Source organism: Arvicanthis niloticus, chromosome 21 (assembly GCF_011762505.2).
Source record: "Arvicanthis niloticus isolate mArvNil1 chromosome 21, mArvNil1.pat.X, whole genome shotgun sequence".
Taxonomy (NCBI): Eukaryota; Metazoa; Chordata; class Mammalia; order Rodentia; family Muridae; genus Arvicanthis; species Arvicanthis niloticus.
The window spans coordinates 50888210-51032388 of record NC_047678.1 but is presented as its reverse complement, the minus strand read 5'-3'; the positions used below and the strand labels follow the sequence as shown (position 1 = coordinate 51032388).

The 144179-nt window shown below is 44.6% G+C and overlaps 1 long non-coding RNA gene across 2 annotated transcripts; it reads left to right on the top strand.

The window, feature by feature from the left end:
• Positions 1–97288: 97288 nt before the first annotated feature.
• Positions 97289–133665, top strand: LOC117693516 (uncharacterized). 2 transcript variants are annotated; one of them, XR_004604448.2, is made up of 6 exons: positions 97289–98135; positions 99158–99517; positions 109554–109664; positions 119154–119341; positions 127968–127999; positions 131394–133665. It is a non-coding gene; the product is annotated as an uncharacterized LOC117693516 (long non-coding RNA). The 2 variants fall into 2 exon arrangements; XR_013105526.1 differs by lacking the exon at positions 109554–109664.
• Positions 133666–144179: the final 10514 nt, after the last annotated feature.

The window sequence follows — 144179 nt, the reverse complement described above, 5'->3', positions numbered from 1 at the left end:
TTTTTGTTTGTTTGTTTGTTTGTTTGTTTTGTTTTGTTTGTTTGTTTTTCGAGACAGGGTTTCTCTGTATAGCCCGGGCTGTCCTGGAACTCACTCTGTAGACCAGGCTGGCCTCGAACTCAGAAATCCGCCTGCCTCTGCCTCCCAAGTGCTGGGATTAAAGGCATGCGCCACCACTGCCCAGCATCTGGTGTAATTCTTATAGGTCTGCCTTTATATGTTACTTGACCTTTTTCCCTTACTGCTTTTAGTATATTTTCTTTGTTTTGTGCATTTGATGTTTTGATTATTATGTGACAGAAGGAATTTCTTTTCTGGTCTAGTCTATTTGGAGTTCTGTAGGCTTCTTGTATGATCGTTGGCATCTCTTTCTTTAGGTTAGGAAAGTTTTCCTCTATAATTTTGTTGATGATATTTACTGCCCCTTTAAGTTGAGAATCTTCACTCTTTTTTATAGTGCTTTTATTTATATTTTGGGTTTTATGAATTTTTTTCTTTTTTCTTTTATATTTTATTTACATTTCAGATGCCATCCCCTTTCCCCATTTCCCCTCCCTAGAAAACCCCTATCCCATGCCCTCTTTTCCTTTTTGTTTTTATACAATTTTTAAAAATGTTAATCAAAGGCTTTATAAGTTTGGTAATGCTCAATCAGAAGTGTAACCAAATACCCAACCTAGATATATCAACTATCTTTGACTGGTGGAGACACGTGAACATCTACCTCCATGCCCCCCCTCTCTTTCTCTCTCTTTCTCTCTCTCATCACCTAGCTTCTCCTCTACTTCATCTTCTCCTCTCCTTACTCCATCTCTTCCTCTTGGTACTCCTTCCCCCTTGGCTCCTCCTACATATCACCCTTCCTGTTAAAATAAAACTTTTCTCTCAAAATACAATTAGAGCATAATTATTCCTAATTGTACCAGTGAGGTACAAGATAGTCCTAATACCCAGTCCATCATTTTGTTGAGTAACCAGAACCTCTGTCATCTCTCCTAACTAAAACACTTAGTTTTGAACCTGGCTTTTTTCTTGGCTTTAGAATGAATGTCAGCTGAAAGCCATCCACTCAGATCTTTTCTCTCAAAGTAAAGAGCCAGGATTGGCTGTAAGACTATAGGTCTTCAACCCCGTCAGAAATCCAGAATGACTGAGTTAACTGAAGTTATGGGAAGCACAAAGCATAGCTTCGAAAACTTAGACAATTTATAGAGACCACTGAACACCTGGAAAGCCCCTATACTACCGAACGTTGGAGCATCAAATCTTCAGCCTTCTCACCCAGAATCATCTGACAGATCTTAGTGAAGCAGAATTATTAAGGGCTGATTACTCTGTCTAGGCAGATATAATCAGTCGACTATTCTGCAAGTATGTCCTTTTCTGGACAGTAATTTGTCTGTAGATGGAAAGAGGCAATTCTTGCCTAGTGGCTGTCTCACCACAACTGGAGTAACTCCAAGGATGCTCAATTTCTTCTTAGAATCCATGACAGGAAGCTGTCAGGAGCAGACAGGTCTCTAATCAAAATGAACATTAATATAGAAATATTTGTAACATCAATTCTATGGACTTCTGACGTTTTGAAAACCAACTATCCATGTCAGGTAACCTGGACTGTTGTCTGTTAACTCCTCTCAGCTGTTTCTAAATAAAATATGGAAGACACCCTAACAATAAACTCAAAGCCATGAATTTGCTATAGGCCCTTAACTCATAGGCTAGCCATCCCAAATCAGTTTAAAAAGTTAAAGAAGGACTGGGTCTAAGCCTTGTATTCCTAAATGTGTTATACAGGCACAATACCCATGAGAGTATCAATATTCATCTCACTTTTATATCAATAAGAAGCTCGTACCAATGAAAACTTTAAATTTGAAATCAAAGTAAATTTTGTACCATTTAAGAAATTATAACTTCATTTTGATATTAATTATACAGATTTCTACCAATAGGTTATGGTTATGCAATAAGTCCTAGCTAATCCTCCCTGTTCCAACAAAACCACTACTTTTCCCTAGAAAGACAGACCAATATTAACCACCTTAATCCCCAAGCCCAGGGAGTAGGGGCGCTGACTCTTCTTTAACTTCTTCAAGCTGATTACGGGCATTGAAATATTAGAAGAGGGGTAGGGGGAAGTGTAAATTGATAAGCCTCTGACGTTGTGTCTTCGCTGCATCCAGATAGAATTCCAGAACATCGGAGGTTTGGGCAGGTCTGTTCAGTATGCTTGATGAGTAGATACACCAAGGCTGTGTATTCTGCAATATACAGTTCTCAGAACAAGTTTTAGTATCAAGAAAAAAATTTTTTTTTCCTAGAGGGCTGACATTTTTTTTTAATGTTAGTTCTAACAACTTTTCTTTTTTTCCCCCTTTTTAAAATTGGTTGTAATATTTACATTTCAAATTTTATCCCCTTATTCCATTCCCCCTGCCACCCAGGAACCCCTTATCCCATCCCCCCTCCTTGTGCTTCTAGGAGGGTGTGATTTTTCCAGTTTCTATGATGCTGTTTCCATTAACATAAACTGCCTCCTAATTTCTAAGTCCTTCCCTTTGTGTTATTAAATCTCCTATTTTTTCTTTCTTTTTTCTTTTTTTCTCTTTTTTCCCTTTCTTTTTCATCTCTTTTTTTTAATTGGGTATTATATTTACCTTTCAGATTTTATCCCCTTACCCCACTTCCTCCCACCACCCAAAAACCTCCTATCCCATCCCCACTCCTCATGCTTCTATGAGGCAGTGCCTGCACCTACCCCCCCCCCCGACTACTCCCTTCCCACCCTCACATTCCCCCTCCACACTCTGTGTTCGTTTTTTATGGGACCAAGAAACTCCTCTCCCACCTATGCCCGACAAGGCCATCCTCCCCTACATATACTGCTGGAGTCATGGGTCCCTCCCTATGTGCTCCCAGGCTGGTGGTTTAGACCCTGGGGGGCTCTAGTTGTTTGGTATTGTTGCTCTCCTCATGGGGTCACAAACCCTTTCTGCTCCTTCAGTCTACTCTCTAAGTTCTTCATTGGGAAACCCTTGATCATATCAGTGGTTAACTGTGAGCATCGTCCTCTGAATGGGTTAGTCTTTGGCAGACCTCTAAGGAGACAGCTATATCATGTTCTTGACAGCATGCACTTCCAGCCACCCACATCAGTGTCTAGCTTAGGTGACTGTACATGGGATGAATACCTAGGTGGAATGGTCTCCTGATGGCCTCTCCTTCAGTTTCTGTCCCATGTTTTGTTTCCATATTTACTCCCTTGAGTATTTTTGTTACTCCTTCTAAGAAGAACTGAGGCATCCCCTCTTGGTCTTCCTTCTTCATGAGCTTCATGTTGTCTTCGTGTTGAGTCTTCACTATTCCAAGCTTTTGGGCTAACATCAGCTTAACAGTGAGTAAATACCATGTGTGTTCTTTTGTGATTGGGTTAACTCACTCAGGATGATAATTTCTAGTTCCATCCATTTACCTAAGAATTTCTCAAATTCATTATTTTTAATAGCTGAGATCTATTCCGTTGATCTTCCTGCCTGTCTCTGTACCAATACCATGCAGTTTTTATTACTATTGCCCTGTAGTATAGTTTGAGGTCAGGGACGGTGATTCCCCCAGAAGTTCTTTTGTTGTTGACAATAGTTCTCGCTATCCTGGGTTTTTTGTTCTTCCAAATAAATTTGCAAATTGCTCTTTCTATCTCTATGAAGAATTGATTTGGAATTTTGATGGGGATTGCATTGAATCTATAGATTGCTTTTGGCAAGATGGCCATTTTTACTAGATTAATCCTGCCAATCCATGAGCGTGGGAGATCTTTCCATCTTCTGAGATCTTCTTCGATTTCTTTCTTCAGAGACTTGAAGTTCTTGCCATACAGATCTTTCACTTGCTTGGTTAGATTCACTCTAAGATATTTTATATTCTTTGCAACTATTGTGAAGGGTGTCATTTCCCTAATTTCTTTCTCAGCCTGTTTATCTTTTGAGTATAGGAAGGCTACTGATTTGTTTGAGTTGATTTTATATCTAGCCACTTTACTGAAGTTGTTTATCAGGTTTAGGAGTTCTCTGGTGGAAGTTTTAGGGTCACTTAAGTATACTATTATATCATCTGCAAATAGTGAAATTTTGACTTCTTCCTTTCCTATTTGTATCCCTTTGACTTCCTTTTGTTGTCTAATCGCTCTAGCTAGGACTTCCAGTACTATATTGAATAGGTAGGGTGAGAGTGAGCAGCCTTGTCTAGTCCCTGATCTTAGTGGGATTGCTTCAAGTTTCTCTCCATTTAGTTTGATGTTGGCTACTGGCTTGCTGTATATTGCTTTTACTATGTTTAGGTATGGGCCTTGAATTCCTAATATTTCCAAGACTTTTACCATGAAGGGATGTTGAATCTTGTCAAATGCTTTCTCAGCATCTAGTGAGATGATCATGTGGTTTTTTTTTCTTTGAGTTTATTTATGTAGTGGATTACATTGATGGATTTCCGAATATTGAACCATCCCTGCATTCCTGGGATAAAGCCTACTTGATCATGATTGTTGACTGTTTTGATGTGTTCTTGGATTCAGTTTGCAAGAATTTTATTGAGTATTTTTGCATCAATATTCATAAGAGAGATTGGTCTGTAGTTCTCTTTCTTTGTTGGGTTTTTGTGAGGCTTAGGTATGAGTGTAATTGTAGCTTCATAGAACGAATTGGGTATTGTTCCTTCTGTTCCTATTCTGTGGAATAGTTTGAAGAGAATTGGTATTAGGTTTTCCTGGAAGGTCTGATAGAATTCTGCACTAAAACCATCTGGCCCCGGACTTTTTTTGGTAGGGAGATTTTTAATGACTGCTTCTATTTCTTTAGGGGCTATACGACTGTTTAGATGGTTTATCTGCTCCTCGTTTAACTTTGGCACCTGGTATCTATCTAGAAAATTGTCCATTTCATCCAGATTTTCCAATTTTGTTGAGTATAGGCCTTTGTAGTAGGATCTGACTATTTTTTTAAATTTTCTCTGTTTCTGTTGTTATATCTCCCTTTTCAGTTCTGATTTTATTAATTTGAATACTGTCTCTGTGCCCTTTGGTTAGTCTGGCTAAGGGTTTGTCTATCTTGTTGATTTTCTCAAAGAACCAGCTCCTGGTTTTGTTGATATTTTGTATAGTTCTTTCTGTTTCAACTTGTTTGGTTTCAGCCCTGAGTTTAATTATTTCCTGCCATCTACTCCTCTTGGGTCTATTAGCTTCTTTTTGTTCTAACAGGAATCTTCACTCTTATCTATACCTATAATCCTTAGATTTGGTTTTCTCATTGTGTCCTGGATTTTCTGTATGTTTTGGGTTAGGTGCTTTTTGCATTTTGCGTTTTCTTTGACAGTTGTGTCAATGTTTTCTATGACATCTTCTGCACATGAGATTCTCTTTTCTATCTCTTATATTCTTTTGGTGATGCTTGTGCCTATGACTCCTGATTTCTTTCCTAGGTTTCTATCTCCAGGGAAGTCTCCCTTTGAGATTTCTTTATTGTTTCTACTTCCATTTTTAGACCCTGGATGGTTTTTGTTTAATTCCTTCATCTGTTTGGTTGTGTTTTCTTGCACTTCTTAAAGGGATTTTTGTTTTTCTTCTTTAAGGGCTTCTATCTGTTTACCTGTGTTCTCCTGTACTTCTTTAAGGGAGTTACTTATGTCCTTCTTAAAGTCCTCTATCATCAACATGAGAAGTGATTTTAAATCTGAATCCTGCTTTTCCAATGTGATGGGGTGTAGAGGACTTGTTATGGTAGGAGAGGGTTCTTAACCTGCTGCTCTAGGAAGGTTCAGGATATGGTGTCTTCACGGGAGCAGCTTGACGATTCTTAATGGCCACTGTCTGTCTCGAGTACAATCTTTAGACATTCAGGTAAAGAGAAATGGGCCATAACTTCTGCCATCCCTGCACCTGCTCCACTGTTTTTCCCTTTTGGGGTTTTTGGCTCTTTTCCTGGTTGTAATCTACATAGAGAGGTCTCATTAAGTAGGAGTTTCTCAGGAGGGATGAGCCTGTGATTGCCCATGTTAAGCGGGGTTCCTTCCCCCTCTTATCTAATGCCTTTCCCTCATCCAGCTTCTCCTCTGCAGATAATGGTGCTGTGCTGAAGAAGCTGGTGCATGTGAGGCCAGGAAGAATATAAGTCTCTGACTATGAGGGCAGTGGTTCATTATTGCAGAGGATCACATGTCAATATAACAACACTGAAATGGAAACACAAAGTATAATTTTTTACCTGATCAATGTCTGCAGAAAAGATGTGAGGCTATTGTACAGATGGAATCTGATGTGATGGTATGGTGCCTGGCAGAGGGACAATGGCCAAGGTTCTAATGGGCTCCCTCAGTCTCCTTGCAGGTGCTGAGCTCCATAGTTGCTGTATCAGTGTGGAACATCACCATCTGTAGAGGAGGGAGAGACTGGATTCCCACCCTTCTGGTCTGCCATCTCAGCCAATAAGACAGCAACCAATCCACTAAGGCAGTGTATGGACAATGATACAGGATTCTCCACAGAGACTCCAGTCACAAGAACAGGGGCACTTTGATAGCTGCCAAAGAATCTGATAAACAGGCAAGAAGACCTGAGAAGATAACCTCCAATGCCCGTACCCCAAGACCAATTAAGTGGCCTATTCTCATGGGACACTTAAGCGGTCTTTTCTTTTTTTCCTCTTGCCCCCATTCGTTCTATCTTCTATCATGATGATGACATTTCCTTTCCATGGCCAGATTTGAATCTTTTTCCAGATGTCAGGTAACACAATTGAAAAGAGGATTTGGACACATCTGTCCTCAAATGCCTGTATGGATATTCAGGACTGGACAGGCTCTAGAAGATCTTTTGCCAGCTGGAGGACTGGCTGAGTAGCTGTGCTGTCCACATCTACTTCTGAAAAACTTGTACCAAGTGTCCTCTGACAAGGCCTTTTTGCCCTTGACCTGATGTAATGATTCCCCTGTCTCCATATGAATATACCCCACCTGTCCCAACAGAGTGCTATTGTCACTATAGAGACACTAAGGACAGGAGGACTATGACAGTAGGATGCTGGATAAAAAAATGATTGGGGCACCTTGTAATGCTGACAAAAGAAGCTCAGGCCTCAAAGGAGGAAGACTTCAAGTGTGAGAGTTGAGTGTGACTCCTGGATCTGAGTCAACACCAGCACCCAGGGACCCAGGAGCTTGGAATGGTAGATGCTTCTGTCCATAGTAGGAGAATGGTAAGTCCCTGAGGTTCATTTAAGGAGAACTCAATTTGTGTAGGTTCACAGGGAACAAAAAGAGTCATGCCTCCCAGAACATCAGGGCCCAAAGAAGAAAAAGAGTGAGCATGTACTTCTTCATTTGGGAAGGGGGGGAGCCCCAGATGATGCATATATGCTGATCACTTATAGGTCTCACGGATTCTGCAGGAACCTCTAAGGCTTGAATCACTGTGAAACATGCTGTCTGCCAGTACCAGAATCCTTCCTGAGAGTAGAATATACTACCAACCCAACAGAGTCCCCAAAGTAATGATAAGTAAGGTGACAGGTGTTCTGGTGTCCTGTAACACCGCCAGGAGCCCTAAGGCTCACCTTCTCCTATACTCAAATGTAACCCACATCAGTGCAAGTCACTCCAGGGCAACTGTCACTCTTCCAGAATGCCTACAGACAGGAAAGCTAAGGAGGCCTTCTCTTCCCTGCTGCCTTTGTTTTCTCAGAAAGTTTGAGCACTTAAGATCCTGCAGATTTCTTAACTTGCCCTGAACTCATTGCTAGTGTAATGTTCCATAACTCCCCATCAGTGATGAAAGAGAAGACCATAGACATTTGCAACTCTGATCCTATCTAACTGAGCTTTCAGTGCTCAAAGGCAAAGAGTGGACAGAGGTGTCTCAGTCATACCCAAGAAAATTGTCCAGAATGAAGGTCTGGGGGAAGTAAGAGTGGGAGAAGGGATGGTACTGTGGACAGAGTCTAGGGTATAGGAAATGAAGTTTGTCCTCATTAGAGCCAGAAGACAGACAAGGAGTGCCAGAGCAGACACAGAAATTATGGTGTCCTGATGTGAAGCCGAAGGCCAAGGAGGAGCTACTGAGACTCCTGAGCCCTGTGAGAGTGACCCGGGACATGAGCAGTGTGGGTAGACATGGTCCCCTTCACTTCAGGCTGCAGTGTTGTCACCATCTCCTTTAGAAGCACATGTCTCAATAGACTATCCTCCGACAAGGCTACTCTGTGCTTCAAGTTCATGTGATAATTGCTCTGTTTCCATGCAGGAGATCTAGCCTTACAAAGTGCTATTGTCACTGAGATGACAGTAAAGACAGGAGGACTGTGACAGTGGGAAGCTGCATGTAAAAATGACGGGAGGCCCAGCTGTACCTAGGAGCTTCATGGTGTAACCCCTGATCCCCTCTTCAGAACTTCATTCTATGATGGTGTCCTCCTGGTGAAGGAACTATCACCAAAAGAGAGATGCTTTTCTGACTCTCCCCCAGCTTTCCTTCTCAGTCCTGAGACTTGACAAGCCTAGAGGAGGGCCTCTACAGATCAGTCAGTGGGTGCCCCAGGACCACTGACACTGAATTACCTTGCAATTGTGTTCTGTGTATGGGCTGTCTGACAGAGCTGGACTCCCAGTTGTTGCCATGCAGTCTATTTTTCACTTCCTCATCTGTACCTGCTCCAATCCATCTGTAGCTTCTTGGAATCTATTATTCACTTCAGAGGCCTGATTTCATTCTTACCCACAAGGAGTTAGGGTGAAGATTGGCTCTGAAATGTGACCCCAGCTTCTAGACTGTCTCTGTGAAGTAGTGTGATCTGTCCTTAGGTCAGTTTCCATTCAATAAGCAGAGTGATGTGCAAGGCCCTTGTGAAGTGCTGGATGCCAGGATCATTGGTAGAATGGTTAAGCTGTGCACAAGGAGCTGACATGCTGGCAGAGTCCAGGACATTCAGGAAGACAAAGGTTGGGAGGTAAGTCCACATCAAAACAGGTAAAAATGGTAATGAAACTGGGAGCTTCCATCCTAGTACAGGAGGTTGGGAAACACTGTCCCTGTGAAAAGAGCTCTACTGGACTGAGCCTGGGCAGAATGAAGGCATGAGACAAAGGGGCATGGGAGCAGCCATGGGACAGGCACTCATAAATGACTGAACCTGAGGAGGGCCTGTGATAGTGTGATTTTTATGGACATCCTAAAGGAAGTTTATTGTAATTCACCTCTTGGTGAAATAGTGTTCTCCTCTAAGATCTCAGACCCTGGGAGTGTCGGGTGTTACAGCATATGAAAGGCCAAAAGAGAACACTCTTATGTTAGGGTTGGGAATGTCAGATGAGGATATTGCGGGAGGCCATCCTGATAGGGGAACAATGTTGGAATTCCAGAAACAAGAGGCCATGTACCTGCATGGGGCTCTACCATTTTTAACATAAGCAGGTAATGAGTGCAGATAAAAACTGTTGCCATGAGTATTCCTGAACCTTTGTTGTCCCTCAGCAATTTAGCATGCTTTCTCTCCTGTGCAACCACTTAGTCTTCTTGGGTACACCCTGTCACTGTCCAGGATTTTTTTAACTATGAAAATGAGACACTGAGTGGTAGACATAGGAGGAGCTACCTGAATCCTCTGTGCTCTGACCTTACGTCTCTGTTGTCTCTTCAGATGTCTGCAGATAAGAGTTTTAATTTCAGTAAGCAGTAAAGAATCCTGAGGCTTTACTGAAAGGAGCAACACAGGCTGCAGGCAAATCCAGAAGTTGTGCACCGAGTCCTTCCCTGTTTGTTTCTGAAAAGAAAGTCAGAACCTGATATTTCACTAAAGGCACAACCTCTTGAATTCTCTCATTTTGAACTGTAGTTGTAGCTAATGCTGCTGCTGATCCAAAAATCTAGTTCAATATGTGAAAATATAAGCTTCCAACATCCAACATGGAGCATTCTGTCTCAGAGACGACAGGGTGTACACTTGAAAGGAAAGGCCACGTGAGAAAAATGGAGAGATGCCATGTGACTTTCTCACCTTGTGCTTGATCTGAACCCACTTCCCAATGTTCCTTCAGTCACAGCCCCAAATTAGTAGTAGCTCTAAGATGGATAGAGCCCTTAAGTGCTGATAGGGACTGAGGGATCCCTTGGTGGCATGTGCCATGCAGAGACTCTTCAGGATCTTCTTCCAGGGCTTATCCCTCTTCATTCTTTGAACATCAGGTGGTATGAATGATTACCCTGAACAGGCTGACACTCACTGCTCAGTTAGCAGACCTCCCTGCCACTTCAGGAAAGTTCTCCCACACTGTTTGACCTCTGGGTTCCACCTACTTTTCAATAAATATTCACTGTGGTCAAAGAGGAACCCGACTAACACAGTGCATTGAGTAGCTAGATTTCTGTAATGCCCAGAGAAAGCCCAAGATGGGGCCCCTGGGAACAGTCGGCTCTGTTTTTCTCAGCATCCTAGACTTTGTGATCAGTCATCAGCTTGGAAAGACAGTTTATTGTACTTCCATCTTCAGTTGCTAAGTCTTTTCTGAATGGCATTTCTATAGTGTTGGCATGCTTCTCTAGAAACATGGGAATATCCTGTAATTTTCTATCATCTGTGCACTCTGTCTGCTGTCCTCTTCTTCTGTGCACTTAACCCCTGTGACTCTCTTTGTGAGGAGCTCATCCTCTGGTCTGTTCATACATTTTCTTCTCTAGATTTTCAGTTCAGTGTCAGGACATCAGGAAGCTATGGGCTGGATCATGACCAAGGTTCTGGGGACTCCGTCCTCATGCATGGTATTCCATTCTCACTTCTCTCTTGCAGGTCTTAGTGCTTTCCCATAACAGGCTGCTGAATATGGTCAGCTGGCAGGCCAAGGGCCTCTTGTCTGCCAGATAGGATGACACCAACAATAAGTCATTCGACCTCATCAGCATCATCACAAGCAAATGCAGTATGGAGGACTGGTAAAAACAGCATAGACATCTCCAGTGTCTGTTTGTCACCATCAAGGGTGATGTAAGTCATTCTTTTCAATGTCTAGACCTAGAATTCCTCTGCAGTTTGTGGCATGGGAAGGGGCCACGTACAGAGGTGCTGGCAGTTCCTGTCACTGGTTATTCCTTACATGTGAGGAATCTGTGTATTCAGTTGTTACAGAGTGCCCTCTTCCCTCGCTCTTCACCCATGCTTCAGCAAGGATGCTGTTCACTGATTTTCTCTCAGTGGAATGGTGGCACCAGGGAAGCAAGGACAGTATCACAGGCTTCCTCTTAATATGATTGGTACTTCCTGGAAGATCCTTAGTGGAGGGATGTGCAGGGTCTCTGAAACTCCTCTTTACTGTCATCTGACACATGGCATGCACTGAGACAGGTCTCTCTGACCCTGGACAGAACTCTCTGAAGGCAGTTATTACATTATGACTGGAGATCAGACATTCAGAGGAAGTGAGGCACGGTGCCCCTGGTCCCACTGAGCATGTGTTAGGAGCCATAGTTTGACAATTTTGATTGACTAAGGAAATCACCAGATATCTTCCTCTGTTACCCCTGGATTGTGTAGTCAGTGTGATTATCTGAAACAAGCCCTTTTTAGTTTCATTTCCATCACAGTGACTTGACACTTCCAGGATATACTGCATCCCCACAGTGAAGCCAAGGCACACAGGCAAAGCAGCTACCCATGTCATATCCACAGTCAAGAACAGAGGGAAATAAATGCTTGCATGTAAGCTTTCTTTTTTGTGCTCCTCTAGAGCTCTCTGCTCTTATGCAGTCTGGGACACAGCCGAGGGAATGTCACTACCCAAACTGTTGTGGCTTCCCATGTCAATTAAGGTAATCAAATCAGTCCTTTACAGACATAGGGAAACTTTATCTAGAGAATTCCTCTGTGAAGACCCTCCTCCAGGTCACTGCTCCTGCACAGGTTGAAGGTTCAAATGAAAGAACATGAATTGCTCCCAGTGGCCACCACATCTCTCAACACTGAAAATTCTCAGACTCATGACTAGAGGCTTCAGCTTCTCATTTTACCTAGCCTCAAAGCTGATATCTTGTGGTGTGTCCTGCCTGACCTCTCAGATTCTCCTCACATTGTACCTGACACTATTTTCACTTAGCCATCAGCTCATCCCTGGGATGTCTCTACTGTGTCCTCAACTGATGCTTTCCAGACATAGATTACTATTTCACAGCAGACTTCTTTGCCTTCAGGTTGATCCTTTTTTCTCTTTCCTGCCAGGTCTTTTTTCCCCTCCAAGAAAGATTAGCCTTTTATGCCATTTTCCTCTGCTAACCTGTGCTTCCTTGAGTAGGTCCTATTTGGTGCTACTAGGTATGTATGAGGCTTACAGACCATACCCTAATTTTCAGTTGGTATGTTTCTGAGAGCATGTAACCTTGCAAAACATTTTCAATTATTTACACATTTACTCACTTATGTACCTGTTTGCTATCTCCTCTATACTATCTGTGTTTTCTGTTTCTCTGTTTGTATTTATCTCTATTACTCCTGCATTGCTCTGTCTCTGCATCTGTAACTGACTCTCTTCTGTTCTCTTTCTCTCTGCCTTCATGCCTCTTATTCTCTCTCTGTCTCTCTATGTCTATGTCTCTGTCTCTGCCTCTGTCTCTGCCTCTCTCTCTCTCCCTCTCTCTCTTTTTCTCTCTCTCTGTCTATCTCTCATTGTGTATGTGGTGGGAGGTAGCATGCATATTTTCTAGGTAGCCTGTGGTGGTCAGAAGATAACTCTATTGAGGCATTTCTCAAACTTCGTGAAATTCCCAGGAATCGAATGCTATTGGCTATTTTGGGGAAAGTTTCTGTAGATGAAAAGCCTAAAGGATCTGAGACAGTGCCAGTACATGCAGGAGAAGTACCTGACTGGACTGGGAAGTGGGAGACTTGAAACACTTTGGAACACAAGTGTGTTGTTCTTTTTGGGGGTGGGGGGTATGCCAGTCAGGACAATCAGATCTTATCTGTCCAGCAGATTTGCCTTGGTTGGTGTTTGTTTGTTTGTGTGTTTGTTTGTTTTCTTTTTTGGTGTATACTTAACCTCTCAGCTTAGTACTCTAACATTAGGTCTTATTGAATCTTAGGATCCTATTTCATTTTCCCCTGTTCTTTCTGCCTACCTTTATTTTGCCATAAATTTCTGTGGCTATGACAGTATGCCTGTAACATTTTAGGATGGGCAAGCCCACAGCAGGATATCCAGAACCCTTATACAAGATGCTTTTATTTTATGCTTTTATTTTATGCTTTTATGCTGTGAGAAGTCCAACCCAGTAAACTTAAGTGTAGCTCAGTACTGAGCTTAAAGCTCAGAGCATGACCTGCCCCACTGTGGTTCCTGGGCCTGAGAAATGGTGGCTCCACTGTCCAACCTACTTAGTTTATTCAGAGTTGGGACTTTTTCCATTCCTTTTTTTTTTTTTTTTTTTTTTTTTGGCTGTGTCAATAACTGCTTCTGTAGAAACTTGGAGTCCAAAAAGCAAGGCGCAGGGTTTTCTTGCATGATCTTGACTCATGCCAGGTCTTCTTCTGCCTTCCATCTCTCCAAAGATAATGTCTGTTCCAGTACTCAGTGAGGAGGATGGAGCAAGTATCAAAGGAGTGAAGGTCAAGCTATGGCTTTTATCAGAGAGTCTGAGCTAGACCACTGATGCTCTGAGAAACACTTGCCTTATTGGTGGGATCTTCATCTTCTGTAAATGACCAATAACCTTTCAAGGAGCAATGTTCCTCTGGAATGATAAAAACCAGGTAGACAGTGAGTCTACAGTAGGAAATGGGTCCCAAGTCTACGACCTTAATGGTTACAATTCTGTCTTCTAGGGATCACTAACAAATCTGCAAAATCTGTCTCCCAGATGTGTCAAGGTGTTTCAGTTAGCATAACTGGTTACATGAAGCACTCAGAGGTTCACCACAAATCCAAAAGCCAATATAGATTACCCTTAACATGTTTTTTCCTTAGTCTTCCCTTAAAGACAGAACTGAAATTCACTCTGGACCTCATCTTTTAGACTCGGGTGAGATGATCACCTTAGATAACCTAGCTTTTGATGCTAAGACACTGGGATACAAAACATCCATGAGAGGAGAGGCCTCAAGGTGGAGGTCAGTTTTGCAGCTCATACCATACATAGCTGATGTCCTGTGGTTTTGTTCTTAGGGGAAGCTTTGGGAAATATCTATGTCATGTAAAAGGAAACTCCCAAATACTCTTTGGTCACTGCACCTTGAACAGAGGCTTTGAAGACACCACATCCTAAAGCAACTGAGGTTGGAAACATGGTTGCATATGACTAGTCCTACCACTCCTGCTGCAGCTGTTGTGAGGGATGTACCCTGTACACCTGTATCTAATGCCAGCCTGGTGTGACTTAGATACTCTTGCTGGAATCACAACACAATGCATCTAAATCATAGATATATCGAAGGATGGGACATTTATTGTGTTTTGGTAAATGTACCCATGTCTGTCTGTGACTGACATAAGTGATATACTTTGTCCTTCTGAGAAAGCAGAAGCCAGGCTGAGGAAGGTTTCTCCTGAGTATGATGGCTGTGACATCACAGAAACACATCAAGGCTCACAAGAAAGGGCCACATTTGAAGCCCTGCTTGACAGGCCTTAGACTGAGGATCTCTCCTTCCTCCTGGTTTTCTTTGTAACACAGTCTCCCCCTCAGACACAGCCATTTCAGTCATTCTTACAGCCATCACCTTGGCACACAGTCTAGATGTCAGCCAACTCTTATACCTCTCCCTTTGTGTAACATGGGAAGGTGGTGGCCATGTCCAGTGTCCTAACAGTTCTAGAGTAAGATGGTTTCACTGCACATTTAGATCTGTCACAGAAGGCTGTGCTGTTGTGTAACATGGGCAGATGTTGGCCATGTCCAGTGTCCTAAGAGCTCTACAGTGACCTCACTTCAGTACACAGCCAGTCCTCTCAGAGAAGGCTCAGTTTTGAGCCATGCATGAATCTTCTTCCTTTTGTATGCTTTTCTTGTAAAGTAGACTAGAAAATGTTATCTGAGGATATCCTTCCACCTTACAAGTCTTCACAGCTCCTCCATCGTGTCCTTGGCATTTTGAGGTGAGCTAGTTCATCAATTTCACCCATTGCACAGAGCAGCAAAGTCCCACCCCATTCTTTCCTGACCTTAATCACATCTTGCCTGGAAACTATTCAGAGGACTTAATCCACCTCTCAGTTGTCTGAGGTCCAGATGATGAACTGTGACTTGGAGGGAAAGCAGAGGTGAAAGATCCTCTCTTGAGCAATATCAGAGAGTTTTTTCTCTATTCAGACCCACACAGAGGGAGAGCATGACTGCAAACTGGCCTTGGTGAGCACTATATCCTCAAGGGACATGAAGCAGAGATGTTGAGATTCCTCTAAAGATCCAGTGGACCTCTCTCTCAGAGAGGAGTGATGTGTCTTTTTAAATCTTAAGGAGAGATGGTCTCTTTCTCCCACACATATGAGGTGGGTTTATTACTGACCATGCTGGGAGATGAGCATGTTCAATCTGAAGGTAGCCTATTTTGTGTGGCCTAACATGCAGCAATGGATCACCTGTGTGATTCTTTCTGCTGCCTGGAAAGCCCAGGCTCTTCCAAGTTTAACATAGGAAGCTATTGTGCTACAGGCCAGGGAGGTCTATGATTCAGAAGGGCCTCCTTTGCCTGCACATTCTGGCCACATGCCAACCATGTTCTCTGGCTTCACAGAATGCTATGGTGTTCTTTAAGCATTCACAGGCTTCTTGAAGAACTCTATCTGGCTGGTTATTAGCACTTCCTGTGGAGGATGCCACCTAAAAAGACATTTGCTTATATTATTTTCCCTGCACAAATTTACTATTCTGTTTGAAATAGGTGAACATTCATGAAGATCAATTTAAAACTCTACAGAGATGTATTCAGAAAAGGTTCAATGCTGTTGCCCCAAGCTATTAAACACCGAAGGCCCTGTACCACACTTACAAGCTATCTCATTCCCCAAGATTTGCTCTGTCTTTCTAGTACATGCTCATTTGCATCTGGCCCATATTTCCTGGGGATATTTCCTTCTGGTTTCTAGCTATGACCCTGCATCTTTGAGCTAGAAAGAAGACTGTCTCATTTCTCTCACGTGGTTGTTGGGTAAACCATCTCCCTCATCTTATCTGATGTTCAGTTACCATCTGAAAACAGCTTGCAAGAAGGTGTTGAAAATACCACTTGCAAAGTTGTATTTATAGGCTTAATAGTCAAATAAACTCGCATTCATAAGACAGAAGTGGGTCAAAAGAACATAGTAAGCATCAAAATCCTATCAGATTCCCAGTGATGTGTTCAATTGTGTGATGCACAGAGTGTGATTAAACTTTGGAGAACTTGTTTGGTACAGAAGACCTAAATAGTACTTTTCAAAAGGCTAGGCTCAGGCCTGGCCATGCAGAGTTCAAAAAATTTCATTTTCAGGTTTCAGGTTTACCCAGGGCTGAGAGACATATCTACTAATACATTTTCACATTCTAAAAACTTAGAAAACCAGCTGCCACCACTAAATGTCATGAATGATACTTTGCTTCTAGCTAACTTGTCATCCTTTAGACTTTCAGCTTTCATTTTGCTGCCTCTTGGCCTAAACCATGCTCTCTTCTTTGCAGTACCAGCCTTCCCCACCAATCTGGGACATTACAGATCCTGGATGATGTTGCAATAAGAGGTCTGCTAGAATATGTACTAAATAGAAGCTGAGTGAGTTGTAGGGTTTTCCTGAGTTTGAGGAACCTGAGCAGAGTGAGGGAGGACAGGTACCCACAGTCTGGGATCAGGGGACAGGCTTTAGCCATACTCTGCTCTACTGTGGAAGACAGCACAGGATAAGAACTACATCCTTAGCTGGCTTGCCCCTCACTATACTCTCACAGCTTTTCAACTTAGACTATATTTGCTCTGGTCAAAGGTACAGTCTAGTGTTATAAGCTCCTATCTATGGGTTGGTGGATGAGTTAGGATTGTCCTAATGGATGCTGTTTTGGAGACAATTCTGTGCCTCCATTTTGAGCCCTGCCTTTGATATCACCATTTCTTGTGATCCCTCTAGAGTTCATCTCAAGATTTATCATCATGAAAAAAACCTTCCAACCAGCTCTGAGAATTCATTTTCCAGAAAACATCCATGAATGGCAAGGACATCTCTGAGCCCTCAAAAGCCAATCTTGCTGGAGTGTAGAGCTCTGTCAGTTACTGAAGCAATGAGTCTCTGCTGGGCAAGATGAGTGATTCCAGGCAACTTTTATCAAAATGTAATGAGATAATCTCAATCCTTGACTATTAAGTGTTCAAAATGGTTCTTGGACACCCCATTTGCAAAACAAAGGTGAGAAGTATACTGAAGTCTTTTGGGGCTTTTGGACCCTGCTAGTGTGTTTAGCAAGGTTCTGCTCTGGGAGGATGTCTCTGGACAGTATCATATCTGCAGTGTCTCACCATTTCTTCATGATGCACCAATGAGACTGGCAAATGGAAAGGACACAGTCACATTAAAATTTAACCTCTGGTATATGAATGTGGGGCTGTCCCAGTATAGTGAGCACTCGTCAGAAGTAACATTTGGACATTTTTTCAGCTATGCAGGAAGAACCATTTGGTCATCTGTTCTGCGCGCACCTCCCGTGTCCTCCCTCACCCGTGGGAAAGAAACACGAGAGACGCAATTCGGGTAGTTACTGCAAAACGAGGCTTTACTCTGAATCAGCAAACGTGGAAAACGCAGAAGGACGCGGAAGGGGTGAGACGCGGAAGGGGCCTAGCTTAAATATACCCTAGAGTGACGTATTCACTTCTGATTGGCTGTTTGCTCACCACCCAATATTATGCCTCAGGATTGGCCAGTGACTTGGCGGGCTTTCTGTCTTTGCAGCTGCGCAGTTACTTGTTTACTGCTGGGAAAACACGAGGCCAGCGCCATCTTGGAATGGCAACCACTGACCACGGCTTCCTACATCTCTCCCTGTTTAAATTATTAATATGAAACAGCCTATTGCCTATTAAACGCAGTACCAATCAAGATTCGAACTCAAGCCCGATCAAGCAAACTCCATCTTGGGGGAATAAGCGATCAAGAGCTTATAGCCCAAAGATTCTCCCTTACCCTTCCAGGTGCAATGTAAACAAGTCCTCTGGGTGCAAGGGCTAAGGGGATGTAAAGAGGAATTGACACCCGTCCCTGTGCAATGGAGTATAGCTCCCAGGAGTGCAAAGGCTGTCAACCTATTATTCAGGTACCACAATTATTTAGGCAAGGGCTGGCTGGACTTAGACCTCTCATTGACCCAGTGCAATGGGATGAACCTTTGGGGTGCATCGACTGAGGGTCTCAGTCATCGGCTACTTTCTTAGCCTAGATAGTCAAATTTCAGGGGGAGATGCTTGCTCCAAGGCTGCGAGTGCTTGGACTAAAGTGGCCTTGTCACGTTTTTGCTGGGCTCTGAGCTTACAGACCAACCATACATGAACACTAATCCACAACATAGGGCTGCACCAAGCAGGCCTATTCCCACCCATTTAAGAAAGAAAGAAAAAGGCAGAAGAAATTTAAGAGGTAAAATCGCCAAGGGAAACAGGGTCCATCCGTGCTCCATCAAGGCTCGAAATCCGGATTTGCAATTGCTGCTGCACCTGGTCCAGCTTCCCATTCCACTTCCCTTTTAAATAAGCAGAAAGATTATGGCTTTGAGTAAATGTATCATTCACAAATCTCAGAGGCATAATACCTGGATGTGAGGTTGCTGACACGCAGCTCATTTGAACCACATCCGTGAGCTGCTCTACATGGGCTTGGAGCCAATCAACTCTCTGATTGACCAAAGTCTCTTTTAAGTCTCAATAACGATGTACTGGGATGGGCACAAAGGTAGGCCCATGCACAACCAAGGCTAGGTCTAGTGATCCATTCCAGCATTGTGCTAAAAAGCATGTAACATTCTTACAATCCAAGGTGTCAGAATTATTCTGAAGGTTGGATAACATAAAGAAAAATGGAGGGTCCACACACACCGACACCGGCTGTGCAGATGTATTCTTAAACACCTTATTAATTTTAATGTTATTCAAATGGCTAGAGATATTAGATCTTGTAGCCGAAACATTTTGTATTTCATAAAATATACCATTCAACAAGACAAAGGCAGATACACCCTTTTTTAACATTTTAAACAGTGGTTACAACACATAATTTAATTGTGTTGAAGCAGGATAAACTCAAGAAAATACACATATGATTTAATTTAGGACTTGCATCTCTTTGAAAACATTGAACAGAGGTTTAAATCCTCCTATGGTAAGCTTAAGATGAGGTTTTAGCCAAATAATATCTCTTAACAACTTTTAAAAATCACTAAGAGCAAATCAAGATTAAAAGTAAACCATTTTCTTTTTGTATGTACACTCACAAGCCAGAAGATGGTGTTAGATCCCCACCACAAATGGTTGTGAGCCACCATGTGGTTGCTGGTAGTTCAGTCTTTATATTTTAAAAGTCTAGCCTTTAACAGCTGAGCCATTTCTCTAGCCCCAACCTGTCTCAAATATTGAAAGACACTGTCTTTGAATCCTTTTTTGGAGTAACAAGTACTCTAAAAAATTTTTAAAGCTCGTTATATTGAAGCAATAGCTTGTAGAAAAAACTTCTTTAGAGAAATCCACTAATAAAGTATCACACAATGAATAACACACACTAAAAGATTTAACCGCTTAATTTTTTGTATTAAAGCAGCAATAATATTTATATATAAAAAATGTAAAACAATTAACCATTTTCTGAAGCAATTATTTTTAACAAATATCGCTTCATGGGCTCTTAAAAATTATGAATAAATTTACTAACTGTAAATCTTTCACCTTTACCAGAAATGTAAAGGGATGGTAAAAAACATCTTTTATATCTATAAAATTCTATAAGCATTTATTAAAATGGCAGCTGGAGTAGGCAAGTTAGGCTGTATAAATCTTAAATTTGAACTTTATTTTGGATTAAATTAATAACCAATCTTTTTTAGTCCAAAGAATATATCGGATAAAAGCCAATCTTATTCTCTATTAATTGTTACATACGTTAAAGGAATCCAAAGCATCTCATCCTCAACAACTCCAAATACAAAGGAATTAAAACAACCTGAGCCATATTCTATCAGCAGGCACAGCTATATTCATGGAGAGAAGCAGGCATAATTTTAATTTCTGTAGCATAATCATAACTTTTAGCCCACAGACTGTTGTAAAGTCTTTGGTTCTTAGGTTTACCCCTCCTCTCACAAGAAACAATGAGGACAAAAGACAAATTCCCTTAAGCACATTTCTAGGGCCTGGTCTAAAGACCCAGAACAAAAGGAAATGTTTAACACCTGAGCTTCTACAGGCAGTCTGCATTGTCTTAATTCAAATGTAAATGCACTTAACCTCCCTCTGCCTGCTCTCTGAGGCTTGGCTGCCGAATTGTGTGGTTTTGATTTTTAACTTAAAACCTTAAATTTAAACTGTAAACCTTAAAAGACACGTGTTGTATCTGTTCTCTATAAACATAGGCAAATCAAAAATTTTCAAACTCTCGGTTGAGCTACCAACTGTAGCCAATGGAATATTGGCAGTTTAACTATGTTTTAAAGCCTCTTTTGTAAGTAACACTCAAATAGCTGTAAGCAAAAGGTAGTACTTCAGCATTTGAATGTACTGGCAAGAGAACAGTTCAAGATCTGACTATGGCCCACAGTGGTATACTTATCGCCAAATGGAACTTCAGTATCAGGAGACTCAGAGCTGTAATCTTGCAACCTAGCTTCATTCTTCACAATCTGCACCAGCTGCGTAGGGACCCAAATTGAATTGTTTTCACCTGTGGAATAAGCACAAACAGCCTCCCTTCCTGGCCATGGTTCGGGCCTATCTCGTCCCTGACCTTGGAGAAGGACAGCAGCCCTCTGTAAATTAACTGCCGCTAGTCCTGCATTAGTAAGGGTGTCTCCCAAACCGCATTTAGCTGTGGCATTTTCAAGGATCATCTGTTCTATCACTGGCATTGCTTGCTCTAAGCTCTCGGGGCACTCCCCGTGTGTCTGCCGCTGGAAGGCAGCTTCCCAGGGCAGACTGCCTCTCTCCTCTGTCTGCCTTTCGCGCCACGCTCCCTTGTTCTGTCGAGCTGCAAGCCGCCACACGTAGCAGAGCACAGGCACCCCTGCAACCGGTCTGACCCAGGCACCGTCACAGTGTCTCTGTTCCCACAGCCCAAGCTGAGAAGCACGGCAGGGGACCCTCGAGCCCGAGTGAGCCACTGGCTTTCTTAGTCTTATCTCAGCACGGTTGTTTTTTGTATAGGCAGCCGCCGCCTGCTCTATGCTTTCTTCTTCGGAGCTGCCCAGTTCTATGGAGTCAGGCTCCTTAATGAAGTACAAGGGGTTCCTTTTGACCTCCACTCTCCCCTTAAGCTTAATGGACTCTGCAGTAGCCCTTATTCCTTTCGAGTACTCTATATCTCCAGGCTCTCTGACCTGACCTCCAGACCCCTTGGCCTGATGCCGGCTCCCACACCTTGGTTCTGGTATGCTAGAGTGGCCCCTTTTCTCACAACACACATAAGTTAAAAACAAATGCAATGTAAGCAAGAGGCTAGCTAGTGGAGCGGCAGCGGTGAGTTTAAATCTGCTTGCCACAAGCGCCACCCCAGGCATATCTTCCAAAGGTGTACCTCGAAACCTGCAGTCTTTTAACCCTCCCTGAGTCTCGGGGGCCTTCTGCAGTGCCTTGAAATTCCAGGGTTTCGGCTCCAGTTGTTCCGTGCGCACCTCCCGTGTCCTCCCTCACCCGTGGGAGAGAAACACGAGAGACACAATTCGGGTAGTTACTGCAAAACAAGGCTTTACTCTGAATCAGCAAACGTGGAAAACGCGGAGGGGGGCTAGCTTAAATATACCCTAGAGTGACGTATTCACTTCTGATTGGCTGTTTGCTCACCACCCAATATTACGCCTCGGGATTAGCCAGTGACTTGGCGGGCTTTCTGTCTTTGCAGCTGCACAGTTACTTGTTTACTGCTGGGAAAACACGAGGCCAGCGCCATCTTGGAATGGCAACCACTGACCACGGCTTCCTACAGTCATCATCCTCACTCCTGGATGTATTTATATCTGCATCCCAGACCTTGAGGTGTTGAATCTCCAGGGGAGAACCTTTTGAGGTCACTGTAGGATCTATGTGTGGGTCTTTTTGCTTGCCTTCTGTGCATGGATAACACAGGTGATGTTTTCTGTAACTGGGTATATGATCCCTGAAGGTCAAGTTGTGTCTCTCTCCCCTCGGAGTACCCGGGGTCTTCACATTCTCCATGCTCACTTACCCCATTCTTGAAGCTCTTCCACACCTGCTCCCCAGTCATTGACCAACCACAAGTGATTAGAAATTTCATGTTACCATGAGAACACCCCTGCCTGCATGTTTCCATTCTTAGCCCCACTGTAGGAAGGAGAACAAAGCTTCGAGATGCCAGGCTGTTCACCAATTTAGGCAGTGCAGGAGATGAGTGGGCAACCGGCACCAGAACTTCTGAATGCTAGAACCTTGTCACTTTCCAGAGGGTATCTAGGATGCCTCTGGACAGGCCATATGACACAGGTTAACTCCTTCAAAAAGGCCTGCCAGACATAGAGCAGAGAAAGGCCACAAGTCCCTGTATCTGTCTCCTTCAGCTCTTGCAGGTCTCCTTGGCTAACACTTCAGAGAGTTTCGGATTCTTCTGACAGGAGAGAGGCCACCAATAACCCAGACTTCAGGTTAGAGGGACATGTATAGCAATGAGGTATTTCTTATTCACTGGTGGAGTGATAGGATGTCTGCTAGGTGCAAAGACTGCTGGGAGAGAGCTGGGAACATATCTTCTGCAAGAAAACCACTCTTCTCTCAACTTACACAAGCTCCTTCATTTTTTTTTTCTCCATATGCAGCCTCTTGACACTGAACAGATTGTTCAAGCTGATGAGCCCAGGCTTAGAAAATGGATTCTAGCCAAGAAGCCTGGCCACTGTAAGGATGAATCACATCTTTAGGAAATGCATGGAAAACATCTATGCACTGGAGAAAAGTGCAAGTAACAGAGTCTCATCAGGCATTGCAGGATACAGAGAGACTGACAGACTCAGGTCAGAGGTTACCTCTGAATCCTAGAAGAAGTTCCCACTCCACTGATGAAGCCTATTGTTTATGCTGTTGCAAGCAGGACTATGATTGTTAAATTTGTGTTTCTGTGAATACTGGGTCACGGTGTATTGTGTCCAACTATCTACAGTCCTACTCTCATACCTCATTTGATAGAACTTTGCAAGTCCTGACATTGGGAGTATGATGGGCTGATGGTATCCCAGGTGATACATAGGCTAAGAAAGATTCTTACCCCTCTAAGGGACTGGAAATAGGCTGGACTCCCAGTCAACATTAAAACTACAGTTCTGTACTTGTGGTTATTTACCCTGTTCAAACTTGTTTGACTGAGAACAAGGCTCTAAGCTTGATATTTCCAACATCTACCCTTATGAAATTCAGAATCCCACACCTCAAAACAGTAGAGATACCACTCTGGAATGAGTTCAAGGACAAGGTGTCTGATTTATTTATAGGTGCAGGCCTCAGCAACTCTAAACCTATGGAGAACCATTCAAGGATTCCAACTTTAGAAATTGGGAGATGCCATTAAAGAAAATAACCCACAGGAAGCTCATATAGTCATGTCATTGCCTCCGTGACCCTTAGTGCCGTGACTGCCATGCTCTCTGTAAACCTCAAAATGAGGTCACTGTTTACAGTATAACAGTGCAGGGCAGCAGAGTGTTACATTTACCTAGGGTGGTGTACTGGGAGGTTCCAGGAGATACTGCCATCACTCCATCCTCTACATCTAGGAGGAAAGTGGGAGGAATTGGGTGAGGGTGAGATTCATGGCCCAAATGTAGCCTAGGTGTCAGCTTACCCACATGGAACACCACGGCTGCCTCTGTATGGAGGATTCAGGTCAGGAAAGTCACCAGGGGCAGAGGAGTCAATGCTCACCCTATGATGGTACTGTACCTGGCATCTTGCACTCGGACAGAACAAAGACAGGATAGCTTGCCAATACAGGAACCAGCTCCCGCCTGGCATAGAGGGGTTCTCTGAAAGGTACAGAATTAATTGACTGGAAATGAGGGCTGATAAGCCAGCAGAAGTGTAGGACATGCGCTGAGATTATGTGGCAGGTAGCATGAGCTATGTGGCCACACACAGCTGGATAGATGAACTTTCTTGCTCTGACTGAAGCAGAACCATGGCAGGGCCTGCCTGAGCCCTCCATTTGTACCTTGGGTTCCAGAGGCTTCTCTTGCAAGTCACAAGCTGTATAAACACTACTCTTGGCTGCCAGCATCACATGGGCTTTGTTCACTTTACAGATAGGGTATACAAGAATCTATTCTCCTCCTACCAAAAGCTGGACTAGGGATAGGAGAAAATCAGATCCCTAGGCCCAGTCTTCTGACCATTCCCATAGTGTATCAGAGAAATATTTCCACATCAGATTTCCTGGTTTTAGAAGCCAAATTAAACTTGTCAGTTCAACAGTCATATCAATGATACTCTGGCAGTCATCTAAATCAGGCCTCTTCCTCAGCTCTGGTCAGTCACTTTCTCTGTCGTGTTGAAGAGAAGCAGAGAGCTGAGCAAGGAACTCAAAGTCACTCTAAGATTCTACCCTTGTGCTCATACACTGAGAGGCACTAAAGATTCACTTGAGAGCAGCTCAAGAGTACACACTTGGGTCTCACCTTGGGCCTCACCACAAAAAAAAGAAAAGCCAAAAGGTGACATTGGCCCAAGAGATTATACCTGACTCAACAGTGCTTGCACATTGAATATTTTACTCTACACTGTATCCCCAGGGCCAAAGTCAGAGCCAGAGTGGCAGAATATGTTGTGCAATTAATAGCCAGTGGCATCTTAGGTGGCAAGCCAAGCAGCTGCAGGGAAACCTCAAACCCAGACTGCTTGTCAGGGCCCAGATCCAGCAAGGAAAGCTTCCAAAGAGAAAACTGTTCCCAACAGTATTACAGCTCAATAACATGGATGCTTTGAGATGATTTCAGATGAAATAATTTTTTTCACTTTTTAACTGGTGGACAAGGACCTTATGAACATTATGGGATGGGCTGGAATTCAGGGATAGATGCTTTTGGATGGCTCAATCTGAAATGTTAGAGATGCTTTGTTTGAGTGGGGAAGTTGTTTTCCCCAAGTGATTTGGTCCTTCTATGAGAATGTTGTGGTCCCCTGTTCAGAGACTGATAGATCTAGGCCTGAATTAGTACTAAGGCCTATGGTTCTCAATTATGAGAATGCCTGGGTTTTTTTTTTTTAACAGAATTCAACCTTACCAGGTCTTTTGTCTGGTGGCAGGTTCCACTGTCCCACAGAGAACAACAAAACAAAAACCACTTAATCTAATCAGTAGATAGGGTAGTGAACTGAAGAGATTGCCCTCAAAGGAAGACACACAAAGGTAGGTACTTTATTTAACAAGTGTTCAGCATCCTCATCATCCCAGAAATGAAATTAAAAGTGTGTTTGAGTTGACTTGTTCCCACTCTACCATGATTGGTAACAAGGAAACCAAGGCCAGCAAATGATGGGTAAGACAGGGAGAATCATGGATGCTTACACAGTAAGAGTAACCAGTATGAAAGTTCCTCAGAAAAAGAAAAACAGGACTGCTGTCTGATCCATCAATGTAAGGCAAGGATACTCAGACATCCAGGCTCATTGTTACACTGTTTACTATAGCTCAAAAAAGGAACCAGCCAGGATGAGCACCAGCACATGGGTGGGGATGAGAAATCAGGACACTGACACATCATGAGGGGTAAAGGACAGTGAGATACACAGGACATGTGTAGACCTGGAGATCAAGATGCTAAGTGAAATAACCAATCACAAGAGGACAAATGGCAGGTTTTCTATAATATGCAGAAGCTAAGTATGTGTTGTTCATCCTATATGCCTTTCTGAGAGAGAGGGGGGGGGGGCAGAGGCAGAGACAGAGAGAATGCCTGAGAATGCCTGTATTCATCTCTTTCTGTGCCTTTTTGTGTCCATCTTAGGACAGGAAAAGCAAGAGTGGACCAGTTCTGAGATGGGAAGAAAAGAGATATTGTGGGCAACAAGAGGGAGGCATAGTATATAATGTGTATGACACAATATCACAGTGAGAAAATACTTGGGCTTAGAAGGAAACCTACAAATGAGAGTCAGAAAAGTGAACAGACCACTGGGGAGAGGACAGAAATATGACAAAATCCATGCACAAGTACATACATACACACAAGCTTGCATGCACACACACAAAAACATTTATTTCAGTTGGTTTGCACAAAGAACCCTAAAATACAATGAAATTTAAAAAAAAAAATATTCAGGACTAAACCAGAACAAGGATGTCTAAGCCTAAGACCCATACTGCATCTCAGATCCCAAAGAAAAAGTCTTATATCATAGCAAACATTGTAAACCCTACAGCAAAGTATGAGGTAGAGACATGAAAATTTCCCAAAATCTGCAAGGTCAGCTAGACTAATATATTACCTATCAAAACAACAGCAGAGACTGTAGAACAACATGGTGGAAGGAGAGAACTTACCTTCAAACATTTTCTCTGAACACATGTGACCCTTATGGTGAGTGCCCAGCACACCAACCCAAGTACACACACTAAGAAATGCACATGTGCACACAGATGTACACACAACCGCAGACATGGAAGCAAAGGTAATTAAAGACTAAATGTTAATATAAAATTTATACTGATCAGAAAACTAGTGTTTGTGAAGGATTGGTGGTTTTGACAGGAAAAAGTGACCTACAGGGGGATTCGAGTTCTTCAAGCACAGCTACAATTTTGAAAATCTCCTGGAATCATGTTTCCAATGCATGAAATATCGTCCCAATGGATTTTCAATTCCAAGAACATATTAAAATTTCATTAAATTTTCATTTAATGTTTCATTAAATGTGGGAAATCAAAAAACAATTGAAACTAAGACCCAGGTCCTGTTGGTACAATTTGGTGCCTCAACTCTGCAGCATGCTCCATGGATTGGATCTGGACCATTTACACTGATTTGATGAGTTCTGACTAACAGGAGAGCTGCCAGTTCATCTGTTTCTCCTCTCTGAATTCCTGGAAGCCTACAAAGTCAATGACTTAGGAACACACCAGCTTGGTGGTGCTGCTGGTACAGGCCTTAATTCCAGCAGTCAGGAAGCAGAGGCATGTAAAACTCTGAGTTTGAGAGCAGCCTGGTCTACACTGTGAGTTCCAGAACACCCAGGACTACACAGAGAATTACAGTCTCAAAACAAAATAAGCAGTCAGCCCTTTGAGAGGTTAGGAAGAGGGTGTAGGTCACTAAGGATATCTCCAGTGGGTCACCTAGCTCACTGTGCTATCCTGAACCACTGAGGAGATAAAGAAGAAAAGACACACAGAAAATGAAGCTGAAACTGCTGGAATTGCTAATTGTGACTATGGCTACCAGGAATCACGGGCTTAAAATTGGTACAGCATAGGAGGAAGGGCTTAGTTAGGCTGGGTGGGAGGTTTCTGTCCATGAGAAGTATCGGGTTGTAAACATTCAAGAAGGGAAACCACATTGGCTAGAACTTGCAGGCACTTATCCTTCATTCATCAACAATTATGTTGGACTCCAGAGCAAAGCTTTGTCATTCCTCTTCACTGTGGCTCATACGAGTAATGTCCTTGCAAATTGAGGATGAGACAGCTGGTCTCTTAGTCCTAGCTGAACCAAGTCCATGTCAAAATAGACTGCCTCAGGTCTTCACTCTTTCAACTTTCTCATGGTCCCTACACCAAATCATGTTAAGGACCATTTTACTGACAGGAGTGAGTACCAGTCAGGACTTCTCTCTGCCTAAGGCCTTCTATAGCAGTCAATTCAGAGCCGTAAGCTTCTCTCAGACCTGTGCCAGACAGATCCACTCCACCTTGTGAACACTGAGTTCCAGCCTGCAATCCTCCAGGCCCTCACTTCTGCTTCAGATAAGTCCTGACAGACACAAGGAACAGCCAGGTGCTTCTAAAACTTAGACATTCTAGCTAGTCCCTGCCTCTGGTGACATTGTACCTGGCCTAGCACTGCTCTTTCCATTTGTATGGTGCCCATGTATGCAAGTCAACTTGTCACTAACACAAGCAGGAGACATCTGAAAAGAGGGAAATACGACTGAGAGAATGCCTGCATCACATAGCCTACAGGAAAGATATGCAGAGTTTCTTCATCGGTGACTGCTATGGGAGTGTGGTATCCCACTGGGGGAATGTGCCACTGCTGCTCAGTATGTCCTGAGCAGGAGAGTCATGTCAGCAATAGAGTCAGCAGCCCTCCTCTGTAGGCTCTGTTTCATTTCCTTTCTCCAGGTTCCTGCCCTGTTTGAGTTCCTGCCTTGACTTCTCTTCAAAGATGGTCAAGGATCAGGATACATGAGCCATGTAAACATTTTGTGTCCCAAGTTGCTTTTGGTCATAGTGTCTGACACATCAATGCAAAGTAATGTACTACAGATTTGTATTTATTTGTACACTGGTCCTTATCAGGCAGTGGATGTTCCAAGGCAGAACATGAAGAAGGAAGGGAGGCTGATAGATCTGCCCCCTTGGAGAAAGGGGATTGGTGGGCAGAACTTCGGGGGATGGGCAACCCCCAACTGTCAAAAGCTGTTGTTTAACTTACATTAACTACACCACTGCCTGAGATGAGGTGCTCAGATATGCAGCCTTTATCTCCACATCATATTTCTCACTTTGGGGCAGGATAGTCTCAAGACAGGGCTTCTCTTTGTAACCCTGGTTATCCTGGAACTTCCTCAGTAGACCGGGCTGGCAAGGAACTCAGAGATCCACCTGCCTCTGCCTCCCAAGTGCTGAAATTAAGGGTGTACACCTCCACCACATGGCTTCCTAATGGGATTTCTAACAGTCTAACTACCAAATGTGGAAAGCCCAGTGACTATCCACAGCCACCAGGCACAGGGATACTGGCAGATGGAAAGCAGGCCCTGTGGCCTAAGTGAACAAAGTGTCAGGTGGGCAGGAGGACTTTATTTCACACATTCTACACAGCAGGGTGATGGTCATACTAAACCAATCTTTTCTAAGATGTTCAAAGCAACTGCCAGCTTCCTTAGGCACTACCCCCTTAAGTAAACTGCATGGAGACCCATAACCCTATGGATTTAAGGGAAGTGGGTAGGGAATTAGCCAAGTGTGGACCCTCTCCAGAGTTAAATCATAATGTCTCTCCATATTCTGTGCCCAGGCCCCAACCTAATGGCCACCCTAGTTGAACACTGAGGAAGCAGTATTTAGGCTGCAGTTGACCTGGCCCAAGATGCTGGTCCTGAGCTGGATAAAAGTCACCGAGAATGCCCTTGGGAAAGAATATGAAGGTGGCCTGAGGAAGCAGATCTAGGAGTTTTCTTTCCCTTTTCAGTAAGCTATCTACAAAGCTGAAACAGGAGTCTGGAGACATTCTTGTCTTCATTTTTTTAATGGAAACAAAGTATACCAAAGACTAAAACTTTACTAAGAACCTAAAAAGAAGCTGGCTTCTGTGCCAGGTGTCACCATGTCAGTCAAATCATGCAGGAGACATAACACTATGTCTTTAGCATAGAAAGAGCTACTGTAAAGTCTAACGAAAGAATGCAGGCATTCGTATACCATTCTGCCCCCCAGGATGACAGTTGTGAGACTCTTCGAGTGTCCAAAGCTTTGCTTGATGCACAGTGCAGTACCTCTGAGTGTGCGCTATGGCTGTCCAACTGAGGACAGGCATGACCGAATGGGACATATCCAATCACAGACCTAGGACAAGCACAGTGACCTCAGAGGATTGTGGAAAGAAAGGACAGTCCTCAGTACAGCACGGTGAAGATACAGCCAGGTGCAAGGAACACCTCAAGGAGGTGTGTCCTATGACTATGGAATTGATCCTGGCAGCCTCATAGACCTTAATAAAATTAAAATTCTGTCTAGCTTGGCCCTTACCAAGTATCCAGAACTTCTCTTCTCACGATCCCATCTATGAGTCATAAAATCCAGCCTTCTTTGTGACAGAGGCTAAAGTCAGGTCACGAGGAAGTATACACCTCAGAAATATACATGGGGGGTGATGCTGGTGGTGTGCTAGGTCTGCTGTGCCTATAGAAGGAGGGATGAGTATCTCAAGGAATGATGAGAATGTGGGGTTTGTCTAATTGGCTTCTGCCTCCAAAGAGCAACCTGGTGAGGATCTGTCACCTCTAATGAGCAGGTGCCCATCATGAGTTCCACTGTAGGCTTCTCCCTGAGGAGGACAGTTAACCATCAGGGCAGGATGCTCCACACTTTGGAAGAAGAGAGATGGAAAGGCTTTCAACATGCTCTTGAGGCTTCTTCTGCAACTTTCAAAAAGTGCTTTCCATAAATGGAGAATAGCATCCCTGAAGAAAGAGGAAGCACTGACTTATGATGAAACCTCAGGCTCATCAGATGTTCAACACCAAAAATTCATTCATTCATTCATTCATTCATTCTCTCACTGTCTCTCTTATGCTAACACATCAACACTGAACTTGGTCTTCAAAGTCACCCGTTTTGTTGTTCTCCCTCCCATAGCAGGATGTTTTTGGATTCAGGTCTCTGATCTCAACTCCCTATTTCATGGCAGTAACAGAAACTTTGCCAGACTGCTGCCTCCCTCACAGAGCACCCAGCCTGCACTGCACTGTGCTGAGCCCTTCTGCACTTTGGTGGTCATGGGTTCTTTCATACCTTGGGATCCCCATTCTTCAGCTGTGCATTGTTTCTCCTTATCAACTCCAACATCCAGATGATCCTGTTTGAGTGAGCCATAGACTTCATTAAATCCTCTGGGGTCCCTCTGCTCTCTAGAAACACCCTGAGGAATTCTAAGTGAGTCTTCACATATCACTGGAAACCTTAGAGTTTGAGATTCTTCCAGTCCACAGCTAAGCAGCCCAGGCTTGTCCTTCAGATTACTCTCTCTAGACATGAGGAGTCTCCAGGTTTCCAAAAATGGCAGAATGGTAGGCCCTCCTTGTGTACTTATAGAAAGATACCCTGGTCAAATATTCCCCTATACTTAGGGTGTAATCAAAATATTAGTGAAATCAATTTCTGAGAATCCTTTTAACATGGGTCCAGGTTGAGTCCTCATAGAGGATTACATAGACAAACTTCAGGAAGAAGGACTGGGTTACAGACTGAAGATAAGGGGAGGAGCCCTGCACTGAAATGCTCCCTCCCAGCACATGGGTAATGATCTGTGGAAGGGGGGATGACATGGAGTCGATGCCTGTTTAGGGCTGAGCTGGGCACTTTGACTTCATTGTTTTAGTATGGACCTGTACAGATACTTGGACACACATCCTGGCTGTCATGTTAAAAAGCTCATGGACATATGTCCTGCAGCTTCCAAGGGAGGACAAGCAAGCATTTTTGAGGAGCAGTGTACACACTAAGGAGTGTAGGTTCAACTCAGTGACTTGATGGAGGTCACACCACAAATGAGGTTTCTGGGTCTCTTCATTCTGCAGCCTGCTGCCCCATTTGATCACTTGAATCAATTATTCCTCCCATTGCATTTCCCAATGCTCTTTTATATAGCTGACACTGCATGCTGTCTCCAGACAAATATCTACTACTATGATATTGTCAACTGCATTTAGGAGGATTCTCATATTCCAGTAAAAAGTTGATGTGTTTGAAATATTATTTCAGTCAGTTATGACAAGTGTATGATATTCCTAGGATGTAAGCCTGGGAACATTGCCAATGCAAACAGAAACTATAATTTTTCTCCCTCTGGAGTCTGACTTTTGTTCACAGTAGAATTTAGTTTCTCTATGGTAGACTAGTTTTGTAGATTCAGACATGTACTAATCTCTGTCAGGCTACTTCTGAGTGTGGATGGGCTTTGTGCAGGCCTCTTTTTCACTTAATGTGTCCTGGGCTTAAGCCCTCAGCATTTGCTCAGAGACCAAAGGACAATGCATCTACAATTAGTATGCATCAGGTGACACATGAGTGGATTCCCAGTGAAACCCCTGCTTGGTTTACTAAGACTCCTGTTCTCTGGTTCTCATAGGATAGGGACTTCTCTCTGTACTTCAGTGTATGCTAAACTCCTACCCTAGGGACAAAAATCTGTCCCTGCCTTCCTGAAGGAGGCCTGTCCCTAAACATTATTACCCAGGTGTGAAGGCCTTAACAATTCAATCTGGGGAAGATTCAAGGATGAAACTCATTGGAGCTACAGGCTTTAAAATAATCCTAAAAGACAAGCCTTCATTCTCTCCTCTGCCTTTTCTTGGCTCCTCTCAGTTTGCAACCAGTTTATTGCCCAAATGGCAAGGGCACTGCTCCTGGGAGTTTGCTGAAGCTCACACAAGGGACAGCTACAGTAGAACACGGAGGGGTTGGTCTTGACCCAGGGCTCTCACTCAGGAGACTACAGAAGAAAATGAAAAGCATGGAAACACTTTTTTGCTCCATGCCATGTCTTCAGGCAGGTGCTGTTGAAAACATGGTGTATACAGACATTAAGAGGATCAATGCTTCTTACTTTATGGGGAAAAACTGAAGGAGAAGAAATTGTGGGACAAAGAAAGGTTTATGGCCAGGGTCCTACTCTTTGCGAAGATCCTTCAGACAAGCCCAAGTTTATGGTATGATCTTTTACTATTAAGTATGTCCCCATTATTTCTTCATACTCTCCCTTCTGCACAGATGTACAGACAATATGTGTGTCATACCAAAGTTACAAAACTTGGAAGTCTAAGATGGTGTTCCCTGAGAAGGCCTCACTTGAAATAGTCTGTGTACTTTGCTCACTCATATTTGGTGAACCATCGTATTTCTGAATATCTTCTACTAGGTGCCTTTCTTGGGGCAACTGTCAAAAATTGGTACATGGGGGGGGGGGTTATTAGCTGACCAGAGATGGGATATGGAACTTGAGGAATCCATTAGGGTTTAGGCTTACAGTTCACCCTGTGTGTTCCCTATGCAGAGGAGGAGCTCTGTGCTCTTATCTCAGAGAGCATCCTGCCCAGACTCCATGAAACATTACCATTGTATGACTCCATCAGAAGAAGTTCTGCAGCATTGAAGGTCTCAGGGTCACAGGCACTGCTCTAGGATTTATGGCAAGAACAAAGTCAAACAAGTGACGCTGTTGTCGGCATAAGCAGGTGGTTTAGGCTTTGTTTTGGGGAAATATTTGAATGCCATTATGATCTGTTCAGATGTTTTCTGTGCCTTTTCTTCATGCAGTTAGGAAGGTTCTTCTGTCAAGACAAACATTCACTTATTATTAAAAAAAAAAAATAGATGTCGTCATGTAATGGAACTTGAAAATTGAATTCAGATGCTAGAGTTCATCAATAACAATACGATGTAGTACACATGCTTCTCTGTGCTTTCCAGGGTGGTATATTTATGGCTTTCAGGTCCCTACAAGGCCAGGGTAAGCTAATTTTACAGAGTCATGCCCACACAACTATAGGGAAAAGCACCATATACTGACTCCTGAGGTTTCTCTTTCGGAAGAGGCTGGCCAGGAAGTGAGGGTAACATCCTTGGCCTCTGCTGAGAGACAGGTCCAGGGGAAATCCCAACACATGGACTAGAAGTTAAACCAAAGTATGAACATAGGAGTCCTTTAGTTGCAACAAAAGAAAAAAAAAAAAACAGCTCCCAGTACTATAGGGACAAAACCCCAACCGAGACCACAGATGTATGCACATGGTGTTTCTTTTTCACTTACAACTCCCTCACAAATGCTCCATGTGAACAGGAAGTGTAGAGTGCCCCTCTCACCATATTGCCACTGTGGCTGTCTTGACTTTCGCCTTCAGGACCTTTTTCTTCCTAGTGAAAATGCTAAAGATGTATGTGGGGATTTGAGTGATGTTGGTCCCCATACAGTCATGTGCTCAAGTGCTTTGTTTCTACTTGGTACAACCGTTTGGGAAGGAATAGGTAGTATGGCCTTGTAGAAGAACTGTGTTCCTGGGGCTGGGGTTGCAGGTTTGAAAAACCCAGGCCATTCCCTATGACTCATTCCCTCTCTGCCTCCCACTTGTGGACCAAGTGAATGCTCAGCTGTTCCTCTCACAATGCCTTTGCTGTGCCACAGTAGACTCTCAGTCTGTAAATATGAGTGTGAAGTGCACATTCACTTTTATAAGTTTGCTGCCTTGGTCATGGTGTCTTACTGCAGCAAAAGTAAGGAAGATGCAGACCTTAGTTCCTATTGCTTTAGTGGATCAAATCGGCTGACGTTTTTACTCATTCACAAGTCAAAGCCAGTAGATACTTTAGTAGCCTTTGCTGTTGAGTATGTAAGAACACTTGGGACTGCTAAAATGTAGGTTATTTAAGGGAGAGCCACTCCATAGTCCTAACTACTTGGGGTACTTACAACCCTCAAGAATGACCACAAGGTCTGATATCCAGCTATCACAAGCCCCAGAAATGCTGCTTTTCTACATTGAAGCCAGTGCTGGGTCAGGCATTTTGAGATGAGCTGCCTTTGAGTCACCACTTCTTGACTCCACATGAGTATGTGAGCATGGATCTCCTGTGACCCCACCAGTAATAAGCTGGACTTGGGTAGAATAACTCTGTGGTCTGTTGTTTGTACCACATCTGGGTTACACAGACATTTGTATATGTCTTCTCAAGGAATGCTGCCTAGTGCACAGATAAGCCTTTTATGTTGGAAGACTCAGGTTTATTGATAAGAACTTTTGATCTGAAACTTGGAAATGGTTCTCTACGCCCATCCTGCCCCAGATACTGATTACACTGAGTGAGGACTGGGAGGATGAAGGTGAGGAGAACAACATGAGGGTGCTCAGTAAGGGCAGCTCTGTATTAACAGGGTGTCAGGCAAGCTTTGTCCAGAGTGCTGCCTGCCTCACCTGTGATGTTAAGGCATGTTAGTAGTTAAAACAACAGATGAGCATAGTTTGGCTTGGTTGTCATAAAAATCATGGTTGGGTAGGGGAGAATCAAAGAATGAACACTTCTCTCAAGGGATCATTCTGAAATGTACTAACATGGAAGATTTCTTCATATTTGGTGGGATAGTTATGAACATGACACAGGAAGCCCTAGAGCTAAAGGTTTGGGAGGAGAGAGGTTGGGAAGGACAGGGAAGGTTGAGATAGATAATGTGCAGACAGACACATAGAGAGGTGGGTGGGTTAGGTTCATTCCTTAGGTTCAACCCACTTTACCTACTCCCATCTCTGTTAATGTATAAATTATAGCTGGATTTTTGGTTATTTTAAAAGAAGTAGCTGTGATGTTGTATAAAACTAGTGATACAGCTTAACAGACCTGACCCCTTTGTCCACATTTCTGAGGAAAAGCAGCCTCTTTGTCCAGCTGTCATTCATACTTTTAAATTTCTCAGTGCACACAATATGGCTCCAATCCTGCCATCTCAGGATTGGCGAGTTCTTTCCAATGGACTGCTCGTATGTCAGTGAAGACAACTAAAGGTTCAGGAATGCTAAAACTATGGAGACACTGAAGACAGGAGCAGCTTGGGTTCTCTCCACTCCCCAAGCAGGGGAACAGCAACTGACAGTCCAAAGGTGCAGCCTGGTGTCTTACCAGTCTTTAGGTGACCAGAGATCTATCTTAAAGGGACAGGCACTATTAATCAGGCTTTCACTTGAGATATGGAACTGAGGAACTTGAGGAGAAATTTTCCTTGACAGTGGGAGCTGAAACTAGGAGGAAGTGGGTGCTGAAAGGGCCATTCAAACTCAAGGTTTGTGTTAACAAAATGTAACACATTGTCAAGATTGTAGCTCCATGTGTCCTTCCTGTAGGATGAGAGCCCACAGTCTGTACTTGGTGAGGTTCCTGTACTGCCCTGAAATCCAGGCTAGCTTGCAGTTCTCATGTACAGGTTTTCCTGTCTGCCCTCAGCCCAGGTTCCTGGATTTCCCAGAGACATTCTCCACCTCTGTGTGCATCACTCCAGGAACTCTCCTTTTCAGTCTTGCTAGTTCTTTCTTATACCCAGGTGAGCTTGAGCAAGCAGAGCTCTATGCACCTGTGTTAAAGCAAACTTTTCATCTGTACTTAAGGTTACTCCTTAACACGTCAAGCTTTTTCTGTTGGAGATTCAGCTCATGGCTGCTGCTAGACAAGGGCTCCACCAGTGAGCTGTGTGCCCAGTCGGCAGTTTCTTAATGTAATATCTGTAGCATCAGTGCCCAATCCCTACATTCTGAGTTGAGGTTGGTGAGAGATCAAATCAAACAATGAAAACAGTCCATAAACTATTTCCAGCATGGTAGTTCCTTCCCAGAAGCCTGCCAGAGAATACTGGTTCTCTCAAGAAGTCAGCTGAGGGGGCAAAGCATCATAAGAGGCAAAATTTGCTTTTGCAAAAGTAAAAGTTACTAATTATTAATAATCTTTACTCCCCTTGATTCTTTGTTATTCTGGAGCCAGAAACCTATGGCTTCAGGCAAATTAATACCTGTTGCTTAACAGTGGGCACTTGGTATGTGTGGGTGGAAAAAGTTACAGGATTTATTGCTAGTGCTCCCTTCTCTGGCCAGTTACCCAGAAGCCCTTCACTGGCTAGGCTGGTTAACTCTTTGTGCAACAGAGAGGATGGAAAGGAAAATAAATTTTTTATACACAGGCAAATATACACAGATACATGTACATTTATAACACACATTCTAGTCTAGCAATCTGTCTCAACTCCACAAGTATTCATGCATGCTTACATATACCTACATGTTTACATATAAACAGACAGACATGTATATTTGAATGGAAGTAGGGATGGAGGGAAGGAGGGATGGAGGGATGGGCAGATGGAAGGATGGAGCAAAGCTCCCCAGTGCAACTCCACCATTTTTATTTCTTTTCTCTGGCCTTTTCACAGACAAATACATCATAGATAAATGTTACACAAAATGGGAGTTACAAAAAGGTGTTGATATTTAGTTCAAAGCAGTGTTTTACTCTGTAAGAGCATTATGAACTCAAAGCAACTCTTTCCACAAGGTCTTGCATCCTCATATTGCACACCAGTGGCTTCATTGTTAATATGGACTAGAATGGTTTTCCTTGATCACAAATTTGTCCCAAGACTATTTGTCCTCTTTTTGGTATAAGTATGAAAGCTCATTGTATTATTATACAGCCTTTAATAAATAATATGAGGAATAAGCACATTCTATTCTTGATTATTATCTCTAGTAAACAAAAGAAAGCCATCTGTTAAATCTTTTTTCCTAAGATCAAATCAGGAATTCAATAAAAACATTTATTCATCTAAACATCATTAATTCGTGAAAGTTCTTTTTTATGTTAATCTGCAGGAAGTCTACTCAATAGGGTTGGCTAGTGCCCAGGGATTATTACACTAATTCAGTGATGACAGGAAAGGCTTAGCACTTGCAAAAAGCCATCCTGAGATGAAGTCTCTTTGGCACCTTGCCTCTAACAGCTCAGCCATCTTGGTTCAAGCAAAAAGTTAGGCCATCTCCAGGAAGGCCACCTGCTAGCTTTAGCCCTTCCTAGATGGCTCCTAACAGTACTTTACACAGCTTATTCCTTGCTTCCCATCCCTTCTTCATGCTTTATTGTATGAACTTTCCATATCTGTCAGGTAGGGTGCCTAGGAATTGAAAAGAACTTATAGATTCCATGGGATACTTCTATCTCTGCACAAATCTCCAGTATCCAACTTGATACACCTTTATCTTGCATTCTAAGTAACTGAAAAATTCTACCCTGAAGTAGAAAAATCCTGTCTTCTACTGCTCCCATTCTTAACATGAATGGTATTTTAGAGATGTCAATCATGACACGTTTCTTGCCAAACCCAGAGAATTTTTGTTCCAGTTAAGGTTTTTACAGGCAGGCAGGATGGCAATTGACAAGAGATGCTCTGTGTACTGCAGGAAGGCACTTGGTGAGAGATGGCCTATGTATAGGAGTGGGACAGGCAATAAAGCTTGAATTGGGGACATCTGTGCCTGTGATGGGAGTCCAAAGACAAGAAGAGCTAACAGTCCCTAGAAAGGACAGAGACAGTGTATAGGTCTGGCCAGTATGAAATGGAGCAGTCTTCTGAGGGGGAATGAGAATTATGGGAAAGAGGGGAAAACTTAGAAGGTTAGAAATGGAGAGGGCTGTCCAGTCAGTGCTGCAGCAGCCTTGAGCTTCTCTAAGGCTTTACATACTTTACAGTATGGTGGGAAACAAAGTCCCAAGCTAGGAGAGACAATAGCTGACATACACTCAACCTGTACCCATCCAGAGGTCTCCCTATAGCCTCCAGGAAATTTGCCAGTAGATCCTAGCCTGACATGAGTCAGCCTGACAGTCAGGCTTTCACAGAAACAGGCAAAAGGCTCCCAACAAAGCAGGTGGGCCTTACCTAGAACATACAAAAAAGCTGCTGGTGGTACAGGAGCCAAGCAAGCCTTCTGAAGCCAGACAGAAAGCTGAACATGAGCCAGGTACCACGGTGAGAATCGATCTCGATGAGTGAGATGTCCTCTTAATTTCTAAGAATACATTCTCTTATCCATATCTGATCCATTCTATAACTTTTATGGCTCTCTGGATCTTGCTATGGAGGTACCACTTACACACGTTGTTTCAGCTCAGAGATCTAACCCAAGCTGAAGACCAGGACACTAAGCAAATCAAGACTTCTTGCTTCTCTCGCTACACAGCCAGATGGAGAGGGATTTCCAATAATCTACCCACTACCTACAGATCCCAAGCAGGCCATATGGTTACCTACCCTGTGGCATGCCTTAGCAGGTAGAGCCCAGTGCCTCTAGCTCCAGTAGACAAGAGGATAGAACACCTACAGGCCCAGGTCATCAGAGAAGCTGAACCCTTTACTCATATTCCATCCACAGAGTAAAGCAAAGCCCCTGTCACATGGTATCTTAGTCAGGGTTTGTATTCCTGTACAAAAACAACATCATGACCAAGAAACAAGTTGTGGGGGAAAGAGTTTATTTAGTTTACATTTCCACATTGCTGTTCATCACCAAAGGAAGCCAGAACAGGAACTCACACAGGGCAGGAACTTGGGGGCAGAAGCAGATGCAGAGGCCATGGAGGGGTGCTGCTTACTGGCTTGCTTCCCCTCATCTGTTCAGCTTGCTTTCTTATAGAACCAAATACTACCAGCCTAGGGAAGGTCATGGAGGGGTGCTGCTTACTGGCTTGCTTCCCCTCATCTGTTCAGCTTGCTTTCTTATAGAACCAAATACTACCAGCCTAGGGAAGGTACCACCCTCAATGGGCCCTCCCACCCTTGATCACTAATTTGAGAAAGTGCTTTACAGCTGGACCTCCCTCAAGCAGGCATTCCCTAAAGGGAGGCTCCTTTCTTTGTGATAATTCCAGCTTGTGTCAAGTCAACACACAAAATCAGCAGTACAACTGACCCCTTGTCAACAAGACAAACACATCACTATTAGGCTTCAACTCTTATTTTCTCCTTCATCCAGAAGATCTAAATAACTTTAAAAGTCCCACAGTCTTTACATATTAACATGCCAATCCCTTTCAAATATCCAGTATCTTTTCAAATTCAAAGTCTCTTAACTGTGGGGTCTATTAAAATACTTTCTTACTTCAAGAGTGAAAAATATCAGGGCATAGTGAAAAGCAAAATCAAAATCAAACTCTAACCGCCCAATGTCTGGGATCTACTCACAATCTTATGGGTTCCTCCGAGAGCTTGGGTAACTTCTCCAGCTCTACCCTTTGTAGCTCACACCTTGTCTTCTAGGCTCCAGCTGTCTCTACTCCACTGTTTCTGCTGTTCTTGGTGGTCATCGCATTGTACTGGCATCTCCAAAACACTGCTGTCTTCTGCTGCTAGTGGACTGCACTTTCACAAATAGCCTCTCATAGGCTCTTTTCAGGGTGCTAAGCCTCAAATTCTCTGCATGACCACTTCACTCCTGGGCCTTCAACTGCCACTGAGGCTGCACCTTCACCAATGGCGTCTCCTAGACTCTCACAGTGTCAAGCATCAGCTGCTACCTTCATGTTTCAAAACCAGTACTCCTTAGGTGACTCATACATTACCAAGTCTGGCTGCCAACATGAGGTGCAATCGTGGCTGCCTCTGGAACACAGATTCTCTGTACTCTCAGGAAACACTTTCCATCAAATTTAACCTTAGTGATGCTGGTGGCTTAATAACTGAAAATTTTTTAGTTCTGGCTAGTCAGCATCAATCGTCTCAGTAATACAAAGGTTTTGCTTTAATAGTTCTGGTATCTTGTTAATCACAGCTGATTCTTCATCCCCAACTAACCAAAACCACAGAATCTTCACAGTCAAAACAGCAATGGCTCTTATAAGAGTCTTTAATTTTCTCTCTGAAATTTTACAACCTGGGCCTCCATCATTTGCACTGTTCTCAACATTATCTTCCAAGCTTCTAGAGAACATCCCACTGAGCTCTTAACACCCAATGGCTCTTCTAGCTCAAAGTTCCAAAGTCCTTCCACAGTCCTCCCAAAAACATGGTCAGGCTGTCACAGGACTACCCCACTCATGGTTCCAGTTTGTCTCAGTCAAGCTTTGTATTCCTGTAAACATGACCAAGAAGCAAGTTGAGGAGGAAAGGGTTTATTCAGCTAACATTCCCACATTGCTGTTTATCACCAAAGGAAGTCAGGACAGGAACTCACATAGGACAGGAACTTGGGGCAGGAGCTGATGCAGAGGTCATGGAGGAGTGCTGCTTACTGGCTTGCTTCCTCTGTGGTGGAAGAATGAGCACCCTCCATATAAGGCTATGGGCTGGTCTGTGTTTTTGTCCCTACAGAGCTAGAGTTGGTGACCTGTGAGACTCCTTCACAACTGTCTAACTTAGAAATTGTTCAGTTAAGGAGATAAGTTGTATATCTAGTGTGACAGTTGTGAATTGTTGTACCTCAGGAATGGTATGCACCAGAGCACAAGGAAACCATGTCTTATTACCAGCAACTCCTGAAAGAACCAACTCGGGAGTAAGTATGGGGTTCTTTTTCCCATTGGCCAGGGTAAATTTGGCACCAAGAATCTCACCTGCTAAAGAAAAACACAGGCCATTCTGACCATAAAAACTCTAGAGATAACTGAGAAGCCCATTAAGGGGATCCTGTCAGAAATACCAACATTTGATACACTTCACTGCCACTTCATCATTAGCATCTCCCAGGTTCTAGTAACATCAAAGCAGGTCCATCTAGTTAGAGAATGTGCTCCAGGAGGAAACATGCTTGACCTGATAATTGAAGATGGCCCACTGAAGGAGGAAGAGGCAAAAAAAATATTTGGGCAGATAGTATCTTCCATAAAGTATTGATACAACCTTGACATTATTCATGGAGATGTTAAACCTCAACACAGTATGCAAGATGCAGACAGAAAAGTGAAGCTGATAGACTTTGGCCTATGCACCAAGGGCAGACCTGGCACCTTACTGAAATGACAGTGTGGGACCAAGGGTTTTTACACCCCAGAGTTCGTACGAGGGGAGCCATATAATGGCTAGAAGGCAGCTGTGTGGAGTCGGGGCATGCTACTCTAGCTTATCAACACTGGGTACCACCCTTTCAGAGGAAGCACCATGAAAGAGAAAAAGAGATTGAGAAAAACATTGCCATGGGGACCTATGACATTCCAATTCACATCTCTGGGCAACTTGAAACCTAATTCACCATATCTTCACATTTCCCCCAGAGACAAGGCACTTGATAGAAGATATTAAAAGACATTCATGGGTCATGAAAGGTGAAGTAAATATCACAAATGCAACCTCTCTAGATTAAAACATCATAGATGTGTTCTATGGGGTTTAAGGTCAACTCAATCTTGGAGTCCCAGAAAAAAAAAATATGATGAGCCTGATGGGTACATATTTGATTTTCAAAGAACAGGTACACAAAAGGCTTGGGAATGGATCTCCCACTTCAGCCAAGCCTTTGAAACCTTGTACTGTGCCAATGCCATCATAAGCACATCCCTCTATCTCTGGTCTTCCTTCCAAGCGAAGGGCAAGTGAGCCCAACTTTGGCTTCCTCCACATTTGACCCTCAGGAGAGCATGGGCCTGATGCCCTGACAGTATCAGGACACAAGATGGCAAGAAGTACTTCCATGCCTGCCTTTGCTTCATATTGTCCAATGAAGAAGAGCAGATTTTCTACCGGTGCCCTCCAATCTGAGGTTAGAGCTACTCCATGTGACTGCAGCAGCATATTGGAAGAAGTGGTGAGGAAGACTGACAAAAAAATCTCATCACTCCCTCAGAATATTTGGTGCTTCAGGAGACTGCACAAGAAAATCAAGCATTGCCTCTCCAGACTCTGTTGCTTCCCAAGGACTCCAAGACAAAAACCCACTATATATTTTCCAAGAAAGTGGCTCTTCTGAAAGATGCAGGACGCAGAACCCAATGAAAGGGTAAACAAGTATGGGAGGGTGCATCACAACCTTGATATTGTCACTACACCATCCTAACAACATCAGTGTCTTCCTGGTTCTAGTATTAGCAAAGCAAGTCCATGTGTTTACTGATTATGCTCCTGAGGAAACTTCTTTGACCTGATAAAGGGAGGAAGGCCCACTGGAGGAGGGAGAGGCAAAGAAAACATTCAGGCAGATAGTGTCAGCCATTTAGTACTGCCACAGCCTTGACATTGTCCATCGTGACAGGAAACTCCAGCTTTTCCTCAGAGATGCAGAGGGTAATGAGAAGCTGATAGACTTTGGCCTATCCACCAAGCCCAGACCTACACCTTACTGAAAGGCCACATTGGAACAAAGGCCTTTTATGCCCCAGAGCTTGTACTGCAGGAGCCATATGATGACAAGGAGGCAGATGTGTGGAGTCTTGGTGTGCTACTTTATTTAATCACTTTGGGGTACCACCCTTTCAGAGGAAACACCATGAAAGAGAAAAAGAGTTCAAGGAAAAGATTGCCCTGGGAACCTATGACATTCCAACTCACATCTCTGGGCAACTTGAAAACCTAACTCACCAGATCTGTTGCGGCCCTCTCCACTCCACGCTTGGTGGCCACTGTTTTCCGGCCCAAGCTGCTGCTCCGGTCTGAGGGTCAGGGTCTAGTGGGGGGTGGGGGGAGGAAGAAGGGGAAGAGACACAAAGAATGGAGACAAGACAGAGGTTCTGATCAAGTCTCAAGTCTCATTTATTGAAGGGAAATCTGGGGTATTTATACGCTTTTGCCACGTGCCTTGCAGGTGTTGATATGACGTAAGCCTTACAGGCTTGGATACCACGTGCACCTTACAGGCATGTATGGCATGGATAGCACGTGGATAGCACGTGAACCGCATGCCTTGCAGGCATGGATACCACGTGCGCCTTGCAGCTGTGGGCAGTAAACAGCAAAACAAAATATGTGGGATATCAGAGTGTGCTTCAGCTGTTGTAGGCTGTTGAAAAAGAAGTCTCATGTCAGGGTATATGGCTCAAGATGGCTGCAAAGCTGATAGCCACTTTCTGCTAAAAGTTGGCTCCCAACACAGATCCTCATAGTTCCCCCAGAGATGACGCCCTCCATTGAAGACATTGAGAGATATACATAGGTCATAAAATGTGAAGTAAATATCAAAAATGTAACCTATCTAGATTACAACATTATAAACATGCTCTGAGCCATGGGTTTTATGCCAAGGAGATTTTGGAATCCCTACAAAACTAATATAGCTAAATGATGGGAACATACTTCATTTTGAATTGGATTGAACATGGACCTGCCACTTCAACCAAGCCCGTGATTCCATCTCATATGCTGAACCCATCAGCAGCACATCCCTCTATCTCTGGTCCTCCCCTAAAGAGAAGGGCCAGTGAACTCAACTGTGGCCTCCTCCACTTCTGGTCTTCAGGAGAGCATGGGCCTGTTGCCCTGACACTATCAGGACACAAGATGGCAAGACGAGCTTCCATGCCCTGCAGTGGCCTCTGTTTCTTTTGAGTACTCTTCCTTTTTACCAGACTCCTGGGTCTGCTTCTTTTGTCCAGGCCTTCTTGCCTGCTTCCCTTTCCCAGGCTCCTTGGCCTTATCTTTTTCCCCAGGCTCCTTGGCCTGATGCCGGCTAACACGCTCTGTTTCTGATACACTGGAGTGGACCTCTTCTAAAACCTCTTGACTTGCATTAATAGCTGTACTGCAAGCTGGATCTTCACAACACAAATAAGCTAAAAGGGAAAGCAACACAAACAAGAGGCCAACTAGTGCAGCAGCGGCAATGGGTGAAAATCCGCTCGCAACCAAGGCTTCCACCCCAAACATACCTCTCAGAGACGGTCTCCGTGGCACCTTGAAGTTCCTGGGTTTCGGCACCAGATGTTCAGGGTCTGCACCTCCTCGGAGTCCCCTCACCCGCAAGAGAGAAACGGGAGGCAGTGTTCGGGTAGTTACTACAGCGAGGCTTTATTCTTGTATCAGCTGAAGCGGAAGACCCCAAGCCCGGAAAAGGCACTGCTTATATGCACCCTAGAGTGGTGTGTTCACTTCTGATTGGCTGTTCACTCATCACCCCATATTACGCCCCAGGATGGGCAGTGAATTGGCACGCTTTCACCTCTTGCACCTGCGCAGTTTAGTTGTTTACTTGTGGGAGCACCGGATGCCAGCACCATCTTGTAATGGCGAATGTTGTCACTGCTCGCCGCGGTTCCCTACACCTATTCATGTCTTTTCATTTGAAAATCAAAAAGGTGTACATTTCTGGGACATCTTCGGATAGTCCTGTGTATTTCTCCTCCATCTGGATTAAATGCTGCTCCTTGGTCTACCACCTCATGTATATGCCCTTCCAAGCCTTGAGCAGGCTGAACAGACCTTGCTTGCCACACAGGACCTTAACACCTAGGTGATGTCATTCACTTTGTTTAAACTTACAACTTCCTACAAGAACTTAGAAGAACAGACTGCCTGGCTGAGCCTACTTTGCAACATTATCCAGCAGAAACAAAGGATGGTTTTGGTCGGCTTCCCCTATATAAACCCAGTGCTGATTATTAAACTTTGAGCCTTGATCAGAATCTTGTCTTGGCTTCCTGTTTCTCTTGCCCTTCCCCATCTCTTTTTTATTTCCATCCCCCCTTTTAGGTAAACCCAGTTCATTCATGGCTGCTGGATGGCTACACAAGAAGAAATCCTGTTGGAGCATGCGTAGGTGGTATCTGATACAACTGAACTAGCAGTAATCAGCAAGAGACTGTGGGTACAGCCTGGGTGAAAGGGGGCTTGTGGAGCTGTTGTCCATGAGAAATGTATTCAGATCGAGACTCTGCTTGGGGACCTAGTGTCTGGCAGAGTGACCATGGTCAAAGCACAAAGGGACCACCTCAATGCCTCCCTACAATTCCATTAGACAGGCAGAGTGTGCTGAGCCCTGTGAAGTCTGACATTGCTGCTTGGATGCTTCCTGGGGAAGCTGAGCTGGATACTCAGTTCCTATGTATCCTGCATGCCCTTTAGTGAGGATATGGTTGCAGTATTCTACCAGAATCTCCACAATGGCATTCAGAGCCTGTGCATACATCACCATGCTGGTCTTTCAAACCATCTCCTAACCAGTACAGACTAGCTGGCAGAGAATCTTCGGTGCCACCAGGCTCAAGGAAACGAAACCTCACACTGATTGTCCTGAGACAGTGACCCTTGGCCTTCTTGGCTATCCTCTCCTCCCATCATTTGATTTGCTATGAATAAGGAGACAGGTGCACAGCAGAGACCTGCTCCAGAGCACACAAGGAGCAGACAGAGGAAGCATCCCTAAACAGCTCTATTCTTTCCAGTTTACCTAGGCATTCAGCCCATGTACTGTCTTGGGCAGCTCCTGTGCAGGCACAGAACATGCTGAGTGACACCATGTCAGCATCCCACCCTTGTGCATATGTAGGATGTGCCTTCATGGCCTCTCATACTAACCACGCTCCCTTAGGTGTCACTCTAAAGCTCAAGCAGCCTCTGAACTAGCCCTCTTCCTGAGAGACCACCCTGGGAGGCTTGTTACATTGTATGCAGAAGGCTTGGGGGACATAGAAAGTGGGCTTCAGATGTGAGAGATCTAGCTGCCTCCAGAATGTGATCCAGCACCACATTCTAAAAGTGCTGCAGCTTAAGAAAGTCCAGGTTTCTGTCTACTGGGACAGTGTGATGAGTCTCTGTGCGGGGCTGAAGAACCACACACTGAGGTTTAGAGAACACAGAGAGACACAGCGTTTCTTCCATCATGGAGATCACTCAGCCTAGGTGTCCTGATTTCCTGTGGGAAGTGTGGGAGCAGGCACACAACATATCTGTTTCACTGAGCCCAAGAAACCTGCCAAACTTGAGTGGACCTCAAAGGCTTCCATGCCTGAGAAACAAGAACTGTTCCTAAGCATTCACCACATTTCTGAGCCTCAGTCTTCCATTTCTGAAGAGCCTGAAGAAAAGTGTCTCCAGATTTTTCAGAGGGTAGCCTCGTGACCTGTCACTTAATTTCCTTGGAATTTTGTTCCCAGAATGTGGGCTGTTTGGCATGGTAGGGCTCAGTGTCCTAGCCATCTAGCTTGCTCTGTGCTTTCTGGGCTGGGCCTGTCCATGTGCTCTGTCTACCATCTGTGTTCCAGTTCATTGCTGGAGCTAAGTCTTCTCTCATAGGCCCCACTTCATTCTTACTTAAATGGAACCAGTCATCCAGTGTGAAAACAAGATCTGAGATTCAATCCCATGTTCTAGGCTGACTCTGTGTCAGGCTGTGATCAGTTACCCAGTCAGAAGACATTCACTAACCATGTGCTGTGTGCCAAGCCCTCACTATGTGCTCGATCCAGGGATCTTTACTCCTGAAGATGGACCTGTCCCCAAGCAACAGACATGCTGGCAGAGTCCAGGAAAATCAGGAAGACAAAAATGGTGGTGTAGGTCTACATGAAAACACCTAACATGGGAAGGGACCAGAGAGAATGCATGGTGGTCCAGGGAATCACAAGAGACACTGCTGTGAGGGCTACAGCAGGTCAGAGCCTGGGAGGGAAGAACAGTAGGCACAGAGGGTCATGGGGGAAGCCATGTGACATGCTGCCAGCCTGAATCCCTGGACATGATGGAGTCGTTCTGACAGCGCAGTGTTTGTGGTCACCCAAGGAGAAGCTATGTGTAAGTCACTTTAGGTGAAATGTCCTGAAACTCCTAATGATGCTCAGGCTCTGGCAGTCTTGATGGGCCACACATGGAAAAGACCTGAAGGATGCACTCCCCTGTGCACTGAGGACTGGAAAGCACAAGATGGTGAGCAGAACAGTGGAAAAGAACAGGGCCAGCCAGAAATGGGGACCATGGTGACATCACAGAGTCTAGAGGCCCTGTTCCATCTGTGGGGCTCCACCCTCTTTCACATATACCTGTATGTGTTTCAAAGCCAGGGTGATTCTAAGTAAAAAAGTGTCACCAGGCAGTCCCTCCTGGACCTGTGTTGTTCTTTGGAACTTAATGTGTGCTTCCTGTCCAACTCAAAGGCTTACTACTGTTGAGGAGAATTTCTCAGTGTATTAGATATTTCTTTCTACTCCTAAAAAAAATCCTACAGGGGGGCACAGGTGTACTGATCAGGCTATTTCTCTCCTCTCTCACTTGGTAGCCCTGGTCTTTCTAGAATTCTCCAGCTGAAATGTTTTAGTACAGTAGGAAGATATCATAAGGCTTCAGGGATGAGGCTGCCATTGGCTGAAGCCACAACCCAACAGGTGGGCATTAAGGCCATTTCCACATCATGGATGCCATGGACACACAGAGCAGTAAGTCCTACTTGGCTGTATAGCAAAGTGTGGTTTGACTTCAGACTCATGTGTATAAATATCCCTTATGAATGTCAAGAATAGTATCCAACGGTAGGAATTTAGAGGCAGAAACAACAGTAGAGGCCATGAAGGGTGCTTTTTACTGGCAACTTCACCAAGATTTCCTTGGCACGTTTACTACCCCAGCTAAGCTACCAACCACACTGGCCTAAACACTCACAGTCAGGCACTATTCATGAGAATGTACTACAGACTCACTTGACAATATTATAAGGTCATTTTCTCAACATTTTTATCCCAAATGACTTCAACCTGACCAGAGTGTCAGAAAACTATCCAACCTGGGATGGGGTGTGGTAATCCATTTCTGGCATGCCAGACACTTCAGGGTGTGAGCTACTCCAGGAACAGTAGATGGCCTGACCTTCTCTCCTGTCACATTTTTACTCATTCATCTATCATGTGTTTCAGCTGCTCACCCTCTCCCAGCCAATTCTATTCTCCATGTGTTTAATATCTGGGATTCAATGCTGTGGTCTTCATCCACAGAGGTTGATCATTTGAGTCACTCTGGAACTGAGGTTCAGACAGTACATAGAGGATCTGAACTTTCCCTAACCCAGAGTTGTCATGAGGCAAACCTGATGACACATGTGAGCTCTTTCCTCTCACCAGAAAGGACATGGTATTCCATTAGCTTCCTGACACACCACATGCTGACATCCAGTAGTCAATGGCCTTGGAGATTCTTAATGGCCACAGCATGTCTCAAGTGTAGCCTTTGGCCATTCAGGAAAAAGGAAAGGGTCCATAACTTCAGACGTTTCTGGACTTGCTCCAGTGTCTTTCCCTCCTGAGCCCTATTGTTTTTTTCCTAGTTGTAATCTACCCAGGGAGGTCTCATTCAATAGGAGGTTCTCAGAAGGGATGGGCCTGCCATTCTTCATAGTACCTGGGGTTCCCTCTCCTTGAATCTAATGCCTTTCCCTCCTTCAGCTTTTCCTTTGCACGTGATGGTGCTGCGCTACAGAATCTGGTGCATGTGAAGCTGGGAAGGACATGGATCCCTATGAGGGCAGTGGTTCTTTGTTGCTGAGGATAACATCTCAAGATAACAACACTGAATAGAAACACAAAGTAAAATTCTTCTGCCTGAACAAGGTATGCAGAAAAGAGGTGAGGCTGCCGTATACAGGAACAAGTGTCCAGATGGAATCCAACGTGATGATCTGGTACCAGCTGAGGGAGGACAGGCAAGGCTCTAGTGAGTGACCTCAAAGTCTCCCTGCAGTTCAGAAGGACACCCAGGTGCTGAGCTGCTTGTTTGCTGTATCAGTGTGGAGCACCCACCAAGAATGGATTTGGGAGAGACATTTTTGTTCAGCATGACCAGCAAGCAAGACAACAGCCAATTCATGAATGTGGTATATACACAATGGTACAGGATACTCCACAGAGAAGCCATTCACATGAACAGGGCCTCTTTGGTAGCTGCCCAAACCAACTGATAAATAGGTTAAGTAGACCTGAGCAGATGCCTTCAATCCCTGTATCCCAAGAACAGATAACACTCATTTTAATAGGACACTTAAGCTGGTCCTTTCTTCTCTCCCTTCTACCATTGGTTCTATCTTCTGTCATGATGAAGACATTCTCTTCCCATGGTCAGATCTGAATCTTGTTCCAGAACTCAGAGAACACAATTGCAAAGAGGAGCTGGACCTCTCTGTCCTCACATATCTGGATGGACATTCTGGATAGACAGTCTCTGGAATATTCTCTGCCAGCTACAAGATGGGCTGAGCAGCTGTGTTGTCCACACTACAGCAGAGGCACTTGAGCCAATAGACTACCCTCTGACAAGGCCCTTGACACTAATGTGATGATTCCCCTGTCTCCATATGAACACACCCAGCCTGCCCCAACAATGTCCCAATTCTCACAATCAAGACACTAAGGACAGGAGGACTATGACAGTAGAATTCTGGATGCAACAATGATTGAGTAACCTTGTAATGCTGAAAATAAAAGCTCAGGCCTCAAATGAGGTGGGCTTCAAGTGTGAGAGCTGAGTGTTACTCCCGGATCTGAGTCAACACCAACACCCAGGAATCCAGGAGCTTTTGATGGTGGATGCTTCTGTCCACCATGGGAGACTGGTAAGTACTGGGGTGCACTCACTCTGTGTAGATGCACAAGGAACAAAAGAGTCTCATCTCCCTGGACATTGGGGCTCAAATGAGAAAAATAGCATGCATGGGCTTCTCCATTTAGGAAAGGAGGTTGGGGGAGGCCTAGAAGATGCATATATGCTGACAACTTGAAAGTCACACAGTTTGAGAGGAAACCTCTGAAGCTTGAATCACTGTGAAACATGCTGTCTGCCAGTGCCAGAATCCTGCTGAGAAAAGAATTTTAGAAGGAACAGGAGGCTGAGGGCATGCATATATCCTGACCTCTTGAAGGTCAACCAGTTTGACAGGGAACCTCTAAGGTCTGAATCACTGTGAAACATGCTGTCTGCCAGTACTAGAATTCTTCTTGAGAGCAGAATACACTTCCAAACCACCAGAGCCCCAAAGTAATGGTGAATAAGGTGACAGGTATTCTGGTGGTTCATGTCCACTGGTTATTCCTTAAACGTGAGGAATCTGTATATCCAGCTGTTACAGAGTGCCTTCTTCCCTTGCTCTTCACCCATGCCTCAGGAAGAATGCTTCTCACTAATTTTCTCTCAGTGGAATGGTGGCACCAGGAAAACAAGAACAGTATCACCACAGGCTTGCCTCTCAATATGACTGGTACTTCCTACAAGGTCATTAGTGGGGGGATTTTCAGAGTCTCTGACAGCCCCTCCCTCCATGAAAGATCAGCCTTTCATGCCAGCTTCCTTCTGCTAGCCTGCGATTCTTTGAGTAGGTCCAACTCAGTGCTACTAGGTATGTTTGAGGTTTACAGACCTTACCCTAATTTTCTCTGGGAGCATGTGACCTTGGAAAGCATTTTAAATTATTTACATATTTACTTATATATTCGCTGTCTCCTCTATCCTCTGTGTCTATCTCTTCTATTTCTCTGTCTCTATATCTCTGTGTTACTCCAGCTTTGTCTCTGTCTCTGTTTCTGACTCTCTTCTGTTTTCTTTGTCTCTGCCTTTCTTTGTCTCAGTATCTTTGTATCTGTCTTTCTGTCTGTCTGTGTCTCTCCTCTCCTCTGGGGGAAGGCGGTGTGTAGCTTGTGGAGCATATTTCCTGTGTAGCCTGTGGAGGTCAGAAGATAACTCTGGTGAGTCATTAATCAAATCATGTTGAAGGACCCAGGGATTGAACTCTTGGCTCTCGTTGGAAAAGGTTTTGTAAGTGAAGAACCTGAAGGATCTGAGGCAGTGCCAGTACATGCAGGAGAAGTACCTGACTGGTCTGAGAAGTGGGGGCCATGGCCTTGGCACACACACAGGAGCTGTTTTCCTTCCTTGGATGCCAGTCAGGACAATCAGATCTTATCTGTCCAGCAGATTTGTCTTGGTTGGTTGTGTGTGTGTGTGTGTGTGTGTGTGTGTGTGTGTGTGGATGTGTGTAACCTCTCAGGTTAGTTCTCTAACATTAGGTCTTATTGAATCTTAGGATCCTATTTCATTTCCCCTGTTCTTTCTGCCTACCTTTATTTTGCCAGAACTTTCTGTGACTATGACAGTATGTCTGTAACACTTTAGGATGGACAAACCCATAACAGGATACCCAGAACCCTTACACAAGATGCTCTTATTACCTGTGAGAAGTCCAACCCAGTAAACCTAATTGTAGCTCAGTACTGAGAATGAACATAAAGCCCAGAGCATGACCTGCCCCAGTGTGGTTCCTGAGCCTGAGCACTCCCAGCTCCACTGTCCAACCTTCTTGGTTTATTCAGGGTTGGGACTTTTTCCATTCTTTTCTTGACAGTGTCAACAACTGCTTCTGTAGAAGCTGGGAGTCCAGAAAGCAAGGGACAGGGTTTTCTTACATGATCTTGACCCATGCTGGGTCTTCTGCCTTCCATCTCCACCTTCCACATTAAATATATCACATCTGTCCAAAGGTAATGTCTGTTTCAGTGTCCTGCACTCAGTGAGGAGGATGGAGCAAGTGTCGAAGGAGTGCAGGTCAAGCTCTGGCTTTTATCAGAGAGTCCAAGCTAGACCACTGATGCTCTGGGAAACACTTGCCTCCTTGATGGGAACTTCATCTGCTGTAAATAACCAACAACCTTTTTAAGGAGCAGTGTTCCTCTACCATGATGAAAACCAGGCAGACAGTGAGTCCACAGTAGGAAATGAGTCCCAGGTCTACCCCTTGATGCTTACAATTCTGTCTTCTAGGGATCACTAACAAATCTGCAGAGTCCTACCTCCCGAGGATGAGTCAAGATGTTGCAGTTAGCACAACTCATGACATGAGGCACTCAAAGGTTCACCACAAGTCCGAAATCCAAGATCACCCTTTATATTGTCTTTCCTCAGTCTCTCCTTAGAGAAAGAACTGAAGTTCACCGTGGACCTCATCTTGTAGATGGAAGTAAGATGGTCACCTTAGATAACCTAGCTTTTGATGCTAAGACACTGGGGTTCCAAACAGCTATGAGGGGAGAGGGCTCAAAGTGGAGGTCAGCCCTGCAGCTCATGCCTGGCATAGCTGATGTTCTGGGGATCTTTTCTCAGGGGGCAGCATAGGGAAGTATCTATACCATGTAAAAGGAAACTCTCTCAAGCAGTCTCAGGTCTCTGAAAAGACATGAGCTCTCATTATTGTCCCTGCATGCTTTTATGATTCTGTTTAGTATATGGGATCATTCATGAAGATCAACTTAAAACGCTACAACAAGATGTATTCAGAAAAGTGTCACTGCCATTGTCTCTTGCTCTTATGCCCAAGAGCCCCTGCCCTAACCCCAACAGATTATCTCCTCCCTAAGTTTTGCTCGGTCTTTCTGGTATTTGGTCAGGTGCAGCTGGCCCATGTTTCCTGGGGATGTTTTTTTCTGGTTTCTGACCCTGCTGCTTTTAGCTGGCAGCCTGTCTCAATGTTCTCAGGTGGTTGTTGGGTGACCATCTCCCTTATCTTGTGTAATGTGCAGTTACCACTGGAAAACAGCTTCAAAGAAGGTGTCAAAAAGACCACTTCAAAAGATGTATTTAAGGGCTTAATTCTCAAGAAAACTCACAGACATGAGACAAAGGTGGTTCAAAAGAAACAGGTAGCTGTGAAAGCCTATCAAAGTCCCAGTATGTTTTTAAATGTGTGATGCTCAAGAGCGTGCTTAAACTTTGGAGAACTCATCTAGTACTGAGGAGCCTCAATAGCCCTTTTCAAAAGGCTGGGCTCAGGCCTGGCTGTGCAGAGTTCAAAGGATTCCACCTTCAAGCTTTGTGTGTACCCAGAGCTGAAAGACAAATCTAATATCCTTTGTCATTCCCACAAATGTGTAAAACCAGCTGCCACCACTAGATGTCATGAACGATACTTAGCTTGTAGCTAATTTACCATCTTTTAGGCTTTTAGTTTCCCATTCTGTCATGTGTGCTTGCTGCCTCTTGGCTTATACCATGCTCTCTTCTTTGCAGTACCAGCCTTTCCCACCAATCTGGGACATTACAGACCCTGGATGATGTTGCAATGAGAGGTCTGCTGGCTTATGCCCTAAAAAGCAGAGTCAATTGTGAGGTTTACCCGAGTTCAAGGAACCTGAGCAGAGTGAGGGAGGATAGGTACCCACAATCTGGAATCGGGACAGGCTTTAGCCATACTCTGCTCTACTGTGGAAGACAGCACAGGATAGGAACTACATCCTTAGCTGGCTTGTTCCTCACTACACACTCACAGCTTTTCGACTTAGACTATATTTGCTCTGGTCAAAGGTACAGTCCAGTGTGTTTTAAGTTCCTATCTATGGGTTGGTGGATGAGTTAGGGTTGTCCTCAATGGATGCTGTTTTAGAGACAATTCTGTGCCTCCATTTTGAGCCCTGCCTTTGGTATCACCAAGTCGTGTGAACCCTCCAGAGAATATCTCCACTTATTGTCATGAGTAAACCCTCCAACCAGCTCTGGGAATTCATGTCCCAGAATAGAGAACTTCCTTTGACAGTTAAGTAAGTGTTCAAAAGGATTCCTGGCAGCCCTATTTGCACAATGGAGGGAAAAAGTCCTCTGAAGTCCATTGGTGCTTTTGGATCCCGCCTGTATATTTGGCAAGGTACAGGTCTGGGACGATATCTCTGGACAGTGGCATGTCTGGAGTGTCTCACCATTTTTTCATGATGATCCCATGAGCCTGGGAAATGGAGAGGACACAGTCACATTAAAATGTAATCTCTGGTGTATGAATTTCAGGATTGCACAAATCAGAAGTAACTTTTGGACATTTTTTTCTGCTACAGTGAAAGAACAATTTACCATCATCCTCGTCCCTGTTTGTGTTCATATGTGCACCTCAGCTCTTGTGAATTTGAGTCTTCAGGAGGAGACATTTGGTAGGGTAGCTGCAAGGTCTACATTTGCTTGCCTTCTACAGATAGACAACACTGGAGATGCTTTCTGTAACTATGAATGTGGTCCCTGAAGTTGTAGCTGTGTCTCTTTCTCCCCTGGGTGTACCCAGGATCATAACATTCTCTGTGTGCATTTGCCTCGTCCTTAAAGCTCTTCCACACCTGCTTCCCAGACATAGACTGACCACAAGTGCTTAGACGTTGATATGTTCACGAGAACATCTCTGACTGGATGTTTTCATTCTTAATCCCATTGTAGAGATGAGAACAACAACCTGTAGATGTCAAGTTATTCATTTAGTTCAGGCACACAGGAGAAGAGAAGGAAACACCAGAAAGTGTGAGTACTAGAACCCTATCTTAGTTAGGGTTTTAGTGCTGTGAACAAACACCACGACCAAGGCATCTCTTATAAGGACAACATTTCATTGGGGCTGGCTTACAGGTTCAGAGGTTCAGTCCAATATCATCAAGGCAGGAACATGGTAACATCCAGCCATGCAGGAAACAGGAGGAGCCAAGAGTTCTTCATCTTCACATAAAGGCTGCTAGCCGAATAGTGGCCTCCAAGCAGCTAGGATGCAGATCTTAAAGCCCACACCCACAGTGACACACCTACTCCAACAAGGCCACACCTCCAAATAGTGCCACTTCCTTGGCCAAGCATATTCAAACTATGACAGACCCTGTCACTTTCCAGAGAGTATCTAGAATGCCTCTGGACAGGCAGTGTGGCACAAGTTAACTCTTTCCAAAAGAAGCCTGACTGGCATAGTACAGAGAGAGTCCACAAGTCCCTGTATCCATCTCCTTTAGCTCTTGCATGTCTCCTTGGCTAGCACTTCAGAGAGCTTCTGATTCTTCTTACAGGAGAGAGCCACCAAAACCTCAGACTTCAGGTTAGATGGACAAGTATAGCAATGAGTGTTCTGTTATGCATTGTTGGAGTGCTAGGGTGTCTGCTAGATGCAAAGACTGCTGGGAGAGAGCTGGGAACATATCTTCTGCAAGAAAACCATTCTTCTATCAACTTACATAAGCTCCTTCATTTTTTTTCTCCATATTCAGCCTCTTGACAGGAACAGCTTGGCCCTGCTGATGTCCCCAGCTTAGCAATGAACTCCAGCCAAGAAGCCTGGCCACTGTAAGGATGAGCCACTTCTTTATAAACTTGAAAAAAATCTATGCACAGGAGAAAAGTGAAAGAACCAAAGTCTCATCAGGTATTCCAGGATACAGTGAACCTGACAGACTCAGGTCAAAAGGTTACCTCAGAGTCCTAGAAGAGGAAGAGGGTTCAATTCGACAGAAGCCTGTTGCTGATGTTGTTGCAACCAGGACTATGATTGTGAAACTTGTGTCTCTGTGGATCTCAAGTTCAGGAATCTTGTGTCTGTGCATCAACAAACACCTTTGATTCCTCATTTGGTAGAACTTGGAACTTGGCAAGTCCTGACATTGGGAGTGTCATGTGCTGATGGTATCCCACTTGATAAGAATAAGAAATATTTTCTACCCCTTCAAGTAGCTGGAAATAGGATTAACCCACAGTTGACATTAAAGCTGTAATTCTCTACTTTGTGGTTATTGACCCTTTCAAACTGGTTTAGCTGGGACCAAAGCTCAGAGCCTGATATTTCCAAGATCCACCCCTATAAGATTCAGAATCCCACAGCTCAAAACAGTACAGATAAAACTCTGGACTACATCCAGGAAAAGTGTGTCTGACATGGGAATTTTACAGATTTACTTACAGGTTCAGGACCCAGCAACACTAAACCTATATAGAATCATTAAGGGGTTGCAACTTTAGAAATGTAGAGGGGTCATTAAAGAAAATGAGCCACACAGGCTCACATGGCCATATCATTGCCTCCTTGGGACATGGTGCTGCTATTGCCATGCTTTCGGTCAAACTTGAGGTCACCATTTACAGTATAACAGTGAAGGGCAGCCAAGTAGTACAGTGGCCTAGGGTGGTGTAGTGGGAGGTTCCAGGAGATACTGCCATCACTCCATCCTCTACATCTAGGAGGAAAGTGGGAGGAATTGGGTGAGGGTGAGATTCATGGCCCAAATGTAGCCTAGGTGTCAGCTTACCCACATGGAAGAGCACAGCTGCCTCTGTAGGGAGGATTCAGGTCAGGAATGTCACCAGGGACAGAGGAGTCAATGCTCACCCTATGAAGGTACTGTATCTGACACCTTGCACTACAACAGAACAAAGACAGGATAGCTTGCCAATACAGAAACCTTCACATGGCTGGCATAGGGGGATTCTCTGGAAGGTACAGGATTGGTTGAGTGTACGTACATGAGGGCTGACAACCCTGCAGAAGTGCAAGATACACACTGTGTGTGGTCTTGGGGCAGGCAGCTTACCTATGTGGCCAAAAACAGCTGGATAGATGAGACTTTGGCTCAACAGGGATTGCCCTGTATTTTTGCCTCTACCCTGTATCCTCAAGCCTCAGTCTTAAAGTGCTAGCAGACATCCAGTAAGCAGTGCATTTTCTTCCAATTTACTTTGTTCCAGGTCCATGACCAAAAAAGACCTGCATTTTCATTGTCATGGTGCACAGCACTGAAAGTACAGGTTTCATCTATACAACAGAGCTTTTCCATTGGTGTTATAAAGATACCCTGACCAAAAGTAACTTTGGAAATATTTATTTCGCTTACATTTCCAAGTCTTAGGGCATCACTACGAATATCCAGGATTGCAAGTCCAGGCAAGACCCTGAATTAGAACCCACTAGGAACACTGCTTACAAGCTGGCTCACAGGCCCGTGTTTAGTTGGCTTTCTTACGAAACCCAGTCCCACCTGCCTAACATTGAGGGCACTAACCATCTCACTCAGCCTCCACATGCATCATCAATAGAGCAAATCATAAACATAATTATAGGCCAATGTAATAGACACATACCTTCAATGGAGGTCCCATGCTGCTAGGTGACTCTATGCTAAGTCATGATGAAGTAAAAACTAAAGGGACCAACCCCAAGAGGTTGAACACACAATCAACACACAGCATTCAGGAACATTTTCATAAACCAATCACAAATTTGCCAGGGACGACAATCCTAGTCACAACCTTTTTGAAAGAAAAACTACAAATAAGCCCAACCAAGGAGATGAAAAGAACATATATGAAGAAAATGTTTAGACACTGTAGAAACTGAAAAAGATTTTGGAGGATGGAGAGACTTCTGGAGCTTGTTTATCAAGGTAGTCTATGTCGTAAAATGGCGAAATTGGTCAAATTGGTCAAAGCAATCTGCTGATAAACCTCACTCTGCACTGGGACTCCACTTACATTCATCACAGAAAAGAATCTTTTCTTATTAAAGCACAAAAGTCCTCCATCAGCCAAAGAGTTCCTAAGTGGAACACAGTTCTGTCAGGTGTGCTGCACAGGTCATTAGTTCTGGCAAGGTAGACAAGGTGATAGACCTCGAGTTTAAGGCCAGCCTACTGTACTATCGAGTTCATGACAACAAGAGCTACACTGCCTCAAGAAAACAAAACATGTGGTGGAAGAGAAAGAAGAGATGAAGGTGGAGAATGAAGAAAAGAAAAGGGAGAAGGAAGTGAAAAGGATGAGGAGGAGGGAAGAGAGAAAATATGGAGGAGTAGGAACAACAATAAGAGGAGGAGAAAGAAGGAGGAGGAAGAAAAAAGACAAAGAACAGGAAGAGGAGGAAAAGCACCGTGCTAGAGACATCCCAATTGTCCACACCCATAGTATGCAAAATAGTGTGGTGTGGTACAGAGACACAGGAGCAGATCACTGACTGGAGTGGATCATCCAAAAGTGAACCCACACAGTAAGAGACATCCAATTCTACATACAGGTGGTGATAGAAATCTGCAAGAAAAGGCTCACCATGGTCAAAAAAAAAAAAAAAAAAAAATGGTGCTGGGAAAACAAAATTTCCACATGTGAGAGATTGAAGTCCCTCTGACCACACATTAAGATGAGTCCACATGAATCAAAGCCACAAAGGTAAGGCCTGAAAGGCTCCAGGAAATCACAGCACACTTTACACATAGCCAATCAAGTCTAGGACTTTGAAAATGTTATGGGTAAGGTGGGAGATGGATTTAGGAATTAATGTGTGGGCTTCCCTGAAATTTAAAAACTTCTGTACAACAAAAGTGATCAAAGAAAATAGATACCCTGCAGAACAGCAAAGCAGAAAAACAGTTGTCAAGTCTAGATCTGGTTGATATTTCAAACTCATTGAAATCTGTAAAAATGCTGATCTCCGTACCACAGTACATCCTGCAGGGGTCCCTACCTGGACTGCCTGGAAGGAAAGGGCCCAAGAGGTTGGGGTCTGGCCAGAGGAGTCAAAATATTACAATTCTTCAAGAGGTATCCAGGGCAGGGCAGGCTACTGGACCTCTTCTGCTTCTCTAGCAGCTCAAGAGTTAGTAGCCATGGGATGTGATGTAGCTGGAAGCTAGAAGCCAGAGCTAGAGCTGGAGGAGCCGCTAAGGAAGTGGCAGGATGTGGTTGAGATTAATCGCCAGTGGTTTCTGCAGAGGCTAGACAAGCAGCCACAGGGAAACATCCCACCAGGACTGATGGTCAGGGCTCAGATCCAGAAAGGAAAGCTTCCTGTGGGAAAACACTTCCCAGGAGGAGTAAAGCTCAAGAAGACAGATGTTCTTGCATGATTCTTGATGACATAACCCATGCTCTTTTTTCCTTATAGATGGGGACCTTATAAAAATTTGGGGGTGGCATGGGATCCAGGAGTAGATGCTACTGGTTGGCTCAAACTGAGATGATAGGATGCTTTATTTGCATGGGGGAGGGCCTCAGGTGTTCTTCCTAAGTGACATGGTTCTCCTAGTAGAATGTCATGGTCATGTGTTCTGAGACAGGTAGACCTTGATCTGACTTGATACTCTAAGGCCTACTGTTCTCAATTATGATAATTCCTGGGGGTTTTGAGCCTCCTTCACAACCTTTGCAAGGTCTTCAGTCTGATGGCAGGCTCCACTGACCCATATGAAACCACACAACAAAAACCAAGCCATCTAATCAATACATGGGGTAATGAATTGAAAAGATGGCCTAGAACTGTCTATAGCAGGCAGATCAGAGCCGTAAGCTTCTCTCAGACTTGTGCCAGACAGATCTACTCCACCTTGTGAACACTGAGATCCAGCCTGCAATCCTCCAGGCCCTCACTTCTGCTTCAAATAGGTCCTGACAGACACAAGGAACAGCCAGCTGCTTCTGACACTTAAGACATTCTACCTGAGTCCCTGCCTCTGATGACATTTCACCTGGCCCTAGCACTGCTCTTTCCATTTGTACGGTGCCCATGTGTGCTAATCAACTTGTCAATAACACAAGCAGGAGACATCTGAAAGGATGAAAATATGATTGAGAGAATGCCTGCATCACATAGCCTATAGGAGAGTGTGTGGAGAAGTGTCTTCATCTGTGACAGGTACAGAAGGATCATAGCCCTCTGGGGGATGTGCCATTACTGGGCAGCATTTCCTGAGCAGGAGAGTCATGTCAGCAAGCCAGTCAGCAGCCCTCCTCTGTAGACTCTCTTTCACTTCCTTCCTCTAGGTTCCTGCCCTGTTTGAGTTCCTGCCTTGACTTCTTTTCAAATGGTTAATGATCAGGTTATGTGAGCCACATAAACCTTTTGTGTCCCAAGTTGCTTTGGGGCAGTGTCTGTCACATCAATACAAAGTAAGCTACAACAGACATGTAATTTGTATTTGTACACTGGTCCTCAACAGGCAGTGGATGTTCCAAGGCAGAACATGAAGAAGGAAGGGAGGCTGATAGACCCGCCCCCTTGGCAAAAGGGGATTGGTGGGCAGAACTTTGGGGGATGGGCAACCTCTAACTGCCACAAGCTGTTGTTTAACTTACATTAACTACACCACTGCCTGAGATGAAGTACTCAGATATGCAGCCTTTATCTCCACATGACATTTTTCACTTTGGGACAGGGTGGTCTCAAGACAGGGTTTCTCTGTGTAGTCCAGGTATCCCAGAACTCCCTCAATAAGACGAGGCTGGCAAGGAACTCAGAGACCCACCTGCCTCTGCCTCCCAAATGCACCTCCACCACAGGGCTTCCTCTTGGCATTTCTAACAGTTCATCTACCAAATATGGAGAGCCCAGTGACCATCCCCAGCCACCAGGTACAGGGATGGCAGCAGAAAGGAAATAGGCCTCTTATTCCCCTGAGGGAACAAAGTTTCACATGGGCAGGAGGAATACATTTCAGACATTCTACACGGCAGGATGATGGTTCTCAAGCAATCTCTCCTAAGATGTTCAGAGCAACTGCCAGCTTCCTTTGCCCCTGACATCTTAAGTATACATCATGGAAACCTGGAACCCATTGATTTGAGGGAGGTGAATAGGGATCAGTCATGTTTGGATTATTTCCAGAGTAAAATCGTAATGTCTCTATATTCTGTGCCCAGGCCCCATCCTTGTTGCCTCCATAGTTGAACAGTCAAGAGGCAGTATTTAGGCTTCAGTTGACCTGACCCTGGTCCTGTACTGGATAAAAGTCACCGAGAATGCCCTTGGGAAAGAACATGAAGGTGGCCTGAAGAAGCAGATCTAGGAGTCCTCTGTCCCTTTCCAGAAGGCTGTTTGAAACAGGAGTCTGGAGACATACCTGTCTCCTTTTTTTTTTTTTTTTTTAATAATGGAAACTAAGTATACCAAATACTGAAACTTTGCTAACAACCTAGACATAAGGCACATTCTACGCGAGATGTCACCACATCAGTCAAGGCATGCAGGGGACAGACCCATGCTGGCATGGGTGTACTGTACTGCCACCCAGAATGACAGCTGTGAGTGAGACCTTTCCAAAGTTCAAACCTCTTGCTCAGTGCACAGCTCCATGCCTTAGAAAATGTGATATTACTGTCTGAGGGAGGACAGACCTGGCTGGATAGGACAGTTCTCACATTCTGCTCTATGGGTGGCTATATCCAAGCACAAAGCTAGGAGAGTCACAGACATCAGAGGATTGAAGAAACAACAGTCCTCAGGACAGGGGGGTGAATATAGTGCCAGGAGCAAGGAAGATTTCACAGACACATGTTTTGTGATTATGAAATTGATTGCGGCAGCTTGGCAGTCCTTGAGGAAATTAAAATTCTGTTAGCTTGGTCCTCACCAAGTATCCAGAGCTTCTCTTCTCTTCATGCATGGCTAATAAAAAAAAAAAAAAAAAAAAAAAAAAAAAAAAAAAAAAAAAAAAAAAAAAAACAGCCTTTTTTTGTGACAGAGGCTGAAATCAGGGCATGAGGAGGTGTGTACCTCAGAAATATACATAGGGGAGGTGATGCTGGTGGTGTCCTAGGTCTGCTGTGCCTATAGAAGGAGGGATGAGTATCTCAAGGAATGATAGGGATGTGGGGTTTGCTTAATTGGCTTTTGCCTCCAAAGAACAACCTGGTGAGGATCTGTCGCCTCTGATGAGACAGGTGCCCCATCATGAGTTCCACTGTAGGCTTCTCCCTCAGGAGGACAGTTAAACGTCAAGGCAGGATCCTCCTCGAGTTGGAAGAAGAGAGATGGAAAATCTTTCAGTATCCTGAGGCTTTTCCTGTAACTTTTGAAAAGTGCTTCCCATAAAGGAAGAGGACAGTGTCTCTGAAGGAAGAGAAAGTACTAACTTAGGATAAGACCTCGGGCTCGTCATATATTCAACACTACATTCATTCATTCATTCATTCACTCATTCATTCTCTCACCCCCTCTCTCTCATGCCTCCATCCCTCCCTCTCTCACTGAAGAAAAAAAAAATGTGCCCAGGATCTCCTGCCCATGAACCTGGTCTCCAAAGTCACCCGTTTTGTTGTTCTCCCTCCCATAGCAGGATGTTTTTGGATTCAGGTCTCTGATCTCAACTCCCTATTTCATGGCAGTAACAGAAACTTTGCCAGACTGCTGCCTCCCTCACAGAGCACCCAGCCTGCACTGCACTGTGCTGAGCCCTTCTGCACTTTGGTGGTCATGGGTTCTTTCATACCTTGGGATCCCCATTCTTCAGCTGTGCATTGTTTCTCCTTATCAACTCCAACATCCAGATGATCCTGTTTGAGTGAGCCATAGACTTCATTAAATCCTCTGGGGTCCCACTACTCTCTAGAAACACCCTGGAGGAATTCTAAGTGAGTCTTCACATATCACTGGAAACCTTAGGGTTTGAGATTCTTCCAGGCCTCAGCTAAGCAGCCCAGGCTTGTCCTTCAGATTACTCTCTCTAGACATGAGGAGTCTCCAGGTTTCCAACAATGGCAGAATGGTAGGCCCTCCTTGTGTACTTATAGAAAGATACCCTGGTCAAGTATTCCCCTATACTTAGGGTGTAATCAAAATATTAGTGAAATCAATTTCTAATCAAAATATTAGTGAAATCAATTTCTGAGTATCCTCAGAATATGGTCCAGGTTGAGCCCTCATAGAGGATTACATAGACAAACTTCAGGAAGAAGGACTGGGTTACAGACTGAAAATAAGGGGAGGAACCCTGCACTGAAATGCTGTTTTCTAACACTTGGGTGTTATGGGGGTATGGGGGATGACATGGAGTGGATGCTTGTTTAGAGCTGAGCTGGGCACGTTGACCTCTACATTTTAGTATGGACACAGATATTCGGACATATACCCCGGGTTTTATGTTAAGAGTTCTTCACAAAGAGCTTATGGTCGTATGTACTATAGCTTCCAAGGGAGGCCAGGCAAACATTTTAATGAGTAATTTGCAAATTAAGGAGTGCAGGTTCCATTAAGCAGCTTGATGGAGGTCACACAACAAATGAAGTTTCTGGGTCTCTTCATTTCTGCAGCCTGCTGCCCCCTTTGGTCCCCTGAATCAATTATCCCTCCCACTACGTCTCCCCAATGCTCTTTTATATAGCTGAATCTGCACGCTGTCAGCAGACAAATATCTACTATGATATTGTCAGCTACGTTTAGGAGGATGCTCGTATTCAATAATGAAATATACATGCTTTGAAATATTATTTCAGTCAGTTATGACAAGTGTATGATATTCTTAGGATGCAAGGCTGGGAACATTGCCACTTCAAAGAGAATCTATTTTCTCTGGAGTCTGACTTTTGTGCACAGTAGAATGTTTTGTTTGTGGTATGCTAGTTTTGCAGACATAGGCATTCCCTTATCTCTTTAGCCCTCAGATTTTGCTCAGAGACCAGAGGAAATTTGCAATTAGTACTCATCTGGTGACAGATAAGTGGATTCCCTGTGACGCCACTTCCTGTTTTACAGAGGCTGCTGTTCTCTGGGTCCTCATATGATAGGGACTTCTATCTGCACTTCAGCACATGCTAAACTCCTATCCAAAAGACAGCATATGTCCCTGCCTATCTACAGGAGGCCTGTCTCTAAACACTATTCCCAGGTGTGAGGGCCTTACCATTTCAATCTGGGGGAAGATTCAAGAATGGAACTCTTTTTGAGCAAGAGGCTGTAAAAGAACCCAGAAAGACAAGCCTTCATTCTCTCCTCTGCCTTTTCTTGACTCCTCTCTATTTGCAAGCAGTTTGCAAACAGGTTATTGCCCAAATGGCAAGGGCACTACTCCTGAGAGTTTGCTGAAGCTCACACGAGGGACAGCCACAGAACAACACTGAGGGGTTGGTCTCGACCCAGGGCTCTCATTCAGGAGACTACAGAAGAAAATGAAAAGCATGGAGACAGTTTTGCCCCATGCCATGCCTTCAGGCAGGTGCTGTTGTAAACATGGCATGAACAGCCATGAACAGGATCAATGCTTCTTCCTTTATGGGGAAAAACTGAAGGAGAAGAAATTGTGGGGCATAGAAAGGTTCATGGCCAGGGTCCAAGTCTTTTCAAAGATCCTTCAGAAAAGCCCAAGTTTATAGCAAGGTTTTTTAATATGACCTATGTCCTATTTTTTTCTCAGACTCTCTGTTCTGCACAGATGCACAGATGACATGTGTGTCATACCAAAGTCACAGAACATGGAAGGCTAAGATGGTGTGGCCTGAGTAGGTCTTACTTGGAATAGTCTGTGAACTTTGCTCACTCATATCTGGTGAACCGTGGTGTTTCTGTGTATCTTCTAGTGGGTGCCTTCTCTTGGGCACGTAGCAAAAATTAGTACATATGGGTTTTCAGCTGCCCAGAGATGGGACCTGGAACTTTGTCAATCCCTATTAGGATGTGGTCATGCAGCTCACCTTGTGTGTTCTGTCTGAAGAGGTGGTGCCCTGTGCTCTTATCTCAGAAAGCATCCTGCCCAGACTCCACCCAATATGACCATTGTATGACTCCCTCAGAACAGGTTCTGGGGCACTGAGGGCTCAGGTCTGCTATGTCCTGCTCTAGGTTTGATTCCAAGACCAAACTCAATGACTTTACATTGTTTTATGCATCTAAGCAGGTGTTTAATTTTTAGTCATTGTGTTGGGATTGTTTGATACCAAACTCAATGACTTTACATTGCCATAGGCAACTAAGCAAATGTTTAGTTACTCATCCATGTGTTGGGATTGTTTGGTCTTGTCTGGGGCAGTATTTGATTGCTGTTATAGTCTATTCAGATTGTTTCTGGGCATATTCTTTTGGGGGATACCAACATTCCTCTGTCAAGAGTTATATTCAGGTATTAAATAAAGGTAGATGTCATCATGACATGAACTTAAAAATTGTAATTCATATGCTGTTACTTTTGGGGAACAGCAATATCAAAACAAATGTAGTACAGACGCTTCTCTGAGCTTTCCAGCATGGAAGTATTATGCTTCTCTGTCCTTTCAAGGTCAAGGTAAGCTAATTTTACAGAGTCAAGCCCACACAATTATAGGAAAAAAGCACCATAAACTGAATCCTGAGGTTTTCCTTTCTGAAAAGGCTGGCCATGAAGTGAAGTTGAGTACCATCCTTGACCTCTGATGACAGACAGGTCCAGGGAAAATCTCAACACATGAACTAGAAATTAAACCAAGATAGGTTCAGAGGAGTCCTTTCGTTCCAACAAAAGTAAAAGAAAAATATGCTCCCTGGACTATAGGGACAAAACCCCAACCGAGACCTCAGACTTACTCACATAGTATTTCTATTTTACCTATAATTCCATCACAAATGTTCCATGTGAAGGAGGGAGTGAAGAGTGCCCCTCTCTACATAAACCACAGTGGCTGTCTCCACTTTTGCCTTCAGGGCTTTTTTTCTTCCTTGTGATAATACTAAGAATCTATGTAGACTTTTGAAGGATAATGGTCCCCATAGGCTCATTTACTTCAATGCTTTGCTCCTAGGTGGTACATCTGTTTAGGAAGGATTAGGCAGTGTGGTCTTGGGAAGAGCTGTGTTCCTGGGGCTGGGTTTGCAGGTTTCAAAAGCCCAGGCCATTCCCTATGACTCATTCCCACTCTGCCTCCCACTTGGGGACCAAGTGAGCTCTCAGCACTCCCCTTGCAATGTCTTTGCTGTGCCACAGTAGACTCTCAGTCTGTAAATATGAGTGTGAAGTACACATTCACTTTTATAAGTTTGCTGCCTTGGTCATGGTGTCTTATAGCAGAAAAGTAAGGAAAATGCAGACTTTAGTAGCTGTCACTTCAGTGGATCAAATAGACTGACATTTACTCATTCACAAGTCAAAAACTATCAACACTTCAGTGGCCACTGCTGTTGAGTATATTCTATCATTCAGAGCTGGTAAAAAGTAGGTTTGTTTGATAGAAGTAATCCATAGACCTATACACTAGGGATGCCTATGACCCAAAATAATGAGCAGTATGGCCTGATATCCAGTTATCAGAAGCTCCAGAAATGCACCTTTTACAAACTGAAGCCAGGTCTGGGTCAGGTATTTTGAGATCAGCTGTCCTTGAGTCAACCCTTTTGTAAGTGACTCCACATGCATCCTTCAACAAGGAGCTCCCATAAACCCACTGGCTGAATCAGCTAGACTAGGGTAGAATAAACCTGTGGTCTGTTGTTGACATCATATCTTTGTTGCACAGATATTTGTTCATGTCTACTCAAGGAATGCCACCTGGTGCACAGATAAGAAAGGTAGCATGGCAGCAGTATTGCTCCTTACTCTGTGTTCCAATTGGTTCAGAGCTGCTGCCCAGCTGTGCCATTGGTAGACAGAGATTCCACTTAGTAAGTACTCAGATCCTCACCCTAGTTTCAAAGGACCCATGACAGGGCACGAGGATCGGTTATCTAGCCCATGGCCAATGCACCTCTGGTGAGCTCCTCTCCTGCAGAACAAAGCTGGACAAACTGTTTAAGAGAGTCTATACCCTCTCAGATTCCCCATCCTGAGGCCCTGCCCACTTTTTCACTCTTGTCATGTGTTCAGGTTGGGATCAGGCTCCATTCTGATGGAGTTCCATACCTAGGGTTCAGGAAACTCCTGACCAGAAAGCTAGGTGAGGAACAGTTATCTGTCTCACCAGCTACATCTTTAGAGATGTCCCTCAAGGCTGGCTCCAGGTGGGCTCAGTGACCGACATTGTCCCTAGTTCTTTAGAACACAGAAAGCAAGTTGTGTCAGGTTGGGTCTTGGAAGTATTTATGCAGACATAGGAGTTTGTGTCCAATTCCTAGGCCTTCTACCTGACAAATCAGGAAAGTTTGTATGAGAAGAGGTGGGAAGCAAGGAATAAGCTGTGTAAAACACTGCCATGCATTCAATATTGTATGGGGATTTTTTATTGTTTGGTTTTTATTGTTTTTTTATTGACTTGATCTGTTACCAACATCACCTCAGAATGTAGGTTTTAGACACTGATACTACAGATATTACATTAAGTAACTGCTGGCTGGGCACATAGCTTGCAGTGTCCTCATAATAGATTGTACGGGGCTGTAGCTTGTGCATGGGCATGGGTCCTGTTGGGCAGAGTTGTGAACCTTGTGTGTCTGCCAGGGCTCAGGAAGGCAGAAGCATAGGAATTTGACTGAGTTCCCTCCACATGCGCTGGGCAGACACTGGGCTATGAAAAGCCACCGAGCACTGCCCGGGCATGGAGAGGTCTCAGCCTGAAGTCCCACAGGGGCAGAGCTTCTGGTTTGGAGGTCTCTGGGCTGAAGCAGCTGACTGGAAGACCAGTGTTCTCTATCCTTGGGCTCCCAGATGCAGCTAGGAGCTGTGGAAGAACTGAGATGGAGTGGGCATATGGGCTGGACTGGCCTGCAGCTGAGAGGGACGAGAGGGAAAGAAGCTCCAGCAGCACTCCATGGGGTAAAGACTCTTGGTTACCCGGACTAGCTTGGCTGGGTCAGTGCTGGCTCAGCTAGCTTGCTTGAGTTGGCAGCCTACATGGCAGGAACATAGAGAAGTCTTTCTAGTGGGAGATTGAGTAGTGGCTCGGTAGTCAAAGGTACCCTCCATGGTTCTCCACGGCAGGCCCCAAAGACACGAGGAAGTCCATGGTTTTAAAAGGTTTATTGTCATGGTGGAAAGTAGATGAAGCTGTACCCCACCCCCAGAATCTCAGGGCAGACCTGAGTTAAATAGGGAGGGAGGAGGGAGGAGGGAGGAGGGAAGAGGGCATGAGAAGGAATGCTTAATTGGCTACACCCTCTAGCCTTTAGGTATCTCATTAATACGGAGATCTCTTGAGGCTCTGAGGCCTGTAGTCACACCCTCTACCTGTGCTAGGTGACACAAACCTCTCTTTGGGAGGGGCTGTAGGGACATTGCCCTATGTGACTGAAAGGTGCGGATCAATGGAGATCTTCAGCCTCATGTCAGGAGCCTGGAGTCTGGGAGCAAGGTTGAACACCTACCATCCCATTAGGGTCTGGGGTGCGAGGTCTGTGCTCAACCAGGAACCAAGCTATCCTTTCACAGTCCCACAGATTGATGGCCACTCAGCTTTTTCTTGATAGTCCAATATGCCAGCAGGACAGTCTCATTGCAGAGAGCACATGCCTAATGCAGGTACTCAAAAGAAGGGAAGAAGCATACCACCCCTCCAGGGACCACACTGCACAAGTTACAGAGAATGTGACCTGCCTCCTCTATCTGCAGAAGGCAGACAAAGAGCCAGACCAGACCAGGTCCCATGGCTACATTCATAAACTGAAACCAAACTGCCTGCCAGCACTGAGCTGCAAGCTCTTGCTGCCTGGAACTGGATGGAACTGGAAAGGGGCTAGGGAAGCACCTAGACTGCATTTTTACTTATGAGAATTGGTGTCTGGGCATCCTGTCTGTATCCACTGCAACATCACAGGATGAGATCCTTCTAAGAACCCCATATTCTTAGGAGAATCTGATAATCATAACACTTCTACTCTCTGGAAGCGGCTTAGCTGGGTCAGTGTTTAGCAGCAGGCTGGCGGGCTGAAGTTTACAGAATCAAATATGGGGCTGGTCTAGAAGAAGGGCCTGATAACGCATCATCAGTTTGGGCATTGTACATCTTACCTCTCTGGGTCCTCAGGGTAATGCTGGTACAGCATCATCTGGGGTGGTTAGTAAGGGTTCATGCCCAATGTCAGTTATTCAGCTTCCTTTCCGAGCACAGATGTAGTGGCATCTGACAGCAAGCTATCCAACATAAAGGAATAGAATCAAATCTTTTGGACTGTCTCCTTTTAGAGTCCCAGTGTCTGGGAAAGGACTTTGCGATCACTGACATAGTTCCATCAGGATCCTCCTTCCCTCTTCCTTTCCTGGTGTCCCTGGTTTCCCTTCTGCAATCTCTCTTATCTCTTGTTTTGCTTTTCTCTTACAGAGTCATGGTTGTTGTAAACTTATTGAGCAATCTCCTTTCAACATTCAAGACTGACCACATACCAAAAGCAGTATTTCCTGGCAGCTGTCCTCAATTCTAAAATGAGCTTGGAAAAAAAAGTCCAGGGCCATTTGAATCCTGGTCAGTGTTGGGGTCCCAGTCAGGTTAGACAGGTCCAGGAGGAAGTGAAGATACTCTGTTTGAGCTGCACTCTCTGGCAGCAATTCCACACCTTGTCCAGGGCAGCTTCTCTACTATTTTCAGAAAATGTTGGTTCTCTGGGTTTCAATGAAACATATCATTGGTTTAAAAGGCAATATCAACCAAGCAGTCATAGCTGGAGACCAGTGCTTGTGGTGCAGGAGGGGAGGCTTTCCATTTTCTCCAGTCAGGCTAATAGAACAGGCAGAGGTTTGGTTTTTCTCTGGGTGCCAAGGCAGACTTCACTATTGAGATTAGTTGGGTAATACATAATGGACCTTATGGAGAGAGGAAAGGGAACAGAAGGAGGAGGGGGAAGAAGAAGAGGACAGGAGGGGGGAGGAAGAGGAGGAGGTGGTGATATGGAGTATCCATGTTGTGTTGTATATCCCTGGTTTGAGAGAATCTAACATTCAATCCAGCAGGGAAGCTCCTTAAACAGGAAAGTGAACAATTCCAAATAGCTCCAGGAAGTCCCTAAAACTGACCAGATTCTCTAGGTCCCTCCTTTTTAAGATGTAATCAAGCCATGCTGCTCAGAGTCCCTCTCACACAAGACAAACTACTCAAGACAACTGAGACCAGACCAGCTAGCTCCCTGGCAGAAACAGAAAACAGCCATGCTGCCTGGTATAGGTTTAGACCAACTAAGACTTAGAACACTCCACCTGTTGAGTTACTGCCAGGCTGTGCAATGTGCTCTAGGTTGCAAACTGTGGTGAGGTTGTCATCCATGCTAGGATGGGCTATAGTGATGCATCTGTCTTTGAGTCATTTCTGTTCCTGTAAGTCACCTCCTACCCCATATTCCTGTAAATAATGGCAATAAAACTCATTGGATCACCAAGCTGGATTTGGTGGTATCTGTACTTCAGTCTGTCATGGGCTTCTTATCTGGGATGATTATACTGTGTGTTATGTCTTACTAGGGGAAGTATAGTCACATAATAGCCCCAGGACTCCACTGGAGTGTTCTCAGGATGCAGTGTTTAGCCCATTAGCCCAGGGCTTACAAAGGGAAACTACATAGTTACAATTGGGGGTGGGGGGGGTGTAGAATTAATTCATATTCTATCTTTGTGCAGGCAAAGCTTATCTTAGTGTGTGTGTACTAGTCATGTTTTTGAGCAGAGTAAGCAATCTTGGTTACAAAGGAGAAATAACAGCCTCGTGACCTGTTATGCTGCAAAAACAGTGAGTTTTACAAGAGCAGTCAATGTCTAATGAGTTGTCTAATGTTTGGGGTCGGGGGGTACAGCTTGTACATGATAGGGGCTTGCATGCTATAGATATTTTTGCTTTTTGGTCTCTTAAGCACTATAAGCTTAAACTTTAAGCACCTTGTGGTAACCACAATGGTATTTTTTGGAGAGGGTGATAAATCTGTTCAAAACACACCATATAAAATTCTTACCCAATCAAATTATTGTTTAAAAAAAAGAACACAGTGCAATGAAAGCTAGCAAGGAAGTAGACTACAGTGCCCTAGACACCGCTAGTGGGAATGTAAGCTGGTCTAGTGACTATGCAAGTCAGGATACAGGTGTCTCAAGACACTGAAACCAGCACTACCACAGGGAATTCAGACAAAGGACCCCAACATACCACAGAGGAAGGTATTCCACACCACTGCTCACTGCACCACCAAGTATAAAACCCAACTATCGAAACCAGATACCCATCCACAGAGGTGTGGACAAATGAAATATGGTAAACATACCAGATGGGATTAGGAGCACATCATTGTCTGGAAAATGATGCAACTGTGAAAGATCATACTCAGTGAATCAAGCCAGCTACAGTCCTAGATTCTATATGAATACATTGGATTATTATACATGCATAGATTTAAAGTAATGCTGTCTATGGAGACAATGGGGACCAATGGGACAAAAAGGAGAGAAACTAGGATGTTGCAGAGATGGAGACCACCACTGCGGAACTTAAATCCAAAGGATTAGAAAGCAAGTCTATCTTCCTTACAACAATGTTGCAATAAGAGCCTCTTTTGCCAGTCTGAGAACCTCTACAAAGTGGGAAGGTGGGGGCTGGAGTTCTTAAAAGGAAAACCACAACTGTCTCCACTCTGAGGGATTTTTTTGCTGCATGAGGCATTATCATGTTTGTTTGGTTGGTTTTTTCTGAACAGGCAGCATTTAAGTGAGGTTACAGAAGGTGAGTACCTGGCAAGTAATATAGGATAACAAGTCCACAAACAAGGTGAGGAGGGAACAATGTTGGGAGATGAGCCAGGTGCCTCTGATATTGGTCTCTTCTTTAGATTGTTGCAGAGACCCAACTGCTGACAGGACTGACCTGATGGTTGTAGTTTAGAAGTTCTGTGGTTAGCAATTCTTAGGCTAAGAATAATGTCTTTCTGGCTCCTATGTTTTTCTTTTTAATACGGTAACTTAGTTTAAAACTCAGTTTATAATAGAACTAGATTTTGATCATTATAATAGTGAGATACAAGGAAGAATATAGTCGACATATATACATGTACAAAATCTTTTATAAAATATTTGAGGGCTGGAGAGATGATGTCATAAGTAAGAGCCCCCATGGCATTGTAGAGGACCTGGGTTTGGTTCCCAGCTCCAACACTGTAACAGTCTGGAATTCCCTGTCTTAGTTAGGATTTCCATTGCTATGAAGAGACACCATGACCAAGGCAGATCTTACAAAGAACAGCGTTTAATTGAGGCTCAGAGGTTCAGTCCATTATCAAGGCAGGAAGCTTGGCAGCAGGCAGGCAGGCATGGTGCTGGAGGAGCTGAAAGTTCTCCATCTTGTTTTAAAGGCAAACAGGAGAAGGCTGACAGCCACATGTCTAAGGTCTAGGAAGAGGATCTCAAACCCCACCCACAGTGACACACTTCCTCCAACAAGGCCACACCCAATGCAACAAGGCCACACATCCTAATAGTGCTATCCCCTGGGCCAAGCATATTCAAACCATCACATTAGGGCTTAGGTCACTTATTAAAACTACATAGTGATGGGCTAGAGATGGCTCAGTTGTTAAGAGCACTGACTGCTCTTCAAGAGGTCATGGGTTCAAATCCCAGTAACCACATAGTGGCTCACAACCATCCGTGATGAGATCTGATGCCCTCGTGTGGGTATCTGAAGACAGCTACAGTGGACTTTGGGCTGGAGCAAGAGGGAGAAGGGAAGCGAAGGGGGGAAAAACTATATAGTGAAGACTGGAGAGAGACAGCTTAGCAGTTAAGTGTGCTGGGCACTTTCCCTCTGGATTCCAGTCCAAGCACCCACATGGTGGTTCACAACTGTCTGTGAATTCACTTCCAAGAAATTTGTGCCCTCCTGTGGCTCTCACAAGCACTATATTCACATGAACCACAGACATACATGCAGGCAAGACACACACACACACACACACACACACACACACACACACACTAGTCTGTATAGCAAGACCCATGCTAACAAGGATGCTGCCAGCTAAGCGGCATGGTGAAGCAGGACTGTGGCTGTGGCTCTTGTTCCTGGCACAGCAGCTAGCTTGAACATCAGTGGTATTGTTTGTCTGGGTGGGCTTGGGGAACACTCTAGGCCAGGTTGTTCTTGGTCATAGGGGATCCACAATTGTCTCCCATGGTCCTAGATTATAGTCCAGAATTACATTCAAGAAGAAACCCCCTGTGTGCAAGTAGAAATTCTGTGTGTTGTCAAACAACAGCAATAATAGTTTTTAAAGTGATAGATGTTTGCACCTGCTCACCATAGACAACAAGGTCTGCAGCAGGGGCTGCAGAGTGCAGACTATTTGTTCTTGGAGATGATCTGAATTTGGTCCCAGCACTCAAGTCCAGGGACTCACAATCACCTGTAACTCTAGTTCTACATTGATCTAGTGCCATCTACTGATCATCATAGCTGCACTCACATGCACATGCCCTCACACAGATACACACACACATATACAGAGTTAAAAATAAACCTTTTAAAAAGGAAAATAAATCTTAAATGGAAATTTTCAGAAATAAACACTTCATATATTTCAATTTTTATGTCAATCTGTATGGCACCATGAGAACTCAGGCTATCCCATGACATTCCCTGGAGAAAATTATGGGCTACTCTTTTTATCAGCTGAACAAGTACTTGGCCATGCTGAAGGAATATATTTAATCAAAATGGCAGAAGATAACCCACAAGTTAATCTGGCATTTGAGTTTATTCTTAATGAGTTCATGTGGGTGTGCTGGCAAGACAGTACAGTGGTTATGTGCACTGACTGCTCTTGCAGAGGACAGGGGTTGGAGTCCCAGGACCTACACTGTGGCTAACAAGCTCTTGAAACTCCAGTTCCAATGGATCAATACATTTTCATAGTTTACCCACTTACTAGGCACTGCAATGGTATACGTATACATCCAGGCAGGCAAAACACCCACACATGCAAAATGAAAATTAATAAAAAAGAAAGAAATCACATGCATGCCTCACAGGGCAGCTGTAAAGGACACACTGGTTTCTAGGCAGGGACAGCTTAGTAGGGACATATTAGCCCTATGTTCTTTTCTGAGGACTCCTGACCTTCTGTGCTCCACTTCTTGTCCCCATCCACTCTCACCTGCAGAAAATGTAAAGGAAGAGCACCCAGTGCTTGAAGAGCCTGCCGAGGACACTGGCCTCCTCTTCTAAGCTGCATCGCACCAGGTCACATCCATAGCTCAGGCATTTGTGGCAGCAGTGAAAACAGAAGGAATCTGCTTCAAATGTGGAGAGGCAGGACATTGGAAGGACGAATGCCCACTAAACTCCCCTTCTATAACAGATTCCAATCCTCCTAAGGTTCCCTGTCCCCGCTGCAGAAAGGGTTTCCACTGGAGGAGGTTCTGTACGGCTCGATATGATAAGGATGGTAACCGACTAGAGCCTTTAAACTTCAAACGGGGCAACCCTCAGCCCCGACAGTAAGAGGGAAAACTACTCCTGTAGAAGCCTTATGGGTATCCAGCATCTCAGAAGGCTCCCACCCAAAGTTAACCATTAAAATAGATGATAAACCATTCAAGTGTCTTATTGACACTGGAGCGGACCGGACAATTCTGAGACAGCAAGAGGTCCCACAGAACTGGCAGTTGACCCCTGGACCCAAGCTCTTAGGCATAGGGGGTACCTCTCACGCATTCATCACCAAAGAGACCTATAAATGGGAAGACCCAGATGGGGCTACCGGCCTTATACGCCCCCTGGTAGCTCAAGTAGCCACCAATCTCTTGGGAAGAGATATCTTACAAGCCTTAGATGTGGTCCTCACCACGAAGCCAGAAAGAGACCACATTAAGATAGGGGATATTACTTATGAAGGAAATAATACTCAAGGAGACCCAAATAACCCCCCTCCAAATCACCCCCAATTCTAGGGGCCACTGTTAAATTTAGTACTCCCTGCCTTGACTGGCTCTCTGATGAAGCTGTCTGGGTCCCACAGTGGCCTCTATCAAGGGAGAAACTTAAGGCCCTCAGAGAACTTGTAGAGGAGCAGCTGTCTCTACAACACATCCGCCCCTCCCACAGTCCATGGAACACCCCTGTATTTGCTATAAAAAAGCGCTCAGGGGGAGGGGTGGAGACTATTACAAGATTTGAGGGCAATTAACAAAACCATGTGAATCTAGGGCTCCCCTCAAAGAGGGCTACCCCATATCTTAGCCATTCCTGCCAAAGTTCCTCTACTAGCAATAGACATAAAAGATTGCTTTTTTTCCATCTCTCTCCACCCTCGGGACTGTGAACGCTTTGCATTCTCAGTGCCCCCATTAACAACTCTGGCCCAGCCTTACGATATGAATGGACCGTTCTCCCCCAAGGAATGGTTAACAGTCCTACCATTTGTCAGGAGGCTGTAGCCACTGCATTAAAACCCTACTTAGACAAAGGACTCAATGTCTATCATTACATGGATGACATCTTGGTCTGGGGAGATGCTTCTACCTCCCCCTCCCAACTTAGGACCAGCTAATACCTTCCCTATCTGCCCTAGGATTCAAAATAGCCCCTCACAAAATCCAACTTATTCCCCCCATTACATTTCTAGGAACAGAGATCTCCCTTACTTCAATACGTCCCCTCAAGCCCACCCTCTCCTTCCCTCAAAAATTAACTCTTGCCTCACTACAGAGCTTTTTGGGCAACCTCAATTGGCTTCGACCCTGGCTTCACCTCCCCACAAGCACCCTTCAACCTCTCTTTAACCTCCTGAAAGGAGATAAAAATCCCTCCTCCCCGAGGACACTGTCCCCAGAAGCAGTCCAAGCCCTAAAATCTGTCAATTCAGCCCTAAATGATATGGCTCTTGCTAGATATGACCCAACAGTACCTGTACGTCTCCTTATCTTTAATTCCTCCCCCACCCTTGTAGGAGCCCTTTACCAACCACAGGGGGTGCTAGAATGGCTCCATACTCCGATGGGTGGTGCACCCCGAATTCTAAATGAAGTGGATGCACTTGCCAATATGATTAAAAATGGCAGAGATAGGGCCCTACAGATCCTAGGAAAAGAACCTGACATTCTTGTCACGCCCTTCTCCCTCTCTGATGTTCAGTGGCTGATCAAAAATCATACCCACTTCGCTATCAGCTTAATAGGATTCCCAGGACAAATTGACAACCATTATCCTGATGAAAAATGGGCCTCTGCCCTCCCTCTGTTGCGATGGCTACCCCCCAAACTATTCTCCAGAGAGCCCATAGCAGGATCCCCCTCAATTTTTACCGATGGGGGAAAGAGGGGAGCTGCAGCAGTAATATACTACTTCCCTGAAGATGAACCCCCTATCCTCCGATTCAAAGAGCTCCCCCACCACTCCCCCCAATATAAAGAACTATATGCCATTTACCTAGCTTTAAAAGAAGTCAAAGGCCCCCTTAACCTCTTTTCAGACAGCATATATGCTGTCAATTTGCTTCCTTGGTTGTCAAGGTCATTTATCAAATTAGATGACAACCCACTTTCCCCTCTACTCGTAAAGGTTTCTGCCCTCCTACAGGAGAGAGCCTCCCCCATCTATATCCAACACATCCGATCCCACGGTCTCCTACCAGGTCCTATATCTGAGGGGAATACACTCGCTGACCAAACTGCCTCAACCGGAACATTCATAGCCTCCACTGAGCAAGCTGACCAATTTCACTCACGCACACACGCAAATCTGAAGAGGCTTCATGCTCGCTTCCCCCACATCCCCCTTGCTCAGCTTCAAAGGATAATAAAAACATGTGCCTCTTGTGCATCCCTCATTACCACCCCAGCTTTGCAAGCCATGGGCACCAATCCCTGAGGCCTCAAATCTAATGCCTTATGGCAAATTGATGTCACCCATGTTCCCCAATTTGGTAAACAAAAATATGTTTTTGTCACCATAGATACTTACTCACATTTCATATGGACTACAGCCCAGACAGGTGAAAACTCAAAAAGGCTGATCTACCATATGCTTTCTACCTTTGCCATCATGGGCATTCCTCAGCAGATAAAAACTGATAACGGCCCCGCCTTCACTAGCTCTCAATTTAAAACCTTCTGCACACGCTGGGAAATTACCCATCATACGGGAATTCCCCACAACCCTCAGGGTCAAGGAATAATAGAAAGGACACATCAGACCCTGAAGGCCCAACTCCTGAAACAACAAGCCACCGCTTATCCCCCTAATGTACAATTAATGATGGCCCTGACTACCCTAAACATATTCAACATCTACAAAACCTCCAAACACCCTCCTATCTCCCTTCATTGGCACACACCAAAATTAGCTCCCCCTATCCTAGTACGATGGTGAGATCCTTTGGATGGAATTTGGAAGGGACCAGACCCCCTCCTCACAACCGGGAGGGGTTTCGCTTGTGTTTTTCCACAGGACCAGCCCAAGCCTATCTGGGTCCCTGCCAGAAATGTCCGACACCAACCCGCCAACCAAGAAGATGGCCTGCCTCTCACTGACAGATCAAGGACCGAGGATGAAGAGGAGAAGGCAAAGGAGTCGCCATGCCCAGAGGAGCAGCAGGATCTCCTGGAAGGACATCCATGACCTGATAACAGCTGCCCAGGCCATGTGCCCTCCACAAGCCCCCCTCTCTTCCATTCTCTTGGCAGTTTTCACCATCCTTCATGCTAACTCTGCTACCGCCCAGCCTCCCCCTAGCCTTCCCAACACCTACCATTGGAGATTCTATGCTAGGGAAACCTATAACGGACACAATAAAGTTATAGGAACCCAGGACTACCCACTAGAAGGATGTCGAACCAAGATTGAGATCCCCCTACACCCGGAATCCATCTCCACTATCCCCAGCCCTTTTCTCTGCTTTCCTTACCGAAACACAGGTGAATGTCTCCAGGAGGTCTCCACATATGGAGGTTGCAGATATTGGAGCTGCAGAATGGAATCCACCAGTCGCGGTGGCCCCATGCTCACCAACCTTAAAACTCATTTTCAGCTTTCCATCACTGATCCATGGAATGAACGTTAGCGAATCGGAGTCGTGGGTAAACTTTACCCCAATGGCTATGCCAGACACCCGGTAGCTGACCTACATGTCTCCCGTGAACTTGTCCCTGCCCCCAAATCAGCCTTTACTCATGCTAATATTATCCAACAGGAAAACCAGTCTCAGGAGGAACTACAAGCTACCCTCTCCTGGCTACAATACATCCAATATGCAGCAGACCTCCTTCCCCTGACGACCCATCCCAATTCATCCCAATGCTTTTTCTGTGCCTCCCTCTCCCGACCATTATTAACAGCCGTTCCCATTAACTTTTCACTTCACGACCTCCATGGACCCCTGCCCACGAGGAAAACACAGGACATTCCTCTCTTTGACCTACCCTCGCCTCTTTGCCTTATAGGACCCTCCTCGAAACCCCATCTCACATGTGCTCATGACATCACCATTACCAAATCAGTATGTGTCAACCCTCCTGCCCTGCTCTGGTGCAAGGGCACTACAGGTGCCTGTATCAACCCTCATTTTCAAGGCTCCTGCGCCCCCGTGATTGTTGTTCCTCAAGTTTATCTCTATGAACCTGAAGAGCTCGCCTTGCAGATGAGAGAAAACCGAAAGAAGAGAGAGATCTTCATCCCTCTGCTCATTGGACTAGGCCTTGCTGTCTCACTGGGAGCTACTGGAACTGCTGGAGCAGCTCTTGTCCAAACACAGCATCTGGCCGGCGACTTCCAGGACAAGCTTGACCAGGCAATGGCCTCTACGACAGACAGCCTTGAATCTCTTCAACGCCAGATAACCTCTTTAGCAGGAGTTGCTCTCCAGAACCAGAGGGCCCTGGACTTGTTGACTGCTGAACAGGGGGGGACTTGTGTTTTGTTGGGGGAGGAATGTTATGTCAATGAATCTGGGCTGGTAGAACAAGATGTACAGATGCTCAAAGAGCTCCGGGGGAACCTCCAGGCTCGCTATACTCCCAACACCCCTACCCCTTGGTATTCAAACCCCCTGATGGCTTGGATTCTCCCCCTCCTTGGCCCCATACTAGCCATTGGAGCCTTGCTTCTCTTGGCACCCTGCCTCATTCAGTTTCTAAAACAACAGATGAGTAACATTGCAAAGGTAACCTAACCACCAATCAGGTCTTAGTTCAATATCAAACTGTTTCTGACATAGGAGACATTTATTCCAATGACACCTCTCCTTTATAAAAGAAAAGAGAGGGAATTGTAGGGCACTGAGCTGAGAGACAACCAGGTGTCTGGTTGAACGAGTTTCAAACCCCGGAGACCCTTTGAGGGACGGTAGACCATTTGGCTTTGTTCCTGGCCCCCTGGTGCTCTCAGCTTCTGCCCTTACCGTTTCACAGCCCCTCCCTCAGAGAGGTTGAGAGGTCTACAACCATCAAACATCGGGTCACGTAGGAATGGTGCCCCAGGCTCTCCTCACATGCATATGAGGCATCCCCAAAACCTAGACTAAGCCAATGAGGTTACCTGTTGCTAAAACCTTCACCCACCCCAAACTGTATATATTGAGCCTAATTGAGAAGTAAAACACACACAAGAACCATCCAGGCGTCCGTCCGTAAACTTCCTTTCCTCGTTGACCCGCCGCAGCTCTTCTCCGATACCTGGCCGACGCTTCCCGGCTTAAGAGCTGTAACCCTTTAGAGCCCACTGGGCTCCTACCTAGCCGTCACTTCCCGGCTTAAGAGTTGTAACGCTTCAGAGCCTGCTAGGCTCTTCTGCTATCTAGCCGCATTCCCCAGCTAAACAAAGAGCTGTACCGCTTGACAACCCGCCGGCTCTCCCTGGAGCCTGCCTGGAACGCCCGGCTGCCTTTCCGTCAGCTAGACTGGCTCCTTATCGGCCTGGCCCAAGCCTGGACCAGTTCAGCAAGGAGTAGCAGAGGCAACACCTAGCGGCAGGAGCAGGCAATCCCCCCCTCCCCACTCACGCCCTGCCACCAACCGGGAGACTGCCATGGGACATCTGCAGGACCAGGTCCCCACAGTTTAGTCCATGGGAGCTCTGGGGGTAGGGGGTCTGGTTGGTTGATATTGCTGTTCTTCCTATGGGTTGCAAACCCTTTCGGCTCCTTCAGTCCTTTCTCTAACTCCTCCATTGGGGACCCCATGCTCAGTCTGATGATTGGCTGTGAGTATCTGCATCTGTATTGGTCAGGTGCTGGCAGAGGCTGTCAGGGGACAGCTATACCAGAGTCCTGTCAGCAAGCACTTCAGGCATCAGCGATAGTGTCTGGTGTCTGCAGGTGGGATAGATCCCTAAGTAAGGCAGTCTCTGGTTGGCCTTTCCTTGAGTCTCTGCTCCACACTTAGTCCCAGCATTTCCTTTAGACAGGAGCAATTCTGAATTTAAGTTTTTGAGATGGGTAGGTGGCCCCATCTCTCTACTGGGGGGGCCATGTCTATCCACTGGAGATAGTTTCTACAGATTCTCTCTTCCTTTTGATGGGTATATCAGCTAATGTCATCCCTGTTGGGTCCTGGGAACCTCTTGCTTCCCTGGCATCTGGGGCTTTCTAGTGGCTACCCCATCTCCCCATGCCCCACTGCTACATATTTCTGTTCAATTTCCTGACCCTCTGTACTTCTTTCCTGTGTCTCCCCATACCTGATCTTGATCCCCCACCCTTTCTTTTTCCTCCCCATCCTCTCTCCCTCCCATCTTAAAATCCCTCTGTCCCTGGGCAGCCGGGCTCCACAGTCCTCCCACTTCTGCCCTGTGCTGCCATCTAGTGGATGGTTGTCGATTGTTTCTTGAATCCACAGCTCCCTGATGTGGTGGAGTGAGCTCCCGAGCTATGTCTCCCTACTCATCGCAACCATTGCAAATGTGGTCGGTGAAACAAGGCTGGGTCTCCATCCTATTTGCTCAGTCTTGAGGGGAACACAAGCAGTGTTTATAGGCAAGCAGCCTCTCTTCCTGGCAATAATTTACAATTCTTAAGAAAGGTAATTCTCCACTGAGTAGCCATCTATAATTAATTTTTAAGAAGTTTCTTTTCTCCCTCTTTCCTTCTGTCTTTACTGCCACCTCCACAAGTCTTTAATATAATCTTTGGAGCCTGTCTTGTGGATTTTAAGGCAAAACCTGTCTGGGCTTCATGGGCTCCCTGATTGTGCAAGGGACGTGATGGCAGATCCTGAAATCAATGGACAGATTGTGAGCAGCATCCAGGACAGACAGATAAGAGGAAAAGAAGTGATCTATTTTAATGCCCTACCTCTGCTCTGTTTTCAATTGCATGATTCCAACTACGTGACATTGGGCATAGTAAAACCCAGAGAAGCAAATAAAGAATGAGGCCAGAGCCAGTGGGAAGGGGGAATGGGGACCTTGGTGGCTATAAAGGCCCAGTTAGGCAAGTGTCATAGTCAGGGTTACTATCACTGTGATGAAACACCATGGCCAAAAGCAGGTTGGGGAAGAAAGGCTTATACTTCATTATTACTGTTCATCATTGAGGCATCAAGACAGCAACTCTGACAGGGCAGGAACCTGGAGGTAGGAGCTGATTCAAAGGCAGTAGAGGGATGCTGCTTACTGGCTTGCTCCTTGTCTCGCTCAGCCCAGAGGTGGCACCACCAACCATGGATTGGGTCTTCCCCATCAATCACTAGTTAAGAAAATGCACTACAGCCTTGCCTACAGCCTTATCTTATGGAGGCATTTTCTCAACTGAGGATCCCTCCTCTCCAACGACTTTAACTTGTGTTGCATTGACATAAGATTATCCAGCACAATGTCTGTATGTGGTTGTGCTCAGAGCTCCTGGACCCTGCAGAGACCAAGAGATGGCTATGCCATGGAACCCAGAACTCCTTAGTTACGCTTCTCAGTGCCAGTGCCTGTGTGGGCATGAGCATCTTCCAGTGAGTCTCTAACTTAAAGTATGTTAAAGGACATTACTGGAGAACCAACCTATCTTCAGGTGTTCAGAGTGAGTTTACCTCAGTTTATTTCTTCTTCTTCTACAGAAAACAAGTACAGACATGCCTCTCGTGCCTCTCTGACTTCCTCTTTTGGATAGAGGCTTATCTTCCTCAGAGTTCACCATGCCACAGGGCTGGGGGTATAACTCCACTGTAAATTGCTTGCCTGGTATGCATGAAGCCCAGGGTTCTATCCTCAGTAGTAAAATAAACACCTACAGGGGTGAGCAAACTCACATCTATGAAGCCACCAAGTTCCTAAGGTCATAGTTGAAGCTAAATTCCTAGATGCAAACTGGTTTTTGAAAGGCTAGGGCCCATAAACTGAGCTCATTGCTCCAGAAAGCCAGTTATTTGAGCATTGCAGAATGTGTCAGACCTTGACACACACCCACCCCTGAATACCCACTAGTTATAGAAAGAGATGGCAGACATTTTATTTAAGGAAAACAACCAACTTCCCCTCTCTGTCCCTAATGAACTTCCTTTCTTCTTTCCCTATGCTTAGCTACAAAAACCCCAGCTTGAAATAGATAACTTGCATTGTCTTGAAGCCTGGCCACTGTGCCACTGGATCCTGTGCCCCGAATTTAGAGGGCCAGAACTTCTGCAAGGCACCGCCTCTCTGGCATTAAGTAAAGCCTGCTCTAGCGGTTGGAAGTAATCTGAATTCTTACCTCTTATTTCCTCCTACAAACTTAAATCTTATGTGTCTTGCAGTTTCTGTGTAAGTATGTGCACCATGCAACCTCAGTGCCAACACTTGGCACTGTGCGTGCTGTATCGCCACACAGTCAGCTGGTGCCGCAGAAACACCTCAGTGCTGCTTCGCGACCATTGCTCATTGTGTGCTGCAGTATCTTTACTGTACTTACAAAAAGTTGTCCGTTCTTATTCAGATGTAATGATTGAATCAGGGAAAACAAAGACCTCCTAATATTTTCCCATTATTTATCTTCAGGAAAGGGACAAAGGCCATGTGGGATGAGAAGGAGGTGCAAGGTGGGTGGGGACAGACTCAAATGACAATTAACCTGAACAGCTGTGATCCCACAGTCAGTTGGGAGGGAGACGCCGGAGCATCTGAAGCCCAAGGTTGCTCTTAACTAGGATCAGCCAGATAAGTGTCTCTATAGCCTCTGTAGCAGGTTTCCTCCTGTTTGTGCTGAGAAATGACTTTCATGCTTTTTAGCAATGAAATGAAAGCTAGTCAATGGTAATATCAGCTGCCTTCTCACCCTTAGAAGTATTCAAGCATCAGACAAGTGACTTGTGGCTAGAGGAAGATGCTTGTCAGCTGTACTGGCTTGTTTTATGTCAACTTGACACACGCTAGAGTCATCTGAGAGGAGGGAGCCTCAATTGAGAAAATGTCCCCACATTTGTGGGTGGTGCCATCTCTGGGCTGGTGGGTTTTATAAGAAAGCAGGCTGAGCAAGCCATGATGAGCAAGCAAGTAAGCAGCACCCCTCCATGGCCTCTGCATCAGCTCCTTCTTCCAGGTTCCTGCCCTGTATGCATTCCTGTCCACATTTCCTGTCCTTATTTCCTTCAGTGATGAACAGAGAGATAGAAGTGTCAGCCAAGTAAACCCTTGCCTCCACAGTTGGGTTTTGATCGTGGTGTTTCATCGCAGCAATAGTAGCCCTAACTAGGATGGAAATTGGTACTAGGAAGAGGTTATTGCTGTGACAGACATGTTGTTTTGAGGAGGAGTGTGGAAGAACTTTGGAACATGGGACTAGAAAAGCCATTGCTCGTTAAGCTGAGTGAGCTGTTCTGTGGGACCTTGGGAGATAAGAACGTTGGCAGCAGTGCAGATGATGGAGGACTGGCTTGAGTTTCAGAGGGAAGCAAAACTCTCCAGGGCCACTTGTGTGAAGAGTGTGGTGTCTGGTCAGCTGGAGCTAAAGAATCAGCTGTGATTGAAAAAACACCAACATCATTAAGGTGAAATCTTCTGGGAAGTGTTTCCTGAGAGCTGGCACACAGGAGTCATGTTCCAGAGACAGCCAAGATTAAACCTTGTGTTGGCAGCTGAACTTGGTGGTCTAAGAGTCACCCAGGTGGTGCTGGTTTTGAAGTGTGAAGGGGTCATGAAGAGCAGCTGAAGCTTGTCAATGTATGGCAAGGTTATCCCTGAAGAGAGCCTAGGAGAGGCTATTGGTAAAAGTGTAGCCCAGTTGCAGCAGAAGACCCTAGATTTGGAAGATGCCTGTACCGTGGAATGGCCACCGAGAAGAGCAGCATCAGTGGAGTGGAGTCAGCTGGTGCCTAGAAGTCAAGCTGTGCATTCTATAGAGGGCAGAACTGGAGAAGTGACCCAGACCCCTTGAAGGAGCCAGAAGATCATGAGTGAATCCCCAATAGAGACCATCCCTATGGACATTGCATTATTTACACTATTGTTGCTTGGTTTTGCTTTCTTTAGATTGTGACTGTGCCCTGGTTCTTTCCTCTTGAAGTAAGAAAGTATTTAATTTAATTTAATTTAATTTAATTTAATTTAATTTAATTTAATTTTTTGTAGGAGTTCACAGCTGAAAGACCTTGAACTTTCAAAAAGAGATCTTGGATTTTTAAAGAGATTGGATATTTTCTTTCTTTCTTTCTTTCTTTCTTTCTTTCTTTCTTTCTTTCTTTCTTTCTTTCTTTTTGGCTTTTCAAGACAGGGTTTCTCTGTATAGCCTTGGTTATCCTAGAACTCACTCTGTAGACCAGGCAGGCCTCGAACTCAGAAACCCACCTGCCTCTGCCTCCCAAGTGCTGGGATTAAAGGCGTGCGCCACCACCGCCCGGCGAGATTGGATATTTTCAAGACTGAAGTTTTAATGTGTTTGTAAGAACTATGGGATTTTTAAAGTTACTTGTGTTTATAATGTGCTATCAATATCAATGTGCCATCCTGAAGGGGGGGGGTGAAAAGAAAGAAAATTCTAACTGAAAAGTGAGGAGTTTTGTGTCATGTTGACAAGGGGTCAGCTGTCTTGGTTAGTTTTATATCAGTGTGACACAAGCTATAGAGTCATCAGGAGGGAGCCTCCGCTGAGAAAATGTCTCCATAAGATGGGGCTATAGGCAACCCTGTTGGGTATTTTCTTAATTAGTGATTGAAGTGGGATAGGAATGGGAAGCCCATTGTTGGTGCTGCCCCTGGGCAGGTGGTCCTGGTTTCTATAAGAAAGCAGGCTAAGCAGGATGAAGAACAAGCCAGTAAGCAGCACCCTTCCATGACCTCTGCATCAGCTCCTGCCTCAGGTTCCTGCCCTGTTTGAGTTCCTGTCCTCAGTGATATGGAAGTGTAAGTCAAATAAACCCTTTGCTCCCCAACTTGCTTTGGTCATGGTGTTTCATCACAGCAATGAAACCCTGACTAAGACAGAAGTCGTTGTTACTATAGGCTTTAACAACCCAAACATCTTGATGGAGGAGAACTGTAGTTTCTCTAGAGTTGAAGCACGAAGCTCTATCAGTCTCTCATCAGAACATAGGTAATAACCTTCACAGATGAAGATGATGGCTGCCCTGGTTTAGCCAGCTTGCAAAGTCTAGTCACCAGGAGCAGCCAGGTGAAGAAAAGTGCTTATGGTGAATGAGCCCCAGAGGGAGGGTTTTCTGCTCGAACAAATGGGTGGCAAGCCAAAATCATTTCCACTAGGGAAGGGTACCAAATTCAGGAGAAGGAAGTGACCTCATGGTGAGAAATGGAGACCAGTCTCGGCAATTTTTCCTTCCTCCCTCCTACCCTTTCTCCCTTTTAGAGCTGGGGGGTCTCATTGTGTTGCTCAGGCTGGTCTTGAACACATGAGCTCACGCAATTCTCCTGTATCCGTCTACCGAGCATCGCCTACAGGCATGCGCCACTACACATGGCTTTTCTAAACATACAAAGCCAAATACACCTGTCATGATTCAGCATGACAACTAGTGGAACAAAAGTTTCACAGAACAATATTTAACCACTGCTACAACACACTCAGACATAATTCTAGTCTACTTTTTAACAAGGCCAGTCAATCATGGTAGTTGCTAAGCAGTGCATCCTTACATGGCTTCATTATCCCATCAACATCATGACCTCTCACAGCAAGAGACCAGCCTTATGTCCCTATGTGGTGTGTGACAAATCCCTTTGCTGATGTGGAGCAAATGTACAGAAGAGAACTTGGTTCTAAGTATGGGATGTGTAAATTTCTATGCAGTAAATACGTTCATGTCGTCTATTTTATTCTGTTCTATCTCGCCCCATTTTTATTGAAATGAGATATCTATAACATAAAGTTTGCCCATTTTAACAAGTTTTAAATATACAGGTCTGTTGCATTAAGAACATTCACATTTTTTCCACCAGAACTTAAATTGCTTTGGTAAACTGAAACTGTTTACTTACTAAACAATAACTCTCCCTCCCCTCTCCCTTCTCCTGTCTTCTCTCTCCCCTTTTCCCTCTCCCATTTAACCCTCATTTTACTTCTAACTGTATGGCAAACATTTACTCTAGGAATCTTCTATGTAAGGCAACATATAACTATACATTATCTATTTGTTATGGGCCTGGCACCAAGCTCTGTGCCACTAAACTTTGCTATGTTGTAGTATATCAGATTTCCTTCCTAGGGGTGAAAATGTATCATGTGTGTTTGTATATATGCATGTATGTATGCATGTATGTATGTGTGCATGTATACTGCTACATTTTGTTTGCTCATGCATCAATGGACACTTGAAATGTTTCTGCTGAAATGCCTTTAGCTACTGTAAAAAGGCTGCTATGAACATGTGTAAATAAATTCTCTTTTTCCTTCTTTAAATGGTTGTTGTACCTGGGTATAGTGCTGTAGGCCAGTAATATCAGCACTTGAGACATGTGAGTTTGGAGCCAGCCCAGGTCACACAGGAAGACCTTGTAGCATGTCTAGGATGTATATGTAAGGTAGGGAATCAACACAGATGAATGTCATGTTTAGAATTAGATTCCAACTCCACACTGTATCATGTGTGTGCAGATAACCCACGATCTGAAAAAGTCCAACATCCAAAACACTTCTGGATGCACTTTGGTTGAAGGATGAACAGTTTGTATCTCCCCGTTTCCTCACAGACCTACCTTTATATCTTAGCTTATTTCCTGGCCATCATCAGGGCACAAATAGTTAATTATTTCTAGCTACACTTAACATTCATTCCCCTCTTCCTCCTGGGGACACTTTAGCTGGGTTCCTCCCTCCACTTGCCTTCCTTGGAGATAACAGTTCTTAAGATGACAAAGTCCATGAAAGTTCCTGCCACTAGAGGAAAGGGCACTAGAAGATGGCTTCTCATTCTGTTGTCATCCTCCTGGCCCCCTCCATTTCCCCCTGACCCTCCCCGCGAGTAGTTAAGAACCCAAAACTTAAGTAGACGCCCTGTGCTATCTGATCTGTTTCTGAAGTTAAAGAATCCTAAGATATTAGATACAAGTTAACCTCAAGAGGGTGCTATAAATCACTGTCCTCAGGTCTCCAGCTCACCCTTCCTTTCCCCTCAGTGAGGTCCAGGAAAAGTTGCTCCCAATGGGTCGATCTAAAGGCAGCTTCCTGACAAAGGAACAGATAGAACTATAGAAACAGAAATGCTGTACAGAGCTTATAGATTCCTCAGCATTCCATTTTCAGCTGCCCACAGAACTGATATTGGTATCGGGTGTCTCTTGTAGTCTTAGTCTCTTCTATGAGTACCTTCTGAGGAAGGATGTAAAAATGGCTTCCCTCATTCTCACAAAGAACTCAAACTGGAAAAGATGCATTTAGACGTGAGGGAAAACTGGACTGCTTGCTTGCTTACTAAGCACAAAATTATATATATATATATATATATATATATATATATATATATATATATATACACACACACACATATATATATATCCTTTTAGGTCAAAAGCTATTGACAGCTTTAAAGGCACTTGGGTTGTGGCTGGGAGTGACAACAGTCCTGTAGGTGAGCTTAAAGATGAACACAAACTGTGACTATGGTCTATACCCTTAAGGCTTATTTTGAAGTCAGTTATTTCCACGAGAACCCTGGATATAATGAGTGTTCCTGGGACTTGAAGGATGGCTCACTGGTTAAGAGCACTGGCTGCTCTTCCAGAGGTCCTGAGTTCAATTCCCAGCAACCATATGCTGGCTCATAGCCATCTATAACGTGATCTGATGTCCTCTCCTGGCATACAGGTGTTCATGCAGATAGAGCACTCATACAATAAATAAATAAATAAATAAATAAATAAATAAATAAATAAATAAATGATTGTTCCCTATGGCCCTGGACCCTAAATTGACCTTTGCTACTTGGCCATCCTGTCACAAGACAACCATATGGTTGATGACTACTATGATGACTAGGATCAATAACTTAAGGTCTAGTTCTATCCTAGGTCTCCGGAATCACCTTTATTTACCTCCTCTCAGGATTATTGACTTGTCCTTAAATAGTCTGATTTAAAAAAAAAAAACCCTACTTCTATCAAATCATTATTCACTGTGCACATGTATTAAAAGTCTGTGCTGTTTTACATAATTATGCACAACTACTATGTCAATTAAAATACGTATAACAATCAGGGCCGGTGAGATAGCTCAGCAGGTAGAGGTGCTTGCTGCTAAGTTCAATCTCTGGGATCTACAAGGGGTAAGGAAAGAACCCACTTATGCAAATTTTCCTCTGACCTCCACATGCATACCGTGGCAGGAACACACACATACGTGTGTGTGTGTGTGTGTGTGTGTGTGTGTGTGTGTGTGTGTAGAGAAAACAATCTAATTATATTTCCCACACTGTAAAAGTATAACAAATCATTCCAAACAAGATGTAACAAAGCAGAGTCCACTGGAGCCCTGGAGCATGGGGCATCAATGTGTGCATAGGAGCTACTGCAGTGGGTTGGAGGCAGTGAGGTAGAGGCCTGAGAACTACTCTGAGATTCTAGAAACCTGGGTTATAGCCAAAATGCTTTAAAGCATCATGGATGCAGGAACATCTGCAAGCTGGAGCCAGCCAGTCATACCTCACCACTCCTGACCAGCTGCACACCTTCTTGTCAGCTGCCTTGAGTCATGCAGCCCTGCAGCCCACATCAGAAGAACAAGCCTGGAGGGGAAATAGAGCAGAGAAAAAAGATGACTTCCAGAACAGCCTGCCTGCATCTGTGCATATTCAACATGACTTGATCACTTTTGCATGTGGTAGGTTGATGCTATGCCTTATTTTCCTAAAGAGAGACAAGGTAGGGTCTTGATCTAGAGAGGATTTGTCTGTCATTGGCTATTGTCACTTAATCATCTATCCATTCAGCCAATGTTTATTGAATACCTATCTTGTGTCTGGCCCCATTTCAGGTGCTAGAGATGAGGGTAAGTACAGATATAAAATATATTCAGTGAGAGAAGCAAAACAAGATAAATGGTGTAGACATATACCCCAAGGTGCAGCGGTGGCTTATGTTTACAGAAACATTACAGATCATGGATTTGCATAACAGATGTTAGGGAAAGCCTGGGTTTTTTTTTTTTTTTATGGTATTCCACTTTGGGTATTTTTTAAATGTGTTTTAGATTTATCATTTTTATGCATATGAGGGTTTCCCTGCCTGGTACCTGCAGAGGTTGAAAGAGGGCATTGGGTTCCCCTTAGAACTGGAGTTATAGACTGTTGGAAGCCACCATGCGGGTGCTGGCAATTGGAATGGGTCCTCTACAAGAGCAGCAAGCACTCTTAACCATTGAGTCAACTCTCCAGTGCCGACTTGTTGCATATTTTATTCGTACACATTCTACTACCTTCAGGAATGGTGTATGGAGGCTGGAGCAATGGCTCAGAGGCTAAGAGCGCTTCTGCTCATATAGTAGGTGTGGGTTTCTGTCTCAACACCCATACTGGATGTCAGAACTGCCTGTAATTCTAGTTCCAAGGATTTGAACATCCTCTTTTGACTTTTATGGGCAACTGTGTACATATAGAACACATACACATAAATCTTTTTTATAAAAAGGACAATGTTTAAAGGAATGGATGCAATATGTCAGTTACCAGTTAAGCCATTGAACTTCTGAGATGTCACAGAGCAGGTCTGATATATTTCAGGAACAGAGTCTGAGTTTTCAGATAAGGTATTTATTAGCGATCGATACCAATAGAAAGGAGGTGTCGAAACCAGAATTCTTAGGGAGAAGTTGAACTACAGCACAAACCAATAATGTTGACCCTGTAGAGGGTTCTGGAATGTGAACAGCTTGCCAAAATGACCCCTTGTTGATTGGCAAAGGCTGTGCCCTTACTGTCCATTACAGGCACTTAGTAGGTATAGATCACACCAAGAAAACATGCATGTGAGCAGGGCTGCTCCTTGAGGAAGACAAAGTTGGAAACTGTCTCCAAGATGGCTAACACAATCCTTTCTTGAGAGAGGTATGGGCAGGATCCACTTGGGAGCAGTATGCTTTGTACTTGGAGACAAAAGAGAGGACTACTTGCAACATTGTAACAGGTCAAGTGACTAATAGCCTTAGACATCAATAAACACAGATGTTAATGCCAGAGAAAGTCACAAAAAAAGACAGTGAATGAATGAAAAAAAAAGCTCAACCTCATTTAAAATTATATAAATGAAAGTAGTAAAAAAAAAATATATATATATATAAAACATGTCACTTTTTATCATCACAAAAGAAAGCTAATAGAATCAAATGAGTGGAATTTGGGTAAGTGAACGATCTTAGGAAATTACTTGTGGGAGGGTAAATTGATGTAACATTTCGAGAAGGTAATTTTTGCAATATTATTGGAAATCCTTAAAATGCTTGTGCCTGCTAGCCAGGTATACTAGCAATCTATTGCCTTGTTACAAATGTCTCACACTTAACTATTTGAAGCAGTAAGTATATATTGCAACATCTGAAGAGTTTGAAAACACTTAAATTGGCAGTTCTGGCTCAGAGTCTCACTCAAGACATGAGTTGGGAATTGGAAGTCCTGACACAGGCTGGAAGATATGTTACCAAAGTAGTATAAATTGTGGCAAAATGCCTGGATACCTTAATGCCTATTGGCAGGAGGCCTTGGATTGGCTGCAAGGGCTCCTCCATAGGACTGCTTATCTCTTTAACATTGTAGGAGATTTTCCTCAGAATGACTGATCCAAGAACAAAATGCAAGCCACATTATCTTCTCAAACCTAACTTCAAATGTCATGCTGAGTTATTTATAATGCCACGGTCTGTATGTTAGGAATGAGTCACTAAGGTTTTGTTTTGTTTGTTTTGTTTTGTTTTTTTTTTGTTTTTTTGAGACAGGGTTTCTCTTTGTAGTCCTGGCTGTCCTGGAACTCACTCTGTAGACCAGGCTGGCCTCGAACTCAGAAATCCACCTGCCTCTGCCTCCCAAGTGCTGGGATTAAAGGCATGCCCCACCACTGCCCGGCGAGTCACTAAGCTTAACCCACACAGGCAGGAACATGGTCCCACAGAACTTAGGATAATCAATATTGTATATAGTTTTAAAAAACTACTTCAATTTTCCAATAACCACAAATTATTTATAGTTCTCCCCAATGCAAAATATACTCAGCCCCCAAATTTCCCAGAAGCCATGTCCCTGTAAGATATCTGATGGGCCCAGAGTGTTGATATTTTCTTAGTTTCCAAGTATGACAGAGGCTCCTCAGGACACCATCAAATTGAGCTTCAACAACACTGTAGCTGTTGGTCTGAAGACATGGTAGTGCAGAGCCAAGTTCTATTTCTATACATTTATTCTGTCCATGCTAAACTCTCAAAAGATGAAAAGCATGACTCTCACAGAATCTTAAAATTAGCACATGTCAAATGTTTATTTACTAATGAATGAATTGTTAAAATGGAAAAAAAAAAAAAAAAAAAAAAAAAAAAAAAAAACTCCAAAAAGCACTGGGAGGAACTGTGTGCCCATGAAGAAAAGTTAAAGGTGCTCAAATTAGATGGGGAGGTTGTGTGCAAATCCGTATATTATTTAGGGTAACAGCAACAGCATCTTAACCTTTGTAATAATCTTCCATTCAACAGAAGTATATAAGGTGATGTAGCTGCACCATGCCTAGGATAAACTAAAATAGTAAATATCGGGGGCTGGAGAAAAAGGGTCAGTGCTTAATATAACTGGCTAGTCTTCCAGAAGACCTAGGTTCAATTCCCAGCACCTACCATGGTGGCTCACAAACATTTGTCATTCTGCTTTCAAGGAATACAATGACCTCTTCTGGCCTCTGAGAGCACCAGGCATGCACATGTGTCATAATCATTTACACACACACACACACTAATAATAATAATAATAATAATAATAATAATAATAATAATAATAATAATAACAATAATAATAAACAAAACCAAGCAGAGGGGCATTCTCCTAGAGAAATAATCTTCAGTTGGCAGTGTGTGTGTGTGTGTGTGTGTATGTGTGTGTGTGTTATATAAATGTTCATGTGTGTGCAGGTTCATGTGCAGACATGTGAGACATTTGGTGGTTTGAATGAGATCATTCCCCATAGACTCAGATATCTGAATACTTGAATCCCAGTTGGTGGTGGTGGAGTATGTGTAGGAGGTGTGGCCCTGCCTGAGGAAGTGTAGTGTGTGATGGAAGCTTTGAGATTTCAGAACCACACAGCTCCCCAAGTCTGCTTTCTCTGCTTCCTGTTCTAGATGCAAGAGGTCTCTCAGGCACGGCTGCCACCATGTCCGCCACCCACTGCCATGCTTCCCTGCCATAACGGGCTTACACCCTCTGGAACAGTAAGCTAAAAGAAACTCTTCTGTAAGTTGCCTTGGTTACCGGATTTTATCAGCAACAGAAAAGGAGCTAATGCATAATTCATGCAGAGACCAGAGGCAGATGCTGGGTATTCTCCTTGGCCACATACCACCTTATTCATTAGACAAGGTCTCCCATTGAGCCCGAACTTCACCAATTCAGCTCTACTGGCAACCAGCGAGCCCCAGTATCTTCTTGTCTCCACCCTGTCAGCACTGGGATTACAGCTGTGTACACATGTGCTCAGCCTTCTTTTTAAGTGCAATTGATTGAACTCAGGTCTTCATGCTTGTGTGGCAAGCCCTTTCCCAATTAGGCTATCTCCCCATGCCCTCCATGGGCTTTATAAACACCATGTCTCTGTAGGCTGTTGAAAGGGCATTGAGACTATTGATTTCCTTGGGATACATTCATATAAAGGAGTTGTAATGATACATACGGTGTCTAAGGATGCTCACCACATCTCTAGTCCCGAACAGGCAGCAAAGGGTCCCATTGAGCACTGTGGGTTTCTGCTCTCCTTTCTGACCTCTACAATGAATCTGAAAAGGTTGCTTGCAGATGTTTAAAATCATAACTGGTATGCTTCTAAACAGTCCCAAAATGTTCTCTCTCTCTCTCTCTCTCTCTCTCTCTCTCTCTCTCTCTCCCTCACTCTTTCTCTCTCTCTCTCCCTCTCCCTCTCTCTCCCTCTTTCTCAAAAAAGAAAGTGTTTCCCTAAATAGGACAGATCTACAAAGATAGAAGAACAGATACTAAAAATACTTTTTCCCAATTAGTGGTGGCCAAACACATATGAGAAGATAGCTCAAAGTAACACACATACATAAAAAATTCACATACTGTGATGTAAGATTAGTGCCCCAAGCAAAATTAGAAACAGACACTAGCACACACTTAAGATTTGATGGGAACAATTGTTGACTAGGACATCCATGGCCCCTGTAGAAGTTGAATTGTTTCTGAAAACTTTCATATCTGCTCCTCCCCCCCCCCAATCTGCCCACCCCCAAGATACAGGCACTGGATTTCCGGAGAAAGATGCACATTCCGGACCTCTTCATCAAATTGATAGGGCGGCTGGTGAGATCAGAAGTGTGGATCTATGCAGCCCAGAGGCAGATGGCTCGTCTACACCTTCTCAGCCATCAGGAATTCGGGGTTTTTTTTTCTCCACAAGTAGAGGAGAGAGAGCTACAACCTGATGAGAGGGTATGGCGGTGACAAGGTCAGGCTGTGAGGCTCATCACTCTGCCCCCAGTACAGCCAAACAGCTGGTCCTCCTCCCTGAACATTTGGGTGGCTCCTTGGCCAGCTGGGCAGGAGGTTGCTGCCAGCCCTGTCTTTCCCTGCAGGAGGGTCAGGAGTGACAACTGTTGTGTACCCAGACCTGCCTGAACAGACACTCCAATCTGAAATGAGAGGCTGCTCCTCCCTGCTGTTCCAGTGTGCTTTTGTCTGGCTCCCACGTCCTTTCACGAAAAACTCAGGTTTCTCTCCTCTCCTTCCTAAATTCAGAACACTGACCTGCACACTGTAAGCGGAGCTGTCAGTGTCTTCAGCCGCTCCAGAGCCCTTGCTAGCCAGAATCTGAAACCCTGTGCCCATCAACCCCATGCTCCGGCCAGGAGCCATCTGTCTTATCTGGCCTGTGTTTGTCCCATATGGTTGTTCAATCTTGGGAACTCTTGTGCGGGAAACCAGACCTACTATCATCAGACTCTCCTTGGGGATACCCCACTTATCCCCCAAACCTCTCAAACAGACCCTTTCCTCAGACTCCATACCCTCTTCCCACCTATGCTACACTGCCCTGCCTCCCCTGGGCCCCATTCCTGCCAAGATCAGACATGCTCAGTCCCTGCCAAGGAGTCAGATACTTCGTGATATGCATGGGGAGAGTGTAAGACTGAAACAGCCTGTCATTTCTGTCAGCGCTGGAATCCTACTGGCTTTGGGGAAGGGGATCAGTAATCCAATCACTGTTCACCTTGATGCCTCCCCTGAGCCCATCCCGGAACAACACTAAACCAGCTGTCCTATTGCATACTTCTAGGCTGGCCTCAAGAGGGAGCTCTTGGACAATCCCCACACCGCCCTCATTCTTTGGCTGTATCCTGTTGGCTGCCCTCTTCCAAAGGAAAACACATTTGCAGGCAAATATTTAACATCTGAGTTTCTCTTGGACCCTGGGGAACCCCAGTTCTTGAGGAATATCAACACCGTATTCCTCACAGAACTATCTACGCTGGGGACTAAAGCCCCTGTAGTTCTGCAACTTGAATGGATAAATCTGCGTCAGAATCTGTACAAATAAAGATGACACAAAAGGAAAAGAACCCTTATACGGTTTGAGTATCTTCTTTAGAGAAAGATGATATAGCCTAAGGAAAGGGCAAAACATTCTACAAATGCTCAGAGTAGAGACGCCGCTTTTGGAGGAAATCAGGGGAACTTTGGTAAACTGGCCTGGCTGACTGAGTGAACCTGTGTGAATGAAGCAGGCACCTTTGGTCAAACTCCTCTTACTAATGCTCCTTCAAAGTGGCCTTTCATTTATTTTCATCTAAAGTTCTATGGGGCAAACTAGTATGCCCAGGAGCGTACTCCTTAGTGAGCCTGTTTAGGAGTGGGCCGGCCCCTACATGAATATGTGCGCTCTCCCCATGCCTCCCTTGGGGAGAGCATTGTTTTGTGGATCAGTCTCTCCCCTGCTTCTGACTTCCTGGCTGCCAATTTCAGCTGCTCACTCACCATGATTCACCAATCGCCTTCTGTTACAACCTCACTGGGTTGGTTACAGCTATCTGATGGGAACAACCACACCAACCTTATAGGATCGCCATGAAGAATGTGTAACAGTCCTCACAGAAGCCCAGCCTGAGATTGCTGGGAAATACGTGGAAGCCATGGATTTGTCAGCTTTATAGTGACCTGGGGCATCTGACCTCTGCCTAAAGCCAGTGTGGGGCGAGGAGTGTCCGTGCTAGTGTAGGGGACTCAGATAAATTATGAATTGCTCTTCTGAGGAGTGATCTAAAACTCTAATAAATCTTCTGGACTGAGGTAACTGGTGCCAATCCTCAGTAATGTCTTTTTAAAGAATTTCTCTTTAAACATAGGAAGCCTTTGACATAGATACCACACACACACACAAAAAAAAACCCACTGAGTTCATGAAGAAAGACGAAATACATCAGTGTGTACAGTGAGAAGGATCATGGGTAACCTGTGCTTTAATGTTACTCACCTGGAGGCAAGCACACGCTAATGGCTTGCAAGAAAATGTTTTCCCAGAAAGGCACGTTCCCTCCTTAAACCACTAGATGACGCCAAAAGCATGCTAAACCATTGACAATGTGCCTGTCCACCATTTCTGTGGTTCACAGGGTGTTCTGGCTGGGGCCAGTTCTGTTTGTTCATGGTAAGGTGCTTTTCCCACCCCAAATACACCTCTCTCTCTCTCTCTCTCTCTCTCTCTCTCTCTCTCTCTCTCTCTCTCTCTCTCCCCCTCCCTTCCTCTCTCCCTCCTTTCTTTTTCTCTCTCTTTCCCTCTCTCCCTCATCTCTTTCTCTCCCCCTCCCTCCCTCCCTCCCTCTTTTCCTCCCTCTCTTCTCTTCTCTCTGTCTCTCTCTCTGTCTCTCTCTGTCTCTCTCTCTGTCTCTCTCTCTGTCTCTCTCTCTCTCTCTCTCTCTCTCTCTCTCTCTCTCTCTCTCTCTCCCTCTCTCTCTCTCTCTCTCTCTCCTGCCTCTTTCCCACCTTTCTGTTTTCAGTTGCTTTCCAAAAGACTGACATGTCTCTGGAAATACACAAAGTCTACAGAAATACCAAGCCTTCTATAATACACAAATGTTAGGTTGTCCTACTTGAGACATGGCCCTCTGTTAAGAAGCTCCATTAGAACTTCCGAATATCCCTATAACGCTCAGTCACCTAAGTGCAGCTCATGTTTTCTAGGATTACACGTTGGGGGGAGGGGGAAGCAATTCAGTAGTTCAAATTAGAAAGCATATGGCTTTGCCATCATGTGGTCCTGGCTTAATCCAGGCTGCAGTACAAACAGCCACATGACCTCAGCTGGGCTTTTTAATCCCTCTGAGCTTCCAGCCCAACCCTATGAAGGGTGGCAGAGTGTTGAGAGGCTCAGGAGAGGGTACAAGTGCCAAATAGCTCCTTGTACCCTGTTCTCCAGAGCAAAGAATGGACTTCATCTTCTACTCGGGCCGGGGAGAGAGAGATGGGTCCCAGCCTCAGCCAAGATGGCTGCAGGGCTAATGTATTAACTCACAGGGCTCCACACACAAGGAATAGTTAACTCAGATCCTGCCCTCGTACATGGCACTTTGAGCAGGAAAATACGAGTCTGAGCATTGATTATTACCAAGTAAGGAAGAGAACTCACGGTTTACTTTTCCTTGAAATGAATTCTCACCACGCAGCTCAGACAGGCCTTAGACTCAAAATCCTCTTGCTTCATCCTTCCTAGTACCAGTGGGATTACAGGCTTACAACGCCATGTCTGGCTCATTTCCTGAGTGTTTCATCTGTGAGAGGCTCACAGACAGGCAGATGCTTGACCACAAGCGAAGGTGAGAAGCCCTCCAAGTGGTAGAGCTATACCCGGGCAAAGCCAAGAGAGGAGGGGAGGAAGAGAGAGAGGAGTCTCGAGGACGGGTGCCTGCTCCTTTGTGTTGTAGTGCTGACTCCAAGGAGCTTTGAGGAAAATCTTGAGTTGGACTTGAGTGCGTGGATTTCCTGTGTCATCAAGAAGTCTTTGAACTGTGTGTGCTGCAGATGACTACACTGAAGGACTTGTTTCAGGATTGTGAGGTGCTCTTTTAGGACGAGGCCTTAGTATAGAAGTAGGGGGCTTGGATGCAGGCCTCTCTTACTTGTTTCGAAGTTTGATGTCACTCTGTGTTGGCCAGGGACCTTAGGCATGCACCTGTGCCTTCTAAAACAGAGCTGGTGGCAGATGGAATTTTCATCACACTCTCACCCCTACAAGCTCCTCCCGAGTGTAGTATCTGTGACTGTGTGTGATTAAGGCTTGGGATGAGCCTGCATGCAATGGCAAAGGTGAAGGATGCATAGATGAAATTAAGGAATTGAATCAACTGACAATGAGTTCACAAAGAACTCATAGAGATGTGAACTATCATATCAGGAGGAGGCAATTCTGACAGCCCACAGATAACAAGATGACTTGAGTAGAAAGACAAGACCACAGTCTAGCTGTCCCCCTGCCTGCATCCTGCAGGCCCTGAGCAGAGGACCAGCAAGCCTTGGAGACAGCATCTAGAGCCTCTGACGCTGGGACACTTGGTTACATAACAGCAGAAAATGAACTCAGGCCTGTGCTACCTTACATTCTTAATGTGAGTATTAGAAAAAAGCCTATACAACACCTGACATAGGGGCTGTAGAAATTGCTCAACAGTTAGAGCCCTGGTGACAACAGGACCTGGGTTTACTTCCAAGCACCCATGGTTTCCAACCATCTGTAACTCCAGTTCCAGGCTATATGGCACCCCCTTCTGATCTCCATGGGCACCAAGTATACATGGTGCATAGACATACATGCAAACACTCACATGTTGAAGTTTGGTCTGTTGGTACTGTAATGCTAAATTCCTTACCTAAAAGTCTGGTTGCCTATGAGTGAATTCTCACGTTTACCAGCTTTCTTTATGCAAATCTAATTCCTTAATTTTAAAATATTGGTTAAATAAAAATGGCTACAGCCAATTACTGAAGTGGGGATTAGAGGTAGGAGGTGTTTTGAGTTACCTGTTTGGGAGTTGCAGAGGGAGAAAAGTAGGAAGAAGGAAAGAGAGACAGGAGGAAGCTGCCACAGGGGGAGATGAACCATGAGCACATGGCTAGGAAAACCAGCAAATATCTGGGATACACTGCTGGGGAGGTAGCTAGGCCAGCAGTTAGAAAAGGAGATTAAGGGTTACCTCCCCCAGTAATTGTCAAGGCCAAATAAAATAAGCATAGTATGAGTCTTCCGTTCATTTGTAAGCTGGACAGGGATAAGTTTAAATTGGTTCTACTACATTCACACACATAAAACAAAACTATAATAGAAAGAGGAGTGCCAGGAAGTGACAAACCACATAAGGGGCTCTCCCTCTGTCCTCCTTGGGGAATATAAACCTCCATCTTCTCTTAATGAGTCATGTCAAATAAGGCTCATGGAAAGGGCTGGATGGAACCATTTTATTTGTACGGTGTGTCCTAAGGCTTGACCCGTAAGCAGTGAGCAGCAGCCACAGTGGCAGTGATGGCTGCTTTATCCTGGTAAAGTCTCAACACACTCGTGCACACAAAAGGACAATTCATTTCATTCCCTTAAACCACTTCTGACTCACTTTACACATTGTCCTTCTTGCAGAAGTACCTGAGCCCACACCTGCCTCATCTACTGTCCCAGAATAAATAAGCCTGAAGTACAGCCTGGCTCAACACCTTCCACTTTCAAATGAAACATCGTCAGCTCAGAAAAAGACTTCTTCAATGCCAGAAGGCAATTTAAGAGCAGACTGGGGAAGAGAATTTAGGCATCGTGATGAGAAGGCTGCTTCTATAGAGCCTTACCTTTGTTTTTTCTTGTTTCTTCCGAGGTGTCCCCTCTACTCAGTGTCTCTTAGCTCACAACAGATCAGAACTCCCTCATAAAACTCACCTTACACAGGACTGATTGGTCAGCTACCGTTTTTTTCAGCTCCGTCTCCTGAAGAATCCATTATTGATGGTAAGTAATATATTCAGTAAGCACTGAGAGCCTACTTGGAGCTACATTGGAATCAACCCCAGGGTCTCCTACAAGGAGCCTCCACAATTACTTTTATATGTGAGAAAACCAAAACATACAAGGTTCAGAGGACACAGTGCTCCCTGAATGCCTGCCACTTTTAAATTCTTCCTACTTTCAAGTAGGCTTCTTCCCAGGAGCTGCGAGGTCACAGCTCCACAGTGTTAAGCAGAATGGGTCAGGAGCACCAGCTGCTCACTGGTAGCTAACCCAGAGCTAGGCTCCTTTTCCTATTTGATGCTAAAGGCCAGAGATAAGGAACCAAATTTTACCTCAGGAAAGCATAATTCCTCCTCATCGTCACCATCCTCCTCCTCCTCCATTTCCTCTACTTCCTTGTCCTCTTCTCCTTTCTCCCCTTCCTCCTCCTCTTCCTCTCCTTACTCCTCTTCCTCTCCTCTCCTTCCTCCTCTTCCTCCATCTCCTCCTTTTCCTCTCCTTCGTTCCCTTCCTCCTCCTTTCCCCTCCCTCCTCTTCCTCTTCCTTCCTTTCCTCCCCTTCCTCCTTCTCTTCCCCCTCTTCTTCCTCCCCCTCCTCTTTCTTCTTTGTCAGTCACAGGACAGAAATCTCAGACCCTCCTCACACATCTGCTCCCATAAAGTCCATTGTGATGGTCGGCCATGTTCTCTTGTCACAGCAACTTTGCCTGCTGACTCCTCTGTCAGTCTGATATTGAAAATGTTTTCTTGGAGTGGTTGCTTTTTCAGAATTCTCTTTAACTCAGTCAGCGTCTAAAACACCTGGTCAGACACCGACAATTTACTAAACCCCTATGCTGGTTATTCCTGTCCCAGGAATAACCAGTCCCCCTGTGACTCTGCCAGTTGCTTCTGGGATAGAGTCCATGGCAGGGGCCTGATCAGATAATGGTGACCTGGATTGATATAGCTCAAAAGTAGGAACTGATACTTCTCTGGATTCTGGTCTTTGGGGTGAGATTGGGAAGCAAGCCCCAAGGCAGTGTCCCTGATGAATGAGAGGACATCTTTTGGGCATCAGAAAATCCACTGCCCAGAGGCTTATAAGCCACTCCTTCCTATCACTCAGTCTTACTTCAGAGAGTTCTGTGGCTCTAAGGAAAGTCGCTCCCTGCAACGGCTAAGTATACAGATCTGGACCAGTGAACCTAGAGATGAAGAACCAGAACAATTGCAGCTGCAGAGTTCTGGTCTGTTGGGACAGAAGACCTCCTGTGCGGGGCGGGTGCAGAACTTTTCAGGCAAGCAAAGTTACTGCGTGTTCTGTGATGAGCATGTCAGAGAGTATGTCCCTTTCAGAGGGATGGTTGTTAGCACGTGTGCACACCCTTCAGCCAGAGAGTCAGCATGTCAGTATGTACATCTTTCAGCTGGGGTGTTACAGAAGGAGGGGGAGAGCAAGAGAGGAAGGGAGGAGGGAAGGGGAAGAACTCAGTTGTCTAAAGTGGTGCTCCAGGTTAGCATGAGGACAGGGTGAAGGCCAGCGTCTAACTGCTAGTGGACAGGATAAGTGATAGTTTAAGCGTTGTGGGTACCGTTGTGCTTAAGTGTTACACAATAGTCCATTCCATCCATGATCAGTCCATGTTTCTCTTAATAAATTCTACTGAACAGTTAAGCCTGCCAAGCACCATTCCTAGACAGGAGACCCTTGTCATCTATGTACCTCAGACCAACTTGCACATGCTAAGTTGACTGTAGCTTCTTACTGTTAAGTTGCTTTTGGATAATCGAGTACTGCTAATATGATATAAGAAACTATTAACGCTGATGCTATGATGACGACGGCTGGTACTCACAGGTCACATTGGGATGGCTCCTGCAACCAGGTGGAGCTGCTGTCTAGGAGCTGCCATCACCAGCAGGTCTTTGGTTGAGCCTTCATGAGGCACCCGTTGAGTTTGTATCTACATCACATAGCTCCTTATCATCTGGCACATTGCATCTGATTTGTCTCATCCTTTCCTACACGTTGACGTTACCAAAGCAAGCTTTAAAGGGGCATTATTTTAAGGCTGGATTTGTAAAATGTTTGATTGAAATGGAAATGCATGTTTTTGTTAACGCTCGGTCGGTTTGTGCCTCATGATACTCGTGAAAAGTGAACAGGGAGTACAAAGCAACAAAAATACTAATATTGATGTCAAGCCTAAGGAGCTCTGGAAACTGAAGCTGAGATGATACTGCACTGGAGAGCTCTGTGAAGCCTGGGTTGGCCTGGTGCGGTTACTCAGACCTCCATTACTATAACAAAACACCTGAGAGAGTCAACTTACAAGGAGAAAGGATTTATTCTGGTCCACGCAGTTATAGAGACTTCAGGCCATGCTCTGTCGGCCCTGTGTAGGGCAGCACATGCTGTCAGGGAGGATGTGGGGAGACAAAGCTGTTTACTTTGTCTGGGATGTGAGAAAAAAAACAAAAACAAACAAACAAACAAACAAAAAAAAAACAGGGAAAGGAGGAAGGCTAGCTGAGAATTTAAAGATGTTCCCTTAAAGTTTTGCCACCTCCAAATATTGCCAGTGATCCCAAATTTAAGCTATGTACCTGGAGCATTCTGGGCCAGGGAGAAAGGTTTTCCTCCACCACTGCAGACTAAGTATGAACAGTTAGTTCCTTCTTATTTCTGTGTCTAGCCTGTATCTCCTATCTTCAGCATTCAGCATGCAGAATACAAGTCGAAGCAGGCCCTTGACCTTGCCTCAGGTTCTCCCAGATGTGTCCTTTTTCCTGATCTTACTGGGTGGACTTGACTGTGTGCAGCATTTTGTTCAAACAAATCATTGCTGAGCATGTCCTGGGTAGCAGAAGTGGAATGTGGTCAGAAAGCCAAAGAACTCTTTGGGCCTTTGTCTCCTGTCTTTGTCCCTTGTGGCCCCACCTCCTGCTCGGGCCCTAGTGCCCTTGCTCTCTTTCACTGTCTCCTCCCTCCCCTCCCTCCTCCCTCCGCGGCTGCTGCTGTTAGGAAGAGAACTAAGACTGGAGTCGATCTCTTTTTTTTTATGCCCAAGGGCATTTGCTTTGAAAAACTTTTTTTTTTTCCTGCTGCCCTGGATCCTTGTAAAAACTCCAGTTAGTCTCAGTGGTACTGATGGAAGAGATTAGAAATCTCCAGAAATCATGATGTTATTGTCTCTTTCTTTCTGAATGTGGGAAGTCCTGCAGCCAAAGCTCAGGTGAGTACCCAGGGCGGTGCCCCGGCTTCCTGGGCATCAGTCTGAGCACACAGGTTAATCTCCTGTCATCCTGTGGTGACCTGCTAAGGCAGGCACTACTTACATTTAATGGAGAAGGAAGCAAAGCCATCAAAGTGAGAAAGCTGCATAGATGTCCCCAACAAAGGCAGTTGCAGCTGCTCCCACTAAGGCTCCCGCGATGTTGCTAGGTCTCGTATGTGGAACTCCCTGTTTCTTCCATGTGCGTTACTCCCTCTGTCCATATTGCTGGCACCAAAACTTTCCGCACACCATTTCTCATAAACCCCACGAGCAGTTTATGAGTTTGCAATGTGACCGTGCAGAACTGGGATATTTCACAGCTCGCTCGATTATCTGAGATCCCGGGACGTAGGTGTCCCTTCCGATGTTACAAGGCAGTTGGAGGCAGAATTGGGTCCAGAACTCAGTTCTTTACAGGCCATGCCTGGTCTGGCCTTTTCCACTCTGCCTGGCCCGCTGAGGGCCTGGCTCCCTTGGCTAGGTTTCAAGTGCTGTGGCACGCACAGTTAGGTACTTAATAAATCCATTGTAAAGCTAGTGTTTCCTGAAGCTAAAGTAATGGTCCATGTAAACAGTATAAAAGCAACTGAACCAAAAGAACAAAAAACATAACGCAAAGCCATCAGAGACTTGAGGCTATCACATGAGACAAGAGGAAGTGATGGAGAAGAGGTGAGTCCCAAGTACCAAAGACCAAAGCAGGCTGGGGAGAAAGAGGGGGAAAATGGGTTTAAATGGGTTTCTTTCTCTGTAAATAAATTATCTCCTTTATTCCTCAGATGAAACCTGTGAAGTTGGTAACCTCTCCGGTAAACTCTCCATGACATCCATGAGAAATTTGTGTATTGGTTTTCTGTTATATCCCTCCCCTCTCCTTCCTAACACCATTCAACTACTGGTGGACGAGTCAGATCTTCTAACTCTGAGTACTGACATGTTTGGTTTTTCTCCTCGTTGCTACAGAAGCTCTCTGCCTAGCTACACCACTAGCCCAAGATGGAATTTCTTCCAGGACAGAACCTAGACTTTTCTCCAGGCCACTACATAGCACCAGATCGTTAAGTTCTATAGTGTTCTTTTGCAGTAAATAGGACCAACGTCCTGTTTTCTCCCTTTGATAGTAGGTTCTAGAGGGACATGGAAACACAGGTGACAAGTACGAATTCGAATCCCTGAAGTCATTTACAACCTGTGTGAAGTCACGAGACATCCTTTCTGTGCCTTGGTTTTGTCTTGAGATTGCCATGCACGTACCCCATATGATTGATTGTCTTTAAGATTAAATGAGATGTATATAATGTTCTCAGCACAGTGTTAGAAAACTTTTGTGCATTGTGTTGTGCCAGACGGAACTGGTTTTCTCCTCAGTTTCCTACAACAGTCTTCTAAGTGTTAGGTTTTTCTCGGTGACATAAGTGATTTTCTGGGTTTGGGTGACCCCTCCCACTAAGGTGACTCAGGATAGGAGGCCATCATATTGGGAGAATGGGGTGTGGTTACAGGATGGACTCGGAGGCACACGCTAACAGCCTCTGCCCACCCTTTGGAGGCACACTGTCAAGAGACTGGATTTTCATATCGCCAGTGACTTGATCATTTGTGCTAACTAGTGAGACCCCAGCAAAACCTGTTGACCCCTTAATTGTCACCCCCAGTGTCACTGAACATACCAGTGTGTTGGGAGAACGATGCATGGTAGTTCTATGGGGAGAAGCTTTGGGGCCTCCCCAGGCCTTCTCCTGGGGTCTCCCTTATGGTAAACCTGAAGTCCTGATCCTAACTGCAGCAGGAGGCCTGCGCCTGAAAGTCATCCTGGTAAGATAATGACACAAAGAGTCACACACACACACACACACACCCCAATGCACTTGGTCACTTATTTATTGCAGTGAAGTTTCACCACTGAGCCCAGATGGCTCCCACACACAGGGATCACACACGTGACCACTGTATTCTGTTCCACACTGTGATGTCAAGGCATGGCTCCCCAATGCAGGGATCACACACATGACTGCTATATCCTGTTCTACACAGACCTTGTCTCTTCATTCTGTCCTGCTAGCTGTTGTGTCAGGATGAGGCACACAGACTCTCAGAAGCCAGCCTCCCTTCCTGTATGTCCTTTGCCTCACTTCCCATTGCCATAGAAGCTCAGCAGCACTCTGCCGTGCATCCACCGTTGCACCTAAGAGCCCTCCATGCTGCTGTCTCCTGCTCCTATGGCAACTCTTTTTCTTTTCTTTTCTCTTTAAATTCTGTCTTATGATATGTTGGTTGTTCTTTCCCCTGAAGTTTTTGTGGAGAGTTCCTCCAAAGTGTTCCCATGATTCCTAGCAACAGAGCAGTTCCCTCTTTCAAGTTTTTCTTGGAGGAGAAGTTGCAGAATGACCCTTGCAGAAAAGAATCAGTGTCAAGTTGCCTATGGATCTCTGTCACAGTGTGGCTTCCCTTGGAGGCAACTATGCTGCTAAACACTGACAGAAAACACATTCTACACCCTGACCAGATAGTCAGTCACAGGGCCTGGGGTGGGGCCCTCTGTGGAGTTCCTTGACACTGAGCAGAGCAGAGCAGAGCAGATGCCAGACTGATCCAAACACTCCTCAGAATGGAGGCATAGCTCAGGTGTGAAATGTATGCTTATCATCTCTAGGGTTCTAGGTTTGATCCTCAGTGTGTATGACACATGTGCATGTATGTGCACGCACACACACACACACATACACACACACACACACACGTCCCCCATCCTTAGGTGTGTCCACATTTGCCATCTGTCTGACCTGAGACTCTCAGTCTTACTTACACCTCCCCTTTGGACCTATTTGATGACAGCACTCTGTGACAAAAACCAGAAGGATGGCCTCTTCCAAAGACTTCACAGTTGTCTTCTCAGATAGTTAAATATTACCTTTTGGATCTCACCTTATAAAGCCCTTCCTTCCTTCCTTCCTTCCCTCCTTCCTTCCTTCCTTCCTTCCTTCCTTCTTTCCTTCCTTCTTTCCTTCCTTCTTTCCTTTCTTCTTTCCTTCCTTCCTTCCTTCCTTCCTTCCTTCCTTCCTTCCTTTATTCTTCCCTCCCTCCCTCCCTTCCTTCCTGCATGTGTAGGTGTATGTGTTGTATGTGCATGCATGTAAGTGCATTTGCATATGTCTGGGTGCAGATGTGCATGTATCTGTGTGCATGTGCACATGCATATAAAAACCAGAGGTCTTTCTTAATTATTCTTCCTTCTGTTTACTGAGCCATGGATCTTTCACAGATCCTAGAACTTGTGGATTTGGATAGTCTAGCTAGCCAGCTTGCCCCACCTCACCAGTGCTGGGATCACAGGGGGTAAGGGGATCACCTGCCTGGCTTTCATGATTGCTGAGGATCTGGACTTCAGGCTTCATGCTTATGCAGAACTTTATTCACTGGTCTGTGGATATGGCCCCGACCTTCAGACTTTTCTTAGCTTCTCTTGTAAGTTAGCGTGACTCAGTGGGCTTAATAACTACTGGGACAAGAGGCCAAACTATAAAGCAAACGCCCCCATTTTCCAACAACCAGACTCTAACTGCTTGGAGCCTGACCAAGGGAACTTGTGGTACCTCATACAAATTAGAGCCTAGCTCCCAACGCCCTGATGCCACAGCGAGGAAGAGTGTGAGTGAGCACTACCTGACAGAGGAAGAGTGGGAGTGAGCACTACCTGACAGAGGAAGAGTGGGAGTGAGCACTACCTGACAGAGGAAGAGTGGGAGTGAGCACTACCTGACAAGATCGCCAGCTGACCACCTTTCCCCTTTTCAAACAAGAACCCCACTCAAATAGCCCTAGAAGTAAGGTCCAGAGGCAAAGCCAGGAAATGTCCCCTAAATATCATAAAAAGACTCCATTTTCTTCCAAGAGTAGTTTTCTCTCCTGAGAATTCACTGTCTGTTTCTGCCATGTCTGTTCCTCATCAAAACTTCTCCATCAAAGGCACCTTGAGCTTGCTCTTCTGGACATGCCCAGAACTTTTGCGTGAGTGAAGCTTCCCCCATGTCCAGCACACCTCAGCCTGGCTGTGCTTCCCCAGCTCTGGTTGTCTGGATTACGTTTTAAAGGCTGTCTGCCTTTACTCTAGCTGTGTGACCTCAGATGGCTTCACGAAGACTCGGCCCTCTCAAACAAGGATAATAATAGTGCTTTCTGCAGAAATTATTGTAGGATTAAACAATGGAGTCTGCAGAGGCACTGGATCAGGAGCCTGGCACCGAGCAAGCATTTGAAAATGTCAAGGGGGTCAAAGAGAAATAGCCATCAAACTTGCAAACATCCCCAGAATAAGTGATTGGGTTTTGAATCCTGACATCTAGAGAATGTGTCACACTCAACAGCCATCTGTTGACTCATTTTGGAGACAGAGCAGGGTGACCCGCCTCACCCTGGAGCGCTGGGCAGTGTTAAGATCTGTAAACGTCATGCAGAGTTAAAGATAGTCTTATTGTAAACCTTCATGATAATATTTTCCTCTAATGAAGCAAATCATTGGGGGCAGGGAATGGGACAATTTGGCTCCCTAATTGACACTATCAGACTGTCCCTGGCTACCCTGTCTCCCTTGAGCAAAAGGACTTGGGTTAAGCTACCAGCCAGACCACCTTTATGGCAGTGCCGGGCATCTTGCCCACTCCATGGCCAGCTTGTCCTCTTCTTCCCTTAAGGATTTCCACCCATCTCTTTCCACAAGTCAAAACCACAGCCACAAACACAGGACTTCTCCTGAGTTTGGGGAAATCTTGCAATGAATTTTGGAATATGAGATTATTCTTGGGGAATCCCTGAAATTGGGGATTCAATGGTCTGTGGCTCCGCAATACTGAAGAAAGGCCTGGCTTCTGGTCGGTGCCTGTTGTGGGGAACTCCTACCTCCTCATTTGTCAGGGGAGACCCTTCCTCCCTTCTATTGTTTGACTCCAAGGTCAGGACAGAAACAGAGAAGGAACCCTGTTGGAGTGACTTTTCCCATCAAGAATGGTTGTTTTCAAAAAGTAGAGAGCTGGGACAGCCAGGAAGCCTGCCTTTCTTTTGGAGTATTTAGTTTTCTTTAGGATTGAATTGAATCTGGAGGGCATTCCCATCTGAGTGTTGAGTCAAAGGCCAATGCAGGTTGCAATTGGTATTTCATTCCCTGCCCTTTTGGAAAAGCCTGGCTCAGGTTGTGCAGATGCTCTGGGGCAATTCACTGCAAGATGCTCTAAGAACAGACCTGCATCTCTGAGCCATGCATTTTTATCCTGCAGGTATGAGACTCTTCAGAGTCTGAAACAAAACAGGCTAAGGCTTAAGTGGCCAGGAGCGTGCCCAGGCATTCCTTGGCCATGAGGAGGGGACTAAGGATTGGGAAAAGGTTGGAAAGTCCGAAGCTTGAGGGGAGAGCAAGAGAAGAAGCTGTGAGCTTTTGAGCAAGTTTGTAAACTAGCCCTACCACAAGCTCAAAGGTTTCAATTCAGACACGTTCAATCAGAGCATTCCAGTTTTGTTGTGATTATATTTTATTTATCCATCATTTGGTTCTTTTGTTTGGAAGGGAGTTATATAGGCACCGGTGATATTGACTTCTGCTCCTTCCACTGGGATTTCAGATGTGAGCCACTACACCCAGACTATTTCTGTTTGTTTTGTTTTTAACCTTTAAAAGACACACAGTTTTCCCAATTGCCCATCTTGTTTGTTTGTTTGTTTGTTTGTTTGTTTTTTAGTGTCTTGGGAAGATGTCCCTGTGGGACATAAAACCATGTTAGGAAGTTTGGTTAGATGGAGCAGATAGAGACCTGGAAACTCGGTAAGCCTACTCTGAGAAGTGGGTATGATATGGTACATTATGCATCAATTTTTTGCCATGAACAACCAATAAACTGTTTAGAACCATGGACTGTCTGTTTCATCAGGATCTGCCTTGGGGAGCCATGAAGAAGGCATTCACCTACAGATCCACAGTTTAATTCTCCCGTAGAAGGCCTCTCTCTACTCCCAACCACAACTGCCAAGAAGCCTGCTTCCACAATGCTAAGGACAATCCCCCTATGGGACAAACCATAACTCCCCTTCCCACCCACCTACCCCACCCCCTGGCTCCAGGCTAGATGCTGTCCCCAGTCCTCAGCCCATGACTCTGTTCTCAACTCTTTCTCCACTTTCCAGCAGTGTCTTGATGTCCAAGAGTCTGAGAACCCCACAGCCTGGCCTCATCACAGAATTGGGGACCCCCGAACCGGCTCCGGCTTTTCCACATCTCAGACTGCGCTTTCCCACCCTCAGAGCTCAGTCAAACTCCCCGAGTTCCGCCCCCATAAGAGGCCGTGACCAACGGTGGCGCGGACTCAGACCAACATGTTCCCACTGTCTAGCTGACCTTTGCACATCCTTACCACCCTAGCTTAGCTGAGGCTTTCTCTTTTAACCCCTCAATCCCCTAGTCCCCTGTGAAATGCTCATTTGTGCTGAGCGGGACTTCTCTGTATGGTTTTAGGATCTACGAGCTACTCAGAACTTCTGGCTGGATGGTGAGGCGGTGAGATGGAGGGACAGTCTGGGGTTAACCACATGGTCTTTCCATTCTCTGGAGTTGTTTTTCAGCTTCTCCAAGGCCAGATGTGTGAGAACTTTAGTTCCTGACACAGGAACCTGGCTTATCCCCAGTACTGGAACTGCAGAGAGGATCCAGGCAGTAAAACCTCAGCCCATCCTTGAGGGCACCGATGATGGTGCAGATTCCAGCTCATGCTTTTCTCCCTCCCCACTTTATAGCAACTTTTCCATCTGACCTTCCTGTGGGTCTCAAGATTCAGCCTCAGCCTCACAGATGCTGTTTAACCACCCACACCAAACTGCGGAAGACCAGACTCCATAACAAATACTGTGAGTGTGCCCTCTCCCCTCCCCCTTCCTCCAAGCCTCTCTGCAGCTTTCCTATTCTTTCCCTTCTTCTGACCCACTTTCCCATCTCCTCACCCGTCTGCACACCCACATACCATCTTCTGACTTTCTTATATCTCCCCTGCTGGTCCTCTTTCTATGATGAACCTTGTAAACCATTCTATGGCTCTCTTGGCTCTCCAAGCTTCCCCATCATAACCCTTACAACACCTTCTACCATATCCTAAAATTCCCAAATGTCCCACATCTCTTCAGCCTTCCCTTAGATCGCTATCCTGCTTATGATAATTCTATCTCTCTCTTTCCCCCCTCTCTCTCCCTCTCTCTTCATATGTGTGTACATGTGTCTATGTTTGTATGTATGTATATATGTTTATATGTATGTATGTATGTATGTATGTGTATATGTATATATGTGTATGTATCTGTCTGTCTATCTATGTGCTTGTGTGTGTTTGCTTTTGTTTTTTCGTTTTGTTTTGTTTTGTTTTGTTTTGTGAGATAGGTTGTGATACAGCCCAGGCTGGCCTCAAATTGCTTTGTAGTGGAGGGTGACTTTGAAATTTTTATCTTCCCAGCCCACTCCCCAAGTGCTGAGTTACAGGGGAGTGCCCCCTGCCAATCCTCCATAAATATTTGATGCATGAAAAGTGGAGAGTATTTTGTTTCCACTGAACCACTTTGCCTCTGTTCGGTAGGAATTTGTTTTGATGATCGGGAACGAGATAGTAGGCTCATTCCTTGAGCACACATGAGATAGAGAGAGACAACATACAGCAAATACACAGGAAGAAATGTGTATTTGCTCCTGGAACCGTCTGACAAACTAAAACGGTTTAAAGTTGCTGTTGTGCCGGAATCTCATGCATAAATCATCCTGGTGCTTTTACCATTAGGAAAGTAAATGCCCACGGGCATTGCTGTCTCCCCCATCCTGTCGCCTCCATCTCTTAAGTACATTATAATGGACAAATCTAGATGGCAGGGCTGAAGTGTTGGGGATTTTGGACTCCTCAAGTATGGCCCCAGATAACTTCCACTCTCAGCTTACTTTCTGCATTTCTAAAATGGCCTAAAGATTCCCGGTTCTTCCACCAGAATGCTTGTATCACTGTCCTGACTTTTTCAGTCTGTCAACTGTAAGGGCGGTTCTGATGCTGTCTTGTTCCCCAGTTGGTTCTTCATCTATCAGTAAAGAAGCCATGGGCCAATTGCTGGGTGGAAGGAATAGGAGGGACTTACAGTCCCTGGAGGAAAAGAGACGGCCGCAAGGGAGGAGAGATTTCCCCAGGCTTCTGATGGAGAAAAGTTGACCAGGCATGTGAGGTCTCTGGTGGAGTGGTGGCCTGTAGCTGCTCCTACAGGTTGGTGGTAGGAACTGTAACTGAACAACTAAGTTAGGGCCGGTGGGCTGTACAAAGCTAAGATTATTGCTAAGGGCACGCTTTTCCAGGCGGGAGACAGTAGCATCCAGCAATTGTACAAAGAAGGCAAGTTGAAAATGAACAACTGTGCATGTATCTTCTATCCATGGATTCAAGGGAAGCTGGGTGGGGGCTGGTAGCACGGCTGTTCCCGGAGCTTAGGCAGGGTTGCAATAACTACTTACAACAGTCAACCTTGCCCATATCGTGAACTTGTAGCAAAAAGTAATACATTGTGAAAGAAGTGTTTGTGTTCATATATAAAGAAGAGAGCTAAAAACGATGTCTGAACTCCTGTTCTTTTTAGGTTTCCTTTTAAAATATTTGCCCAAGTCAGAAGCATTTTTTTTATCTATCCAAATAGAAACACTTTACCCATTAAACACTAACTTCCCACTTGCCCCAGATCCTAGAATAAACATACTACTCATACCCTGTGAGTGTGATCAATTTGGCTTCCTCATCTAAGGGGAATTATAAAGCATCTGCCCCTTTTAGATGGGGGCATTTCTCTTGCCATAATGCCAGCACGTTTCAGCTTTATCGCAGTATGTGTCAGAGTCTCCTAGTCTTTTTTGAGGCTGAATTCTGTGGTGTGCACGCATTCCATTTTGAGGTACATACACAGCTTGCAGGGCATAGGCAGCAGCATGCAACCCAGGCTAGCTGTGGATAAGGTATGAGAGGTGTGAGTGTGAGTGTGCACACATGCATAACTTAATTGTGCAGGTCTCAAGCATGAATTTTGTGGGTGATAACATCATGTTGCTATGTCACAAGGTTGGGCATACATGGGCCCATTTTCTGTTGGCAGATATGAGCTTCTTCTCCTGTTGGGTCTTTTGAATGATGCTGTTGCAAGCGTATGAGCATCATTTGAGACCCCAGTTTTCATTATCTAGACCACATGGTAATTTTACATTTAATATCTATTTATTTTTGCCCGTGTGAGGGCAGGTACATGTGTGCCATGGCATATTCATGTGTGCATGTCAGAAGACAGCTCTGTCCTCTCCAGCCATGCTATGGAATCTGGAATCATACTTATGTTACTGGACCTATGTGCAAGCACTTCTACCTGATGAGACATCTTGCTAGCCCATGTTTAATATTTAAAAGAACTGTCTTACAGTCTTCCATGGTGATGGGGCCATTTAATCTCCGCATCAGTGTATGAGGATTTCAGTTTGCCCATATCTTTACCAACATGGTTTTGTTGGGAAGTAAGCCCACCAGAGACCAGCACGTGGATACTCTTAAAGCTGAAAAGAAAGTCTTCATTACTGACCGACAGCTGCATGGGGAACTTGCCCAAATCATGCAGCCCTGAGCCTTACAGCCTTTTATTTCTTATGTACAAAACCACATCCTGGGTGTCACACTTCAGTTAGCAAGGGGTGGGAATGCAGACACTAAAGAGCAAGGTTACATGTAGGAACTTTCCTGGAACTATGAATGAAATCTCTGTTCCCATTTTGGCAGGTGTTGGGACCTACATGCTGGGGTTTATGGTCAGAATGGTGTCTCTAACATGGTATCAGTTATACTAAGGTCTGGAGGTCTGTTACATTTTTTTAAACACAACCATCCCAATGGCTCTATAGTGAGTTTTTTTTTTTTCTTTTAAATTTTGTAGTACCAGATTTTTAGATATAACTCTCTGGAATCTGTCTCCCCATTAGAAAGACTTCCCTTACACACATTTCAGACAGGCTGTGTGGCTTCAGTTTTTGCCTTTGCTAAACCAGCCTTCTGAGCCATGCCCATCTTTCCTGGGAGACGTGGCATAATCTAGATCAGCTTGTGTGAGAGCGTGCACATGTGTGCCATGGTACATGCATGTGTGCATATCAGAAGACAGGTCTCAGTCCTCTCCTGATTCCATGTTGTAGAATCTCAGAATCATATTTATGTTACTGGGCTTGTTTGCAAGCACCTTTGCCTGATGAGTCATCTTGTTCATTAGATGCCCTCAGAGTGAATCTTGGTCAAATCTAGATGCTCTAGAATCGATGTCACCAATCAGAATCCAAGCTAAAGGTGAATCTTCAATGGCAGTTCTTTGGACACTTGGGTGTTGGGAGGAGTGGCCTTGACTGTGAACATCAGGTGTCAAGAGGGAAACACTCGTTAGTGGTAAAACTGCTCAGAGGCCAAGGGATGGTCACATGTTTGAAATGTCTGTCACAAAACCCATGAAAGACCCTGACTGGGAGTCAGCTGGGCCTCAAACTTTCTCCCAAAGAAAGGATGCTACGATAGCATGATCCAGGAGATCATATTCTGAGCCTGGTACCTTTGGCCAGAATTTCTTGAGGCAGAAATAAAGCTTGTCATGTGGTGCATTGCTATAAGAAAGTGAATTCATTTCAGCTGAAAATTGAGGCATAGGCTTTCAAAGAGACTTTTCACGTTGGTCCCAGTATGAAATCCTATCTAATAGATCCAGCTTGTGTATCTTAAAATATTGGAATTTGGGGTAGGGAGGCATTTTGTACACTGCAGAGATAAATAAAGCATTAGGAACTGGGATGATTTCTGAGCCATATGGTACCCATCCTAGCACAGTTTCCAGCCAGTGCTGGAACCAAAACGAGTCAGAATTTTGGATGCGGTAAACGTGGGAATGACGGCAGTCAGTGGGTACTTCCATCCCTCCCCCAACTGCTCACAGTCTCTGGCCAAATATTCTGCAGGGTAAGAAGTGAGGTCTCCCAAGGAGGTCATTGGGGAGATGGCACCATACAGTGGGGCCAAGCTGGCCCTACTGAGAAGACATCGAAAGGCACATACGGTGTTCATTCCTACAAATGTCACTCCAGATTTTTTAAAAAAAATAAAATTATGTGCATTTTAAACATTTATAGCCAGATCAATAGAGAATGTGGGTTCATGCGTGGGGTATAATGCCATGCAGAGGGAATCAGAATGTCTTCCGTAGCTCGCTGGTATTGGCCTTGTTCTGACTGGTAGGGAGGCAGGGATCTAGTGGATTGTCATGGAAGGACATTACGCCTTCGAGCTCACTAATGGATTGGTGCAGATTGAGTGGTCTTCCTTAGTTGGAGTTTTTCTAATCTGTTTTATGAGAGGGGTGAGTATGCTACCATATGCCTGTAGGTGTCTAAGGACAACCTGAAGTGTTGTTAGTCTTCACCTTCCATCTTGTTCAGGACAGAGTCTCTTGCTCTCCACTTCACATGCCAAACTAGCTTCCTGGGGTCCCTCTGTCTCCAATTTTCTTCTCTCCATACACTTACAGGGATGGCAGGTATACTAGAATTACAGATATGCACTACCTCATCTGACCTTACATGGGTTCTGGGGATTCAAACTCATGTCTTCACACTTATTTGGCAACTATTCTATTCCCTGATCCATTTCCTCTGCCCTGGATTGATTTTTATATATCCTGGGCTCAAGTGATCCTCCTGCTTAGTCTCCCAAGAAGCTGGGAGTATAGAAGTGTGCTGTCTTGTCTGGTGCAAGTGGCTTTTAAATTTTACATCTTGCCTGAGAAATCAGGTAAATGGGCCCCAAACCTAGAATTTAGATAAGAAAATACCAGCAAGAGCACTTAAACATTTTATTTTTAAAACTGTACTTTCTTTGCTTTCTTCTTAAAGTGGCCATGGGCTGTGTTGGTCAGGATGGGCTAAGTTATGATACAGAACAAAAAAAGACCTTGGAATCTTTCAGCCAAGGTGTATTTCTTGCTCATGGAATATATCCAGCACAGGTCAGAAGAGAAAGGATATAATCTGCTTACATGGTCACTAAGGAACCCAGTGGCTTAGGCCAGAAAAGAGTCTTCGTAAAAAGCTCAGGCCTGAGGTTCAGACCAGAAGTGCTACGTATCATTGCTGCTTCCAAAGACCATTTAATGGCAGGGAGATGTGATTTTTCACTCTTTTATGAGCCTAGAGGAGAGGAGAGCTGGTGGTGGGTCCTAGTAGCATTGATCAGATTTTAATATCTCATTCATTCATTCATTCATTCATGTAATCAGCCTGCACTGGTTGCAGTTCTGGGCCTTGTGGTAAATACAGACTTGTGCCTTCATATCCACTGCCTTCAAAGTCAGAGTGAAACTGGTTGGCTTGAGACTGACCATGCTTATGTAAACAATTATGTCATCGATCATACCCATCCTGAAAGAACAGGAAGAGGTGTACAGAGAAGAGATGGATTAAAGATTCTAGCATGCAAATGCAAGGATGACAGTTTATTCCACCACACAGACAGCAGTCATCCTACCCACATCTGCTGGTGCTCCACCCCTGTGCCCTGGACACTACAGCTGGGTAGAGAAAGTATGACTTCATGTGCTCAAGGAGAGGAATGTGTGGAACAGTCAAGAGTGCCCCAGATGATGACGCTCATGGATTCTCAGGCAGGACTCTCTCTGTTCATTGTGATGGCTGGCATTACTGAACACTGACTGCGCACAGATTTTATTATTGTCCCTGAAATTCAAGTAGCAGAGGCTCACATTGGTCACTGAAGAATATCCTCTAATACTGCCTGGAAGACTTAGAAGATGATGACTCTGGTGGTTTGAATAGGTGTGACCCCCTCCCCATTAGATTCATGCTTGGCCCATAGAGAGTGGCACTATTAGGAGGTGTAGCTTTGTTGGAGTAAGCATGGTCTTTTTGGAGGAAGTGTGTTACTGTGTGTGTGTGATAGAGAGGGGAGGCTCTGAGGTTGCATATGCTCTAGCTATGCCCAGTGTGGAACACAGTAGTCTCTTTCTGATGCTTGTGGATCTAGATGTAGAACTCTCAGCCCCTCCAGCACCATGTCAGCATGCTTCCCACCATGATGATAATGGACTGAACCTCTGAAACTGTAAGCCAGCCCCAATTAAATGTTTTTCTTTACAAGAGTGGCCATGATCATTGTGTCTCTTCACAACAATGAAACCACTGAGAGCAGACCTACTGAATCAGACATTTTTCTTTTTCTAAAACCTGGTTGAACTTTGGGCTTGGGGTTCTACTGAAGGCTCATAGATATTTTCTATCTCAGATCTAAACTGTAGCAGTCACTCATTGTCCTGGCTAGATTTGTGCATCAACTTGATGCAGCTGGAATTATCACAGAGAAAGGAGCCTCCCTTGAGGAAATGCTTCCATGAGATCCAGCTGTAAGGCATTTTCTCAATTAATGATCAAGAGGAGAGGGACCAGCTCATTGTGGATAGTGCCATCCATGGACTGGTAGTCCTGGGTTCTATAAGAAAGCAGGCTGAGCAAGCCAAGGGAAGCAAGCCAGTAAGCAGCATCCCTCTATGACCTCTGTATCAGCTCCTGCCTCCAAGTTCTTGTCCTGTGTGATTTCCTGTCCAGGTGATGAAGAACAATGCAGTAGTGTGAGCTGAACAAACCCTTTCCTCCCCAACTTGCTTCTTGGTCATGATGTTTTGTGCAGGAATAGAAACCCTAACTAAGACACTAATCTCATTCTTGGGAGTTCTACAACATAATTGCAGCATAGTTCTCCAAGTCCCTACTTTCTAGGACTATCTAAAGAGAGTCAAGATGTCAACGTTTGAGTCTGAGAGAGAACGCAAACACTCCAGTCACAGCATGGCAGATAAGGGTTAAGATATAAATTGAAGCATTCTCTTTCCTTGGTGGCATCTTTCTTATGGCCACCCCCCCCCACACACACACAGTGTGACCTCTGTCTTTAGGAAAGGTCAGTAAGGATCCGAGCTATCTGACCCTGTGGTCTAGTGGGCTTTGATGCCTTGGGGTAGGGTGAGGTCTACTTGGTTATGAGAGCCTGCTCATACCATTGATCTCTGTAAAAGATATCCAAGTAACATTCGGACAGAACTTGAACAACCATTCTGTGGTATGTAACTATAAAAAAAAAAAGTGTGATTCTAATCTCAACTAGCTTTTTGGGATGAGAAGCTGGAGTCTGAAAAGCATTCAAAGTTTTCCTTTTGCTGGCTTTGCTTGGTGCCTTACATTTTTCTGTAATAGCTTTATCTGGTTAAAGACGTGACATTACCCGTTAGTGTGACTGGGAGTGGGTCAGTTTGTAAGTGAAATCCCTCTTTCTTCGGCTTTGTGATAACAAAGAATGATAACAAATGGACGAAACCTTTTTCTTGTAGATGGAGATACTAGGTCCCTCCAGGTTCTTCTAGAACCATGTCTGCCGTGAGCCTCTATTGATTGATAAGGACAGCATTGAACTTGTCTGGGACTCTGACTTTCTAATCTCAGTCTAGAAAATGAATGCAATAAATTTCAGACTTTCCTGGCTTGATCAGCATTTTACAGGGCTCTGACGTAGGAGCCAGGGGAACTAATCCCACTGGGGATTAGCAAGAGGTTTGGGGTCATGTGAATAAAGAGATGTGGTGTTCTGTCTGACTTCCTTTTCCCTGGATGGACAGCTGGCATGTTATATTCCATTTGGCACCTGTCCCTGTCTGTGATCAAATATTCTAGACAAAATCACTTCTCAGAGCAGCGGACTGGCTGCCCTCAGAGGTAACAAAACACAGGTGGAGGAAGGGAATAAAGCATTTGATGGCAACAGGGCCAACTCCTCGAGGTTTGATCTTAGTCACAAGGCCAGCCAAAGCATCCTCTCAAGGACAAAGAAATCCCAAGGAGTGAGCTACTAACAACTGCCTGGAGGAAGAGGCTCAGAGAAGGACAGTCACCCAGGTCCAAGGACTTCAGTGCTGGGACATTGCTCTGCTGCTACTGCCATGGCTCTAGCTACGCTTGGCTGATTTTGCCATGAAGTCATGGGAACATCCTACTCAAAGATGGAATCTCATGAACCACATCTATGACTTTTTCTTTTTGGTCAGATCTGGGCTGTTTTGCTTCAGTGTGTTTAATAATTTAACAGAAAATAAAAATAATTATTTTTAAAAGGCTCAGTGAGGTGGTATGTGTCAGGAGGTAGAGGCCTGCAGACTTTTGAGTTCAAGGTTAGCCTGAGCTAAGCAGTGAGTTTCAGGACAGCATGGACCACATAGAGAGATACTATTTCCAAAACAAACAAACAAACGAAAGCCCTGTCAATTATTTAGCACTATACAGATAACATAACCTGGTGCTGGAGTTCTAGGACACTCTTGTCACTTCTTGGCTAAAATGAACACCAACTAGACATGTGACTTCTTCCAGTCTTGAGTAAATCCTTAGAAACACACTGAACCAACCAGAAAGCAGCTCGACTGTCTGTGGAGTTCAGATTCAACAGTGTTTGAACATATGCTCTGGGGAATTTATGAATGGTAATTCTCACTATGGAAGTGTTGTTCTGGCTAGGAAATGGTGGGTTTTTGTGTTTGTTTGATTCAGTACTGTGACTTACAGGCAAAGCCCTCCACTGGGAGATATGAGGCAAGAGGGCTTGCAAGGTCTCAAAGAACAAAAGACAACAGACCCCAAAGTCTAGAGAATAGTGTGCATTTAAAGGTCATACTGCTGAATTACTGGTTGCTTGGGCAGGTACTAGGAAGGGAAGAAGAAGAGGGGTTCAGACAGTTTGCAGGTAGCTCCTGGGAGCTCTGCAACAATCACCATTCAAAGAAAGGGAGGGAAAACAAGCGGCTGAGAGAAGCAGGGAAATATTTTCAAGACAGAAGCATTTTTATGTGAATGATCCCATTCCCACTGAAAAGTAGGAGCTGGCTCTATCCTGTCCTCGTTTCGATTTTTGTCAGTTCCTCCTGGGAATGATACTGACTGAGCCTCTTGGAGAACGGTGGCTGGTACTGAAATGCTGAAAGAAACAATCAAAGGACGGGGGGGGTGAGGGGAGAGAAAGATGCTGGGTATGTCAGAAAGGACTGGCTACATTGCCTTTGCTGGCATTTCTATATTGTGTTTAAAAATAGTAAGGAGAAGAATGAGTGAGGAACTCATCTGAGAATACCTGACATCTCTCACAGACCTGGACTTTTGTCAACGGTCAACAGAAGGTACTTCACTGACCACTGCAATTTAAGAAGTGGAATGGTCTGGAATAAAGGAAAGCACTTATTTACAGATCTGTTTATTTACAGATTAACACTTGGCAAACGTCTTGGCTGAGAAAAGAAGAAAGAAATATCCAAGGGTGAAGGAATTAGAAACTACAACCTATTCCCATGGCCTCACAACCATGAGCAGATGGCGAGGCTTCATGTGCCCTGGGATGAGCCAATGAGGAGTGGACAGTGCACGTTCATGTGTGCATTTCTTATTAAAAATGGTGAGAAAACTGCAAAGTGTTATGTAGACTGTGTTAGTATGATTTCAGTTTCCATAGCAAAACACCTGAGGCTAGATACAAGAGAGAGGCGGGGAGGGAGAGAGAAAGAGAGTGAGAGAAACAGAGAGGGAAAAACAGATGGGGAGACAGAGGGGGAAAGAGAGAGAAGACAGAGAGAGAAAGTAAGATAGGAAGAGGGAAAGGGAGAGGAAGAGGGAGGAAGAGAGAGACAGAGACAGAGAGATTTGTCTCACTTTTTTGGAGGCTAGAAGTTCAAAGACAACCTTGGTAGAGGTTGTTTGGGTCCTTCTGGATACATCTCCTCAGGGCAGACAGCACCAGGGCAGAGGTGCCTGTGGGGAGAATATCAGAAAGCCAGAGGCAGGAGGTGGGGGAAAGGGGCAGGCTTGCTGATTTACAACTTGCATTCTTGAGAACCAACTCAAGGTCTCAGAAGAACGTAAACTTAGAGCAAAGCTGTGATCCCAGGTTCAGTAGCAACCTGGGTTGCTCTGGCTCAAACTCCAAGGACCAGAGTATAGCTCAGGATAGAGCATTTCCCTAGAAGGTAGAGTCCTGGGCTTGATCCCCAGTCCTGAAAGGAAGAAGCAAAGTGTTGATCTTTTCCTAGGGTGACACTCCTAAAGACCTAAACACTTTCCACTAAGCCCTAAGTCTTAGAGGTTCTACCACCTCTTGGCTCTGTGTACCAGCAGGAGAAACAGATTTGTGAACCTGTGACTGGTACTAGATTTTAGGGGAGATATAAGTAAATATGGGGTAGGAAGTAGGGCTTGTGCATAATTTACATGTATTTGTGCAGGATTTGTATCTGAGACAGGAATACGATGTGCGAGAGGTTATGCCTGCTTATTTTAAACGCTTATTATGTTATAAAGATATTTTAAGTCCTCAAGAAGACACTTAAAAATATGATCATAATAACAGCAACAAATATATTCTTTCTAAACATTTATTTGTCCAATTTGTTGGACAAATTAAATACAGTGATTCAAAAATGAGCAACTTGGACAATGGAGAGTCTGTTAATGAGGCTGAAGTGTGCTTCCATTAAAAGGGCCAATCCTATCCAAGTATATTTTTCCTCTGCATGCCCAAACAGGCCCAGTGGGGTAGATATTCTAGATATCTCTAAGACATTCACTGCAGACTGGAAAAGCAGTACAAAGTCAGCCATGAACAAATATGAAATTTAATCAATTGAATGCATACAAAGTATGTGATGTTTTAAGTAAAAGAAACAAGGTAGCGTCTGACAACTAGAAACTCCTAAGGGGCAAAATCACTAACCAGACCCATTGCTTCCTCTCTTTCACGAGGCAGTAACTACTTCCTAGAACTTAAACTGTAAAGGGCCTTTGTTGAAATCCTAAGTAAATTCAATCCTCAGACGGAGACCAAGCTTTTTAGAATGTGTCTTATGCCTTCTCTGTTGAGAAAAGGATTAGATTGTAGCTGATCTGGGTCAGACACATCACAGGTAAATAGAATGGATCAGCATCATAGTGAGAAATGTGTTATGTGATCATGGCCAGTGTTTCATTTGTGTTTATGGTTGTTTTCCCAAAGAGACCACCAGGAAAGCCTGTAGATCAGGCAAAATTAAGCATATTACATGTGCAACAGTCACAGGGACACCACAGTGTCGGAGTCTTGGCAGTGTTTCAGAACAAGAAAATTTTAAAAGGATGTATGGAGGAACATGATGGGGCCTGGGTGACTGAAAGATGTGTCTTGCAACACGTATTAAGGGTTACAACAGGCAAAGTTCAGACACAGCAGGTCTACACAAGGAACCACTGGTATGAGGTGAGTGACTGGCTTCTAAGTCAGCCACTCCAGTTGGCTCACAGCTGGCTTCCAGGAGAGAGTGGCTAAGTGTGGTTCCCCTGTTGCCTAACACAGGGCAGCTCTCACGCCCATCTCCAGCCCCCATTCACTTCACTATAGCTGGAAGTCTTTGCTAATGGACATCCATGGAGATGGGGGAGGCCCAGCTCCTTAGGGCACTTCTTTCATTATAATTAGATATCATGAGGGAATGGAGACACTGCTGCTAAGAAAGCTTTCAGTTCCAGAGTCTCTCATTTATATTCTCCACCCGAAGCTGGTGAAGAAACCGTGGGCATATCTAAACTTGCAAACTAAAAACTTGCAAGTAGAAAAGTTGCTAGGATTCTTTTAGAGTGTACAGAAGAAGGACCCCAAAGCTTAAGTTGTGTGGCTTCATGGCGAAGTTCTTACACAATTTCCTTATTCTAGGACTTTCTCTGGGGTTATCTCTGAGTGTATTGCAGGGCCAGGGAAATAGCAGCTAATCACTGCACATCAGAACCACTCCGAGTGTGACTTTGTCTCCTGCTTTTTACTAGTCGCCCCATCACAGGGCTCTGTAAGACCACTGCCTCCCTTCTCCCATCTGTCCACTGGCTCCTTCCTGAATCCTAAACCAGGAAGGCTTTCTCAGGATAGACTCTCCAGCTTACTTTTCATTTTCTTTTCTGGAAATATCCCAATCATAAGGCAAAGTGTATACATAGACATATATGGCTATATCTGTAAATAGTCATATATATATATATATATATATATATATATATATATATATAGAGAGAGAGAGAGAGAGAGAGAGAGAGAGAGATGTATTTTATATGTCTGTATATAGGATATATATAAGATATATATATATATATGCATTTACATATCTACATACATATGTATATATACATGACGTATGTACACATACACATACATCTTATGTGCTCTTTCCTTCTGCTACGGGAAGCCCCCATTGGCTCTGCTGTGCTTGGTTTCATCAAACTACCCCAAAGCCTAACACTGTCATGTACTCTCTGTGTCTTTGGTCCCCTCCCCCATGAGTCTTGCTGAGATCACCTCCCTTTGGTCTCAGCTGCCCACTCTTCCTCCTCCCTTTTGGCAGATAACTGAGCCTCCCACTTTGTAGGAAAAGATAGAACTCACCAGATGGATGAGCCTTTGCCTTTTCCTACCTCATCTCCACCTACTCTTCCTCAGAGGAAACGTGGGCCCCACCCCACCTCAGAAACCGGAAGCTGTGGATCATCCTCCCCAGAGACTTATGTACTTACCTTTCACATTCAACTGGTTTTTCCTCAAGGTTTTTTCTTTGATTTTAAATAGCTGGAGACCAAAGCAATCCATGTCAAAAGAAAAGAAGGGACAAACAACTCTTAGCTGCTTATTCCCTTGGCCGCCGCCTCATCGTAACTGCCGCCCCACCCCTCTGTCCCGCGCAGCTACATACAGCACCCTTAGTTACACTTACTGTCTCACTTTCCTGGTGTGCATTTGGTCTTCAAACTTCCATGACTCTGAGAATGTGTTATTTCCGCTCCATCAGGCTGCCCTGGGATTACTAAACTTGAGGGATGCTTTCAGTCTTCCTGGATCTGCCTCTTCCCCTAAGCATCACTGGACAGTATTCTTGCATGTGTGTGATCGCCAGTTGATATCTGGTGTCAATCATTCTCCACCTTGTTTGCTGAGAAAGGGTCTCTCACTTGAAACCAGACCTCACTGATTCAGCAAATCTCGCTAGCCAACTTACTCCAGGCATCCCATCTCCACCTCTGACAGGATGGGACTTTGGGCAGGTCATCATACCAACACAATACTTGGCATGTCGGTTAGTTTTTTGTCAGCTTGACACACATTAGAGTCACCTTGGAAAAGGGAAACTCAGTTGAAAAAAATGCTTCCGTGAGACTGGCCTGTGGGCTGGTCTATGGTACATTTTCATCATTAATGATTGAGGTAGTAGGCCCAGGACACTGGGGGAGGTGCCACCACTGGGCAGGTGAACCTGAATTATCTAAGGAAACCAGCTCAGCCAGGCACCGAAAGCAAGCCAGTCATTAACACTCTCTGCTTCAGTGCCAGCTTCCAGGTTCCTGCTCTTGAGTTCTTGCCCTGGTTCCTTTCATGATAGATGGTGAGCTATATGATGAAAGAAACCCTCTCCTCCTCACGATGCTTTTTCATCACACTGTTTATCATGGCAACAGAAAGCAAACCAGAACACTTGGGTGTTGGAGAGCTGAACTCAGCTTCTAAAACTCACTCAGCAACACCTTCACCTACTGAACCATCTCCCTGGCCCTGAACCCTGTGTATTATACCTACTAAAGCCTACACTTAACCCTATGTTCTATACCTACTAAAGCCTACACTTAACCCTGTGTTCTATACCTACTAAAGCCTACACTTGTCTATTATCTTCCATACCCCCAAAGCTTATCCACCCCTTGCTGGTTTTTATTTTAAAGTTATAATAAATAACAGATTTCCTGTAACTGTAACATTTGTCTATGAAGCCTTCAGAAGCATGCAGACACAGCTACCTTACAATCATTATTGGCTACTATACTGTTACGTTTGGATCAAGACAAAGTTCCTTCGAAATGCCCATGAGACCTGGCATGTGTCTCTCAATCAGACTTCCTCTGGCATTGTCCCCAGGTTCTGTAGCCTCCAACCAGGCTCACCTTTCTCCAGGCTTTGGTTTTGTCCGTACTGTGCATGACCTTGTCTTGGGCCTTTGTAGTCTCTCTTCTCCTGTGCCTGTTACAATCTTGTCCCTCTCCAAATCTCAGGGCAATTGTTAATTCCTCAAAGAAATTGGCTCTAACCAAGTACATTGGGTCCTCATAGCACAGCATGCTGCTTCTCCTGAAAGTTGAGATGTTGTATCTGTTGGTGTAATTATTCGATTAGTGATACTCTCCCTCAGTATTCTGAAAACTCAACCCAGATTTCTGGCATCAACATTGTAGAATTAATTAGCTTCTCGGTAAATATTTGTTGAGCGAATGTAAATTTGGGTAGCAATCAAAGACATTAGGTCCATGTAAAAGTTAATGAAAACCAATTAAATGAGAGAGAACAAGACTGTTTAGCCAGAGCTTGCAAGGGAGCCAGCCACCACTACTTGCATTATGGCAGAAACTCAAAAACAAGCAGAGAATCAGACAAGCTTTGCAGTGGGGAAGGGACAGCCTTCAGATGTGCTCTGACTAGAGACTGGTGTTGTGAATAAATAGGTGGATTAGCTAAATACAGGGCATCCGTATGATGAATTGGAAGGTCATATTTAACATTTCCTGTTTGGCCCTAATTGGAAACAGGTTCAAAAATCAGAGGCCCACGTCGGTGGTTAATCAAGTGTTGAACCTTTGGACAATCATTTGCTAGAGACAGCAGTGTGGCTTCCTGCGAGTCTGACTCATCCGAGCATCTTTGGGGCTCTGGACTGGATACTGTAGATAACAAGTAGCATGGTGTTCCTGGGCTGGTTGCTGCAGAATTGGGATCCTTCTTGCTTTTAAATATGATCTGGCTTTGTCTTGTCCCTGTTACATTTTGAATCTGAGATTTCCCACAGGTTTCACGTTTGGGTCAGTTTCCTGACTGGTTGTGCTATCTGGGGTGTGGATGTGTGTATGGGAGGGTATGAAACCTTTGACAGGTAAGGCCTAGGTGGCAGTAGTCACTGGGGGTGAACCTCTGATGGCCACCACCTGGGCCCTATCCCTGCCACTTTACCAGATTCCTAGTTGCCACTTTATATTCGAACCTCCACAGACAAGTGGTTCCACTGAGCCTTGCCTACTAGGACAGACAGATTCCTCTAAAACCATGTGCCGAAAAAATTGCTTCCTCCCTTGTTTCTGTCAAGTATTTTGATTGCAGCAATGCAAAAGTAGCTAGTGCAGTCCCTCACTCACGTCTCCACAAGGAAGCAGAGAAAGGAGTGTGGAGAGACTTTGCCCAGGTTCACTTACTTCAGCCTGGGATGTCTACCCAAGACAGTACCCTGCTCTCCCACCCTTTGCATTCAACCTAGACTGAGCCTGTGGTACAAATGGTAACACTTCCTCTAAGCTGTAGGCCAAGCCCAAGAGTCCTTTACAATCCTCCTCAGGGGACCAAGGAAACTTATACAATAAGAAGCTTCAAACTGTGGTTGATCATGTGGTTGACCCAGTGTTACAAAAGGCCCCAAAGCTTGGCAAGTGTGTGTTAACTCTCACTCTCTCTGGATTGGAAGGAGCATAGACAACTGACTTAAGTACTTTTTCTTTAGTCTTGGAAGAACATTGAACACACACATGTCTTAAGAAGGGAGTCAAGTCAGACATGGGAAGAGAGAAGAGGAATTGTAAACACAGAAAGGAATGATTATTAGCTGTAAAGAATCCTCAAGGAGACTCTTTTCTGGAATTGGGCTGAGTGAAAGATGACTCTATTTGCCAGGTGTAGAGGTGAATGCCTTTTACTCCCAAGCACTGGACAGCAGAGGCAACTCTGTAAGTTCCAAGACAGCCTGGTCTATATAGTGAGTTCCAGGTTAGCCTGGGCTACATAGTGAGAACCTTTGTCAGGAAAAGAAGGAAGGAAGAAAGGAAGGAAGGAAGGAAGAAAGGAAGGAAGGAAAAAAGGAAGGAAGGGAGGGAGGGAGGGAGGGAGGGTGAAAAGAAGGGAGGGAAGAAGGAAAGAAGGAGGGAAGGAAGGAGGGAAGGGAGGGAGGGAGGGAGGAAGGAAGGAAGGGAGGAAGGAAGGAAGGAAGGAAGGAAGGAAGGAAGGAAGGGAAAAAGAAAAAACTTTATTGAAGGTCTGAATCTTCCTCTACGTCCCTCGAGGAGTAAAGTCCTGAGTGAGCCATATTACCAAATGAGGCTTTGCTGTGCAATCTGTCCAAAGAGCAAAGCAAAGGTGTTGAGGGATAAAGCCTTAAGGACCTGAAGTTCCTTCAGGATATGCTCAGGACAGTAGGATCCCCACTGCCTATGTTTACCTGTCCAGATGGGATAGAGATCCAATACCCCAATACCTCTACAACAACTTATATCTTATCCTAAATAAAGACCCTTTTTAACTTGATTTCAGGTTAAAAATTAATGTGCCGTACACTAAAATAGAAAGAAGCATGCTAGTCGCAAGTGCAAATTTCTAAAACAAAACTGAAAAATAAAAATACTGTCGGCTAACCTAACATAATTAAACAATCCATGATACTGACAAGAGGTATTGTAGACTAAGAGGGGTGGTTCATGATGCTGTGGGAACACGAGTTCATGATGCTATACTGGGGAGCAACAACTACATACGGAAGTAAAATGTACCAGAAACTGCCTGTTGCTTTGCATGAAAAGGGGCCTACGGGTTATTAGAATGTGGGGTGTATACACTGTGCTTTAATATATGTATTTATTTTTTTCTTTTTTTTATTTAATATTTTATTTACATTTAAGATGCCATCCCCTTTCCCCATTTCCCCTCCATAGAAAACCCCTGTCTCATGCCCCCCCTTTCCTTTTTGCTTTTATACAATTTTTTAAAATGTTAATCAAAGGATTTATAAGTTTGGTAATGCTCAATCAGAAGTGTAACCCAATACCCAACCTAGATATAAAAACTATCTTTGACTGGTGGAGACCTGTGAGCATCTGCCTCCATGCCCCCTCTCTCTTTCTCTCTCTTATCACCTAGCTTCTCCTCTCCTTCATCTTCTCTCCTTACTCCATCTCTTCCTCTCAATACTCCTTCCCACTTAGCTCCTCCTACAAATCATTCTTCCTGTTAAAGTAAAACTTTTCTCTCAAAATACAGTTAGAGCATACTTATTCCTAATTGTACCAGTGAGGTACAAGATAGTCCTAATACCCAGTCCATCATTTTGTTGACTAGCCAGAACCTCTGTCATCTCTTCTAACTAAAACACTTACTTTTGATCCTGGCTTTTTTTTTTTTTTTTTTTTTTTTTTTTAGATAGTTTTCAGCTGACATTCATTCTAATATATGTATTATTTTTAAAAGTTCAAAATTATACTTTCTTCTGAATGTCTTGCAACATATTCCAGGAATCAACAAACCTTTTTCATCTGTAATTATTTCAATATGTGTATTTGACATATGAATGTTTGTAAAATGTAACTTACCATCACACTTCAAAAAGCCGCAGTTACCCTTTAATGCCAACCAAACCTCAGTCTATATCGATGGTGCGTAGGTTGTCTCAAAACCATTAGATTAGGATTGAATTGTTGCTGTATCCATGTACCAGATGACATCCCTGAGTGTGTTTGTTTGACAGATGTCTTAGCGTTTTACTGCTGTCAACAGACACCATGACCAAGGCAACTCTTATAAAAGACAACATTTAATTGGGGCTGGCTTACAGGTTCAGAGGTTCAGTCCATTATCATTAAGGTGGGAACATGGCAGCATCCAGGTAGATGTGGGGCTGAAGGTGCTGAGAGTTCCACCTCTTGTTCTGAAGGCAGTTAGGAGAAGACTGGTTTCCAGGCAGCAAGGATGAGTGTCTTAAAGCCCACACCCACAGTGACACACATCCTCCAAACAAGGCCACACCTCCAAATAGTGGCACTCCCTGGGCTAAACATATACAGACTATCATAACAGGTAAGCGGGGTGTTTGAGTTTGCAAAGTTATCTTCTTGTATTAGGTTGCACCAGGGGCTGACAGTCTGATATTTATGAGAGTCAAGCAGAGATGGCAAAGGTGTAAAGTAGGTTTAAAGATCACACTGTTCTTTATTTACAGATATATGTTGCATATTAAACATTGGTGAATAGGTAAGTAGTCAGTATGTTCTTTGTGTCTACAAATTCTGCATTCACAGATGTCAAGGATCAGGAATATTAAAAAGTCCGCATCTGTGCTAAATGTGTTTTCCCTGCTTGTTAGCTCTAAACATTGCCGTAGAACAAGTATTTGCACAGCACTTGTGTTGTTCCACTATTATAAGTCTAGAGATGGTTCAAGTATACAGGAGGGTATTGTATGAAAGACCATGCCACTTGAAACAGGGGAGCTAGGCAGCCTTGGAGTTTGGTATCTGCAGGATCCAATCTCATGGCATCCATGTATTTACTTCCTAAGAAAATGCAAGTCTCAATGCTCTGCCTGGGACATCTTGGTCTAGTTTTAGTTTTGATAGAAAAGAAATGTGGGTACCAGTATGATTTCATTCCTGATAACTCTACCAAAAATGAAGGAGCATAAATGTGACCTTTAGTAAATGCATCTCACCACATTCTGGGGGAGACTATAGGGCGTTTGGACCATCCCTGATGGGGCCCAAGCAGGAGTAGTGTCCGTGGGGTGGCTCCAAAGCCTGGCCCTGATGTCGAGAGCACCAGCCCCAGCCTGCCAGATCTGCCCAGCCTTTCAGAGAAGCTCCAGCTCCAGGAGGCTAGGGGCAAGCTCCTGACTTGAAACTGGGACAACTGACTAAGGATGAGAAATAGCATAGAACTCCCTGCCCACCTTATTTTGGTGAGTGTCTCTGGCCTGTAACTCCAGGAAAGGGGATTTTTCCAGAATAAATTCCTGAATGGGAGAAAACCAAAACTAAACTTTCCACCACCTATTTCAAGAATCATGGCTGAAATTCTTATGATAAAAGATGGATTTAGCAATAGAGAAGAATGAGACATTTTAACAGAAGCTTGACGTGGCATAAGAAGAGCCCAGGGACAGACATCTCAGGAACTCAGCAAAGTCTCTGTGTGCAATTCTCCTTGGCCTTTGGGTATAGGGCAGGAGGTCTTCAAAGTGAGTTTTATGATCTACAACCAGAGGAGATTCTCCTGTGATCTGCTTCAGGAGAGTACGCAAGAGAAGAGTACGGTGACCTTCCTGTGTCTGGGCTTTCTCAGTTCCTTCAGCTTAAAATGTTCAGGATCTGAAGGAGCCTCGTTATGGAGTATGGCACTCTGCTCTAAATGGAACTGACCGGGCTGAAGGATCTGTTCAGCATGAGGTGGCATTTGCAGTTTCCTCAGACCTCTGCATTCTGTTACATCCTCAGCAGGAAACACTCTGCTTCCACTTGCGCTCACAGATGACTAAACGTAAGGGGTGGCTCTCCACACACCCTACAGTCAGTTCTGAAATGGATGCCCCTGGGATCACAGTAGCCTGTCTCTCGTTTAAGTTAATTCTGATACTGCTTACCTGGGGAGCATCGGATCCCACAGGTCAAAGCTTTGGTCCCAGAAGAAAGCTCTTATTCTGGGTGCCAGCTGCAAGCAACGGTGTGGTCCCTGCTTCTGACTAGTTGCCTGTAAATCAGTTTCCTAGTACTCTCCCAGCTGTGTTAGGTGAATTTGCTAAAACAGGTTGCAGAAGTCAGAGAACATCTGCATGCATTTCTAATGCTGTTGTGAAGGACAGGGAGACGTGTAGAGTGTGTGCGCCCTATGTCACCTCTGTGCTCTATTCGGGTACACCACACCACAGATACTGAGCCCTTCTGCAGAGTCTCAAGTCCAGCTTCTCATAGTATGTGCAGAAGCCCCACTTCAAGAAGCTATGATTGATCAAAATATTGGCCACTGGTGACTACCCGGAGCTTCTTCCCACCAAGACAGCTTGGGGAGAGGGGAATAACAGGCTTTGATCTTCTGAGCATAGGGTTGGTTACCCTAGCAACCAGAGGGAACCTAATCCTGGGGTTATATAGGGGCTTTACACAAATAATCTCACTAACATAAACTCAGGTGTAGTGGAAATGGGCTTTTGGTAAATAAAGACTGTCTCTCGCCTTTTGGGCTCTCTTCCTGTTTCAGGAACTAAAGACAAAAGCTATTCTTGCTCTAGTCTTCTGGGAAATTAAGAGAGCTGCAAGAACTGTGAGTCAGGAGCTGTGGACAAACTCCATGATATATAGTTCATAACAGTACGCATTCTTGTCGATATAGACACACTTACCTAGCTCTAAGGCGCCAGCTACTTCTCTTCCCGGATGTGCCCAAATAAAAATGGTTTTGCATATTTAAGCTGGCAAGTCACTGAAATGATATAATCTCACAATTTTTTTCCTTTGAGCTCTTTATAGCCACATTGTGAACAGATGTAACTTCACCAGTGTAATATATACTAAGTCTTTAGTATCCTTCCTAAAAGCATTCTGCATCTAGGTCTGGCTGTGCCTTGCCCAAAGTTTCTCTGCATTGTATAAAAAATTGGTTGCCCTGACCCCAACCTTTCCTGAAAGAATCCATTTGGCAAGCAGTATTTGACTACAATGTGAAGATAGAGACTGCCTATGCACTACCCTACTAGATGTGTAAATAGCACCTTCTCCTGGAATCACCCACAAGACACAAACTAATAAATAAGATATTCCTGAAAGTAGAAAGGATGCCACCCTCTAAATTTATCAGAGTAAACTGGGACCATAAGAACACATGGCTTCACTAAAATCATATCAGGAAAATCAGGCTTGAGAACTTATTGACCATGCCAGACTGAGGGGAGGATGCAAACCCCACCCCCACCTTCAGACCCTATAAAAAGAGACTGACACTGTCAGTGATGGAGTCATCAATCTGATCACCCAGTATGTGCACCAAGGGACTGACAGACAGAAAACTCTTGGCTGTCTCAGCGACTTCAAGTTGGCTTGGTCCTCATTGTTCATGTGGCCTAGTCAAATTGTTGACTGATATGTTTGTATCATGTCAATGATCATCAATGATCAATGATCACATCAATGGCATGATGTGGCAGGGGTGGGTGCTTTCGAGGGCCCATGATGAGACACACCCCCTCCCAAGGTACCAGCCATAGATGGGTCTAGTATAAAATGAAGTTTATCTAGGGGCATGAGAAGGGGGAGTTGAGAAGGGAGTAGAGGTAGAGAAAGAGAGGGAACAGAGAGAGACGGAGAGAAGGGGAGAGAGAAAAAAGGGAAGAGACTTGCTGGGAACATATGGAGAGAGAAGAGGGCGGGCACAGAGAGAGAGAAAAAGAGAAGAGAGAGAGAGAGAGAGAGAGAGAGAGAGAGAGAGAGAGAGAGAGAGAGAACAAACAGTCCTTTTATAATAGCCAGGCTCCTACCTAGATGTTGCTAGGTTACTGTTGGGCAGAGCCTAGAAGAAATGCTAACACTGACCATCTATCCATTTGACTGGGATCTGCCATCAGTATGTCTACTCATTTGTTTTGCCCTTCTCTCCACAGCTCTTCTTGCTCTGTTGCAATTCCCTTCTGGAGCTCCATCTGACCCTGTAGCCTGACTCCAGCAGCCTAGGCTCTGCATCTTACTCTTAAGGAGATTCTCAACCTGTCTGGTCTCTTTGAAACTCATTGAATTCTGTTACAGCCAATTTAACCCTTTATAGACACTTGGTGACCTACACATATGCATACATATGTTCTATCTACATAAGATAAAACCTAGCATCTGAAAGTTAATATTAGTAATTTATGATTGAAATAAAGCAAGCAAACAAACAAACTTGTATTTACCACAGCTGGGCTATCAAGAAAAGTAGAACTGACTGGCACACTGTGCCAATGAAATCACTCTGCTTTATAAATTTATTGCTATTCAATACTTTCTGACACGGTAGAAAAATACTAGTATGTTTACCTATGTTTCTGCCATATTTCTCTTAGGATATTCAGGCTGGAAACAGCTGGTGTTGGGGCTCAGAGAATGGCATCTGAAAGTTGGGAGCTTTGGCAGGCAGTACCTACTGTGGAATGCCAGTGTCAGAAACCCCTTTCCAGGATCAGTTCCTAACAGAATAGGAGAGAATCATCAGTGTCTGCCTTTTCTTAACTATTACACAGAACTGTAGTTCAGATCTCCACCGTTAGCTGAAGGCCTATGTGTTGAAGGCTGGTTTCCCAGGGAGCTGGTGGGATCCTTTAAGTAGAGGCTAGAAGAGGTGTTAAAGTGATTGCATCCTGCATTCATGAGGCACTTTCAATTTCACTTTCTCAGTCCCTCCACAAAGCAATGAGCTCTGTCCTGGAGTGTGTTCCCACCATCATGTACTCTCCTGGTAGGAGCAGCTGATGGTTGGTGGGAGTCTCTATCCTGGGAAGAGCTACTGATGGTGAGCAGGAGCCCCTGAGGCTGAGAGCCAGGACAGCTGTTATCTTTATACCTTATCTTAGGAGTTTGTATCAATAGTGGAACACTAAGAGGAAAACCTTAAAAAGAAAAGATTTAATTTGTGTGTGTGTGTGTGTGTGTGTGTGTGTGTGTGTGTGTGTGTGTGTGAGCGTGCACATGCGGGGGTGCATGTGCGTGTGTGCGTGTGTGTGCGTGCGCGCGCCTGCAGAAGCCTGGAGTCTTCAGATGCCCTGCAGCTGGGGTGACAGAACTGTGAACTGCCCATCATGGGAGCTGGGAACTGAACTCAGGTTGCCAGGAAGAGCAGCAAGCATTCGTAACCATTGAGGCATCTCTCTGGTCCAACAAGTACAGCTTTTAACATATATCCTCTAGGACTGCTTTCTGAGAGACTATTTGAACAAGACAGCTTCTGTCCACCCTGGCTTTATCTCTTCATTTTTGCTTAACCTGTTTTCACGTCTCACCCAGAAACTCCCCAGCCTCTGCAGTTTAGGATGTTATATAAATCTCAACCATCTGGCTCATCTTCAAGTCTCATGTTTTTGTGAGTCTCCCATGTGTACGAACATAATGAAGTTATATGATTTTTCTCCTGTTAATTTGTCTGCTGTCAGGCTTAAATTACAGAATTTTCAGGGGGTAAAAGGAAAATTTTCTTTGCCTCTTACACTGGTCTCTCTCATCAATCAAACATCTGTAGCAACATGATAAAATACATCACCTTGTATTTCATTAATGTGATGTATGTTCTGATCTGAAAGCAATGAGATAAAGTTTCTCTTTAAGGGTGTGTGTGTGAGTGAGTGCTTAAGCAAGCACCCAGATGATTGTGGAATGAGATGTCTCTATTAGATAGGAAGTTATTTTCATGCCCCACAGAACTATTCTTTTACCCATGACTAATTGTGCTAACTCTAATCATTTTCAGCTATATGACAAGCTAAAACAGATTCTTCCTTCAGGCAGCAAGCTCATGTTATTGTTAGCTGGGCTCAAAGTTGTTGTTTGTTCTTGAAAGTAATAAAGTTGCATTTCTTAGAAATGAAAATAAAGTTGCATTTCTTAGAAATGAAAATAAAGTTGCATTTCTTAGAAATGAAAAGAAACAAAAACACGGGTAAAGGAAACAAAGATTGCTCCTTGCACCTCCAAAATAACTCTCATTGCAAGGGCTTGGATTCTCTAGTGTGCGTACTGGTCCAAGGGCAGCTTCCGATGGCACCTCTACTTGTTTGGATGGAGAATGCCACCCACTCACTTCTCTTAGAGATTTTCACCATCCTCTAGGCTCACACTGATGACTGCAGGGAGCAGCCAGATGTTAAATAAAATGTATGCGAGACCATTGTTTTAGATTGAGCCCTTGCACTTAGACTCAGAAAACCAGAACAAACCAAAGAGGAGTCAATCATGCTGAAAGCCACTTGATCCAGTTGAAACACAAGGAAGCATATAGGTTACCAAACAGACCTATTTTTTCCCTGAAAATAGAAAGTGTCAATCTGCCAGAGTCAGTGTCATCGGTGAATTCCCTTTGCTTTAACTCATTTGAAAAAAGTTGCCCTGTGTTGACTCGTTTTGTTTCTTTTTTCATGCCTTATAGTACTTTCAGTTACGCTATTTTCCTAAGGGATCCGTAGCCAGATAAGTCTGTACCCAATGCCATTACAGTAGCATCTCTTCCCAGACTGATGGCACAGAGACAGCTAAACTGAGCTAGGCTTAGCCTAAAGCAGGCTGCCTCTTTATGCTTTCCACCTAAAGGCTCCTTCATCATGGGTGAGCTATAACCTGACTCCACATTTAAACAAGCTATCTTTTACTTTATAAACAAAGTAGCCTTTCTTTAACTGTACCTTAGTCTACTGGATACTACTTCTGCTCTGTAAGTTCCTTTTCTCTGACTATAAATATAACCTGCCTAAATGGTGAAGTGGAGCCTTCTGAACCATTTTTTAGTGTTGGTTGCTGCTCTATTCCAGAATGGCAAATAAAACTGGTGTACACCTATAAGCTCAGCTCTCCGAAGAGTAAGGCAGAAGGATTGGGACAAGTTCAAAGTCAGCCTGGGCTACAGAGTAAACACTAAGCTTCTTGGGTTACATTCTCATGAAAGCAGACACAAAAAGTGTGCAAAACTAGATTTCTAATATGTTTACTGTTAACGGAGGATTGAAGTAATCACCTTCCCTGCTTCCTCTAAGCAACTTCCCTAAGCAACTTCAAGAAAATTACAGGGAGTGGGGTGTGGAGGCCAACATTATTCTTTGCTCTCTAGCTGGCTCCATGCCTTTAGGAAGACTCCTGTGGACACCCATGGGCCCCCAACCATGCTCTGGATAATGAGGAGTAAGATGCCCACAACAGGCTCTGAACATGTCCTCTCACTACAGGGCATTTGGTACCCCAGAGAAGGCCACTCTTATTTCCTGAAGAAGCTTGGTCATTGTCCCAAATCTCTATCTATCTTCCTCATGTTTCTAGGGAATGTGTGCACAGGAGTGGGTCTTCCAGGCAGAACCTGTCACCTCCACAAGGATGTTCATAATAAAGAAACTTATCCTTTCTAACCTTTGCTGCTCAAAACATGTCCATAAAGTGGCCTCACCTGAGAACTTGTTAGAAATGTCAAAATTTAAGTTTCATGAACCCCTGCAAGATTTGCATTCTAACAAGCTCCTGGCTGACCATGGTACACACAGCAGCTTAGTCTGACCTAAACACCAGGTGAGGCCACATTTCTGACTGAGGAACTGAGAAGCAAAATTTGTTTTTCTCTGCTCTACTGACTTAGGTTAGCTTGCTTGCTTGCTTGCTTGCTCGCTCGCTTGCTTGCTTGCTTGCTTGCTTGCTTGCTTGCTTTGGCTCTCTATGTAGCTCAGGATGACCTTGAGCTTCCACTCCTGCCTCCACACTAGTGCATTGTTAGTCAGAGAATTCTTTGCTCTGTGAGGTTGTGCTGGGCACTACAGGGTCTTTGGAGCCTCTCTGACCTTCTCCATACTTGAAGTATTATGATGGCTCGCCTGCCATGCTTAAGACATGAGAGCCAAAACTATCTCCAGATGTTGCTAATAATTGCCCACATGGGGCAAAATTACCCACCTATTGTTTATCTGAGGATGCATGTCTTACCATCATCAGGTTGGTTGATTTTGTGATTACAGTATGAATAAATGTGTTAGTTTGGTATTTTCCTAAAAGCAGAGGGGATGAGTGAACATGCTGGGAAGGCCAGATTTCAGATGTTCTGAAAGGCATGAAGGCTTCAGGAAGAAATGAACATCACTGAATTAAAAAATAGAAGCCAAGAGATGTCCTTCTGGAAGATGGCCTGTGGTTTACAGGCAGCTTTGGAATCTTAGCACCTTGAGTCTTAAGGTCTGACTGGAAAGACACTAGTGTCAAAAAAAGGGGGAGTGCATTTGCTTTGAACACCCATGTTTGGCACCATGGGTGATGTGCCCTAGGTGTAGTGTCCCCTATAGGAGGGCCCTCTGGACAATAATTCTAATCATTCACACATTTTCTCATTCATTTATTCATTCATTCACTGGCCCTCTGGCATAGACCAGGAGCTGGCTGTCTTGGATGAGGAAAAGGGAAGTTGTGATTCATCCTCCAGGGGACTTACTACTGAGAAAGAGACAGGGTTGTCGCAGCCATGGTGACAGCATCTATAGAGGTCCAGTGCTCACTGGACACAGCTCAGGATGTCACAACTGTGATAACAACACCATGGTGTTTCTGTACTCCCTGGACACAGCTCATGATTGTTCTACTTTCCAAACAATGGAGTTCAGAAAGCTATGTCCAAAGCCACATAGCTTATGGCAGAGCAAGGGCAGGAATCTACCCCATGCATAGGGCTCTACAGTGAGCATGCTGTTCCCACAGTGCACACTCTGTGCAGACAAACGCAACCATACGCCACAGCACAAAGAGGCAGTCTGAGAGAGGACAATGTCTCAAAGGAGGTGATATTTGAGCAGGGCTCAGAGTCCTGGGTAATGGCATGCACATGTACATTCATCAGACATTTATAGGGCATCTCTTTAGAGTCAAGACCTTTTGCTGTGAATTAAAAAATAGATTTTACCTTTTTGGATTTTGACTATTTGAAAGCCCAGTTCCCATTTCTATTCATTTTATGTATATGTTACATAACTGGGTGTTGCTGATGTTGGGGGGCAGGCTGTGTTTTGCATAACACTACAATGAACACTGATGTGCAAGTGTCTGTTCAGGTCCCTGCTCTCAGGTTGGTTTTGGGGTGGGAGTGTATAGGACTAAATTCAACAGAGAACTTAGAGGGCTGGAGAGGTGGCTTAGTTAGCACTAGCTATGATTCCAGAGGCCCTGGGTTCTATCCACAGCGCCCATATAGTGACAATCATCTTTAACTCTAGTTCCAGGGGATCTAACACCCTCTTCAGAAAATGTCCTCTGACCCCACCCCACACCACTGTTCTGTGTCGATGTAGGCAATAGGAATTCTCTAGTCTCCCTTCCCTGAAAGAGGTTATTAAGGCTGCACGTGGCACGTGCTCTGTCTTGTAGTGGAGTAAAATAAATGAAGGCCTGAGAAGCCAAGAACAATTTTGAACAAGATCTTGCTTTTATTCCTACTAGATCAAAGTTCGTTTTAGCCCACCCAGCTTCCCTTCCTTCCTTCCTTCCTTCCTTCCTTCCTTCCTTCCTTCCTTCCTTCCCTCCTTCCTTTCCTTTCCTTTCCTTTCCTTCTTTCTTTTAAAAGATTTATTTGTTTATTTTCTGTTCATTGGTGTTTTGTCTGCATGTATGTCTCTGTGAGGGTGTCAGATTATCTAGAACTGGAGTTCCAGACAGTCATGAGCTGCTGTGTGGGTGCTAGGAATTGAACCTGGGTCCTCTGCAAGAGCAGCCAGTACTCATAACTGCTGCACCATCTCTCCAGTCTCCCAACCACACTTCTAAATGATTGTCCACTCTTCATTGACTCTGAGTGTGAAAATACACATTTCAATGAGAAGAAATGATTTTGAATATTTGTGTATGTGTGTATAACTGTGTTGTGTAAGAGTGTGTGTGTGTAAGTGCATACCTGTAGCAGTCAGAAGACAACCTCTTGTTTTGACTAGCAATGGTCCTCAGATGGCAATTACCTTTTGTTGGAGACAGGGTCTCTCACTAGCCTGGAATACACCAGATGGACCAGGCTGGCTGGTCCTTGAGCTTCCAAGCACATGCCTGTCCCTACCTCCCCTGAATTACAGGGGTAAACCATCACACTTAACACTTCTTTTAAACATGGGTTACCAGTGTTTGCAAGGCAAGCACTTCATGGCCCCATGGTTTTGATTATTCTATTTACTATAAAGAAATAATAAATGCTTGAGGAGGTTAATTTAAACATCATACAACACACACACACACACACACACATATGATGACATCACATTGTAACTCATGAATATGTACAACTTTGATGCTCCCAGGTGCCAAGTTTCAAACAGGAAATTAAGAGAAATACACACTTTCCTCTGGGCATTTAGTCCTTCACAGCTTAAGCCTCCCTTGTCATTCAAAGCTTTGTAAATAACTTTGTTATGCTTTTTTTCTTGTGACTCTGCCTTTTGTGAGAAGTGACAGATAGGTCATCTGCTGTGGGAGGGGTGGGATATGACCTTTGCTTCTCTTCCCTGCAGTCTAGTGCACATCATTTTAATCAAATTCCATGTGCTGCTGTTGAATTGAACTTAGTTTGGCCTCATGGAGCTGCCTCAGGCCATGTTGAAATTTGACCTAAAAGTCTCCGTATGTAGTGAGCTGCAACCAGCTTGATAGAACTGTATCTGCTCTTCTTCTATAGACTGGGATCTGCCCTTTCTCCAATACCCCTTCATTTGTTTAGAATACAAAGCCTTCTCTGGTTAATAACGTGGTCCTTGAGACTGCTCCCTTTTCTGATCGTGGGCTCAGTCAGAGAGCAGACTGCCTGTACCTTTCCAACACTCAGAATTCTGAGGCAAGTAAGCACTAGCTGCCAGCTAGGGACAGAGGGGTGTCTTGCGTATTTGTTACTCAGATGAACTCAAAGCACACCTCAGACTGAAAATGGACCATAGCAATCTCTTTGGTGCGGTGATCGTCTATACGGCCTTATTCCCTTCCCAGATATTTTCTGGGAATCTCAAAAACAAGACATTATTGACACCATAACTTCTCCTTGCAGCCTATAACCTGATCGCTTATAATCCTATTTAATCCATAGGAACAACCCTATGAGCTCATTCAGGTTTCTCAGCAGTCCTTTGAGGGGCAGCTTACAGAAGCTTCAAAGCTATTGTAAAAACAAAAGAATATGAACAATGACAAAAACCCAAAACCTCAATCACAATTCTGTCTCTAAGAAACCCACACTCACAATCCCAGGAGTCTCTTCCTTCCTTCCTTCCTTCCTTCCTTCCTTCCTTCCTTCCTTCCTTTCTCCTTCCTTCCTTCCTCCTTCCTTCCTTCCTTCTTTCCTGAGTGCTTTTGTTTCTATCAATCCCATTTAAATATGTGTGTGTGTGTGTGTGTGTGTGTGTGTGTGTAAAACTCATAAGCTACTTCATACTTGCTCATCCAGAAATTATTTTCTGTGCATCAAAGTCAAAGGTCTGGCTTTACTTGTGTGGAAGTGTCTAAAAGACAAAAGATCCTCGGGCCACTAGCACTAACAGCCTGGAGCTATGCTTGCATCCCTGCTGCTAGTGGTGCCAAATTCAGATGCAGGCTGGCCTGAGCCTGGACCAAATGGAAAGCCACTATGATACCCAGGACCCAGCTTCAGGAAAAGCAGCGCCTCCTGTCAATATCTGCTATGCACAGAAAGAAATGAATATCCTGCCCGGTGGCGTGTTTTTATCTACCAAGCGTGAAGAACTGTTTGGTATTGGTATCAGATGATAAGGGGATGCAAAGAGCATCTCCAGAGGGGTTCCGGGGTCTTGTGTCCAGGAGCAAAGAACTTGAGCAGAACAAAGAGTTTGTTAAGGAAAGGTACATGTCTAAAGGAAAGAGTGGCTGGAGCAGAGAGTCAGTGGCTCAAATAATCCCACCGTACAGAGAGTTGGGGTTTATAAGTCATAGAACGCAGGCTTTGGGGGGCATCTGCATAGCGTGAGCTTTTTGGTACAATTGCATTATATAAGCTCTTCATGCAATCTGTTACATGTAATTATACATACAACTTTGTATGGTCCCTGTCTCATTTACATATTAAAGCTCTACTGCAGAGTGTGCCTTAGTGGTATAATGGACGTCCCTTCAGACACTCTGGAGTGCCTCTGTGCCTGTGCCAGGGGTCCATTTTCCTTGGCCTATGGTTCAGTGGGGACTGTTGGGGTCTTCCTCCTTGCCAGCCTGTCTTCTTCATGTTAACTTGGTAAGGCTCTGCAGGGGGCCTATCAGCCCTGCTGGCTGTCCTACAGTCTGGTCCCAGTGTGCTTCTTTCTAATAATCTCACTGTTCTTATTTCCTGTTGTCTTCCTGACCTGGGTTTTTTTTCAGATGATTGTTTTACATGTTAATATAGCTTTTGTTAATTATCAACATGATTAGTGTGAACACATTTCTTAAAATGCAGATTGAGTTATTGTCCTCCTTGTTGGAACTCGGTCTTACTTCTGTGGCCCAGAGCTTCACCAAACAAAGCCAACCCTGTGTCATTTTGTGACCTTAAGCTTTCCTAGGACGAATCCTACTAAAACTTCCAGTATATAAATAGGAAAAGACAAGTTTCCCCAAATAACCTCACCAGAGGTGTCATGAGAGAGACCCTGTCAAGCACTGCTCCTCTGAAGTGCCTGCGTGGTTTTATATTTGTATGTTTGAATGCTAAATTAGTTAATTCTCCTGGGCCTGTCTCTCATTTCCCAAAGCAGTGTTTGTTTGGAGTCATTCTGGAGGCATCTGAGTCTTTACAATAAAATGTAACACAAAACACTATTAACTCTGTCGGTGTTTTTAAGAAAAATGAAACAACCAAACACAACTGTGACTTTGGCTAACTTCACGGAGTGACAAGCAAGCCATCTGCCGGTACAGGCTGCTTTGGGGACTTGCTGATCACGGGGTCGATTGAAACATTCATAGTAATTAGTGGCGGCACCAAAATAGAACTAAGCGCTCAGTGCTTTTCCAGTTGTTATGGTGACAGCCCCCTCCCTCCCTTTCCCCTTCTTTCCTGCCAAAGGCACTCCTACTTTCTGTGGCCTTCCATCTGGTGTGGACTCTCAGAGTGTAGTGAAATTAAATGGACTGCTCATTTGTCACCCAGAGCTGTGTGAGTGTTGGGGGAAGGTTGGGAGGAGCCGGGGCTTGCGAAGGCTGTCCCCCTGTGCTCAAGCAAGGGTGGCAGAGCAGCTGGTGCATCCCTACAGACCATCAAACAGGTGCTGTCAAGGGGCTGCAAAGGCACCGATGACAGAGATGGCGCCTCTGAGCTCATGGATGAGAGCCTCCCTTGTGATCAGCCGGTCCATAGCCTGTCAAAAAGAAGAGTGTCTCCCCTGACATCCTTCGCATGGATTCTCTGTGTGTGGACTGTCAGCTATTATTCTGGAATTTTTAAAAGTTATGAAGTGTTAACATTCTTGTCTCTTTGAGAAAACAAATCTCAAAGCTTAGCCAGAATTTGGTTCCTTAGGGCTCTGGTCACTTTGAAGCTGAATGCTCAAAATATTGACAAGTACTGTTATCGATGTGACCTCTCCGGAGGTCCCAGGGCTGCAAACAGCTTAACTGGATATATTTGCAGAAGAAAAGTGAGAAAAGTGGGTAAAGGATAGATCCCAGTGCAAGGACTCTGAGGAGCTGGCGGTGGGATCCCGCACCTGGGGGCTGGCGGTGAGACCCCCTATCCCAGTGTGCTCTCATGTAGCTACTAAAGCAATCATAGCCTTTATCAGCAGCAGTTAGTGGGGACAGATGCTTATTATAAATGGCATGCTAACGAAGGAAAAACGGGTTTATTGACATGTATATTTTGGTTTGTTTGTTTGTTTGTTTCGAGACAGGATTTCTCTGTATAGCCCAGGCTGTCCTCGAACTCAGAAATCCCCCTGCCTCTGCTTCCCAAGTGCTGGGATTAAAAGCAAGCGCCACCACTGCCCGGCAACATGGATATTTTTGTGGGAGACATTCAAGGAGCAGTGAGTGCTCTGACTTCCGAGGTCACCTTCAATTCAGCAGGGGATGTATGCGCCTACCTTCCAGCAGACGCTGGATTGCCTAGAGGCCTTTGACCCACCACTTGTTATACGTCTGTGTCACTAGAAAAATTGCCTTTGGCTCCTCAAGTATAAATTGAGACTCACAGAGTATCTTCTCTGGAAGGGTGTTTCAAAGATGTGGAGATGTGGCGTGGAAAGTTGGGCGCAGGGCCAGATGCAGAGAGGGACGCTGGCAGCAACTATCTTCATTAAGCAAGTCCCTACTGCTGCTTCCTGCCTGGCTTTGGCCCCATCACTGCTTAGACCCAAAGCATGCCCCCAGGCTCTCAGTGAAGGCATGGCACACCTCTCCTTGCCAGGCAGCTGTTCAAGATCCAGCGGCAGATGGCCAGCGTCCTTGTGCCATTAACATTTGACAGCCTTTATGACAGAGTAATAGAGAAGGTCCATCCATCGTGAGCAGCACGGCCCAAGGCACTCTGTCTGGGGTTTCTGAAGGTCCATCATGAGCAGCGCGACCCACCGCACTCAGTCTGGGGTTTCTGCTGACCCGCAGCGTTGGAACCAGCAGCAGGTCTGAGAGCCAGAGGATGCTCCCAGAAGTGGGGCCAATAGGAAATCTGAGAGCTGTGGTCTTCACTGTGCCTGCAGGTCCAGGTGCCCTAGGCCTGACAGCTTTATCGTCATTTACAGGACCCATTCATTCAGCAAAAACACCTGAACCCATGCCACACACCCATCACTATGCTCAATGGCAGAGACACAAACTGAAAATAAACTAGTCTTCTCATAAAGTAGAGTGAGCTGTGTGCCTGGACAGCAGAATGTCCATCACTTTCCACTTCACGATTTCACTGTTTCTAGAGGGGCTCATGTGGTAGAGCTCCCACCCCCAATTCTGCCTTGAGCATTCTCATTTCGTAAATGGGAGAGCTTAGCGACAGAGGCCAACAGCTGGGTCAAGGTCACTCAGCCTGTACATGTGTAATGGGAGTTAAATATACACAATAAAGTTAGGTTTGCTCCTACGATTTTCCTTCTCTTTCTTCCTCAGAAACGTTGAGTCTGAGGAAGAATTTTCCTGACCAGCTCATCTCTCTTTGCTCCAACCAGCTCTGGTGTTGGTGTGGTGTCTCTGCTAATGCTCTCTTCTGATTTTGGTAGATACACGGGCCCTAGCTCCTAAAGTTGATCTAATTTGAAGTATAGATGCTCAACTAAAAACATCCATGAAGTGTTTAATAAAAAGCAAATGTGGTTCAAATTCAAAGAAAGAAGAAAGAAAGAAGGACTGAAAGAAAGAAGAAGGGAGGGAGGAACAGAGGGAAGGAGAGGGAGGATTCTGATTACAGAGAGGATTTTTTTCCCATTACTGATTAATAGCCAAGCCTGACTGACCTGAGTTTGATAATTTAGGGTCTGGATGATCTCCATGAAACTTCATAGGGATCTGGAGTTAGGAGCATGGGGTCTCCAAGTAGGAGAGACTCTTCAAGACAGCGATACGGGAGGAGACACACCCATGGTGTCAGTGGAGGTGAGGGCTGAGGCGTGGGAGATCATCAGCCCTTTAGCATTGTAATTGACGAAGCCAGCTGTGCAAGGGTACATGAATGTTTTTAGTTAATTTTATTTTATATTGAAAACTTAAATAATATGTTCTGATCATGGGTCCCTTCCTCAATATCTTCCCAGATCCTCTGGGCCTCACCACTCTCCTGACTCTAAGCCTTCTCTCTCTCTCTCTCTCTCTCTCTCTCTCTCTCTCTCTCTCTCTCCCTCTCCCTCTCCCTCTCCCTCTCCCTCTCCCTCTCCCTCTCCCTCTCCCTCTCCCTCTCTCTCTCTCTCTCTCTCTCTAAAGAGAGATAATAAAATATTGTTTGGCAAATAAAACCAAACAAACCAGAATTTAAAAAAAAAAACAGTAAAAAAAAAAAACACAAGAAACATATACATAAACTCCATAAAAACACAAAATCAGAAATCATGGTATACAAGCAAAGGACCAGTAAGATTTTTTTTAAAGAAAAACAAAGCTTAAACCATGAAATATGAGACAAAACCAAACCAAATCAAAACAAACAAACACTAAACACAGCATCATTGAGTTTGTCCTGTGCTGACCATCTACTGCTGGACATGGAGACTAATCTTAGATGTGAATTATATTCCCTGTGAAATGCCTTTGGAAAGAAACTTATTTCTCCTTTGTAAGTGGTTGTCAAGTAGAGAGAGCTTCTTGTTTGGGGATGGGAGATTGTGTCTATTTCCCCTCTCAGTGCTGGGAGTCCACCTGACTTGAACTTGCACAGGTCCTGGTCAATCTGCACAGTCTCAGTGAGTTCACATGTGCATTAATCCTGTTGTGTCTGGAAGACTTTGTTTCCGTGTCATTCTTCCTGTCTGGCCCTTACAACTTTCCCACCCCTTTCCTGGACAGCTCTCCAAAGGAAGGGGTGTGATGAAGATATCCCATCTAGACTGAGTGTTCCAAGTCTCTCACTATCTACACATTGTCCAGCTGTGGATCTCCATATTAGTTCCCACATACCAAAAGAAGTTTCTCTGACAGCAGCTGAGAGACCCTTGTCTACAGGTAAAGCAGAGTGTCATTAGGAGTCATTGTATTGCTGTGTTCCTTAAAGAGAACAATAGGATTTGGTTTTCCCCTAGGCCCATGGC